General features: G+C 42.7%; 1 long non-coding RNA gene across 1 annotated transcript; it reads left to right on the top strand.

The window, feature by feature from the left end:
* The first annotated feature begins 9,932 nt into the window (after nucleotides 1-9,932).
* LOC124078590 (uncharacterized) lies at nucleotides 9,933-107,077 on the top strand. Its single transcript, XR_006846951.2, has 3 exons — nucleotides 9,933-10,095; nucleotides 99,428-99,567; nucleotides 106,598-107,077. It is a non-coding gene; the product is annotated as an uncharacterized LOC124078590 (long non-coding RNA).
* The last annotated feature ends 37,102 nt before the right edge of the window (nucleotides 107,078-144,179 follow it).

A 144,179-nucleotide genomic window follows, 5' to 3' on the forward strand; every position in this document is an offset into this window, starting at 1 on the left:
GGGTTTATAAATATTCCTATTGGTTTATTTATTTTTTGTTTAATTTCTTGCAAAGAATTTTCCAAAAGGCTGACACCAATTTAAGTTCACCTCTGTGGTCTATGAGGACTTATTTCACGGCCCTTCCACTAATATTAAGTACTGAAAAAATAATCTCTGCTGAAACAAATGAAGAACCTCTCCACAAGTCTTGTCAGTGTAGTTGGCATTTGACAAACTGCTGGTACAGAAAGAAAGGAAGGGAGCAGAGAGAAGTCCAGCAAAAGGCCAGCCTGCAGTCCACCAAGAGGCCCCTGTCCTGCTGTGTGGCCGTCTCAGTTATTCGTGATGCTCCTCAGCGTGGACACTGTCTGGAGTCACGTGAGGAAATGCGCTCTTCCTCTTTTACTTCACTGTGTCCCTAGACGATTTAATCACGGGACTCATTTTCTGCATCAATGTTAGAACAACTGTTTTGAGTGGGTCATTTTCGGGGAAATGGCATCATAATAAAACATAGCTTTTCCTCAAGGTAGGAATTTCAGACTCTCTGGTAAGGCAGGGTGACTCAACAGAGCCGGGACTTCTGATCATTCCTACAATCACACTAAACTTTATGAAAAAGAAATGGAACTTGTCAATGAAAATAGCCAGCTTCTCTTTCCTCCCAGTCCTTCTGTTTGCAGAGATGTGTCCATGAGCTTTTAGGCTTCGAGGGACACATTCTTTGCTGAAAACAGCACTGGGTTTTTTGTGGCTGTTGTTTTGTGTTTCTTTTTTTTGGTTTTGTTTTCCTCCTCCTCAAATCTCCCCAGCAAAACAAATTCTGGCCCCACACCTGGGGGACTGGCCCTCATCGAGACTTCTCTGCTCCAAGTGTGCTCTGCAGAGCAGCGCTGTCCACACCACCTCAGGCCTCCCACGCCAGCAGAACCGAGTCTGCACTTTAACAAGATGTCCTGGTGGCTCCTGTCACATTACGAGTTTGGAAGCCCTGCAGGGGCCACGTGGGCCATCTAAGGGTTGTGTCTCTTTCTCCTGCTACTTGGTCTTTCTGAAGTCTATTTCAGCCTCCACCATACACTAAAAAGAGTTACCTGGGCATTCTGCTTTCAGTCCTTTCAAACTCTCATCCAAGCAAGGTCACAGCCCCATTCTCCTGGTTCCTTTGCACAGGTTAAACTCACTAGAGAAAATAATGTGACCAAATCAAACAGCAACAGCAACAACCCCACCAAATACGGAGGCAGAGCAGCACGGCAAAATAAAGGGAAGGATTGAACCAAGCCTGGGAGGCAGACGCAGACCCTGCTCCTGCAGGAACCCTCGTGCCTGCCTTGGGATCTGAGTCACAAGCCTGGCTCCGTTCCTCTGTCTTGGGACTTGCCCAAAGTGGCCTGCACAGTGGTCCAGGGCTCTGTCTTAGGGTCCTCTCAGCCCTGGCATTGGGGTCCTGGAGTTTCTGGCAGAGAGTTTCTCATAGTTCCCCCGATGGCCCTCGTAGGCACGAGAGAATGCTGATTACCCTGTGGCCAAGAACTGGAGGGATGGATCCTCAAGGCCATGCCTGCTCTGTCCACTTTCCCATGTTATTTTCCCAGATGTGTTTTAACAGGTGTCAATCAAAACCCTGAGCTTTTTTGAAAAAGAGACCCTCCCTCAAGCCAACTTTCAGGGAAGTGGCTTGGTTGTAGCAGGCCTCACAAGGCCCTGGGTTTGACAGGCACATGCATCTGCAACATGGGGTCATTCTTAACAGCTGCTGGTCTCAGGGTCATTAAGCATAAAAACTCCCTGGGAGATAGGAAGTGAGGGTGGTAAGGGATGGAAGCCACTTGGCGTTATAAAGCCCTGATTACGGACTGTTCATTGAGTTCTCTTACTAAGAAAGCATTATCCAGAAATATTTAAAGGTAAGGATCACAAAGAGACATCCTTCTTGTGCCTCTTATTAGCTGTGTGAACTTGGAAAAAGTTACTGAACCTTTCTGTGCCATAATTTTCTCATCTGTAAAAGGAGGATCACGATGACTCCTGCCTGTCAGAGCCAGAATTGGCTGCAAAGTTTGCAGAACCTACTGCTCAGTAACAATTCGGTATCCTTTTCCCAGGTGAAGAATTTCAAGCTGCCGTTTCTGAGCTCAGAGTCCCTCAGACTGGACAGATGGCACCCTATGAAGAGAGTCCTCCTTAAAGTGAAGATTGTTGCTGTGCCCAGGAAATGCATTCTAGTTATAAATAAAGCCTCCACAGCTATGCAGTCTTAGTGGTGTTTAAGCGATGGAAGAACTCAGGCTCTGAACCATGGAAGCACTTACCTGCCAGAGCCAGGCAGCTAAGGGCTGAGCGTGACTAGGCCTCCACTGCCAAGAGGCAGATATTCTATAGAGAAGTGCCAGGGGGTGGGGGGGCAACTGTGTCCCTGCCCCACCTGAGGTGAAGGGGGGGTCAGGGATACATCCGTTCCTGTCTGTCAGAGGTCGGGAAAGAGAGAGTTGCAGGTCCCATTTATGGGACACCTACAGACATTTAATTGGGTCAAAGCAGGGCTGAGAGTTGGTGGCCCAGGATCTGTCTGCAGGGAGACCCCAGGAGAGTTTCCAGCTAATGAAGACCAAGCCCCATTTCTCAGGCCTCTGGTTTCCTAAGTCCTTGAGTGACCCCGTCATTCTGTCGGTCAACTTCTCCTAAGTCTCTCTAGATGGCTTCATATAGGTATGTTCACACAGATACCAGTGGAAAATCACATTGTCTAGTTGTGGGGTGGATTCAAGGAGGAAGGGGCTATCGGGTCAATGTCCTTACCTTCTCCATCAAATCTCTGCCCAGCACTTCTCGGCAAGGGCTTTCCGGATAACTCAACCTGCACCTCCAGGCACCGCTACACCTGGCTCACTATTCCCTTCCACAACTTATTCCCTGTTAACTTTTATCATCCTGTAACTTATCGTTTACTTTTTATTCATTTTGTTTATGTCTGTCTCCTTGACTAGAATGTGAACCTTATGAGAGCAGAGCCTTTGCTCTGTTTTACTGTTTAGCTCATAATTAATTTTCAATAAGGACTTTTTGCATGAATGAAAGACCTCGACTGGCAAATAGTTAGCTCTGAAGCAGCGTTAACACCACCGTGAGCAAGATGAGAAGTAGTAGTGCTTTGTCCTTCTAGAGACACACTGCCACCACAGAACTGAACTCTGCTCTATAGAATAAGACATTAACCAACTTTGAGAGACTTTTCAAGACTGTACAGGCTTTGAGAGGCTCTAAGTAAGAGTCAGGCAGTTTTAGAGGTTTGAGGATCTTTTGGACACCCCTCACCAAACAACAGGCCAGTGAAGTCATCCTTTGAATGTGACTAAGGTGTGATATCCTTAAGTGTGACATGGTCCATTTCTCTTTTAGTTACGAGATAAAAGAATCAGAAACAGAGATGTTATGCTTAGAGTAGGCCCTGAAGACACCTGTGACATGTAACAGGTCCAGGAACCACTTCATGATCAGGTGACAGGTAAAACCCGGAATCCCAGACAAAAATGGCCATAGCTTATTATATGGTACAGATCCACTTAAAAAAGTTCTGATAAGTCATTGGTCTCCAGGATATATAAGGAACTCAAAAAACTTAACACCAAAAAAACCCCAAATAACTCATATCAATAAATGGGCAAAGGAACTGAACAAACACTTCACAGAAGATATATAGTCAGTCAACAAATATATGAAAAATGTTCGGCATCCCTAGCAATTAGAAAAATGCAAATTAAAACTACATGAGAGATTTACATATCAGATTCCATCTCACTCCAGTTAGGATGGCAATTTTCAAGAATACCAGTAACAATAAATGTTGGTGAGGATGTGGGGGAAAATGGTTACTCATACATTTTTTATTTGTTCTTTTTAGATATACATTGCTGGTGGGATTGCAAATTGGTGCAACCATTACAGAAAGTAGCATGGAGATTCCTCAGAACACATGGAATGGAATTAACCATTTAACACAGTCATCCCACTTCTCAGTATATATTCGAAGGACTTAAAAGTAGCATACTATAGTATGTGGCCACATCAGTGTTTATAGCTCAATTTCCAATAGCTAAGCTATGGTACCAATCTAGATGCTCCTCAAAAGATTATTGGATAAAGGAAATACGGTATATATAAATAGTGGAATATTAATCAGCCATAAAAGAAGAATAAAATTATGGCATTTGCTGGTAAATGGATGGAAATGGAGACTATCATGCTAAGTGAAATAAGCCAGTCCCAAAAAACCAAAGGTTGAATGTTCTCTCTGATGTGCAATTGCTATCATCACACAATAAAGTGGGGGTTGGGAGAATAGAGGTTCATTAGGTTAGACAAAGGGGAATGAAGGGAAGGGAAGGGGGATGGAAATAGGAAAGGCAGTAAAGGAATTGGACATAACTCTCCTACGTTCATATATGAATACACAACCAGTGAAACCCCACATCACGTATAACCACAAGAATGGGAAGTTATACTCCATGTATGCATAATACACTTACTGTCATGTATATCTAAAAAGAACAAATAAAAAAATTTTAAATCAAAATAAACAGGTAACCAAGTGGCTGCTTATTGAGGACCCACTTTAATTAATGAAACTTTTTTAAAAATTAACTTAAGGAGGAAAATAGATACCTCTTCACCCTGGGTGGTATCTTCTGTCCATGTGGCCAGCATGGAGGCAGGTGGATACATCTGGACTACACCATCAGGGAAACCTGCCTTGGTGGGAGGGCATTTCAACATCCCTGGTGTCCACCATCCGGGCTGGCGGATTGACAGAGGGTGGGTGGCTTAGTAGATCAGGAACTTGCTCTGGCCTTCCCTTCCTTACCTGCACTTGAAGAATCTGGTAGCTATGAGGTCACTTGCAAGCAGTGAGAGTTCCCCGTAGACTGTGCCTTGGGAGGATGAATGACAGCAGGGAGGATGGCTCCCGCTCACTGGGCGCTCACTGTGTGCCAGGCCCCCTGGGTAGTGGATGATCCCACTAACCCTGAACGATCCGGAGGTGCTGCTGCCGCCCCTGGAGCACAGACTGCAGACTGAGGTGCAGAAGAGCTCAATGGCTTTTCCAAGGCCATGGGTCTCATCAGGGAAGGTAGAAGGTTCATCTGGGGTCTCATCAGGGAAGGTACAGGGTTCACCTGGGGATTCTGACCCTACATTAATTTGCTAGCACTTCCATCAAAGAACACTGCAGACTTGGTGGTTTAAGCAATGGAAATGTGTTTTCTCACCAGTTCTTGGGGCTGGAAGTCCAAGACAAAGGGCCTGGCAGGATGGGTTGTCCATGAAGCCTCTTGCGGAAGGCCACAGTCTTACTGTCTCTTTAGGTGGTTGTACACCCTGGGGAACTCGGTGTGCGCAGACCTCTTGTGAGGAAACCAGTCAGATTAGATTAGCATCCACCGGAAGAGTATCATTTTACTTTAATTACCCCTTAAAGTCTCTGTTTTCAAATAGAGTCTATTTCCTGTTGTGCCTTCAGATGGCAGAAGGAGAGACAGAATCTTTCTCTTCTTATAACCTTTTATAACCCCGCAGGCCTAATGCTCACAATTGGGGCAGGGTTTCAATATATGAATTTTGGGAGAACACAGTTTAACTTGTAATAGACCCTCAAAGCTAAGTCCTAACAAGTTTACAAGCTAGAGGACTGAGAGCCAGGGACTCCACGAGTCTCACTGATGTTCACTCTCCTTTGGTAAAGGGCATTCAGACTTCCTCAGATGCATAGGCAGAAGCAAAAGGGCCTGTTCTTCCTTGGTTCCCTAAGGCCAGTGTGGTGGGGAAGGATAATTAGTGAGCTCTTCCTGGGGAAGCTAACTCTTGGGCAAGTTGCCCAAGCTCTCAGGCACTCTCCTTCCTCACTTGTGAAATAAGGCATAATGATAGTGCCCAGCTAAATGGGGATATTGTGAGAATTAAATGAGATACTGTAATCGAGTGCCTGGAACATGGTAAGACCTTAATAAACTTTAGATGCTATTAAGGAAGTGGTATTTTCTTTTCCATTAGATACCTCTTTTCAAAGAGGCTTTAGAATGTTATTAAACATCTTAGTTTCCTATAAAAGCCTTTTTCAAATCTTTTGGTCTTGTTACTCTAGAGCCTAGAGATCCTCTGCTCGGAATGAGTTCCAGAATCATTTATGATTGGAAATATATTGTTTCTCTCTATTGGTAAATTAAATGTTCAATAAAAATCTTGTTAAACTTGGTCTCACGTTTTAAGTGCTTTGATATAAAGTTTATTTTTCACACAACAATGACTAATATCCTTTGGAATATACTTTGGTAATGGCATCTTATATAAGTTCTCGTTTATACCCTTATATAAAGTTTCTAGATCATACTGCATATGTCTGTTGCTATCCACCATAGCAGTGTACACAGTGTCACCCAATCAGGTCATGAGCTTCTGTATTTTAATTGACCAAGACCCTGATGTGAGATGACCTCACCTTCAGGGAGAAGTGACTGTCATGGAGGGAGCATTGGATCAAAATTTTCTGCACTTCACTGACCTTATTTATAACTTCAGTGTGACAAATTAGGGAGCCCTGAATTATTTCTACTTCTCAGTTCTATGAAATCCTAAAACAGTAGCATTAAGGTGGGTGAAGTGTTGTGATATTAGTAGGCAAAACAGAGGAAGAAGGTGTAACTTATGGAAATCAGTGACCACTAACCAAATAAGAGCAAGGGAAGGCTATTTGTTCTGAGCACGCTCTAACCAGCCGCATCACTCGTGAGACTCAAGGCAAATAGAGGCGTAGGGAAGCTTTCAGAGGGGGAGGAGGGGTGGGCATGGGGCTTCCGCTGTGCCCTAGCTGGAGGTGTTGGCCAGGGGAACCTGAAGGTGGCCTACGTTGAAGCAGGGCACCCTGTGTAATTGGGGTGCCTATTTGGTTTTCTCTAGCTGTTTCTAAGTTGGAAGTAGAAACAAAAATTAGGGAACCTGATAGTTACTAATCAAGTCCTGGCCATTGTGGGCAATTATTTGAATTCCTGGACCAACTGCTAGAGATACCTGAATACTGCTGACCCTGCTTCCTGTTAGGCTGATTATGGACGGCAGGCTGGGTGTCACTCCTGGATGTGTGACTATCCATCATGGGTTCCTGGGCTGCTGCAGCTGGAGGGTCCAGGTGCTGTTTCAGTGTGTGGTTTGGCCCTTGTCTGTTTGCATATCCAGTCTCTTAACTCTCATTAGCTCTTGGGTAAAACTCTCAGTTCAACTCAATTCAAACATCCAAGTTGAAAGGGATGAATCTGGATCACTGTGTGAGTTTCTGGTAAAAACGACAACGCATGAAACTGGATCTTTCCAGAATTTGTTTCCTATAGTTCATCTTGTTACAAAACATTTATTGAATCCAATTGTCAGCCTTTTCCAATAATGGAAAGACATCCTCTTGAACATCAGAAGCACATACAAGGCCGAACTCTGCACTTTCAATGGCTCCTGTGGTGACTAGTGGCAGGGTCACGGTTTAGCTCCATGTGCTGGCTCCCAGGGAGTCACTTAAGACTGGCTTGGGCTTCACATACACTTCTCAGAAGTTTTGGAACTATTCTTAGGATCTCTATTTTATTTCATCTTTTAATAAAAAGAGAAAGAAGTCCCTGTCCAGTGGTCCAGGAGCTCTGGCCTGTTTCCTGCCAGGAACCTCTCTGTGACTAGTGGGGAGAGGCTGGGGGTCCCTGGCATCTCCACACAGTAGCTGTGGAGGAAAAACCAATAGAACATGTCAGGTTGGACAAAGAGGAAGAAGGAGGAGTCTCAGAGCCTGCGTCACTGGTCCCCAGGAGACCCAGACCTGGTGTTTTGCTCTGGCTCTTAAGCCATGGTGCCTCCGAGTGCCCTCTCCCTGGGTGTCCTGCTCTCTTTTCCAGGCCAGCCTGCCACAGGGCCTGGGAGCAGTCAAAGCCTCTCAGCTGACCCCAGAGCTGAGCCCTTGGAAGAAAGTCTATGCCCCATTTTCCTTACTATGTCCATTCCCGTCCAATTCGATTCTCAACCCTTGGTTCAAGATCAGGCTGAACTGCCCCTCGGAGAAAGTGTGGTGCAGTTATCAGACACGTGGGAATGGTGCATAATATTAGCCCTTCAAAATACCAATGGCAAAACATGAAGTGAAGATGATGAATATGAATACAGATAAATAGCAAGTCTTTACTACTTAAAGCAAGTGAATAATAATAATTTTAAAAAACCCAGCAAATTATGCATTGAAACACAGTGTCAGAAAGCAGATGCCCCCAAGTTAACTGGTGACCTCAAGGGACGGGAATTCTGGGTTACGTATTCTTTCTTTATGGCTTACTGCACTTTCCAATTTTCCTGTTACAGAAGCATAAATGGTTGTAAAATCCAATTAAAAATATTTTGTCCCAACACTGCTTTGGTACATTTTGTTCAGAAGAAACATGTATACCTTTGTGTCCCTGTGTCATCTTAGGAATAGATGGAAGGAAAATCACTACAGATGGGATTTTAACTGGACCACCCCAGTCACTGGAAATAGGTAGAAGACTGAGGGCAATTGACATTCGAGGGTCTTGAATTGTTCTGCTAACTGCTTCCCTTCTCTCTTTACTTTGCAGGCCAAGACTTTTTTTCCCTGCTTTAAATGTTTTGGTTTTGAAGCTTTTAAGAATTATAGTTGTTCTAACTTTTAGTATACTTAATTTTCAAAACATGAAATTTGAAGTAGAAATAAAAACCCTGAATGTATTTGAAAACCGCTGATACCTTCTTTTTCACATAGGACAAATCCATTGCATCTCATATTATTTTTATTGTGTCTATAAATCGATTGGAACAATAAAAACCCAGAAGCCTGAACATCAGGAAGAAAAGGAGACTTGGGCACAAGTTGGTGGTGACTCTTTGAAATGCATATTTGGTCCAAGCCACAAAAGTGCAGAATGTGGCATCTTTTCCTGCTTTGTAATGAAGGGGAGCAGTGTCCTCTCTAACGGGCAGTCAGTGACTCGATAATGCTGCTGCCTAGGTCTTCTTGGGGCAGAGATGATTCTTGTTCTGGTTGCTATTTGTTCCTCCTTCCTGCTGGGCCATGCTCAAAAATGGGAGACATCAGGACATACTTTTTTTGCATTTGCCATCTGACTTATTTATTTATTTATTTATTTGCATCTGTATCCAGCTTGTTTTTCCCAGGGGTCTCCCATAGCAACTTTGGCTTCTCTCTAGCAGCCATGAGAACCTGCTCAGGACTCATTCCATCCCTTGCCTGACTTTCTCAGGAATCAGACCTGTCACCATTATGTTCTGAGCATTCAACATGGAGCTTGGGCTTCAAAACACTCCTGAAAAGAATAAGTAAAATCAAGTGAAATAATAACGGAGGGTGCTTGCTATGTTTCAAGTACTGCTTTAAGGACCTTACCTATATGAATTCCTATTATCCTCATAAATCACTTGAGACACTTCTATTATCACTGCTGATGTTCAAATGAGGTAGAGGTGCAGTGGGGCTTGCAGACTTGGCCTTCAGATCAGCAGATGTTCAAGGCTGTGCTTCTCCTAGGGCCTCCCCCTAGGCTCCTCGGAGTAGGATGGTGGGGACCACCCTGACCTCATGGAGGGCAGAAGGGGAATGCTCGGCCAAGGCCATGTGACTACACAGTGACTTTCTCTCTTCAATGCTACCCAGACTACCTCTCAATCCACTGGCCATTGGTGTATCAGGGGGCCTCTTATCCACCCAGACCCTTAGCCACCAAGCCAGGCTGACCCACCTGCACACCTGTCATTGGGCTCAGAGAAGCAGCAGCTGGCCTTCTGGAGCACTGGGGGCATTTGTCTCAAACCCTATTGCTTCTTTTCCCCTCTGGTCTCTTTCCCTATATTTTTCTTGTCCCTTGAGTCTCTGGGCTTTAATTCTAGCTCTAGGTCCTCCCCTTTCTGTTTTTGCAGTGGCCCTTGACTTCCCTGCGTGAGCCTCACTGCGTTCAGCCAGCGCCCAGCCTGGACTCTGCTCCACCAGCAGCTTCTGGAGGATCTCCTGCTTGTCATCCAGCCCCAGTGCCCAGTGCTGGTGTGGCCTCTAAGGTAGGGGCGGGGTTTCCCCTGGGGCCTATCACATGGCTCTGCAGATAAACTGTGTGACAGGCTGTATGTCTCTTGTTCCAGAGGGGCAGTGGGACAGGGTGGCTGTAAAGCCTTCATGATCAGATTTCAGATTTAGGCTTACTGTGGCTTGTCTCCCCAGCCTCGCCTGTCAGCTCTCTCTGTGGTCACCCAGCTCCCACATGCCCTTGTCTCAGGGCCATTGCACCCCCACACCCACTGCCCAGGGAACTTTCTCACCCCCATCCCTGTCACCCTTCCTCTTCTGACTCCTGCTCACTCTTTGGGCCTCAGTGTGGTTGTCACTTCCCTGGGGAAGCTGACATTGCTAACCCCCACCCCCAGCCTGATCACCTAGGCACCTCCGTCGTCATCGTCATGGCCAATGTTCACAGAGTGCTCGGCCTGCATGCGTGCATCTCAGAGCTTTAGGAGAACACGCTCCATTGATCGCGCACAACAGTCCTGGGCACACGCTATTTTTATCTCCGTTTTGCAGAGGAGGACTTCTGGCACAGGAGAGTTGCGTGTCCTGGCTGTGCTGTGCGTTCCTTAGTGGTATAGCCAGGTTCTGAACCCAGGCTGGCTGGCCCCGGAGCCACATGGTCCAGCTGCTCTCGACTGCCTCTGGGTATGGCATTTGTCACACTGCAGTGCAGTCTGGATACTTCTGTTTTATGCATAGCTGGATTCTAGCATTAAGCTCAAATCCTGGCAAGAATTAAGCTCAATTAATGCCTTTGGTGGAATGAATGCCTAAATTCTAGTTATCGAGGTCTTACAGATGTGAATAATACATTCCTGATTCTTGATCTTGTGAGATCAAGTTTGAATAAAAACAAGGATGGCAATCGACTGGTGTCAGGGCTGTGAGCTCGGGTGTGACTTCTGTGTGAATCATGCTGAGCCGATGTGGAGGAGTCATTCCAGCCCCCACACTGAGTACAGCTGGAGATTGAGGCCAGAGCATTTAGGTGACTTGTCCAAGGTCACACATGGAGCATGTGACAAACAGGATGCCAGGTTGGCAGGTTTCCAGGGCTGTGTCCTTTCTCTGCACCTGGTCAAACAGAAACCATGGTCACATGAGGACATGCAGTCAAAACACAAGTTAAGTCTTGAACTGGTTTGATCACAACTCCAAACAGCGTGAGGGGACTCGTGGCCTCAGTGCTCCCTGGGTCTGTGTGACCCACAGAAAGCACAGGGATCTGAGAGGGAGGCCAGAGGCAGCTGAGTGTGGAAAGCCTTGGGGTCTATGCCAACAGAGGGGACTTTCTTGTGGTGTGACTCCCCATAGCACGCCTGTGGCTTGCTTCTCTGGTCCCCAGAACATGCGCCTGATCTGGAGGCGCCTTCCAGCTCTGAAGTTGTAACATTCTTTCTCCGGGAGGCCTGTGCTCTGAGCTGTGTTGGTTCTTGCCACTCTGCCTTCCCCCAAGACACACTCTGCTGTCTCTTCCCACCCCCACCCCACCCCTCACCAGAATCATCTCAGGTGGAGGGGAGCCCGACCCTCAGCTCGTAGGTGCAGAGGAAGGGCAGTATCTTGGGGTCAAATCCAGGGGCTTCTCTTGACTTCTCCGGAGCCTGCAAAGAGTTACTTCACGTCTCTAAGTGTTCAGCTTGAAGAGTAGAGTGACTGATGCCTACAGGATAAAAGTTACTGTGACGATAAAGTAGAATGAGGTGTGTGAGGTCCTTGGCAGGACGTTGAGGTTGATTGGACGTCAGCAACATTTTCTCTGTAAAAGTCCAGACAGTCAATATTTTCTGCTTTCGGGGCTTATGTTCTCTCAGCTTCGCGGCTGCAAGGCAAACTCGATCACAGACAACATGTAAACAAACAGATGTTACTGCGCGCCAATAAAACTTTATTTATAGAAGCGAGCGGCAGATCCCTCGCTGTGCTTCGCAGGTCTCTGTAGCAGATTGATATGCATGTTGCTTTTTCTGTTTCTACTTAGACAGACGTTAGGTTGTCTGTCCTGTGTTTGTCTTTCTGTCCCATCCCTCCCTGTCTCATTCTTCCTTCTGCCAATGGATGTATGTATTGATTTCTCTTCGTCCAGGGGTCTAAGTTCCAGTGAGCTGCCATAGGTGAGGAGCCCTCCCTCCCCATTCCAGGCCCAGGAGCCACATCCGAGGGACCCATGTGCTGTGGCAAGGGGCCTTGCATCAGGGGAGATGACAGCCTTCCTCAGGACCCAGGGAGGCGCAGGCAGGGAGGGGCTTTGTCTTCTGAAGAGACACTGTGTTTTGATGCTAGTGGACATTTGCAGCTGGCACATGGTCGCTGGCCAGCAGCGGGCCTGATGTGTGGCCCCACTGCAGAGGGTTCCTCCTCCTGCCGGCCACGCTGTTGCCTCTGCTGACAGCAGGGCCATTGTTCCTGCCATTGTGTGGCAGCAGGGTGTTGGGGACTGTGGGCAGGGTTGGAAGCAGCCACTTACATCACCAAGCTCAGTTAAAAAACAGAAAGATAAAGGTCCAGGAGAGAGGACCAGGTGCCCGCCACAAGCCAAAGTGACCTGCTGAGCTCAGGCTTTCGGATCAAGGGTGACATTTTCTGTGAGTTGCTCTGGGTTTGGAATGGGACACATTCTTTGAGATGCTGGTAACTGGAACATGTGGAGGTTTAGTAACACCTCTGCTAATCTCAGTGTCCTGGCCAGAGGCCAGGAGGAAAAATACTCTTGATGTCCACTGAGACTCCAACTGGTCTCTGCTGTCCCCAGCCTCCAGAACCATGAGCTAAATAAACCTCTGTTCTATATAAAGTTCCCAGTTTGTACTATTTAGTTATAGCAAAAGAAAATGGATACAGTCTGTGGGTTTACAAATTTTGGTATTATTTTCTCACTTGTGAAATAAGGAAATGACATCCAATTCCTGGGGTGGTTAAGAGGATGAGATGGAATCATGGATGTAAAGCGTCCATTGTCAGGCCTATCACATAGTAGGTCCTCAGTGAGGGCTGGTAACTCTGTAGGTACCTTCACTGGGCAGAGCTAATTGTCAAGAGTCCTGGACTGCAGACCTGGCTCTTCCACCTTTGCTGTGTGACTTGGATTGGTTACTGCCCCTCTCTAGCTATCCTTACTCTTAAGATTCACTCTTTCTGCTCTAGTGTCTCAGGGGAGAGGTCATCACAGAGCCTGTCTTGCAGAGATTTGCCTTTAGCACCAGCACAGCTGTAGATGGTAGAGGTCACAGGTAAGGAGTTCCAGGTGCATATACATGAAGCATGGAAAGCTGGCATCCCCCCACCATACAAGCCACTAAATTTTACTCTGAAAGTAAAAAAAGTATTCTTCCACACTTGACGGCCCCCAGACTCAGCACCATGAGCTTCAGCATCACCACCTCCACAGGAGCAGTAACGCCTATTACACACATTACACACCTGATTCACTGGACCTTCACAAGCACTCACGACACAGGTGCGACATCACCCCTGAATTAAGTATTTGGCAGCAGGGCATGGAGACCTCACCTGGCCAACGACACACAGCTAAGTAGAAACGGGCTTTGATCATGATGGGTGTGGGCACTTGGTGTAAACAGCAAATGGTGTAAACAGATGAAGCTACAGACTGCCGGACACTGGGTGGAGGAGTTGGGTGAGTAGTGGTGGGTACACTGCATTCATTGGGGCCCATCCCAGGCCTGCTGGAGGCCCAAAACACATTGCATAACCTCTCTAGGCCACAGCTGCCCCAGCTGGGTTGGGGCCTGAGAGGGTCCAGAGTGAGAGCGGCCTCCAGGAAGACCTGGAAGAGGGCAGGCCTTCCACTTCCTCCTGAGCCTGCAAAGCCATCAGCAGTGGGGTGGTGCATGATGTTGTGCTCCAGAAGAGCAGACGCAGAGAGCCAGAGGCCCAGGAGAAGCCTCCACAGGGTGTGGCTCTGTGATATAAGAAAAAACTACACTTTTTAAGTGACTTGAACCTTCTTTTTTAAGTGCTTTGTCCACTCAAACCCTTTGGAAAGGTCCTAGGATAACCTCTCCAGGACTCTCTGGGGAAGAAAAACAAGGAGGGATTGCACATGACATCCAGGAAATGCCCCTGCTGTGGCCCTAGGACAGCTCACCAAGCCCTTGACATTGTGCTCAGCCCAGTGCTGCCACCTCACACAGGAGCAGAGCGGGAGCCCGCCTGAGTCCATGTCCCCCAGCAAGCAGGGGCTGTGGCAGGGCTGGCTTTGAACTCGCCTCCTTCTGACTCCAGCCTCATCCTGACCTGCTCTGCTTTCTTCCCTTCGTGTCACAGGGGAGGTGCTGTGTGACTGCCACTGTCACCTCTGCTCCTTCCTGCTCCCTGACGGCACCCATAAGAAGTTCTTGCTGTTCCCAGACTTTCCGAGGTCTTGATCGTCTTTGCCGAGGCTTTGTGTCTGCCAGGATTGCCCTTCGCAGTGTCCCCCATCCATTAGCACTCCGTTCCCGCGTCCCTGTCCTAGGAAAGCTTTTCATGTTTTCTGTGGACAACTCTGTGGCTTCCAGCCTGATCTTCCCGAATTCATCCCCCCTTTTCCTGCTGCGTCCCCTTCATCAGCCTTCAGCAGCTCCCCACTGTCCCTGCAGGTGCCTGGCACACTGGGCCAGCTCTGGCTGGCTCTGGCCCATTGCTCTCCGGGGCCCTGCTCCACTGCCTCCCTCTCACTCTCCAAGCTTCCTCCAGGTTTTGGAGGCTCCTCACTCTGTCTCTGCCTTCCCTTCTCACCTGCCTCTCCCTCTCCCTGAAGCCCTCTGTCCTCAGTGACATCTATTTCCTCACTTGCTATAGTCTCGGTTTAACCACTTCTTCCCCAGGAGACTCTCAGAGGCCAAGTCAGCTGCCCATGTTCTGTGGACACCATCGTCCAACACATCACTCTGTGCTCCTGCTATTTATGAGTTTCCTTCTCCCCTGGTAAGCTCTGCCAGGGCAGATGGCAGGCCTGGGGCAGAGCTCCTGGTGATACCATGTAGATGGATGAATGAGTGAGGACGGTGGATTGCCCACAGTCCTGGAGAGCTACATGTGGAGCCTTGGGACTCCACATTCCCATTCCAACAGTCTCTCTGAGTCACCTTGTCCTTGTCCCTGTTGCCTTGCATGCTTATTTTCTCCCCAAATCATTTTCCTTGATATTCCCACAATAGGCCGTGTCAAAGAACACAGGGAATGAGTCTCGTGCTCTTATTTGCACCTTCCAAATATTTGTGGTCTCTTACGCGCCTTGTATTTTGTCTGTGAGCCAAGTTATACATTTTAGCTCCTTTAGTTTTTCTCGCTTAAACAAATCTCTCCATATTCCCGTTGGACGCCTTCCAGTTTTTATAGTTTTTGTTTTTCCCCCTCCTTAACTATCTTAAGTACTTTTTTTTAAATACTCTTACATTTAAAAGCACTGGTTTAAACATGCAGTTCAGTTTAGGTTCAAAGGCAATTACTGAGCTTGTGCCTGGGAAAGACAGATGAGCTAGGCGGAGCTCCAGTGTTCACGGAGCTGTCAGCCTCTGCCTCTGAATTCTGCATGCACCTGTGCTGGAGGGGAAGGTGTTGGGATAGTTCTTCCTAGTGGATGTTAAGCAGGAGTCAAGCAGCTTGTCCCAGCCCAGGGTACTGGGGGCTCCCTTAGAATCATCCTGTTCTTTTCACAAAGCCTGGCTTCCTGGCCACCTACTTCTCAGAGGGAACAGACATGGACTTGTATATGTGGTCTGGGCTTAGGTTATAAAGTTGTGCACTTTGAGTTAGGAAGTCCTGAGTTTGATGCTGATTATATTTATTGTTAACTTTATATTTGGGAGCAGGATTTGTCAAGCCCTCTGTTTCCATATGCAGTGGAAGCGAACGGTATCTGGGTTGCAGAGCTCTTGCAAGAACGTCATGGTGGGACAAAGCAAATGTTTTTTGTGCAAGGACTCAGCAGCCACATTGCCTCCCAAATCAAGGAGTGGCATCTTAGGCATGATCTACCTCCTGCAGCTGCACTGTGCCCCTGCCAGTGGCCATGCAAGGGAGATGCCATCTCGAGTCTCGGTTTCCCCATGGCTTCACAAAGGCTTAGACGGGGTCAGCCATTGTCTCACACAGCTGTTGTGGGTGTAGCCACAATGAGGAATATTGGAAAGAGTTTTGTATTTGGCCAAATATGAAGGATACAGTTAGATGTGTTGTATCTTCTTTATAAAATATCTTGATTATGTTCGCCAGAGTAACAAGAAGGTGCCACTTCCAGCAGTGTGCCCAGCCTTGCCTCCACCTGTGCATTCAGCCATTGGACTGGGTTTTACTGAGTCCTCTTTGATGACAAACGCTGTAGCAGTGAGTAACTGACGTAGCTCCCACTGGATATGTGTGTGTGAGCAGGTACACTGATCTGTAGGTGACTTTGTGTGTCAAACACTGATAAAAAAAAATCAGAGGAGTTATGGAACAGGGAGCAAAGAGGGGTTGCTGACCTCACGTAGGGGACAAGGGAAGGTGACCTTGGGAAGGAGATCTAGTGAAGAAATTTCTGTTTTCTGTAGTTCAGTTCAAGGGAATCAGCCTGATTCTTAGGTGCATGATGGTACGGCAGGCAGTTAACTTTTGATTGCTGTCTCTCAGCAACCTCAGGGATGAGATAAGGAGGGAGAGAGGCAGCCACTGTCACCTGGGGGAACTCAGTGCAGTGACATGTACCAACCATATAGAAAGCTTTCTGTGCTTTGCCTTCTGAGTTTCCAACTTGCCTTTGCCTCATCTATTTATGAAGTTTGGGATGAGGTCATCAGGTTGACAAAAATCCTGAATCCCTATCAGAGATGCTAAAATAAGTAGGTCCAATTTTACTTCACTTTTATTCTCTTTTTTAAAAAAATTTTGAATTGATTTTTTAAAAAATATATGACAGCAGAATGCATCACAATTTTTATTACACATATATAGCACAATTTTTCATATCTCTGGTTGTATATAAAGTATGTTGACACCAATTCGTGTCTTCATACATGTACTTGTGATGGACATCATTTTTATTCTCTTGCTATTTAAAAATTAGTGCTTCCAGCTCTCCTTTTCCATCAGTTGTACAGGTGTTTCTTTATAGTGTCTTGCTAGACAGAGCTCCCTCAGTGGTTTCCAGCCTCCCAGTCTCTACAGCATCCTGCAGTGATGGGGGGGTATTGTGGCTCATCACCAAATCCTCCCCAGGACACCTATAAGCTTCTTGTCTTTTTACCCTCATTATGCATTAACTCAGAATTCTGAGTACGCTCCTCTATGTCTCTGCATCTTTCAAGAGTAACTCAGGAAGTGCCCCATGCCCTCTTCTCATCTCTGTAAACACTTCCTTTCAACAAGGAAACATGCAGTTCTAGAGGTGAACAAGGGCAGAGAAAGCACATTTTGGTCAAGAGAAACTGAATCCTGATTGGCTCTTTGGCTGTAGGCTACTTAGTTTTCCTGGGATTTATTTAAAAGCTGGAGACTTCAATGAACATACCGGGGCTGATTCAGGTCCACAAGAAGCAGCCACTAAGGCAGAATTTAACATGTGACATTTTATTAGAGGGGATGCCAGTGAGAAAGGAAGTCGGTGGGAATCTGGGAGGGTGGGCAGGGCGTTCCAAGGCAACACAAGTCTGAGCTCAGGGAAGGGAAAAGCGAGAGGAAGTGGGTGGAAGAATTCCAGACTACTGTTTAGTCTATGGAAGGGTGGCAAGGCCTTTGAAAGTCCTCAAGCCTATATTGAGGACTTCACAACAAAGACATCCTGGAGCTCTGGGTTTCCCAGCCCCTGGTGACTCTGGTGTCTCCTTGCTCTTACTCGTTGTGGAGGACTGTGGCTTCTATGTAAATGTGATGGATTCCAGGGGCACAGTGGCATTCCCTGTCTGTACCAGGGGCAGCTGACTCCATTGCTTTGGCCTGAGGTGAGGTAGAACATCATGGCAGCCAGGAAACAGAGAGGAGAAGGGGCCAGGAGTAAGATATAGTCCTCAAGGACTGACTCCCTCCAACTGACTCCCTTTTCCTACAGTTTCTACTACCTCCCAATAGTCCACTCAAATTAGGAATCCATGAATGGATTAATCCATTGATGAGGTCAGAGCGTTCCTGATCCAGTTACTGTCTGAGAGCCACACACTAAAATAGTGCTGCATTGGAGAGGAGCAAACAATGCCTCAACACACAGGCGATAGGAGGACATTCCAGATCTAAACCATAGCAGGGGACCACTGGGGACCACTGGAAACACACTTGTGCAGATTTATCCCACAGAGCCTAAGAGCTGGTGTATTTATCTGTCAAGTTCCTTCTCTCAGGGGCTGGAAGAAGGCTGCTGTGCTCCTCCTGGTTCCCTTGTGACCCCCAAGTCTGTCCAAACTGCCTCAGGAGTGCTGTGCATATTCTGTGGCCAGAGAATACCCTCCCTTAGCGTGTGCTGAACCATCTTCAGGTGACCTTGAGGATAGTGTGGGACTGTGGGAGAGGTTCCAGTGGCACCTATTACATAGAGCTTTCTACCTCACACTTGGATCAAGTCTGAACCTCTAACACATGAAATCACAGTTCATGTAATCCTGAAAGCTCTGGCTAAGTATTACCGAAATGCCACGAGGCACAGAGAACAAACACCTGGCAAAGACTGGTAGTTCTGGGGTCAATAGAGACACAAACACTAGCTAACATTTATTAAACTTTACTATGGGACAAGTGCTGAGCTAAGCACTCTAGATGTTTTAACACAACCGCTCTATAAAACAGGTGCTATTTTCCTCTCATCTCACAGGAAGAGAAACTTCTAGAGAGTTTACACAATTTGCTCAACAAGTTCACACTTATTGCATAGCTAACAAGAAGGGGAGCTGGCTTGTGAACCCTAGTATTCTGTCTGTAGGACTCTCCGTCCAAGATGGAGCTTGGAGTGTTATGGAAACACCGTCGGTTCTTCTTCTCTAGGGCTGCCAGAATGAAGAGTCGCAATCTGGGTGACTTAAGCCAGAAATTTATTGTCTCACAGTCCTGGAGGCTAGGGGTCTGAAATCACGGTGCTTGCAGGACCAAGCTCCCTCTGAAGGCTCTGGGGAAGATTCTTCCCCAGCTTCTTTTTATTTCCTTGTGGTGGCTACCCATCTGTGGACTGCAGATGAGTTACCCCAAAGTCAGCCTCTGCCTTCACAAGGGATTCTCCTTGTGTCTCCTCCTCTCTCCTTAGAGGAGCTCCACTTACACTGGACTAAGGACACACCCCAATGACCTCATGTTAACATGATTACATCTTCAAACCCTATTTCCAAATAAGGTCACATTCACAGGTACCAGCGATTAAAACTTGGAGAAATCATTTTGCAGGAAACAAGCCAACCTACAACGGACCAGAACTGGACCTGCCCTTCACAGGACCAGAAGCGGGGAAGCTGAGATAAGTAGGACGTGGTTGTGCTTTGCAGTCAGTCATCCTCTAAGGGGTCACTGGTGAGATTAAAAAAAAAATGAGCAGATAAAGGGAACATAGTGCAATCTGTCCTAGGCTAGTTTCCTTTACAAAGTGCATCTTTCCCAGTAGTCTGTTTGGCTTTCTTAATTTTCACATTTATCCTTATCTTTGGTATGAGTCCTTGATTCCTGAGGCTGGTTATACATTAGTGAGATGAAGTTTGATTTTCAGTGGTGGCAACTGATACTTTTAGACAAGCAAGGTTTCTTCTTCTGGGCCTTCAGCTTTCTCATCTATGAAAGATTCAGCTGGACACATTGGTGGATCTTAACTCTGACAATCACTGCAATCACCTGGAGAGAATTTAAAGACCACTGAGGCCTGAGCCCACCTCTAGACATCCCAGTGTAGGTCTTGGTTGGGGCCTGGGTGTGTGTGTGTGTGTGTGTGTGTATTTATTTATTTGTACCAGGGGTTGAGCCCAGGGACACTTAAACGATGAGCTAAATCTCAGCCCTTTTTTATTTTTTTATTTTGAGACAGGGTCTCATTCAATTGCTGATGCTACCCTGGAACTTGCAACCCTGCCTCAGCCTCCCAGGTCGCTGGGATTGCAGGGTGCACCACTGCATCCGGATGGGCAGTAATGATTTTAAAGACCGTTGTAGATTGTTCTGTTATGAAGCCAGGCTGAGGACTATGGCCCGTGAAGGTTTGGGAGCTCACCTGCTCTGTTATACTTGGGTTCTAATTGGTCCGACACGTCCATTCTCAGGCTAAAGGTATTATGGACCACATGTTTGTCTCCCCCACAGTCCGCACTAATTCTCCACGTGTTGTCCTGTGGAAACGGAGTCTTTGGGAGGTGATTAGGTCAGGAAGGCAGAGCTCTCATGGCCGGGTTGGTTGTACGAGAAGACACCTGGGAGAGCTTCTTCCCCTCTCTCTGCTCTCAAACCACAGAGGAAGCGACCAGGAAGACAGCCCTCATGAGAACCTGGCCTTGCTGGCACCCGGATATTGGTCTTCCAACTGCAAAACTGTGAGGAGTGAATATGGGTCACTGAAGCCACCTCGTCCATGTAGTTTGTTGACCGGGCATATGGCTTTCATCAGGAGCCCAGTGCTGCTTCTTCCTGTGCTTGAACACCCAGAAGGCAGGCCCCCCAAGGCATCACTAAAGATGGTCACCAAAATGCTGGCTTAGGGGAAACTGCCACCAGTCTAGGGAGCAGATCCAGGGATGCTATGAATTAGGGATTAATTGCTTCCTGGCAGAGCCAGCCCTTTGATGGGTGGCTCAGACACTATAAAGATTACTTGGGTAAACATGCTTCCTGCTTTGCTGGGCTTTGGAATCCAGGGGGTAGGAGCGCTTGGGGAAAGTAACCTGGTTTGTGGCCAGAAATTGGAGCACTTATGGTAGGTGGACGGCCAAAAAAGTCTTGGAAAGCTTTAATGCTTTTAAAAAAATCATCTTGTCTTTGTCATGGCTCTAGGCCAGATTGTTCCTAAGAGCTCAGTTCACCTGGATTTAAATTTCCCCTCTCCTTGTTTCCATTGTGACCTTGGAGACTTTCCTTAACTTCTCTGAGTCTCAGCTTTTGCATCTGGTATATTAGTAGAACAGGAGAACTTACATCACTGGGCCATTGCAATACATGTCAGATGGCATGTGACGATGCTTGGAAAGTGCTTAGGAGGGCACCTGGCAGGTAGACACACCTTGTCAATGTTTGTTGTTATTGAGTTGTTTTTCTAGTTATTATTGCCTCATGAGCTTATAGGTGATTAGGACAGAAACTAAAGGGCATTGACACAAAATATGTGTCAGATGTTGGGCTAAGCAATGACGGATGTAGGCCCTCATCCAATTTTTATAACAGGCACACAGGGTAGGTATCAATCCCTCCACTCGATAGAGAGGAAATTGAGGCCCAGAGAGATTAAATAGTTTACCAAAGTTTGCACAGTGGTGCCTGGGTGGAGACTGACTCCTATCACGCTCCTTCCTTCTGTAGTATATATATTTGGTGAAAATGGGTTAACAGGAACAAAGGAAATGTGAAGCAGGAGAGATTTCATAAAGGAGCAGCCTAGGGTGTTGTGTGTGTGTGCACGCACATGTGTGTCTGCTAACAGCTGTCCCCATCAGAGGGTTTAATTATAAACATCTTAGTGAGATTTCAGAGTCTACACCTTGGGTGTTAGGAGCTGTAAGGAGCAGCACTGCATAATAAGAGGTGGAGATGACACTTGGAAATGTATTTATCACTCCACCATCCTCCTGGGGCATCTCATGGGCTACAAGAGATGCTTTGATTATCCAGCAATCAGTGCACCTCTTTTTTTTTGTTCTGGCTCTAACTCAGGCTGTTCTTAAGTTAAGAACTCTGGCTTGTTCATTCTCTCTACCTGGATTTGAATGCTGCCATCATCTTTTTTTCACAGTGAACTTGGAGTTGTTGCTGAACTTCTCTAAGTCTCAGTTTCTTCATCTGATAAATGGGTAGAACAGGGGAACTTACACTATCGGATTGTTGTAATATGATATGCTTGTAGGGCCCTTCCCAAATTGAATTCAAACACCCAATAGGAATTTCTTGGAAGACAACAAAAATTGGCCTGGCAGGATTGGGGATAGACTCTAAAGCAGCATGTCCATGAATTTATCTATTTCTTATTAATGCTAGTTTACTTTACTCACGTATATGGTCCATTTATAAGCCTTAAGAAGGCCAAAGGCAGCCCCCTTTCCTCTTTTATTTATTTAATTAAAATATTTTTTCTCTAATAAGTTAATCAGAATTATCTCATGGTTTCTATCTGCAAATATGGCCTCTCAGCTTGCTGGGAAAGAGGACCTGGAAATTCTTGGTGTGTTCTGCCCACATTGGAATCCTCAGAGCCTATGAGTGAGTTAGGTTATATGCCAAAGGGGATCGAGGTTGCAAAAGGAACTCAGTGTGCAAGTCAGCTGACGGTGAGAGGGGAAAGAGAGTCCTGGGTTATCCAGATGGGTCCCGTCCAGACAAGAGGATCCTTGGGAGTGGAAGAGGTTGCGGAAATTAGGGAGCCATCAAGAGCCATCAGCAGGAGGAGGACTGGACCGCTAACCTATGGGACAATAAAATAATAAATTGGTGCTGTTTAAAGGTACCAAGTTTAGGATCATTTGTCATAGCAACAATTAGAAACTACCTAACTGGCATTCACAGGGAGGTGGGAGGATAGGAAGATGGCCAGTGAGCTGGAGCTCAGGAGGGGACAGTGTGAAGGTGACATGTGTGGCCTGTTTTAGCACAGGGAAGCCCAGTTTAAACAGGAAACGAGGTAAATAATAGGTTCTTAAATGAAAGGAGAGTAAACACGTACTGGGAATCATTTTGGGAAGCTGGGAGAGCTTGGGTTTTAGAACCAAGTGATCTGGTTTGCAAACCTGACTCCAGCACTTGAGCTCTGTGATCTTGGGCAAGTTACGTAACCGCTCTTGGTGCCCGTTTCCTTATCTAGAAAGTACCACCTTCACACTGTCAGATGAAGATGTCCAGCCTCCCCTTGATTAGCTGTAAATTTAGGTCTTTGCTTACTAAGCAATTTTTCTGAGGATTTACAACAACCAAAAGGGGTACTCAGAACAAGAACAAAAACTGATGACCGACATCTTCTTCAAAGGCTACATGCCACCCAGCCCATCACAGTTGTGTTTCTCTAAACCAAGCCATCTTTTTTTTTTTTAAATATATATTTATTTATTTATGCATCTTTAGTTTTAGGTGGACACATTATTTTGTTTTTATGTGGTGCTGAGGATCTAACCCAGTGCCTCATGCATGCTAGGTGGGTACTCTACCACTGAGCCACAACCCCAGCCCCTCAAGCACTCTTAATAAATGAATGAATCTACATTTACTGTCAATGTGATTCCATTAGCAAAAGCTTCAAATTTAGGGAGTAAAATCTCAACAGGAAGGCAAGATACCGTTGAACCAAGTAGCATCAGGGTTCCGTCTAAGGACTGGGATATTCTTTGCAAGGCTATACATCTAAATAAGCCTCTGTTTCTCCTTTACACATTTCAGGTCTTCTCCTTCATCAACCTATCACCAAAACCCTGAGTATTACATCTCATCTGGGCCCACGCCCAGCAATGATGGTGTCATGCGGGGAGGGATGGTCAACATGGCCAGCATGTCCACACTGCCTCTGCGTAGGCATCCCCAGGTCTGAATTCACTGCCTGTCCACCTCTGCCCACAAATCTGCTCCTCCCATGCTCCTCACCTAGGTGAGTGGCATCTCGCTTTGCCCATCCTGTTGTCTAAGCCTGAGCCCCAAGGTACCCATTCCTGGGGAGGCCACCTCCTCCACCTCTTCCCACCTGTCCTGTCCATTTCCTGCTCAAATACCCATTGCTTTTTAACACTTTTCCTAGAAGAAGAAATGTTGCCATAGTGTCTTTAGTTTCACCCAGCCACAGCGTGGCCTTTCTAAGTTAGTATTGTCACCATGTTAATTTCTTGCTTAAAAATCTTTCACCAGCTTTCTTCTGCTGCTGAGTGCTATGGACTGCATTGTGTCCCCCTAAAATCCATAAATTGAAGTCTTAACCTCCAAAGTGACTGTGTTTGGAGACAAGGTCTTCAGGAGGAAGTGAAGTCATAAGGGTGGGGCCCCATCTGATAGGATTAGCGTCCTATAAGAAGAGATGCCAAAAAGCCCACGCTGCCATGTCAGCACACTGTGAGAAGGTGGCTACCTACAAGCCAGGCAGGCCTCTCTGCCCAGAAACTAAGCTTGTTGGACTTGATCAGGGACTTTTAGACTCCAGGACTATGAGAAAGTGACTTTTTGTTGTTTAAGCAACCCAACCTGTGGCACTTTATTACAGCAGCCAAGGAGACCAATGCATTGAGATAAAGTATAGATAGAAGGCTCCTTTCTTCTATTCCCACCACCTGGAAGGTTCCCCTGTGCTTTTCCCACTCATCACTGTGGTTCTAGAATGCTCTTTGTGGCCATGTCTTTCCCTTTGCAGGGAATAGCCTGGCTGGGGTCCTTATGTCTTTCATGATATCCCTTAGTACACGTTAAAATTCTGTCTTGTGCTCTTGTACTCGGCATGAGCCTGTTTCCCCACAACAGAATACAACCATTTCTTATCCTATGTCCCCCAGTTGACAAACTGAGAAGATTAGAGGGGGATTCAGTCTTACTCATGGCTACAGTGTGGACCTTAAATGTTCCCCAAAGGCTCATGTGTTAGAGGTTTAGATCTTGGTGTTACTGTGGGAGGTGGGGCCCAGTACCAGTTCATAGGTCTTTGGGGGCATAGCCTTCAAGGCGATAGTGGGGCCTCAGCCTCTTCCTTTTCCTCTATTTTGCTTTCCCACCATGAGGTTTTACTCCATCCTTGCTCCGTGCCATGATGTTCTGTCGTCTCACCACAGGCCCAAAGCCACAGAGTCAACTGATCATAGGCTGGAACCTCTGAAACCATAAGCCAAAATAAACCTTTATTCTTCATAAGTTGATTATCTCAGGCATTTGTTACAGCAACAGAAAGCTGAGTAACACAGTCATTTTTGTTACATCCATAGAATTCAATACAAATCCTGGCACCTTCTATGTTTTGCAGAAATGTTGTTGAATGGATGAGTCAGGGAATGAATGGAAAAAGAGGCAAATATTCCTTTTTTTTTGTATAAATCCCAATCCCTCATATGACCTGATACCTCTGAAGTCTTATTTAATACCACTTCCTCTTGGCACCAGTCATAGGAGCTGCCAGTTGATTTCATTCTGCCCGTCTTAAAGACATTGTCCATTCCCTTCCCTCCACCTGGACTGGGCCCACTGCTCTAGCCAATCATAACCCATAATTAGTATCCATCTTTCAACTAGTGGCTAAATGATTGCTCTGGAAGGTTTTCTTGACCCAAGACAAGATCACCTCCCTTATCTTTCATTCACATAACACCTGCTGTTTGCTTCCAAATTCTTACTCCAGAGCACTGTGGTGTAGGCCTGTGATGGTAGAATTAAAGTTGGGCTTTGTGACTAGGCAATGAGGTCCCTGAGAGCAGGGTGGTTTTGTTTGTTTGCTTGTTTGTTTTGTTTTCAGCTCCCTCTCTGCAGGGCTTAGAACAGTGCCTAGCACACAGCAGGAACTCACAACACTGTCAGGTGGCAGGTAATTGATGGCTGCAGATTTGAGCCATTTTTTTCTCTACACCATTGCATTCACTTGAAGTTATCTAATAACACATCAGCACAGATAGGCCCCATCTCCCAGCGGCTTTGCCCTTTCATTGCTTGTTTTTTTGTCCAACTGGAACAAAGGCTGGTATTCAGGCTGTTGTACACCAGGCTTGAAGGTGAGGGTCACTGGTATTGCTCCAGCTCCCTGCAGGTCCCATAGGTGAGGTAGCACTAGGCAGCTCCTTCACCAAGGAGAGTTGGAAAAAGTTGGAGCTTGTGCCTAGGCCTCTCTGTAGGCAGAATTGAGCCACGGAGGGGGAGCATGTGGGAACAGCAATGTTGCATGGGTGGAAAATTTTGAACCCATTGGGTTTGGCAGTAAGAGCCTTGATTCTGAGCTTTGACTTATTTGGTTCAAAACCTGACTCCATCCTGACTGGCATTGTGAGCCCAGGTATACTCATTACTTTCTTGGTGCCTTAGTTTCTCATCTAGCCATGGTTAGCCATGGTACCTACTCAGCAGGTTTTTAGGGGAAGGAATTGAATGGGTTAAAATATGCAAAGGGCTTAACACCCTGGGAGGGAGGATGCATCTGGAAAGGCTGTCCTACCAGTGGTCGACACTCTTGGTGGTTTTGGTCTGTTATGGTGTGGAGGTGAGGTGTCCCCCAAAAGCTCCTGTTAATGCAGGGATATTCAGAAGTGCAATGATTGGATTGTGAGGGCTGTCACCTGGTAACTCCATCCTAGTTTCAAGGACTGCCGGGTGGCAGCTGTAGGCAGATGGGGTGTGGCTGGAGGAGGTGGATCATGGGGATGTGCCCTGGAAGAGTGCATCTGCCCTGTGACGATGACAACTTCAACAACAACTTCTCCTCCTCCTCCTGCTGCTCCTCCTCCTGCTGCTCCTCCTCCTTCTCCTCCTCCTCCTCCTCCTCCTCCTCCTCCTCCTCCTCCTCCTGCTGCTCCTCCTCCTCCTCCTCCTCCTCCTCCTCCTCCTCCTCCTCCTCCTCCTCCTCCTCCTCCTGCTGCTCCTCCTCCTTCTCCTCCTCCTCCTCCTCCTCCTTCTCCTCCTCCTCCTTCTCCTCCTCCTCCTCCTCCTCCTTCTCCTCCTCCTCCTTCTCCTTTTCCTTCTTCCTCCCCTTCTTCTTCCCCTCCTTCTCCTCCTTCCCCTTCCTCCTCCTCTTCCTCCTCCTCCTCCTCCTCCTTCTCCTCCTCCTCCTCCTCCTCCTGCTGCTCCTCCTCCTTCTCCTCCTCCTCCTTCTCCTCCTCCTCCTCCTCCTCCTCCTCCTCCTCCTCCTCCTCCTTCTCCTCCTCCTTCTCCTCCTCCTCCTTCTCCTTTTCCTTCTTCCTCCCCTTCTTCTTCCCCTCCTTCTCCTCCTTCCCCCTCTCCTCCTCCTCCTCCTCCTCCTCCTCCTCCTCCTCCTCTTCCTCTTCCTCCTCCTCCTCTCTGTTTCCGGTTGCCATGCAGGGGAACAGCTTACCTCTGCCATATCCTCTGCCATATGCTCAGCCCATGATGTGCTGCCTCACTTTGGGCCCAGAATGATGGATCAGCTATCTGTGGGCTGAAAACTCTGAACTGTGAGCCCAGAGCCCACATAAACCTTTCCTTCTTTAAGTTGTTCTTAGAGAACAGGACTTTTAGTTACAATGACACAAAGCTGACTAAATCGCGTACATCTAGAGAAGCATGCATTACCAGGCCTCCTGCCTGGAAGACAGAAATAATTAGACCGTTTGGAGAGTTAGAAAGTGAAACAGCCATGCTCAGGAACTTCTCTTCCTCATAGAGACTATTAAGGGGGAAGCTCGTATTCTAGTCAGCCCCTGTGGAATCAGGTTCACCCTGGTTCACAGTTGCTGTGACAGGCGAAATCTTCTGGCCAATTCAGTACCAGAGATGCAAATGCCTCTGGACACAAGGCAGGTCTTCTCATATCAGCTCAGCAGCACACCTTGACACAGCCTGCCTGATTCCCCTCACCACTGGTTTGGAACTTAATCAGGGTGACTATTTATTGGATCCTCTTTTTTTTTTTTGTGGCGGGGGGAGTACAGGGACTAGAGATTTAACCCAAGGGTGTTTAATCACTGAGACACATCCACAGCTCTTTTTATTTTTTATTTTGAGACAGGCTCTTCCTAAGTTGTTTAGGGCCTTGCTAAGTTACTGAGGTTTGCTTTGAACTCTTGATTCTCCTGCCTCAGCCTCCCAAATCACTGGGATTACAGGCATGTGCCACCATACCCAGATTTTGGGTCCTTTTACAGACTTCAACAAGATCACATTTAAGTTGAGTATAGATGCATGAGGACTAATTGCAGGAGTCTTACTCTCCCACGAAGAGAAAATTCATGCTGAGAAATGGAAAGAACTAAACAAGAAGTTAGTGTCCTTTGGGATGGTCAGTATGAACAGCACACCAGTGTCTCCTATAAGATTATGAGTGTGACATTCCTAAATATCAGAATCCCTAAATTCTTGGAGCCACAGGATGCAAATGTTGATACTCAGGAAGTTTTGTGACAGCTGTTTCCATCTATAACGGAGTTATTATTAGCTCAGACCCCCAGCAGTGAGTCTGAAGAACAACATGAAGGAAACGTGCACAGAACCCAAAAGTGGGGCACAAAGCATAAGACACCTCTTGGGGTCCAGAGTACTTAGATTAGAAGACAGACACCAGTGGAGACCACAGGGCCAGGCAAACAGATCAGCCATTCACAGGCAGAGGAGCAAGCAGGGGTGGGATTTGTCTAGCATCACAGGGACCCAGCTAACTAAGCCAATTGTTTAAGTAAACCAAACTAGGAGAACACGCACAGCAAGGACTGGGAGTGTGATCCTGAGACAAGGAAGAGCCGTGCCAGGGCAGGTTTGCATGGTAGTGTGAGGGTACCGAGGGTGACCGGCAGACCTTGGTCAGGGCTAATGGCAGACCAATGCAGTCTGCACCAGAACAGAGACTCCGTTCTGCCACGCCTGGCTGCATATTTCTGGGTGGCAATCAAAAGAAAATGGTAGACTACAATGTAGGTATTTAGTACTGCAGGGGTGAATGTTTTTGCTTCAGTCAGTTGTTCGGTGAAAAAGCTTTTTATATTCCATTCCCGACAATGCAGGTTCCAATGATTCTTAAGTAAAGCCGGGCTGCTCATGTTAAAGGGCCAACCAGGTGTATGGGTCTAGAGCTGGGAAGGCCACACTCAGCTTTAGTCAGGCAGCTGGTAGGCACTATGGGCAGAATCACTAAGCTGATCGTGCTGGTGGATACTTTTTCACAGTGTCTTCTTTTAATCCATGGATAATTGTATTTCTAAGTATATAAGTTAAGGTTCTCGTCACAGAACATGCACTTGACCAAATGTTCAAATTTCACTGGAAAATAATACCACAGCAGGGCTTTTGGTGGTGCTGGAAAAAGAAGAATACAGGGAATAGGACAGATAATCCCTCCTCTCCTCCCTCCTTCCTCTCTTCCCCCTCCCTCCTTTTCTTGCCTCCCTCCTCCCCTCCCCAGTCTTTCCCTCCCTCCTGTTGAGACACATTGTAGGTTGGATATCTGGGAAAGCAACTCAGATAAACAGTTTAATAGGCCAATGTTCATTAAAGAGTTCCTTGGAATAAAAACCTGTGGAAGGTGGAAGAAGGAATAGGACTGGGCAGGTGCAAAGCTGAGCTGTGATACAGGCCTGAAAGCCTTGTCCAACCCCAGAGACCCTGGAGCTAGAGTAAGACACGAGGGTTGTCCTGAGTTAGGCCAAAATGGCTGGGAGTTTTTTATAATCTCATATTTATTCATCACTAGATATGGGCCTGGTGGGGAGGGGCATGACCTTGAACGACCTTGGAGGCATCTCTGTAGCTGAAGGAATTCCTGAAAGGGCTAACAGCTGCAGACTTCTGCCCTTGGCACTCCCAGGCTGGGATAAGGACCCAGGTGGTGAAGGGGCACATCACAGGCCACCAGAGGGCCCCAGTGAAATATCCGCGGGAGACTGATCCAACTTTGTTAAGCAAGACAGATGGGAAGGACAGGAAGGGAAAGTCCTAGGAGTCAAGGAGTGCCACTGCAGGGGTTGCACAAATTTAGGATTCAGGTGTGAAGGTGAGAACAGAAAGGGCCAAAGTTCAGAGACTGATCTGCAGTTGGTGATCAGCAGAACAACCCTGCACAAAGGATCCGGACCACAAGGGCACGGAGACTGGACCCTGAACCTGCATCTCCAGTGCACCTTTCAGTCTAGCTTTGTGGATTCTCCCAGAATTGATATAACCAGCAGCTACAGTATTCCTTTACATATTTCCTTTTTATCTTTTGCTCTTCTCTGTTTGCTCTAGAGGCAGCTGGGTAGGATTAATATTGGTCTAATTAATTCAAATTGGCTTTCACTGGTTTTAATGTTTGATTCTAGTCAAGTCTTTTAACCTTTCTGAGCCCCAGCTTCCTTATCAGTAAAATGGGTACAATGCGACCTGCTCTTCTCTTCTGTTATAATAGTAAGAAGGATGTCATAAAGTTGTAAAATGTTGAATGGATGCAAAAACCACTGAGCACTGTGCCTCATACATATTAGATTTTCAACAAAGTCAGTTTTCTTCTCATGAAAAAATAGACTAGATTAAACATTCCAGACTGTTCCATGGGACCCAATTTGAATAAGAATCAAATTGGGAGAACAGTCTTTGCCAAGCTTTCATGTGCAAAACGCTCATATTAAAAATGCTCCTGGTTTTGAGGTACAGTAAATGCACGCAACATTCATCTTTCTGCTCAGACTTCGCATGTTGAAATTGCCTGGAGCAAAATTTCATGGCTGAGAGCTCCAGAAAATGGCATTCTAAGTTTGAAGTTCTGCATGAACCTTTACATTGCAGCCCTATTTAAAGGAACATCTTAAGTCTACCATGAAGCGGCATTTGGGCTGATGTTCTTTGAAGGAGAAAAGAAAACATGTAGCAGGGTTTATGTGGCTTTGTTTTGGAGCCTTCCACCTGAACACAGCGACTAGAAATGGTCTCTGATAGAGAATGTAATAGGAAGATAAAGTGTCCCAAGGACTCTGTACTGTGCAGGTCCCTGTACACCCAGGTGGTGGGCCCACAGCAGGAAGCTCTTTCTGCAGACAGTCCCAGTCCTCTGGGGACATCTGCATGGACTCACACCTCCCTCCCACACACCAGGTTGAAGGGGCTGTGGTCTGGTCCTAATCCATTAGACAACTGGAGCAGAGGGCCTGGGATCTGTACATTTCTATGGGCCTAAATACAAACGTCTCAGATCTGAAAAAATAGCAGCTTCTAAGAGAAAAAAAAAAAAAGAATATGGCAATTTAGAAAAATAAATGGTAAGTTAAATTTTCATGGAATTTTATATTACATCAACTGGTCGACTGCATCTCAACACACATGCACACACACGTCTCTCATATATAGGAAACAAAGCTTCAACACAAGACGAAAGTCAGTAGTCAATAGCAGAACCAAATTCAGAATTATTTTTACAATTCTAAACACTTTGGTAAATGAAGCAATGATAGTTAACATGGAATGTAGATACTTTCATTTTAACAGAAGGGGCCTCTGAAAACATCAGTGACCAGATCCTCCAAAGGTTTAAGAATGGACCTTGCTATGGCAGCCCGTGAGGACGTTCCTCCTAGGGAAAGACCCCAAGGAAGGTAAAGTAAGGAATGCATGTGGAGTATGAAGGGAGCTTGGTGACAGGTCACATTTCACAAGCAAGGAGGGTTCCGAAACCAGTCCAGTTTGTCCATTTATCTGGCAACAGGGTGGCACTCTGGCCTAATGGAATGCAGCTCCGTGCTCACGCCAGAGGCACTTGTGCCAACTCTCAGATTCATAAGAGACTCAACTGAGCAAGTGCAGAGTGATTTAATCGCCTTCTAACTGTTTTGTGATTCTCTTTTGTAAAGAAACTAATTGTCTCAGACTCAATTGAGGGCAAAAAGAGCAGAGACCGATGGGATAGGTGAGTGGAAAAACAGGTAGCACAAAATCAACATGGAGCACATCCACCGAGCGACCGGCCAGGACCGGCTCCAGCGATGCCGACGGGATTTTACTTAACCTGCTACAGCAGCGTCAGGGCAATGAGTTTTCATTAATCCTCCCTGCCCTTTCCCCTAGCTCAGGCAGGAAATGGAATTCCAATTCCATGGAGCAGGATGTCACAGTCCCAATTTGTTTTTCTTAAGAATCGGAGAAATCTTGACATATTAAGTTTGTCTGGATAGGATTTTGGAAGGGAGATTCACTTTTAATCAAAAGGCTCAGAGGAAGTGTTTACTTCTGGGGATGATTGTTCTCTGCACACAGCAGAAGTCATCTATTCCTCCTGGGAGTTGATTCTGTTCCTCCAAGCGTCAGTTACCCTAGCCAAACTAAAACCAGACCTGTGTGTGGTGGAACCAGGCCCAGAGTTTAATCCCTGCATGGCCCAATTATAAAACTCGTTCCACATAAATTCCAGGATTCTTATTTTTCTACATATGTTCATTTATATATCCTTCCTAGTTCCCATATAATAAAGGATTGAAAATAACATCGAGGGCTTGGCTACGTGGCTACATTTCTATCATTTACTTTCTATCTCATTCTTTGACAAATAAGGTGGTATTGGCCCATTTGGAATTGAGAAAGTGAAGTGCAGGAATGTCAAGAGAACCACGAGAGGTTGCAGAGCTGCCAGGGGCAGAGCTGAGATTCCAAACTTGGATTCCCAGGCACTTACTCTTTCTCATAGCACAGAATATTGCTTTTAACTGTTCTCATTTTCTCTCCTTTCTTCCCTGATGTTGGGTTAAAATGAGGCAGGTCACCCTCTCCTCTGTGATTCCATTAGAACCCATGAATTGGAACAAGGAGCAGATGTCTGGCGGGGCTGAGGCTTCTGAGAGCATCCCACCCTCCTCTCTGCCCCAGCAGAAAGAAGTCCATGGCCCCCTGACCCTGTCCCCAAACCTCTCTGCCTCCTCTCTCCTAGACAGAATGCAGACCCCAGCTCCCCACGTGAACAGCAGCTGCATGCCTCCTGCCTCCTCTCCTCCTGATCCCTTGCCAGAGCTCCTTCCTGGCCTTTCTCTGCTCAGCTGGTTTCACCATATTCCCCAACTCCATAAATATGCAGGTGCATAATCCTTCACTGGAGATCCTAGGTCCCCAAATCCCTGAATACTGAGTTTTGCCCTCTAAATTTTGACACTAAAATCAACTGGCAATAAAGCTATCTGCAACTGATAACTTTTTGTGATATTTTTCCAACTTTTTAATAATATTTAGAAATTATTTTATTAGTGTTTATACAATATACAGTGATACATGATTGCCTATGTCTGGTTTACAAAATCAGTTTATTTCCATACTTTGTTGAATGGTATATATATATATATATATATACAGAAAGATGTCCTATACAGTATATAGATACAAACAGGAAAAAGTGTCACCACTGCTTCTACTAAATCATGATAAATTTTTGTTCATAAGCATGTTTCAGAAAGCAGGAATGTATTTGATTCCTTGGTGCTGTCCGAAGCCTCCGAGGAATGGGACTATCATACATGGGCCATGTTATTTAATTGAAATGAAAGGAAAACCTGCATTATGAAACGAAACCAGCTCCAAGATTCCACATAAGACTGTGGACTTCTATTGTGTCTTATTTAACCTAACCCCAATTGATGGACGTTTTAATGGCTTCCCACCTTTGTTCTTACAAAAAAATGCTAATGAATATCTTGATGCATGTGTGATTCCACACACATGTGGATTACCTGCAGGGTAAATTCTTCACAGAGGAATTCCATGGGCCCAGTGCTTTGAGAGTTAGCACTTTGATCAGTTTTACCACATGGCTCTTCTGTGCTCATCAGCTTTGCTGAAGCGTACCAATTTTCTCTGTCTGCTTTTCATGTATAATCAACCCTCAGGTATTCAATGCTTCATTAGCTGAAAGTCTCCATCAGCCAGGGCCATGTTCTCCTGGCTTGATGACACTTGCTGACTGTAGAAGCTATAAGAGAATAATGGCAGGAAGAGCCGGTGGCACTGAGCCTTCTATGACTGTAAGGAGGATGTGACTGCAGCCTCGTTCTTGGAAAATTGACAGCTCAGGTATTACCAGATGACATTTAATGATGAAATGATGTCACTGGTCTTTTAGTCAATATGCCAGACTCTAGGCAGTGATAATACTGTGGATTATGAGGTTTATCTGAAGCAAAATTATCATACCACTGACTGTTTTAGAAACTACAAGTTTACTCTGGTGAACTGAAATCATTTGATCAGGATACAAGTCCTTGACTGGACCAGAATGCCTTTCCAGCAACTGGAAACGACCTGGGCACACATCCTGGCTTTGCTGTGCAAATCTAAGCAATTCACTTGATTTTCCAGAGATTTGGTTTCCTCGCTGTTTAATTAAAATAAATATTATCCTGCATGTCATCATTGTTAGTAGTCATATTGCTATAAAATCATTTGAATGTATTTAACGTTTCTACTCTGTACATGGTTTCTACTCCACCAGGTGCAGAGAAGTAACTCATCAAAGTATGGGCTTTAATGTTGTGGTCCTGAGCCAAAAAGATTCCAGATGCTTTTTGGTTTTTAAAAATCTTGTAATAAAACAGTCATACTCACTATGCTAGATCTGTTCAGAAGATTTATTTGAGCAAGCTTTGGTATGAATGAGTAAGTTTTGAAGAGGGAAAGTACTAGAAGACCAAAGACACAAACTATGCCAACCAGTTTGTTCTGATCTCCTATAACAGGCATTGTGTGCCCTTGTCTGAGGGGATCAGGCGTGGTTAGATTTATTCTCAGAATGGATGTACCTTCATGTAAGACAGGGTTTGGGTGTGACCCCAGTGTGCAGAATCCCAGAGGAGCAGAACCAAGGATGCCCTTTCAGGCAAGCCATTTCTGGTCATCTCTTTATCCTGATGTGGGGGTAACTGTAAGTGTCCTCTAAACCTCCCACTCCATTATATCTACCTGTAAATTTTAAATACATGAATGTAAAGCAGGGATCACTCTCTCTATCACCATGTTTTTCACAATGCTAGGAATGAAACAAAATTTACATTAAATGACTTGCTTTTCATGATCAATTCCTAAGCCATCCAGTTTGTGATTCGTCAAAGTATAAAGGATTTCTATTCCTTGCACATGCCTACAGGTTCTTTGCACTACCATTAAAGGGAGACAATATTTGTAAGGTCATTGGAATCAGGTGCTTTGGAGAATAGAGGCTAAGGCTGCACTCAGTGGAGCTGCGCTGATGAGGTTTGAGGTCACCTTTGCTAATTCTTCAGGTTGTGGCTTTGGACAAGTTATGGAAACTCTGCACCTCCATCTACTCCTCTGTACCATGAGAATGCAGTGATATTGAAATCAGCCCTAAGGGGCTGTTATGAACAAAATAAAACAAAACAGAAGAAAACACCCAATCACATGAAGTGTTTAGAAGAGTGCCTCCCACGTGAGGGACATTCAGTAAATGTCAGACAGTATGCTCATTCCCCACATGACTGCTTCCTCTGTGTCAGGCCCTGTGCCAGACAGTGGGAGATGAGGGGCGGTGGCAGCATCAGGGTCTGTAATTGGACCCAGAGCGAAAATCCCTCTCCCCTGCCACGGTTTTGAAGCTACGGAGAATAGCCAAGGGAATCAGCAAATGGAGAGCAAAATGCTGGGCTTATTATTGGTAAAGTCTGTGCAGCGGCACATTTCTTAGAGGGAGATTGTAAATGGTCCCCCAACTCCCTGTCTAGGTCTTGGTGTAGCCCACCCTGCCAAAGTCCAAGTGCATAGGCCAGACCCTCTCGAAAGCGGACGTGGTAACCTTTCTTTCCTTTGTACTCCAGCCATGCTGATGTCCTCAGGCATCCCCTTGCTCATCAACCTCAGGACAGTGACACACTCTTCCCTCAGCCAGGATACTCTCCCCATCTGTCCCCTACCAGACAACCTCCTAGACACCTGATTCTGGCCTTCATAGACCTTTCCCTTCACATTGGCCCTTTTATGTTCACCACTTGGCTATTTGTGTCCTCTCCCACATCAGAAGGAAAAGCTCCCTAAGATGATGGAGCCTGCATGATTTGGTGTACCATTACAGCCCCATGCCTAAGCCCTGGGTCCACATGCGGCCGTGTCCAAAAACCACTTAGAAAACTATTAAGTTTCTTTCAAGGGGTCTCCTAAGGACCAAAGGATTCAGTGTATCTAAAAGGCAACAACAATACCCTGTGTTGGTGAGGATGGAAGAAGTTGGAATTCTTGCACACCATTGGTGGAAATGTAAAATGGTGCCACTTCTAGGGAAACAGAATAGAAGTTTCTCAAAAACTACTGTATGATCCAGTGATTGCACTTCTGGGTATTTATTCAGAACAACTGAAATCAGGATCTCTTCAAGAGCTATTAGCCAAGATCAGTTGGCCAAGGTGTGCAAACAACCTAAGAGTCTGTTGCCAGATGAATGGATAAAGCAAACATGGTCTGTACACACAATAGAATATTATTTAACTTAGAAAAATAATTAAATTATGCCACATATGACAACTTGAATGAATCTTGAAGACACGTGAAATATGTTACAGAAATACTGAATGATTCTTCTTTGAGATATCCATGAGGATCTCACTCCTCTTACTGGTGCAGGTGGGGAAGATGAGACCGACCAAGTCCTCAGGGCTTAAGGTCCAGAAAAGGGAGTCTAGTATATGCTTAGAAAGCACCAAGTAGCATCAAAAGATGCCTTAACTTTGTGAAGAATTTTTATGACCATGGTTCAGGTTTTCTTCAGGATGAGTTCATAAATGAATTAGAAGGAAAGGAAGCTATCATTAATTGAGTGCTCACAATTTCTCATGCAATGACCTAGAAACTTTCTGTGTCTCACCTGTTCAGGGTCAGAGAGGCAGTGATTGGGCGTGATCCACATCTGACTACAAGCCCAAGGGGAGAGCATGGGGTGCCCCGGACAAAACAACGCTCCTAGGACTCTGCATTTGTATACAGTCTTTCCTGGTAATTCTTGCAATTCACATTTGTTTGTTGCTTCTACTGTGTTTTACTTTATGGGTCTTATCTTATTGTGGTAAGGATGGAAAAACAACCTGTGGGCAAGATGAGGCTTACTGATGTCACCGCCTCCGAGTGGGGAGCTAGAGCTGGAAGCCTGGACTCCTCTGTGGCTGGACCTGCTCCCTCTGTGCTAAACCTGCACACGGAGGGGGCTGTCTGGGGGACATTGCTCAGCTTGGCGTCTCAGTGGGGAAGGAGCTCCTTGGTGGGTCCATTGTTTCCCAGTATCGAGGAGATATCACAAATGTGTAGCAGGGGTCATACCATGTCCCCCCACACAGAGAAAGTCTAGCAGTACTAGATCATGACACTTAGATTTTTGTTCATAATTTCTTTTTTTTCCCCCTCATATTTTCCATTGTTTTTTGTCAGAAAAGAATGGAAACTTTTTAAGACTTGTGAAGAAAACTGCCTACCAGGAAAAACAGACTGGTGGCTGTGTGTGCTAAAGAGATAAGGACACACTCACACACACACACACACACACCCCTCCTGGAGGGAGTCCCCGATACTGCTCCCTTAATCTCCCTAAACCGGTGGTGCTTAGCAGAGCTTACCAGCTCCCTGGGAGAACCCCATCAAGCTCAGGGACCTTCCTCGCCCTGCAGCTGTGCACAGCACGTCTCGGCTTGCATTTTCGCTGGGCTGTATGTCCTGTCGGCCTGCCTCTGGGTCTCTCCTCTGTCCTCAGTGTTCTTTTGGACTGTCCCCTCCTAGCTCCTGGATTTTTGTTCCCTCCCCTGTGCTCATGAGAACAGGGAACTGAGGGAAGAGCAGAGGTCTGGGGATCAGACATGCTGCCTGCAGAGTTTGCCACTGCCACTTCCTGGCTCTGTGACCTTGACCTTTTGTTTTCTCTTCAAGTTATCACTTACAGCTCTGATTTCCCTAGGGACTAAATGAGCTCTCACATCACAGTGCCTGCCAAGGGGCCGGTGGTAGTCGTGGTGATTAACAGACGACTCAGTCTTGCATCCACTGTCTGTAACTGCAGGTGTGAGATCAACTGATCCCTGGAGCTTTCCAGGTCACAGCTCTGACTCTTACCTGCCAGACCCCCTGAGCTCTCCCGCTACTGCACTGTCTTGCTCTCCCCTTACTGCACCTCTGCCCCTTCCATGTGCCTGAGCCAAGCTCCAGGCATTGAGGACCACCCCAGAGGGTGCAGAAAATGCCTTCTGAGCAGCAAGACTGCAAAGACTCACAGTGAGGAAAGATGGAGGATTCTAAAACAGGAAGTATTCATTTCCTGAGGGAGAAGAAGTCCTTCTGAATCATCATGCTGGGACCTGAGGTGACCTTTCAGGGGTGGGGCTGAGCAGAACAGCCCTCAGGGGCATCTGAGAGAACTGAACACCCTGCCTGCTCTCCAACCCACTCTCAGGTCCGCTGGACTATTTTCAGCTTGGAAGTCAGGTTTCATTAGCATCACCGAGGAGTCCTTTGGGTCTCGCTTATGACTGTGCAAGAAATGAGCATCTCCCAGGAAGGCAGGGCAGTGAGATGAAAAGCAAGTCAGCTTCAGAGCCAGGGGCACCCGGGGCTCCTTCCAGTCCCAGCTCTGCCACTTACCTGCTCTGGGACTCTGCCAGGTGACTGAGCCTTTGTAATCCCTTTTTTTCCTAACTTGCACATTTGAGAATAATTGTAGAATTTTTTAATGGTGGCTTTGAATATTACATGATATACTGACACCAACTCACGTTCGTGATAACCATGCAGAGTAGAAAAATAGGTTTTGCATAACTTGGCATGATTTTGGCTGCATTCAAAATTAAACACTTTGCAAACAAGAGAAAGTGGTATGGTGCGGTGGTTATGTGGAAGTCTACTGACTGCTTTCAAATCCTACTTTTACCATTTACTAACTGTGCCTTGGGTGAGTTTCTTACCCATTCTGTGTCTCATTTTTATCAGAGGGGAAATGAATGGAGTTATGGATGGGTAGAAAAATAGGTCTATTAATCAGTGATGTGTGCTGACGGATATAGTGAGGTGGGAGTGTGTGCATGGGTGGGTACCGCTGTGCAATGGGTAGGAGAGATGATTGACAGGTCAACTGATGGATGTATGGACTGATCAATGGATAAGTAGATGCTAGGCAGCTACTTATCCCGTTTAAGTGGCCTTCCGGGTTGGACAACAATGGAAAGGATAAAATGCCTATACTTATGAAGTGAAAATGAGCAAATTAATGTGGAATGACACCTGACATTCTGTTTTTTATGAGACTTGTATAACAATAATGGTTTCTGAGCTTATCAGCCCCAGCAATGCCGAGTCTGGGTCAGCCTTGGCGAAACCTCATGGCTTTCTCTTCGAGATTAAGAAAGAGCTGACCGTGCAGCTCTAAGCCCCAGGCTTCCCACAGCAAAACCCGGAGCAGAAAGAAATGTCTTTTCTCTTCAATTGGCTGCTGCTTTTCATCCCCAGAAATCCTCAACTTTCTCTTCTTTCTCACGGACCAGAACTGGTCACTGGCCAATGTGATGAGATTCTGCGACACAGGCCCACTGTGACTTGCCCTCTGGGGTTGGGTGAGTTGCTTCTGAAATCAAATCACAATACTGTTGGCAAGGAGGAGGGCGGTGCCTGCTTGAGAGGCACCTGACCATGTTGGATGCATCTTTGAGAAACAATGTCACAGGACTCAGGGGTCTAAGGCGACTAGCTATGGTCACAAGGCCTAGAGGGTCAGATTCTCTGAAGACCCTGTTGCTTTGTTCATTCCACAGGTTGCTTCCTTGTTGACTGGAAAGAACAGAAACATCAGAGAGTATTACTTGGGGATTAAGGGATTATGGGCCCCTCCTCTGAGAGTAAATGTGATTTTTAGGAGGGAAGTTGAAACTTGGGACTAGAATCAAGCTGGAATTTCTAGGTAGTCCCTCTAGTCAGCAGGCCTCTTCTTCATTTATCCATCCATCTATTCACCCTTTCACCCGTCTGTCGCCCATCACCCATCCGTCATCCAGCCAGCCATCTGTCCATCCATCTCTCCCTTCGTTTGTTTTTTTACCTATTTGTTAATCTATTTTGCTGTCCTTTTGTCTATACATCCTTCCATATATGAACCCACTCATCCTAGCCTCCGTCTGCCATTCGCCTTACCCAGCTTACACCTCTACCCATCCACACACTCACTCATCTACTTATGTTTCTACTGTTCATTGCTCTGGGCATTTTCTTTCCCCTCCCCCCTCCCTCCTTCCCTTCCTGTGACTCACCTACTCAGTCCTTTCCCCTGCCTCCTCCTGCTAGGTGTTGGGTAATGCAACACTGGAAAGGCCTATTCTTGACCTTTAAGAAGTTCACATTCTGTTTGAAGAGCAGGCTACTCGGACACAGCGTATGCAGTGCCAACGGGTCTCTTAATCTGAGCATGCAGTGCTCCCGTTTAAGTGGCCTTCATGGTTGGACAACAAGGGAAGTCAGCCTGGCTCTGCCCAGAGACCCGCAGGCTGTGTGGATGGCTCAGTGCCCAGGCTTGGGCCCCACAGAGCTCCTGGTCCCGATGCAGATGCTCAGTCACCCAGCCCAGTGTCTTTGGAATGGGAAAACACTGTTGCAGTTATTCAGATGTCTTAAAACACCAAGTACGTTTGGCAAAGTGTTCTCCTTTGAATATTTAAAATCATGTTTTATTTAAGGGAAATGACTTTCATAAGTTTCTGACCTATTTGAGCTTTATATCATCGTAATATTCTTTAAGAGCCAATTCGTGTCCAATAAGGCTTTTCACCTTGTTTAATGACTACTTAAAATTCTCTTTTCTTGCAATCAAAACTGTATAAGCCAATGTGAATGCCAAGGGGTTCAAGTTCGGTTCAGAGTGCTCAAATCATGAATTCGGAGAGAATTTTAAGTTGCTGAAATGAGTCCTGCTCATCTGTATCCAACTCTGAGTCCCCAGTGGGTAGCCCTCTGTGAACTCAGCATGGACATCATCTGTGGTTGAAGGACTGGACTCTTCACAAAACACTTAAAAACGATTTAGGCCAGTCTTGCCTTATACATATCAGTCTGTCCCATGCAGAGAAACTGGGCTTATGTTTCTAATTCTGAACCCCCAAAAGGAAGACTGGAAGCCCGACTATGCTAGTCTTCATTATGCTGCCTTCAACTTGAAGGACAGGGACTGTTCTCATCCAGTGCTAGCCATGTGTCTGGAGGCATCAGTGAATGTTCATTGAGAATAAATGAATAGCTCATTTCATACCCAAACCTGGTTTCCTTGAGTTCATGTGCCCTGATAACCATTTGTAAGTGAAACCATTTTTGTATGAGAGCAATTTCTAACCTTTTTTTCCCCTAACCTAATCTTTGATAAAACTCCGGCTCAGAGAGGTTAAATAAGTCGAACAAAGTCGCACAGCTAGGAAATGGCAGAGAAGGCTGTAGGGACTTCTGAACTCATTTCTTTCTGTATCCTCCTTGCTCCATAAACTCCTATTAAGGTATGCCCAAGAGTCTCTCTTAGGCAGGCAGAGATTTAACATGAGCATGTCACTTCTTTGAATCCCTTCTTTACAGTGTAGGAATTGAAGCCTCTGAAATGTTTTTTGTTTTTTTTTTCATTGAAACAAAAACCTGTGATAATCAAATGACAAAGTGCAAGGGCTATTTTGACTCCAAGTTTAGAAATTAGTTCATTCCTTTTCCGTCTTTAGTGAGTTTGCCAGAGGGCAGTGAGGAAAGTGCAGGTGGAGCAAGCTGGTCACCTCTTGGTCAGGAAAGGAAAGGAAGAGGAGCCCGACATCCTATGATCCCCTCAAGGGCACCATCTCCCAGTGCCTAGGGGCCTCCCATAAGGCCCCACCATCTCCCAGTAGCACCGCAGGTGGGGGCCAGGCCTTTGATGCATGGACCTTAGGGGGACACTCCCCTCTCTGTTCCCTTCCTTCTTTCTTCCCCTGTTTCCTGTTTTGTTTTATTGAATGTCACTCCAAGTCCCTCGCAGCACTCCATCCGACACCAGGACCTGGATGAGGACCGGGTGCGTGATATTGGCTGGAGAGCCGGCTCACCCTCTGAGCAGAGTGGAGCCCTCGTAGGCCCAGACGGTGGGAGAGGAAAAGAAGAGGTGCCAGGGGAGAGCCAGGCATTGGGGTTCCTCAGTCCCACCCAGGTGAGGCCCAGGTGTGTGACCTGCTCTTCCTGCCACCCCTCCTCACCCCTACACTCTGTCCCCTGCATACTTCTGCACACTCCTGTCCCCGACCTGACCTTTCTGCTGGTTTCTTCAACCAGGGCGAGGATAGCCCAACAGTTTCCCCAGGGGTTTATTGTCCAGACCCTGGGGTCACATTCCTGGATCTGTAGCTTCTCTCTCCTCTCTAGCTCCTTCTTATTCAGAGCATGGCCATTGGACCAATTTTTGTTAGAAATTCAAAATCTCAGTTCTCCCTTGTCCTCATCTACTTTGTGTTGCTGTAACAAAATACCTGACACTGGGTGACATAAAAAGGAAGGAGGTTTACTTGGCTCAGGATTCTGACCCATGGTGCCAGTGTCTGAGACCTGCATCAAGTCATGGTGGAGATGCAAAAAGGAATTAGCTGTGTGAAGAAGGGGAACAAGAGAGCAAAGGAGGGGAGAGCCTCCCTCTTTTAAAACAACCTACTCTTATAGGGACCAACCCAAACCTTTGAGAAAAAGATCAATTCCTCCAAAGGTGGTGCCACCATGATCTAACCACTTCTAAAGGCCCCAGCACCTCAATACCATTACACTGGGGACCAAGGTTCTAGCATATGAGCTAGGGGCTGGGCACTGAAATCATACACAAACAGCGGCAGTAATCCACACTTTCTTTTTTTTTCTTTTTAAGAATTTTTATTTGTTCTACTTAGTCATACATGACAGCAGATTGCATTTTAATTCATTTTACACAAATGGAATGCAACATTTCAATTCTCTGGTTGTACACAGTGTAGAGACGCGAGATTTGTGCAATTGTACATTTACTTAGGGCAATAATGTCCATCTCATTCCACCATCCTTCCTATGCTCATGACCCCTCCCTACCTTCTCCTTTGCCCAATCCAAAGTTCCTCCATTCTCACCATATCCCACCCATCATAGATCAGCATCTCCTAATCAGAAAAAAAGCATTCAGACTTTAGTTTTTTGAGGATTGCCTTACTTCACTTAGCATAATATTCTCTAACTCCATCCATTTACCTGAAAATGCTGAGTAATATTCTCTTTTAATGCTGAGTAATATTCCATTGTGTATATACCATGGTTTCTTTAGCCATTCATCTATTGATGGGCATCTAGGTTGGTTTCACAGTTTAGCTATTGTGAATTGAGCTACTGTGAACATTGGTGTGGCTGTGTCACTATAGTAAGCTGATTTTAAGTCCTTTGGGTATATGCCAAGAAGTGGGATAACTGGGTCAAATGGTGGTTCCAACCCAAGTTTTTTGAGGAATATCCACACTGCTTTCCAAAGTGGTTGCACCAATTTGCAGTCCCACCAACAATGTATGAGTGTGCCTTTTCCCCCACGTCCTCTCCAACAATTATTATCCCTTGTATTCTTGATAGGTGCCATTTTGACTGGAGTGAGATGAAATCTTAGAATAGTTTTGATTTGCATTTCTCTAATTACTAAAGATGTTGTACACTTTTTCATATATTTGTTGATCACTTGTATATCTTCTTCTAGAAGTGTCTATTCTGTTCCTTAGCCCACTTTCTGATTAGGTTTTTTTTTTTTTTTTTTTTGGTATTAAGGTTTTTGAGTTCTTTATATATCCTGGAGAAAATGCTTTATTTGATGTATGTGTGGTAAAAATCTATGATAAAAAAATTTGTTCCCATTCATCTTTCTTTACCTCAATAATCATCTCTTTTGCTGAAAAGAAGCTTTTTTAGTTTGAATCCATCCCATTTATGGATTCTTGATTGTATTTCTTGTACTTTAGGACTCTTGTTATGGAAGATGGGGCCTAATCTGACACGATGAAGATTTGGGCCTATTTTTTCTTCCATTAGGTACAAGGTCTCTGGTCTAATTCCACTTTGAGTTGAGTTTTGTGCATGGTAAGAGAGAGGGGTTTAATTTCATTTTGTTTCCCAACAATTTCCAGTTTTCCCAGCACCATTTGTTGAAGAGGCTCTCCTTTCTCCAAAGTATGTTTTTGGTGCTTTTTGTCTAGTATGAGACAACTGTGTGTATGTGGGTTTGTCTCCGTCCTCTACTCTGTTCCATTGGTCTACATGTCTGTTTTGGTACCCATACCATGCTGTTTTTGTTACTGTAGCTCTGTGGAATAGTTTAAGGTCTGGTATTGTGATGTTTTCTGTTTCACTTTTCTTACTAAGGATTGCTTTGGATATTATGGTTCTCTTATTTTCCCAAAGAAATTTCATGATTGCTTTTTCAAACTCTATGAAAAATGTCATTATGATTTTAATAGGAATTGCATTAAACCTGTATAACAGTTTTGGTAGTATGGCCATTTTGACAATATTAACTTTGTTTATCCAAGAACACAGAAGATATTTCCATCTTCTAAGGTCTTGTTCAATTTCCTTTTTTAGTGTTCTGTAGTTTTTGTTGTAGAGTTCTTCCCAAGTATTTTATATTTTTTGAGGCTATTTTGAATGAGGTAGTTTTCCTAACTTCCCTTTCAGTGGATTCATCACTTATGTATAGAAATGCATTTGATTTATGGGTATTGATTTTATATCCTGCTATTTTGCTGAATTCATTTATTAGCTCTAGAAGTTTTCTGGTGGGATTTTTTGAATCTTGATATAGAATCATGTCATCAGCAAATAGTGTTAACTTGAGTTCTTCTTTTCCTATGCATATTCCTTTAATTTCTTTTGTCAGTCTGATTGCTCTGGCTAGAATTTTAAGGACTATGTTGAATAGAGGTGGAGAAAGAGGGCATCCCTGTCTTGTTCCAGCTTTTAGAGGGAATGCTTCCAATTTTTCTCTGTTTAGTATGATGCTGGCCTTGGGCTTAACATAGAGAGCTTTTACAATGTTGAATTATGGTTCTACTCTTCCTAGTTTTTCTAGAGTTTTGAACATGAAAAGGTGCTGTCTTTTATTGAGTGCCTTTTCAGCATCTATTGAGATGATCATGTGATTCTTGTCTTTAAGTCTATTGATGTGTTATGTATTACATTATTGATTTCTATAGGTTGAACCAACCTTGCATCCCTGGGTTGAACCCCACTGTATCATGATGCACTATCTTTTTAATATGTTTTTGTCTGTGATTTTCCAGGATTTTATTGAGAATTTTTGTCTATGTCCGTCAGGAATATTGGTCTGAAGTTTTCTTTCCTTGATGTGTCTCTGCCTGGTTTTGGTATCAGGATGATGCTAGCCTCGTAGAATAAATTTGGAAGGGTTCCCTCTTTTTCTATTTCTTGAATAAATTTGAGGAGGATTGGTATTAGGTCTCCTTGGAAGGTCTTGTAGCACTTGGCTGAGAATCATCTGGTCCTGGGTTTTTCTTGGTTGGTAGGCTTTTGTTGGCATTTTCTATTTCCTTGCTTGACATTGATATTTTAAAATTGTGTATGTCCTCCTGATTCAGTTTGGGTAGATCATATCTTTCTAGAATTTTTTGTCAATGTCATTGAGATTTTATTTTTTATTGGAGTAAAAGTTTTCAAAATAATTTCTAATTATCTTCTGTATTTCATTAGTGTCCATTGTGATATTTCCTTTTTCATTACAAATTTTAATAATTTGAGTTTTTACTTTTCTGCTCTTTATTAGAGTGTCTAAGAGTTTATCAGTTTCATGTATTTTTTTTCAAAGAACCAACTTTTCCTTTTGTCGATATCTTTGATTTCAGCTCTGATTTTAATTATTTCCTGTCTTCTACTACTTCTGGTGTTGATTTGTTCTTCTTTTTCTAGGGCTTTGAGATGTAATGTTACATCATTTATTTGTTGACTTTTTATTCTTTTGATGAATGAGCTCACTGCAAAGAACTTTCCTCTTAGCACTGCTTCACAGTATCCCAGAGATTTTGATTTGTTGTATCTGTGTTCTTTCTCATTTATCTCTACGAATTTTTTTATCTCCTCCCTGAAGTCTTATGCTATCCATTGCTCATTCAATATATATTATTTCATCTCCAGGTGTTGGATTAGCTTCTATTTTTTTTAAAAAAATTTATCATTGATTTCTAGTTTCATTTCATTATGAACTGATAGAATACAGGGTAGTATTTCTATTTTTTGTATTTGCTGAGAGTTGCTTTGTGGCATAATATATGATCCAGTTTAGAGAAGGATCCATCTGCTGCTGAAAAGAAGGTGTATTCACTTGATGATGGATGAAATACTCTCTATATTAGTCTGTTAAGTTGAAATAATTGATTATATTATTGAGTTCTATAGTTTCTTTGTTTGGTTTTTGTTTGGAAGATCTATCCATTGGTGAGAGAGGTGTGTTAAATTCATCCAGTATTATTGTTGTTGGGATCTATTTGCTTCTTGAAGTTGAGAAGGGTTTGTTTCATATATGTAGATGCTCCATTGCTTGGGGTATAGATATTTGTGATTGTTATGTCTTGTTGGTATATGTTTCCCTTAAGCAGTATAAAATGTCCTTCTTTATCTTTTCTGACTAACTTTGGTTTGAAGTCCACTTTATTTGATATTAGGATGGAAACCACTGCTTGTTTACGTGGCTCATGTGAGTGATATTTTTTCCATCCTTTTACCTTCAGTCTGTGGATGTTTTTCATATGAGATGAGTCTCTTAAAAGAAGTATATTTTTGGATTTTTTTTGTCCAGTCTGACAGTCTATGCTTTTAATTGATGAGTTTAGGCCATTAATATTCAGGGTTATTATTGAGACATAGTTTGTATTCCAGGTCATTTTGGTTTATTTTTGGTATTTAACTTGAGTTGGTTTCTCCTTTGATTGGATTTTCCTTTAGTGTAGTTCCTCCCTTTGCTGATTTTCATTGTTGTTTTTCATTTCCTCCTCATAGAGTATTTTGCCAAGAATATTCTATAGTGCAGGCTTTCTTATTGTAAATTCTTTTAATTTTTGTTTATCCATGGAAGGTTTTCATCAAATCTGAAGCTTAATTTTGCTGCATATAAGATTCTTGGTTAGCATCCATTTTCTTTCAGAGCTTGGTATATGTTGTTCCAGGATTTCCTAGCTTTGAGGGCCTGGGTTGAGAAATCTGCTCAAACTGATTTCCCCCTATATTTAATCTGAAACTTTCCTCTTGCAGCTTTTAAAATCCTATCCTTATTCTGTATGTTAGGCATTTTCATTATAATATGGCTTGGTGTGGATCTCTTGTAACTTTGTACATTTGTTATCCCGTATGCCTCTTGTATTTGATTTTTAAATTTGTTCTAAATTTTGGAAAATTTTCTGATATTATTTCATTGAGGAGATTGTGCATTCCTTTGGTTTGTATCTCTGTGCCTTCCTCTATTCTGATAATTCATAGATTTGGTCTTTTCATGTTGTCCCATAATTCTTGGAGGGTCCTGTTCATGGTTTTTCACCACCTTCACTGTGTGGCCAAATTTATTTTCAAGATTATATATTTTATCTTCATTGCCTTAGGTTCTATCTTCCAAGTGGTCTAGTCTGTTGTTGATGCTTTCTATTACATTTTTTATTTGGTTTATTGTTTCAAGGATTTATTTCAAGGATTTCTGTTTGTTTTTCTTTTTATCAGAGCCTCTATCTCTTTCTTGAAATAATCTTTTGCTATCTGTAGTTCCTCTCTTATCTCTTTGTTAGAGTGGTCAATTGTTGCCTGTATTTGCTCTCTTATTTCATTCTTTGCTTTGCAGAACATTCTAATTATGTACATTCTGAGCTCCTTCTCTGACATTTTACCTACTGTGCTGTCAAAGGAATCTATTATGGTATCAGCTTGGTTTGTTTCAGGCATTTTCTTCCCTGGTTTCTTCATATTGTCTGTATGTCTTCCTTTCTGGCAGTGTGGATTTGAGGTTTGCTCTACTCCTACCACTCACAGTTGTGGTCATCTGCTGCTCCTCTTCCTGTGCAGCAGGTGGTACACTGGGCTTTCTTAAATCAGAGTCTGCACTCACCAGTCGATTCTGACATACACAGGTTGATTAGTGGGTGAATACACATTTGGGAGTACTGGTCTTCCTGTATAATGTTAAGCAAATTATTTGACCCCTGCCCCCACCATCAATCTCAGTTCACTCATATGTAAAATGGGGAACAGAACTTTCCTCTTAGGAACATTTGAAGTTATAAATATTAAAGGTTTAGTTCAGGAGCACAGAGCAAATATGAAAATACCACTTGTGACTCTTGTTATTTAATTTGCACAACAAGTACGAGCTTTTGCATGCTGATGTATGGGTTTCAAGGCATTGTTTTCTTAGTTGGTCCCCACACTACCTTGTGAAGCAGTTGAGGAAACAGAGCTGGTATGTATGTATATATGTATGTATGTATATTTATTCATTCATTCACTTATCTTTTGAGATGGGAGGTTTTGCTATGTTGCTCAGACTGGCCTTAAACTCATGATCCTCCTCCTTCCACCTCCTGGGTAGCCAGAAGTGCATACTTACATAACTGCACTGGCTCAAAGATAGTATTTTAAGTCCAGCACTAATGCTCCAGTTTCAGAGGGAAGCAGGGGACAGATTCATGCACAGTTTCCTTTATTATCCTTAGGCAGAGACATTTTCATGGTGGAGAAGGGACAGGAGGAAATAAGTCTGCCTGACTCAGGTTTTTACCAACAAACTTTGAAAGACCTTCCATACAGAGAGCTCATCAAGATGCCAGATGTGAGGAAATATTTGGGTATGGCTTTTTCAAATATAAGCCCTAGATCTTGACTTTTAGTAGGCATTATTATATCCATTTTATAGATAAGGCAACTCAAAAGCAGAATTTTGGTGATATTTTTTTCAAAGACTGCTTCCTTGTAAATAGTACCACTGAAAGCAGAAAAATAACCTTGAACTCTAAATATTGTTACTGAGCAATGGAAGGAGGTTGGGTAGACTCCAGGATGGGGCATCATTTCTGGAACTGTGCTGCACGACCCCTCCCATTAGTGACAGGTCTGTGGTCTTGGCCACCCTAAAAAATGGGATCATGATAGTATAATCTAGTGGGAAGAACAAGGGAAATTTAACAATCCTGGGCTCAAATCTGGGTTAGCTGGGAATATGAGTTCACATCCCCAAGGCTATTTCCTCCTTTGTGTAATGAGGATCTTCATTCCAGGGGCAGAGACTGTGTTGGTTTTTTTGAACGTACATTCTCTTCTTTCTGCTTAAGAATAGAACCTCACCCCCTAGAATACACACTACATTTTCCACTGACTCTTATAGCCACTGACTAAGTATTAGCCAGTGATATGCATATTAAAGTGTCATATAGGTCCCTGTGTGGGTTTTTTTTTTTTTTTAATATTGGATCATACCCATCATCTCTTTCTGATGGATGAAATGCAGTCATAATGGCTGGAGCAACAACAGTCATTTTGGACCATAAAGAGATCTCAAGAACAAAGATATCCAGAGTGCTATATACTTACAAGAGTAACTGCCCTTCACCAAAGTTTTATGGGGGTTCATTCCAGGGGAGCTCTGGCTCTTTAAAACTTTTTGGATCTAGGTCTACCTATTAGCTTGCTTTTTGTATTGGAATTACAGTGAGAGACGAATAAACTTTTGTCTTAAGTCGCTTACCTTTTGAGTCGGCCTTACTTTCAGCCAAACCTCATCTTGATTAACAGTATATTTCTTTTAGGGTCAAGGGAGTATTAAGCACCTTTTGTCCAATGTTCCTGACACAAGGTAGATACCAAGTACTGTTGGTATTATAATGTCACCTAGCATTGTTCATTTTACATTTTCAGCAAGTTATTGAACATTATGTTAAAATAAATTCATGTCCCAGGAAACACCATGGCTGAAAAAGTACTCTCAGGTTATTCTTCATGGGGAGACTTGAGGATGGTCAGCAGCCTTAGTCAGCACAAGTCCCACCTGGAGCCAAGGCTGGTCCTGCCGTGGATCAGCTTCTAGAACTGCTCTCCATTGGAGATGGCTGCTCTCTTCTCCCTAACCCAGATGGCCAGATGTAGGAGCAGAGGCCAGGGGTGCAGGCCCTATGCACTCCATCATGCTCTGGCTCCATGCTCACACGGGTAACTGACTACCCAGGTCAGCCTGGAAAAGAAAAATTGGGGAATGAGAAATCACGGTGGAGACAAATGAATCAGAAGGTGGAGGTGGCATTCATTTAAGTCAATTTTCTGAACCTTCAGATGGGGCCTGTTTTTCTGCATCATCCCAGGTAGATCACAGATTCTAACACAGGCTGAGCATCCCTGTTATCCAGACCACTTGGCACCAGAGGTGCTTCAGAATGGGAGATTTTTTGGATTTGGAAATATTGCACATACATATGAAATAGGGTCCCAATCTAAACAAGAAATCCATGTATGTTTCATTAGCAACTTACATACGTAGCCTGAAGGGAATTCTATGCAATATTTTTAGTGCCCCTGTGTTTTTTTTTTTACTCTTTTTAAAATTGATTTTTTAAAAATAAATAACAGTGGAATGCATTACAATTCTTGTTGCACCTATATAGCACAATTTTTCATATCTCTGGTTGTATATGAAGTATGTTCACACCAATTTGTGTCTTCATACATGTACTTTGGTGCACCTGTGTTCTCATGAGGTCAGCTGTGAAATTGCTTACTTGTGGTGTCCCGGCAGTACTCAAAAACTTTCAGATCTGGGAGGATCTGGGAACTAGGAGTTTTGGATTAGGGATGTGAGTTGTACCTCAGGATGAAGGTACACAAAATTCATTATTAAGATCCCACTCTAACTTTTCCTACTTATGAAGAAGTTTGGGAGATGGCTAGAATGGTGGTATTTATCGAAGAGCCACCAGTGTCAAGGATTTTACATGCAGTGAATCCATAATCCAGTCCTCCTAGCACCCTGTAAAGCAAATATTGATTGTTCCCAATTGGATTGGAAGAGTGAAAGCCAGGAGTGGAGAGTTTCACCCCAGGGCACAGAGTGGGGAAATATCAGACTTGGGATTCACACCAAGTTCTGACTCCTCGTCTTATGCTGTTTAAAAACAAAGTCTTTTCAACACCTTGGGAAGGAGACCATATTTTAAGAAAACCAACTTCATTCTCCCCTGTGCAAGCCTGACTTTTTGCCTCCCTGTGACTAATATGGAAAAGCATCAGCATTTCGATCCCCTCCCACCCCTGGAGGCACTAGAGCACCAGGACCCTCCACCGTGGGCCCTGCTGCGGGTGGGAAAGCTCAAGCAGGTGGTGGATCACACTAGTGATGTCAGGTGAACAAAGCAGGGCCAGGCCACCACTTCCAAGGACTTTGGAAGCAAATGAGTGGCTTACCAAATTTTTTCCAAAGGACAGCTCATACCTGGTCACTTCTGAAAGACTGTGCCTCAGCCTGTGCCTGAAGACTGAGCATCTGAATTCCAAAGAGGGAGTCATCCTAAAACGTGGGCTACAGTGTCACACCCCTGGGCATAAAACTTGCTTCACCTTCCATCAAGAAGTGCCGGCTCCCTGCCCCATCCGAGCTAACCTGGTGATGTGCTTTGGCCAATGAATGGGCAGAAGTCATGGAATGCCAGTTCCAAACCCTTGCTCACTCTTGGGGCTTTGCCCAGTCCTGATGTAAACACGCCAGGGCTAGCCCATGCGGATGAGGAAACTGTGGGGAGAGACAAACCACTGTAACCCAATGTCATCCCAGACCAGCACTCCCAGCCCACAGCTCCTCTGTAGACTCCAGGGCTCTGTGAAGCTGTTATTGTTTTAAACCTGAGCTTACACATTCATTAAAACATTGCAGGGGTAAAATGTGTAATAATAATAAAGATCATTTAAAATCAGTCAGTGAACTTGGGGGTGAATGATTGTGGATCAGCAGCTGATACAGACATGGCGCTGGGAACGGTTTCACAGTAGGCTAAGTAGGCTAAGCTCTGCTGAGTGGCAGTTCCTTGCACACTGTACCTCATTTCATCTTTACAGCCCGAAACTATCCTTTTATTGAATATTTCTTGGTGTTAGGTACTGAAGTTCATATACACGTTAAAATATAATCCCTGTACTCACCATATGAGATATGTCTTATCATTTCCACCATGTAGGTAAAGAAATTGAGTCTCAGAGTTTAGGTGAATTGACTGAGCTCATAGTTACTAGCTGAAATATAGTTCTCAGATCTGCCCTAATGTCATACCTATGTTTTCTACTCCTGGGCTTCTACTTCCCTGTAGCTTTCTAAAGGGGCACTTTCATATCTTATTTTCAGAGAAGGACTCAAGTTCTAGGGACATTAAATAATTTGCCGAAGAATGATCAATTAATAAGTGAAAGAATTGAGTTTTCAACCTCGGACTCCCTGACTCCAAAACCCAAATTCACTGACATTCTTTATTAAGAGGCATGTCCGAAATGGAGAAGAACGTGTTTGTATCCATGTTATTTCTTTGTTTGAGAAACATGCTCTGTTCTGTTTGAATGTTTTAAAAGCCCATGTTTTGCAAACCCCAAGTTGTAACAGAAAGCAGGTTGTAGAGGAACTGGTGAGAGTTATTGCCCAGAAAAACCAGCTGGGAAGCATTTCAGTGTCAATCTTATTATTGCTTTTAAATTAACAGTGACTTCAAAACCCTTTGAAGTAGCTGGCAGGGAATGCCTAGATCAGGAAAAACAATCACTACGGGGTATTCTCAGCAGGCGTATGCTTTAAAATGTTCCTTCTCTTATGCCTTGGCACCAGGAAAGTTGGAGAAGAGGTGGAAGGATCTTAGCAGGAAGCTCCTAGCTGACGTGGGTTGCCAGGAAGACCCAATTAGCCTGTTCCTCGCAGTAGCAAAAGCCCAGGCAGAAGGAATGAATTATTTGTGTCAGTGGCTGGCGCTGCTGACAACTTCAGAGACCACCCGTGTGGTCTTTCCACGTCAAGCTGACTGGTGGGCCCTGTGAGGCTTTGACGCTAGGGGTTTGATGGATTCCAACTTGAGAGGGGAACTAAGTTAAACTTCATAGTGGTTCATAACACCTGACAAAGAAGTGTCAAGACATTCCTGAGTCCCATCCTGAACTTCTGTCTAAATACCTGCACTGGACAATGTCTAGGACTGTGTTTGGAGAATACTTTTATTTAAAAGTATTGACATATCCTGGAACTTTTTTCTCTTCCAATAGTGCTTACCCATCTGTCTCTCCATCTATCCACTCATATACCCATCCATCCATCCATCCAGCCAGCCAGCCAGCCGGTCAGCCAGCCAGCCTGGGAGTCCGTCCCACTAGGTACTTGATGTTACCAGACACAGGTGCCACTGATCCTCAGGAAGTCACGGTATGCACTTCCGCATGATGTTGAAGTCTTGTGAAGAGTATAGAGGACACCAGTGGGTACACCAAGAATATGCATGGGGTGCCAACCCAGCAGGGATGTCATGATAATGTTGGAAAATAATCTGATATTTTTGCACAAATACACACTGATAATTAATATGAAAAAAATCACCACCTGTTTGAACTTCCTTATATATGATTATGCTTTAGGGGTGTTTTTATATTGAATTACTTCTTAAGAGGAATTGTCAATTTATGGAAGGCTCGGGGCCTCAAAAAGTCACACTTTGTCCTTGTACACAGGAAAAAGAAAATATTTATCTGGGTGCTCTGATAAGGAATGCTTGTGAGTCTTGAAATGAGAAGTATATGCAGGTATATGTATATGTGTGTATTTTGTGCACTAGTGTGTGTGTGTGTGTGTGTGTGTGTGTGGTCAAGGAATCACAGTGGAGAAAAAAATTACTCATTCCTATTGTCTGCTCTCCTAAGACCTAGGCCAAGCTTCATTTCTAGATTCTGCTTTATTTAACCATCTGTATCCACTCAGCTGGTGCTGTAGGTCCTGCCCCTCCCACATCCTGTTGGCAGCCCGACAGGGCGGCCGATGGTGTCCTACTACAAGCAGTTGTCTGCCTGAGAGGATGTTCTGCACCAGAGGCAGAAAAACCAGAAGTGCATGTCCTAGAGGTGCCCAGCTGGGACTGAGCCCTGCAGCGTGAAGACACAGCCTCTTGACCTCCCTCCCTGCCCACACTCAAGTTGCCCTGGATTGCCTCCCTGTAACTCTCTTGAGCAGCTGTTGTAGTCTCAGAGTTTCCTTTTAGAGGGATTACACCCATTCCCCTCAGTGCAGGGCGGGGTCCAGAACAAAGCCTGGCACAGTGTTGGATTTAGTGTTAAGCAAATGAATGAATGAATGAATAAATGGATGACCCGTGATTGATAGTCATCTTCTCTTGAATGTTTTTATTCATCCCAAATGCATCTCCAAACAAATGGCATCCTGAAGAAGAAAAAGAAAACCTGTTTGGAGAGTACCTGCGGCGAATGGGGACACCGAGCGAAAGATGAGGCCAAGCTGTGCTGACAGCCTCTCCTCTTCCCTAACTGGATCGGCCTCCCCACCCTGCCCTCAAAGACACAGATAAAAGCCTGACTGCCTTCATGGCACTTTTGATCAGACTCAAAGGCTTCATGGAGAATGAATTCTGCAGATAAAGACCAAGGTCCTACACAGGCCTTAGCAAAGTATTGACCTCCATTTATCGATTTATCCAATTTAAACGATTAATTCGTTGTAAATGCACATTCACTCAGTAATTTACTTACCCATGAATTTGGCCACTCTTTAATTGGCTTACCCCCTCCCTCTTTGGCTGACTCAAACACTTGTGCAGAGAGACTGGTCCTTAAGTTCATGATCCCTGGAGACAGAATGCCTGGGTTGGTGTCCTGAGCTCATTACTTAACCTCGCTGTGCCTCACTTTCCTCCTACATGAAATGGGGATCAAGTTACCCCCTTGCTGAGAAGGTTATGTGTACTACTGTGCATGCAAGAGCTCAGGACAACACCGGCCCTTATCATTATAACAACAGCAGTGACCTTTATCCTGTGTCTTTGAATCCGTCAGTCTGTGCTGGAGATTGTTCATGCCTTCATTTTCTGTTTCACTTCTTTTCGTATTTCTAGTTTTCCTCTCTACAACAGAAGGCCACATCAACATGGGGGTGCTTGGTGTTCAACTTCCAAATTGATACTGAAATGTTTAATTCTCACACATCTCTATTCTGACTATTCCCCCAAATAGGATGAACTCCTAATTTGGCAGCATGGGTCCTATGTGCCATTTCAACTCCCTTTGTGAGCTGCTCATCTGGGGATTCGGAGCCCTGCTTTAGCTGCGTGGTCTCCCTAATCCAAGTGTGCTTAGACTCCTGACCAGCAGAATCTCTTAGAAAATGAATATTTATTGCAATAAGCTGCTTAGTTTGGGGTGATTTTTTTTATGCAACAACAGGTAACTAATACACCAGTACCCTGAAATTTTGCTTTCTTCTGTCTTAGTGGTATAGCCTCAATAAGTATATAGTCTATGTTTCAACTTCTAGCAGGCAATAGGCTGGCCAATGATATTGCCACTGTATAGCATGGGACACCAGCTTTCTTGCCTACAACATCCTACTGAATATCTGCCTCGAGCACCTTATTTCATAATGGCACAATTTAGATTATGTGTCTTGTAGTATCTCTCCTATAGGAAGTAAATATTAGGTCCAGTTGCATCTAACAGAAACTTTTAGTTGAGTGGGATGGACATGCAAGAAAGAAGCTTGTTTTAGTGTCCTATGAAGAAAGTGTGGCAGGGGATAGCTTGGGACTGCTCCAGGGGCTCTACATTTATCAGTGTCAGGTCTCCTTTCTACTCCTAGAGCATGGAACTCATCCTCAGCACCACTTCATGGCCCAGAATGGTTGCTGTGGGTGCATCTGTCACATGCCCATTCCAAGCCCCAGGATAAAACAGGTAAGAAGGTCCTCTGCACTGAGTTGACACCCTAATGACTCTTGCCCCAGGTGTCTTCCACAGGTAATTGTGTAACAAACAAAGGGTATTTAAAAAACAGGAGGCCGTGTAAGTCACCTCCTCCAATGTTTCCAAAACTTATTTTCATTCTACCTTCATGTTTTTTGCTACATATGATGCCATTTATCCCAGTGATTGCTTTATAATCCTGTAGTGAATCGGGTAGTGAAAAGGCATTTCTTTACATTTTTATACCATCTCTACTAGCTTTATATAATGTGTTCTTAAATGAAGTTACTTTTTAAAACTTAAATAACTATATCTAAAGTTAAGTATTGTTACCTTCAATTAGAAAATAATGCTTTCCATGAAAGGGATGGAAAAATAAATAAAATTAAATAAAAATTATAAAATCCATGTTGTCACAAATGACAGGATTTCATTCCTTCTTATGGATGAATAGCATTCCATCGTACACCACAGTTTCTTCTTGACACTGGTTGTTTCTATGCTTTAGGTTTTATGAACAGTATTGCAAAAACCAAGGAGAGCAGAAGTCTCTTTGACACACTAATTTCACTTCTGTTGGATATACATGGCATCTAAAATTGTTAATCACTCAGGAAGTTGAGAATGGTGGTTACCAAAGCCTGGGGAGACCAGGGGAGAGAGAGAGAGATGGGGAAATGTCCATCAGAGGGAACTGTGTTACAGCTAGAGAGGAGTGAGAAGTTGTGGTGAGCTATTGCACACTAAGGAGATTTTATATAACAGTAACATGATGTACATTTCAAAAGAGTAGAGAAAACGATTTGGAAAATTTTAACATAGAGAAATGATGGTAGTTTGGGGAAGCAGATATGTTTAACTTGGTTTAAACATTACACGATATATGCGTATATAAAAACAACATGTTTTATGCATGTATGCCTACCACTTAAAAATAAACATAATTAGAAGCTGTTTAAAAGACCTGTTTATAATCGGGTACCAAATCTTGATGACCTTTATAGACTGGATGTGTGTAACTTGCTTTTGATCTTTATAGGGGCTCATGCAGAGAGTTTGCCTTGAGTCTCAGAGGAGGCTTTGAACTAGCACTTCAGGGAAATGATGGAATTGTTAAGACTGTGGGTACTCTTGAAAATGTACTAAGTACATTTCGTATTGTGTTTGGGGGCCAGAGGCAAAATGTTATGGTTTAGATATTAGTTGTTCCCCAAAAGCTCATGTGTGAGACAGTACAAGAAAGTTTATAGGTGAAATGATTGGATTGTAAATTTTAACCTAATCAGTGCATGAATCACCTGATAAGCATTAACTGAGTGATAACTACAGGCAGATAGGGTGTGGCTGGGGAAGGTGGGTCATTGGGATGTGCCCTTTGGGTTTATATTTTTTTCCTGGTGAGAAGAGAAGTCTCTCTCTGTTTCCTGGTGCTATGTCCTGAGCCTCTTTCCTACACCACATTCTTTCTCCATGATGTCATGCATCACCTTGGGCCCAGAGCAATGGAGTCAGCTGTCTATGGATTCAGACCTCTGAAATATGGATTCAGACCTCTGAAACTGTAAGCCCTGAATAAACTTTTCCTCCACTTATTAAAAAAAAAAAAAGCTACTTAAAAATCGTACATAGACACTGTATCAGCCAAACCTCAGAGACAGTCGCTGTCCTGCTCTCCTCTCTGTTCAAAATGAAAATGGCATGCTTCACACTGGAGCAATGTCCTGGATGACCCTGAAGGATGTAAAGGAGAAACTTTCCAGGCAGGGTGAGGAGAGAGGATTGCAAGTTTGAGGCCAGCCTCAGCAACTTCTGAGACCTTGTCTCAAAATTAAAAAAAAAAAAAATGAAATAAAATAAAAACGACTGGGGATGTAGTTCACTGGTAAAGCACCCCCTGGGTTCAGTCCCTGGTACAGAAAAAAAAAAAAAGTGTGACTTTCTTGGTACCTATTAAATATAATTTAATGTCTTAAGTTGTCCACCAGCTAAATTTTCTTAATTCATTAGAGATCTGCATTGTACACTTGGGATACTCTGGGGCATTCTTTTGACAGATGAGGTAACCAGTTTTCCGGAGGCCCCATAACATTTTCTGGTTGCCCTTGGTTCTTTGTAATGTTTGCAAAGAATTCATTACCTGACCCTACGGTCAGTTGTTTGGGTTCTATATTCCACCTATTAGAATGCGAGCTCTCAGGCTGAACTTGATTAATCCTTGTTCCTAGGCAAGTTGGTGCCTGCCCAGAACCAATGCATGTAGTGGACTGGGGTAAACGAGAGTTGCAAGGATGCAGAGTTTGGGTGCAGAGACGGAACCAAGGCTGGTATTTTCTGGGTCTTCCTTCATGTTGCTTTCCAAGTCAGGGCTCTAGAGAAAGAGGCCAATTTAGTTCCAAGCGCAGAGAGCAAAGGGATCTAAAATAAAATTCTGCATTTTATTTTTAAAACAAAATTACTTGTGCTCTTTTTTTTCGTAATAAACTACTGTGTCTATAATAATAGGAGAAAAATAAGCAATGATTCAAAATGGAACCTCTGGGAAGTTAATTGGATGATGACGACAGTCCTAATGAGAATAGCTGTCACTGACTGAGCGTTGTCTGTAGAGCAAGCGTGCTCCTAAGTAGCAGGATTTTCTCATGAGCTAGACACCATCACTATTCTCACTTTCTTCACAGGAAACTGAGGTTCCCACAAGAAATGACAGCCAGTGAGTGATGGCCACATCAGACTTGTGTGCCTATCCAGGTCCTCTTGGCCTCCCCTGGCTTTCGTTCCAGGGGCTGCCTTAACAACCAGCTCAGCATGAGTTCCACAAACCTCAGGCAGATGTGATCTGAGAGTACCTCCTCCAGCACCCCTCACAGCCTGACCTGTTGCCTCCCGTCCTGGGCTTCCCTGTGACCTCAGCTCCACAGTGTCTGTTGCCACCTGTGCATGCCCAGGCCATAAGAACTGGAGGATTAATGCTCCACTGTGCAAACTTTCATCAGTGGGAGACAGATCCAGGTGACTGATTCTTTCCCATTTCTTTCCCTGGATGGACTGTTCAGAGATGCATTTTAAATACTTTCTTCAAGGGCAGTTTCAATTAGTTGCACCTTGAGGAAGACAAATTGATAATACATTTTTAAAATTGACACATAATAATTGTGTATATTTATGGGGCAGAGTGTTATTTCAATACACATGTACAATGTGTAATACTCAAAGTAGGGACATTAGCAGATATATGACCTCAAATCTGTAAACCTGTGTATTGGGAACATTCAGGATCATTTCTTCTAGTTATTTTGAAGATACATTTTTTCTTACTATCATTTCTCAACAGTATTGTAGAGCACCAGAACTTTCTTTTATCTAGCTACATTTTTGTACTCATTAACCAACATCTCTCTACCATCATCCTACTCTTATCAAACTTTGATGACTACTACTCTCTCCTTCTATGAGATCAATCATTTTAGTATCCAAATATAAGGAAGAATATGAGGTTTTTGTCTTTCTGCACCTAGGATATTTTGTCTTCCAATTCCATCTTTTATTTATTTTTTTTTGCAAGTGACAAGTTTCTATTCTTTTTGTGGCTAAATAGTATTCATTGCATAGATGTAGCTCATTTTCTTTATCTATTCACACATCAATGAGCACCTCGGTTGGTCCCATGTCTTGGGTATTGTGAACAGTGCCCAATAAGCAAGGCTGATATCATTTCCTTTGGATATGTACCTATAAATGGGATAGCTGCAACATATGGTAGTTTTACTTTTAGTGTTTTGAGGATATGCATGGAAGTCAAGAGTGAAAAACAATGATAATAATAGCCTAGTTAAAAATGAGCTCAGTCACACTGATCATCAGGGAAATGCAAACCAAACCGCAATGAGATGTCATCTCATCCTCATCAGAATGGATATAATCAAAAAAATAAAAATAACACATGTTGGAAAGAATGCAGAGAAAGGGGAACTCATTTACTGTCAGTGGGAATGTAAATTAGTTTAGCTTTTATAGGACACATATAATATACCTTTTATCAGATCCCATTCCTTTACTATTTCTCCCTCTTTTTCCCCCACTCTGGCTCTAAGAGATACTTACTAGAACCTTCATATGGGTCTTTACCTTGGGTCTGCTTCCCAGGCTCTGGCAGCCCAGGCCTATCTGATCACAGCAAGACACACAACACATGTTCTCACTCATATTAAGACACCCAAAATGAATTTTATAAAAGTAGAGGGTAAAATAGTAGTCATTAGAGGCTAGAAAGGATGCAGGGAGCAAGTATAAAGGTAATTTGGATAAAATGGATATCAAAATACAGTTAGATAGGAGGAATTAGTTCTCGTGTTCTATAGTATCACAGGAGAGCAACGATAGTTTATGAACTTATTGTATAAAGGGCTAGAAGAGGTAGTTCTTAGACCCCCCAATACAAAGAGAGGATAAAAATGTTTAAGGAGATGTAATCACTAATTACCCTGATTTGATCATTACACATTATATACATGTATCAAATCATCACAGTCAATAAATATGTAAACATATATAATTATTAATTGCATACATGTGTACACACACACACACACACACACACACACACACTTAGGGTGGTCTTTCCCCCAGGTGCAATACCCACAATACCCACAGCCTTTCGCTGCCTTGGAGGTCTGTCCCTTCCCATTCCCATTCCCTACCTCACATGCTGGTTTTGAGTTCTGTTAATGAGACAGCCATGCTCAGGGCTCTCCTTCAAAGGCACTTGTTCTCTCTCTTCAGGATGCTCTGCTGCTACCTTGTTATGGTTTGGATATGGAAAAGCTCACCTGTGAGACAATGAAAGAAGGTTCAAGAGAAGAAATGATGTGGTTATAAGAACCTTAACCCAATCAGTGAATTAATCCCCTCATGAGATTAACTGAGTGGAAACTGTAGGCGGGTGGGGTGTGGCTGGAGGAGGTGGACATTGAGGGGTGTGCCTTTGGGGTATGTATTTTGTTTCTGGAGGGTGGAGTCTCTCTCTGCTTTCTGATCATCATGTGAGCTGCTTCCCTCCACCACACTCTTCTGCCATGATGTTCACCTTCACCTCAAACCCCAAGGAATGGAGCTGGCTGTTTGTGACATGAAGCCTCTGAAACTGTGAGTTCCCCAATAAATTTCTTCTCAAAAATTATTCTGGTCAGATCTTTCAGTCATAGCAGCAAAAAGTTGACTAAAGCCTGCCTCTTCCTCTCTACCCCTTTCTGCTTCCTTTCATGACTAACTCCTACTCATCTTTCAGAATTCAGTCCCCTTGGCCTTCTCCAAGGTCCCCTCTTCCCATGGTCCCCAGAGGTATTAGGGCTTGATTTCCTGTACTTGACTCTGCTCTGCCTGCTCCACCATCTGCTCCCTGTGACATTGGGGTGGTGCCCCACTGACATTGGTATTGTCTGGGGTACTGGGTTCGTTGTGTCTGTTCAGCAGAGAATTGAAGAAGAGGATAGAGATACCAAGCAAGCAGAGGTTTACTGCAAAAGTGACAGAGATACAAAGACAGACTTCCCCAAAGAGAAGGGGTCCCAGAGCTGGGAATCCAGGGGGGAGTTTTGACCTGTTCTTTTTATGGTCTCTGAAATTTCCTCCTCTTATCTCCTCCTCTATCCACGGGCTCCTAATAATTGATGGGTGTCCCCTTTGTCCATGCATCTGTTTTAGTTTTTTTATTGGATCACCCACTTAGGAGCGTGAGTAGAGAAGTGTCTGTCTGATTGGGTTTCCCCATTTAAGCACTTTCATCAAGCAGCAAGTTGACCAATCAGAAGACCCTCGCCACGCTCTGTTGTTCTGGCGCTGCCCCAGAGCTCCTCGCTTGCCATCTTGCCCTGGTTGCCTAAGCCCTTCTATATCTCCCTCAACATGATGTGAGCTGGGGTCTGGCTGCAGTCCCTGCTAAACCTAGGTGACTCAGGTCCAGTCCTTCTTGATGCCCACTGCCATAGCCTTCTCAACAAGTCACTTACCAGCTCTGACCTTCAGTTCCCTAATCTGTAAAGAGCTTTGATATAGGGTTCTTTTAGGGATCAAATGACATAAAATATATTTTGAATTTAGTAAAAAAAATCAATAAATGTTAGTTATTCTCATCAACAATAGAATGATTTATTATTTTTTAAATGAGTAGATAGAAAAGGAATGAGGCAGAGATGTTAGACTAATCGTCACCTAGACGTAAATATAAGTTGAGTGAATACCTCCAACATTTAGAGACTTCTGGGGCTCTCTGCAGGCCCCACAAACTCCCAGGCTAAGCCAGTATACACCCAATTTTATTGGGCACCCACCATGTGATAGGCAATGCATGCAGGGTGCCTGTCCTCAGTGCGTTGCTGTCCAGCAAAGCTATGATGCAAAGTCTGTGATCTTTTACCATGACCATATTCTCTTCCATCTGGAGGATAAATGCATTTATTTCTTCAACAATATATTTTTTATGAACATAGTATGATCCCAGCCCTGTCCAGGTGATGGAAATATAGGAATAAATTTACACCTGATCCTTTTTTTTTTTTTTTGGTACTGAGGATTGAACTCAGAAGCACTTGACCACTGAGCCACATCCCAGCTCTATTTTGTATTTTATTTAGAGATAAGGTCTCACTGAGTTGCTTAGTGCCTCACTTTTGCTGAGGCTGGCTTTGAAATCACGATCCTCCTGTTTCAGCCTCCCTAGCTGCTGGGATTACAGGCATGCACCATACCCGATCTTTTGAAGTTTACTCACACTGGGAAAGATAGATCAAAATCCACAAAGAAACAAATAGCCAGGAGGGGGGGAAAGTGAATCTTTAACCCATGGACAAAGGAATTTAAGGAAGAGAAGACAAACCATGACAAGGCATGGAAGTGTGAGAGAACAGAGTGCTGTTTTGACCTGGAGTCTACCAGCCAGGTGACACAGCCAGGTGACAGCATAGAGTCCAGAGGAGAGACATGGTCAAAGCTCAAGGAACAGGCTGGGAACAGAATGAATGCCAAGGATTGTCCGAGAGTGAGGATGCTTTTCAATCACAAAATTGAACTGTACAGCACAGGACTGAAGAGGAGATGGCCCTGGAGGAACGGGACCCAAAGTTAGAGAGCTCACTCTTTCTGTCTTATATCTCAGCCTCCCTCAGACTGTTGGCATTTTTCTTTCTTATTGCAAAGATGGAATGAAGAATTCCTAGGCAGTGAGGAACATAGTCATGAATAAGTCTGGTACCATTTCATTCCATCCTGATGAATTGAAATGAAGAGGAACACTTCGGCTAAAATAAATAAATAAACACCGGTAGCTATGTCTGGGATAGTGGTCTTCCTAGATCACCGAACCCGCCACCAGAAAATGGGGAGATCTGACAAGCTCAACCTGGGTTGCAATCTACTTGCATCTGGTGAAGGCAGAGTTTAACGAAGAAAAGGGGATGAAAGAAAACTACCCAGACCTAGACCTAGACCAAATGACATCCCCAGGGCCTGGGAAGCCAAACTAAGGAGTTTGGGTTGTATCTGAGGGAGGCAGAATGTGTGGTTAGAAGGGGTACGCCAGGTGCTGGGTGGAGAGGGGGCTGAGTGGGCGGGTGGGTAGGAAGCGGGAGACCCCCTGCAATTCTAATGGCACAGCCCAGGGAAGGCTTAGAAGGGGAGTGGTGGGAATGTGGATGGATGAAGGGAAGAACAAAGGACTGCTGTTCCCTTCCAGGTCCCAGTGGAAAGCAGACGGAAAGCACTGACCAGGGCCTTGGCCTCTGTTGATGAGGTCTTCAACAAGTCATTCCAGCTCAGCCATGGGCCGCCATGACTTTCTAAGTGCCAGAGTCCGGGCAAGGTGCCATTCAGATGAAAATAGTTCAATGGAACAAATATTTATTGGACTCCTGTGATGTGCCATGTCCTAGGTATTTTGTATTGAACAAGATGAACATAACAAGTCTCTTTCCCTCACCCCAAATCTGAATGATTGTCCTGTTTTTGTAGAGCACATGCTTGACCTCCAGCCCTCCTCTCCTCCAGTCTTTCCCATGGAGCCGTCAGGTAGCGGGGAAAGCATGCTTGCCTCCATTTGCGAATGTCGTGGGAGCAGGGAGAAGAGAATCATATGCTGGATGAATAGGGATAGCCCCCTTCAGGTCTGTCCATTCTAATCTCCTAAACCCACAGGTCTTGGATCTTTTCCCTGCCCCAGGAGCTCAGTGACTCCCCAAGGTCACAGTGGGCATGTGGAACATCAGGCTCTCTGAGCAGTGTGCACTGATTTTTGTGGTGTGAATATTCTCAGCATGGCAGATTTCTAACTGTCAGCATGATGTCACTGAATGCAAGCAGGGAAGAGAGGTGTATGCACATGGGGCTCTCTTGGGCTGAGAGTTCAGTGGCCTCATCAGCCAGGCCACAGCCTGGGCCTGGTGACAGGGTAGAAATCCATCTTCTTGCAGTCTGGTCTGCAGGGTCTGTTTATGGGTTGAATTGTGTCCCCTACAAAAGATATGTTGAAGTCCTAAAATCAAGTCTCTCAGGGGTCGTCCTTAGATGTAGTTACTTAAGATGAAGTCATAGTCTTTATAAGATGTCCTTAAAGATGGAGGACTGATGCATTTACAGCCTGTACAATCCCTACAGCTACCAGAGGCTGCAAGAGGCAAGAATTCAGGAATTCAAGAATTCCTAGAAGCTTTAGAGGGAGCCTGGCCCTTGCTAACAACTTAATTTCAAACTTATAACCTCCAGATGTGTTAGAAAATACATTTGCTAAGTCACTGAGTCTGTGGTACTGTGTTATAACCATCCTAGGAAACTAGTGGTCTCTGTGCTTTCTTACTTCCTCACTGCCTGGCTTGAAATACGACTGCCCTCGGGCAGAAGCCCATTATGCTTGTGTTATGATTCCAGTGCTCTCATTTCATGCTTTCCCCATTTGGATTAGGTTACAAGAATCTAGTGCACTGAGCTAAGCCACGGGAGAGGAGAGCCCACTGCTTTATAGACCTAAGTGTTGTCAGGTTAGTCGAATACATACTAAGTAAAGGTGCTGTACACAATGTTTGTCGTGTGCTGCACATTTACTGTACTCTTCACAACTCCTAATGACTAATCATAATTCCTCTCAGTTTCCAAATGGGGAAACAGAAGCTCAGTGAAACTTGCCCGAGGTCACAGAGTGGTTGAGGACAGCAGGGAGGCCAGCTCAGGTGCTATGAGTCTCAGACTCCACACACAACTCAGCGCTCCACCCTGTGGCCAGCTCTCCAGAGCCCGGATGGGCACATGCACTTCCAGAGTTGCTCCATCTGGGCCAGCACGGACAGTGGGAACTGAGGAAAGGGAGAAAGATGGGGGGAGGTTATGAAAACCACTCAGCTCAGTAAGTAACCCCTGATCCCCTTGGTTAGCTTAGCATGTCCCCATCTGGTGGTTGTCACTTCCATTATGAAGGCATTATAATATTGCAGCACTAATTTCTTATGTGTGTAAAGCCTGAGCAACTGTGGTAGATTTCTCCTCTACTGGTTCTGGTTGCTCCACAGGCTCAGGCCAGGAAGATCTGGGTTTGAATTCCAACCCTGAACTTACCAGCAATGAGATGCTTAGTCATCCACGGTGTTGCTTCACTTACCCATTTATAACCTCCTTGGTGATATGGAGTGGGTCCTACTCATGGTGAGATGACAGGGAGAAATGGTGACTCTCCACAGCTCTGCGTCTCCACGAGGAGTTTCCTTCCATATTCATGACCTGTTCCATGGTTTTCCTCCATATTGCTGTCCTCAGAGTGAAAGCTGGTTGGTGGAGGATTCATGCTAGGAGACATGTGAGGAGCAAATAGACTGAAAGTTCCCAGTATGTGCCTCAGTTTCTCTGTTTGCCTTCCCTGGACCAATGCTATGTCACTGCATTTGTCATCTCTCCCAAGGGTTCACTGTGTTCTCCAAAAGGCACGTTGAATTTCTAACCTCTGCATCTGTGAGTGTGACCTTATTTTGAAGCGTGGTCAAAATAAGATTTAACCATGTTAAGATGAGGCCATTAAGGCAGGTCCTTATATTCAACAAGACTGATACTTTTCTAAGGAGAGGTAAATAGTATGAGAAGATAGAAGCATGTAGGGTAGAAGGTCCTTTGATTATGGAAACAGAGATTAAGGTGCTTCAGCTTCAGGCCAAGGAATGCCTTTGGCTACCAGGAGCTGGAAGACACAAGGAAAATGCCTCCCCTAGAGACTCAGGAAGAGAAAGTGGCCCTGCCAACATCTTGATTTCAGACTTCTAGACTGGAGAACTGTGAGAGAATAAGTATCTTCTGTGTTAAGCCACTAGTATGTAATATTTTGTTATAGCATCCCTAGGAAACTAATACTGCCAAACAAGGTGCATAGAGCATCTTGTGTTTGTGAATGAGTGAGCAAATGAGTAAATGAGGGCCTCTGTGAGAAGTGCTCTGAACCAGAGTAGGGCTCTTGAAGAACAAGGTGGTAGCTCTCTGTGATCATATTTCTTTTTTGAAGTAAATGAGGGTGAATGAGGGACTATGTAAAAGAAAGAGCTGAAACAGGGGAGGGAACCAATATATATTGAGCACTGACTGCATTTTCCCCTGCACAGGGAACATTGCCAGTGTCTCATTTAATCCTCATGTGCTGCAAGAAGGGTTCTCTTATGCTGTTTTTCCAGGTGAGGAAACTTAAGTCAGAGATTGTATAGTCAGCTCAAGGGGTCATGGGGAGCCAGTGGCTGAGCAATTCCAAACAGAGGTACACCTAGTACCCAATGCCTTCCCTTTTCCACTCCCATGACCTTTCTACTACTTACAGAATAGCTGTGCAATGGAAGGGAAATCAGCTGTGCAAAGGGTAAAATTTCAAGTAGAGGTGTCTTGATGGAGGCGTGTATTGCAGAGAGCTAAAGAATGGCTGAGATGGGAACTGAAGTTTCCCCACCTGGGATACAATGCTCCCCATATGCACTGATTAGCTGGGTGCCCTAGCTTTGCTGCTCCCCATCTCTCTGCCTCAGCTTCCCAGGTTGCATGTGTCAATAACAGTAACAGGGATGGGTACAGTAAAGCTGTAGTGAAACTTAAATGAGAATTACATAAAAGCACTGAAAACAGAGCCTTTCATATGGTGAACACAAAATAAGGCTGGTTGCTGTTATTATTCTTTATTACATAAAATGTGACTTGTGCCAGGACTCTCTCCCAGCTCCTGCCAACAGGCACAATGGTACCACAAGCATGCCTGACTCCCATGTGTCTCTCTCAGGATGCTTGACTTGCTCTCTGCCACTGTGACTTCCTAAATTTCGGTCAAGCTGGAGTATTGTGTTTTTAATTAGACAACTGGTTACCGTGTTGGTGAATGGCAGCTTCCATGAAGCTTTTTGGTGTTGTGGAGTGACTTCAGTAATATTTCACAGCCATTAATAACAAGAACATGAACAGGAAGGCAGGCACTATCATGTCATTTGCAGCCATGACTTCTAGCACTAATTCAAAAAATGTCTTGCTGGCCCTAAATGTTTGTATCTCTCATTCTGGGCCTTTAACGGGTGCTGGGATGTTCTTCCCAAAAAGAACTGTTCATCTCCGGGAAACTCCCCAAATTCTGAATATTTACACTGGGGTGTCCCAATGTAACTGATGTAAATGGGGAAATTCACTTAAACCCTGTGGTTGAACTGCCCTTGACATGTTCCTGATGTACTCTGGGGCATCTCAGGGTGCTTCATCTATTCCTAGATTCTAGCAATTACTTCTAGAACCCTCACCTGACCAGCTAACTCTATTCCATTACTCTCCTAGGAAATACTTATCAGAAAGAAAGGTTAAATCTACTAGATGGAACTATTCTAGGTCTGGCTATTTTGCCTCAAACACTGTGTATAGGAACTGTGTGTTATTATAAGGGAACAAGTATTTTTTTTTCTAGAGGAGTAGCTGCCTTTTTGGTTCTGGAAAAGGTCCAAGGACACTTGTCTATGTTTCTTTCTTTTAAGACTGCCAGATCTTGGGGTTACTAAATCCATACACAATGTTCTGTTATTTAAATGGTTAAAAACTGCAGACTATACCAAATTTGCTGGATGTGGAAAGTGGAAAGGAGATTCTCCACTGGACATGCTATGTTTAAAAGCTGGACACATATGTGAGGCTCTGATAAAAAACATAGAAATAAGAATTGTACTGGCATTCTCTAGAGAAGCAGAACCAGTAGGATATGCACATTTATTATGAAGAATTGATTCATGTGGTTATGGAGGCTGAGAAATTCCAAGATCTGCCATCTGCTAATAGACTTTGAAGAAAGTAGGTGATGTAAGTCAGTCTAAGTCTGAGGCCTGAGAGGCAGGGATACTGATGGTATAGATCCTTGTTCAAGGGCAGAAGATGGCCAATGTCTCTGCTGTCAAGCAGGCAGTAAGAGAGACAATGATGAATTCCTTCTCTCTCTCTCTCTCTTTGCTTTTTTTCTCCCCTCTGTAGACCCTCAACATAATGGACAGTTTTACCCACATTGGGGAAGTCAAGCTACTTTGGGGAGCCTTCCTACTCAATGCTAATCATATTCAGAATCACCTATAAATTGTGTTTAATCTGGGCACCCCATAACTCGGTCAAGTTAGCACATGAAAGTTAAATATCTCAAGAATAAAAAAAAGAGAGAGAAGCTTCTCTCCAATGCAAAATATCCATAAAAATGTCATGGTCCCCAAACAAATTCATTTTTAAAAATCTGCAGATTTCAAGATACAAATATCATACAATAGCTAGAAAGTAGATGAATAAAGTGAAATAGATATTATTATACATATAATGAACCTATGCAAATAGATTAGAAGGGAGACACACACACACAACCCATACTCACATCTGACACAAATGAGAACATTCTATAAATACAATAGACACACTATAAATACAAAGACACACTCTGTGTCTTTTGTTCCTTTAAATTTAACATATATTGTGGATATTTTCACATTGAAACATAAGATCCCACTTACATCATACTAGGATATGCTTTCTAATATTTCATAGTATTTCATTATGTAAATGTACGTAATTTACAAACATATTACCTATTAATGAACTTGTAGGTTATTTTCAGCTTGGAGTATTTTAATTTTGTATTTCTTTCCTAAACAATACTGCAGTGAATATTCTTGGCCTTATTTTATTGAGCGTTATCTGTGGGTATTTACAGAAAAAAATTCCTTGGAGTGAAATTTTGGAGTTAAAGGATATTTTAATAGATATTCACCTTTTGCCAAATTGAAAAGAAGTATTAGCAGCCTATGCTTCTTCTATCACTAGTGTCTGAATATACATTTCCCTAAAATCTTGCCAAAAACCATGTTTTATAATCCCCTTTAATCAATGCCAATCTGATAGGTAATAGTAACAAGTTCCTGCTGTTTTAATTTGCATTTATTAAAACAGTGAGGGAGATTTGGCTTCTGATCATGCAATTCTGAGCAATTTGTATTTTTTTTCCGAACCAAACACTTAATAGGTGCCCAATAAATATTTCTTGAACAATTATACATATTGCTCATGCTATGATTCATTCTATGATTAGTCTAAATGAATTCTTTATAGAGAAATAAATTAGCATTTTTGATATATTCGTGGCAAATATCTATTTTCTTGTTTAATTTTTTATTGTTTATTTCTATGCTCATACTTTTGGGCAGAGGCATTCATACATTTGATATTTATTTTTTATTGTAGTCATATTTATTTTTACTTTTAAGACAAATTTTATCATCTAAATCACACTTGAAGTTTCCTTTTTGCCCTCTGGTGACCACAATGCTCTTACTAGGGCACTTTTCTGCCCAAGGACATTCCTCCTGTGACCTTCAAATTGCCCTGTGGCTCCTCCCTCTTCCCCTGGCTGTGGTCCTTTCCCATCTTCCCTGCCCATGTTATTAGCATTTGGAGAAATAGGTGAGTTTCTGCTTGTTCCAGGAAGCTTTGGTGCCCAGTACTCACAGGTACGGTCACCTCCTCTGTAGTGAGGTGAATGTGCAGGAGACTCCGTGCAGGTGTGCGGGGTGCTCGGTGCTGGGAAAGCATCCTGGGAGCAGAAGGCTGACACTAGGGAGGGGCTCTGCCACACTCAAGAAACTGTTCTTTGTCCTGCAGGAGCTGGAGCAGGGCGCACTGTTCTTCCAGAACCATGTTGAGTGTGAACTTTAGATGAGAAGAACAGGGGTATCCGTAGCCTCTGCTCTTGTGCACTCTCTTTTGGAAATTCACATGTAGACATTTTTCTTGTTAGGTAGCTTCTCCAACTGGCTCCCTTAGCCCCTGGTTTGGGGGTACGTAACACAGACCTAGGGACCTGCTGACCTTACGGGGTTTCCGAGGTCTGGAAGGCAGGCAGAGGCAGACCTGCCTTTGGGTGAGTGGGTGAGTCCCGGCAGCATGAGCCTCAGCCCCCCTGCAGGGCTGGCCCTCCAGTCTACTCAGCACATTCCCCACTCTCCCTGCTTCTGAGGACAGCCCTCTTTGTTGGAAAATTGGCCTCCCCTTCTTCATTTGCCTTACCCAAGAGGGAAGATGATCTAGGTGAGACTGGAATTAGAATCCAGACTGAAGACCTGTAGACCCCCAGAGTTCTTGGATCTGTCCTCTGTGAGATTGCAGTGATGACAGCTCCCCCATTTCTGAGTCCCTAGTTATGTCCTTAGTTCCTGCCCCCATGGGCCTTAGATTTTTTGGGGGCTTCCTGTTGCCCCACAGGCAATTCCAGCCAATTCAATGGACACTTTTCTTTTATTATTTGAAGGAGTCAGAGTCAGAACCTGCTGCAAGCTCACAAGGACCTTAGCAGATATAAGAGCTTATTAGAGGCAGTGGATGCATGGAGGGAGGGGACCAAAGTCCTGTCGTGGTTCAGCATATCATTCTATTTGTAACCCAGGGCTAACACAAGTCTTTTGTGTGTTCTAGGTCACAAGGCTGGGAAGATTGGGTCCCTTTACCTTATCAGCAAATTGAGTCTCCTGGAGAGTTGGGGACTTGATAGAACAGGGGGTGTCCTTGACAATTTTTGTGAGATGGTGATTTTGCCAGGCTAATTATGAGCTGGTTGAGGACCCTTGCTGGTTTCTTGGAGTTGGAACTGGGAAGCTCTGTCATCTGTTTGTGATTGCAAGGCTCAGCCTGCTCCACCAAAGGCTCTCTGGCACCTTTCCTGGTTGGAAACACATTCAACACATTCTTAGAAACCACACTGAGAACCCCTCCCTGAGAAAGTGACTAAACATTCTTAATATTCTGAAAACATAAACAGTGCTGAGAAGCCCGTCATAAACTGTTTGGGAAAAACGACTTGGCACCGCGGGAAGAGCCAGAGGCTGCTAGCATTTGATTGGTGGAGATTACAAAATGGACTGTCTTGTCAGTGAGTACACATTAAGCTCACTCCCCGTCTTCCTGCGGGAGCATTCTGGTTGCATTTGTGTCCTCCTGGGCATTTGGGAGAGATGAGGCACTCTGGGGCCCATGTTTCCTTCTCATACCTGTCTCCAGAACTCCATGAGTTGAATTGTCACCCTCCTAGTATATGCTGAAGTCCTAACCTTCAGGACCTCACAGTGTAGCCTTATTTGAAAGTGGTGTCATTGCAAATATAGTCATATACTAGAATATAGCACTTCATCCAAAAGTACCGTTGTGATCAGAAGAGGAAAAGGGGACACCCAGTGAGGTGCTGTCTCGTGACAAATGCAGATATTGTAATGGTCCAGCTGGATCTACCCTGGAATGCCAAGGATTGGTGGCTCTCACCAGATGCTAAGAGGCTAAGATTTTTCCTTAAAGTTTTCAGAGGGAGCATGGCCCTATTGACACCTTGATTTTAAACTTTCAGACTCCAAAATGTAAGACAAGCAAGTTATCTTGTTTTATGTCACATAGGCCTTGGAACTTTGTTATAGCAGCCCTAGGAAATCCATGATGCTTCCAACCATATTCCTATCCTACATCACACTGTCTATACCTCCCATCGTGACCTATCATTCATTTATCCTATTAGCCTCTTTTAAGCACTGACTGTTCCAGACCCAGGGTTGAGTGTGAGGGATAAAAAGATCATGTCTATAACTCCTCTGGAACAGGGATAGACATTAACCTATTAACAGGTGAATCTGTCTCTGCCTTCAGTTCTTGACATTTACTCTCCTTTACTGAACTCACTCTCTCTCTCTCTCCTCTCCCTTCTTCCGTGTGTGTGTGTGTGTGTGTGTGTGTATGATGTTTTCCCCAAATACTGTTTTCTTCTTAACTGCTGTTGGGGTAGCAGAGCATAAACTTATTTTTGTAAGCAAAATTAGTATATGGTAAAATAACAAAAATGTATAGTAAATACATCACCCAGTAACATAGTAATTTGTTATCCTTACCAAGTATTATGTATTGTCCAAAACTATCTGTGCTATATCTCTATATGACTGGCACTATGGGTTTATTTACACCAACATCACCAATGAACACTTGATCAATATCTTTCACTGCAGCATCATGACAGCTACAATGTCACATGGCAAATGCTTTAGCTCTATTATAGTTTTATGGAACAACAGTCATATATGTGGTCTGTTGCTGATGGGACCACCATTATTTGGTGTGTGATTGTTACTTGTGTACAAAGAACATCAAGAACTCCAGAGTGGCTAGAGTGCAGCAATCAAGGAGAAAAAGAGTGGGCGTTAAGGCAGAAAGGGGTGCCTTGGATCGTGTGGGCCATTTCAGTCTGAGAGCTTCAGGAAGCCACTGAAGGAATCAACCCCCTTAATTCCCCTCTAGTAGTGTGGGAGCCTGGGTACCCTGCTGCCTATAAGTACCCAGAAGAATTAATAGGTACAGCTTTTACTGGAATTCTGTAAGTAGAGATTATGAGTGAACATATTTGAGATGTGTTCAAAGTTAGATGAAGATTCAGTGATAGTAAGTGGAAAATCAGACTAATAGGGGTGACATCTAAGGTTTTGGGTTAAGCAACTGTTAAGGACTGAGGTGTGTGCCCTTTCCCCAGATTCACACGTTGAAACTCTAACCCCAGGACCTCAGGATGTAACCATATTTGGAGATAACGTCTTCCAATAGGCATTTAAATAAAATGAAGTAAGATGGATACCCAATATTACTGGCATTCTTACACGAAGAGGAACTTAGTTCTCACACACAGGCATCAGATATACTGCAGCTCTGAGAGGTCTCAGAAGGAAATAAAACTGCCAACACCTTGATCTTGGACAGCTCCTTTAAAATTCACGAGAAAATGAGTCTCTTTTGTTTAAGCAATCCAGTATGTGGTATTCAAACTGATAAAGCAAGTGAGTTACAGTGTTGCCATTCATTACAGGAAAACCGGGGACAAAAGCAGGTTGAGTGTTTGGAGGTGCTTTTAGTAGTGCTTGGAAATCAAGAGTTCTGTTTTGGCTTTGTTCAGACTGAGAGACCTACTGGATGTCCAGCTGTGCAGGCGTTGGGTACAGAGGTGTCATTTACCAGCACGGGACAGGATGAGCTCACCAAGAAGGACAGTGGGGAGAAAAAAGCCCTGAGGATTGTGCTTTGAGGGCCTTCAAGGGAGACCCTGCAAAAGAGACTGAGAACATGTGCAGGAGGCAGGGGGAAAAAGGAGAAGGTGGTGTCCTGGAAACACTGAGAAAGAGTGAGAGAAAGCTCTGTCAAAGACCATAAGAGATACTGAGCAAAGTGAGGAAGAGGATTGGCTGTAAAGTAAACTGTAAAATTGGGGAGATGGAGATGGTTAATGACCTTGGAAGAGTATTTTCAGTGATTTGATGGAGGAATTCCTAACCAAAATGAACTAAAAGGAAATTAAGGAATAAAAATGGGATCATGGCTACAGCTCTTTTGAGGTTATATTTTTAAGGGAAGCAAAGAAATGGGGAAGTAACTCAGTGATGTGGGATGCATGGAAGCATGTTTTTTTATGACGGGTTTTGTTGTAGCACATTTGAATGCTCCTGGGAATAGACTAGAAGGTGGGGAAGATGGTGAGAACCACACAGATGGAGAAGGGAATTCCTCTAATAAGTGAGAGAAGACAGACTCCTATCAAAGAAGTGGCTTCAGGTAGTGCTCTGGTTTGAATGTCCTCTCAGGACCCTCATTGAAATTCAATGTCATTGTGGTGGCATTTAAACTGGGACTTTGAAGAGGTGAATTGGTCAGAGAGCTTTCCTCTTACGAATGGAATGGACTAATGCTATTATCATAGGAGTGAATTAGTTAGCATGAGATTAGGCTCCAGATTACCTAATAAATTCACCCACACCCTTCCTGTCTCTTCTACCACAGATGCCACAGCATGAGCTCTCTTTCCAGATACCAGTGACATGTGCTTAGATTTCTTACCCACCAGAAAAGGGGCCAAACTTCTATTATTTATAAATTATGTCTTCTCAGGTATTCTTCAGCAGAAAACAGACTATGACAGATAGGAACAAGGTTGTTCATCCACTTTGACAAGAAGCAAGCCAAGGTATACCAGTATAGGCATAGTCAGAGTGGTAGAGTTGGTTTAGAGACATAAGGGATACATCTGCATGAAAACACATTTACATATGTTTTCTCAGTTTCATATGAAACAAAATCACCAGCAGAGAACAAGGGGAAGGGAGAATTAAATCTTTGAAAGGATCTGAGAAGATATAAAATGGTCATCCCAAAGAGTATTTAAACAGTATCTTAGTTAAGGATCCATATTTAAACAGACCTTAGTTAAGGATGTAAGTTGGAGTTGTTAAGCAGGGTTGGGTAACCCCTCAGAATTGGTGATTATAAGTCTAAAGTGGGACTAGTGAGGTTTTCAACAGCCAAATTCCCATATTTAAATACAGTAATAGAGTAGCAAAGTGTTGAAATCTACTAGGATCAAAGTGGGTTTGTGGTATGGACTATGGCAGCAGAAGGAGGAGAGAGGGGTACTCTGTAGATGGGGGACACAAACTTGAAGGTAGGTGAGGAGGGGACGGGAGGTGCAAAGAGGAGAAAAGGACAATCTGAGGTCAATGGATTGGATTTCTAAAAGAGGCTGAAGAAGAGGGGAAATCATGCTTTAGGGTAATCCAGAGATATCAGGGTGGTCAGATAGTAGAGTACTTGAAATCAAGCATCAAAGGGAGAACAGTTGGTGATGCCAAGATTCAGGAAATGGCCATGGGGACCATTGGTTTTACATTACCATGAGAAAATACCTGAGAAAGCAAATTGAAGGAGGAAAGCTTTATTTTGACTCATGGTTTTAGAGGTTTCAGTTCTTGGTTAGCTGGCTCCATATGACAGAAGGTGAGGCAGATGATCATGGGAGGGAGGGCATGACAGAGCAAAGGTGTTTGCCTCATAGCAGCCAAAAAGCAGAGAGAGGAAGGAAGGGCTTGCTGGGGACAAGGTGTATCCTTCCAGGGCACAACCCAGTGGCCTGCTTCCTCCAATGAAGCCCCACCTCCTACATTTTCCACCACTTCCCAATAATGCTATCAAATTTTTAATGCATTGATGGCTTACTCCATTGATGAAATCAAAGTCCTCGTGATCCAATCACTTCCCCAAACCCCCACCTCTGACCCTTGCTGCACTGGGGACCAAGTCTTCAACACATGGCTCTTTGGGGGACACTCCGGATCCAAACCATGCAGAGTTCATACCTTAGGGGCAGATGTCTTAGACCGAGTAGAGGACAATGCAGAGCCAGAGAGCAACACTGAGTCTCAGAAGTCACTGAGTCTCTGAAACTGAGCTCGAGATCTTATCCTCTTCCTGTGCCTCTCTTATATCTTCTCTCCACAGTATCTTCATCCATTTACTCACCCATGCCCAAAACTTTGGAGCGGTATCGTTTAACTCACAGTTCATATTTAAATATCCAGAAAACCCTGGTGGCTGTACCTTCATAATATACATCTAATACAACCACTATTACCTTAATTATCTATTTCTCATTTTGTTGCAATAGGCTGTCAGCTGTTCCACTGTCTTCCATTCTATTATTCTGTTCAATTGAGCAGCTGGAATAAACCTTTACAAACATGAGCCTGATCACACTGATCTGCTCAAAACAGTGACTTCACACCCAACCAAAGCAACTTTGAAACCTCAGCATGACCTGCATCTCTGACCTCAGCTTTCTCTTTTAGCTCACTGGATTTCTGACTTTCTCAGGAAGCCTGGGAATATTCTAACCCCAAGGATTTTGCCTGTATCGTGCTTCTGCCTTGATCTTTCTTTCTGTACACAAATGCATGACCTATCTGTCATTGCTCAACTATCTCCATCTTAGTTCAGCTTTCCTTCAATTTACCATTAAAAATGAAAATTATTCCACCTCACAGCTTCTCAAATAAACTGCCAAGCCCTTTATCAGCTTTTCCTTTCTCCATACCTAATATATATGTTTTTATGAGTGTTTGTGTATACGTGTGTGTGTATGTGTGTGTGTGTGTGTTTGTGTGCATACATATGTGTTTGTACGTGTGTTTGTAGAGGTAGATGGAAAACGTATTTGTTAAGTGGAAACAAAGTATGATGTAAAAATAATGGCATAAAAGGAAGTTAGGTATGTAAATACTGATCTCTTCAGTATGGGAAGGGCTGTGGTAATGAGAGCCTTGAATGATAGCAACACAGATGTGTTGTAGAGAGAGGGGTATTCCGTGGATGTACTTTAGGAGGAGCTGGAGTTTTGAGAGAACGTGTAAGGAGAAATGGGAGCAAACAGAATTTCTTTCCTGACCTCTTGGCCCTGCAGTATATGTCAAAGGAAGAAGGGGAGTGGAATAAGAGGGAAGACTTTGAAGATTTGGGCAAGATTTGGTAGACAAGTAGGTCCTAGGGACAGAATGCAGCTGGAAAATCAAAATTGAATAGTCACATTGGGGGAAAAAAAATGGAAGTTTCTTATGCAGCAAACTATACATTTATTATGCAACCCAGCAATCCCACTCTTAGGTATTTACCTAAGAAAAATGAAAGCATGTGTTCATACAAATATTTGTCTATTCATACTAGTTTTGTTCACGATAACTGGAAATTGGACTCAATCCAAATGCCTATCAACTAACAAATGGAGAAACAAATTTGGTGTATTTATTCAATTGGATGATATTCATAAAGAAAGATAGTACTGATTATGCTAAGAAAGAGAAGCTAGTTGCAAAGACTACATGGTGTAAGATTCTGTTTATGTAAAATTGCCAACAAAAAAAGGAGGGGGGGAAGCTATAGTGACAAAAATCCCATCACTGGTTGCCAGGAATTGGGAGTAACAGGAGATGGGGGCAAAGAGACATGAGGCTGCTTTGGGGACATTGGGGGTGTCTGAATCATGAGGATGGCAGTATTTACATGACTACACTCATCTTTCAAAATATCTAATGTTACACTTAATAGTGTATTCTATTGCATTTAAATTATAACTAAAATTGATTGAAATAGTTAACATATTGGTGCTTTATTTCACTGTCTGTGTCTTTTGCTAGAATTGAGATTGTGAGCTTCTTGAAGGCAATGCTGAGACCCAGTATCCTTGGCCCATAATAGACTATGAATATCTTATAAATGAATATGCTTCTGACAATAGCCGTGAAGTAAAATATTTCTGTGATTAAATTTAGTATTCATCATTTAGCATCGGTCCCAACATGAACAATATGCTTCATGTCCCTAAGCTTTTGGATTCTCATTATAAAGTTGATTAAAAATGGAATTTCTTTTATAAAATTATTTTGAAAAGGAAACAATTCAAGAAGCATTATGCTTACAGCACTCTCTGGCATATGGTGAGAAAATAATCAGTCATAAAAAATTGTTATTACTATTTTATACGGCTTGGTTCTATCTCACTTGCTTATGACTGTTAATTATATTTATTATCATTATCATTTCTTAAGATGAGGTACTTTGCATTTATTTTTGCAATCTTATTGCCTGGATGTTCTAGCACACAGTAAGTGTTCATTAAATATTTGCTGAATGGCCCTTGATTCTTTAAGCGTTCAAGAGCAAGCTTTCCTCATACCTTCTGATATTTTTATGTGCAATCACCCTTTCCTGGAAGTGTCACTGACACCATTGTGCTCATGTGCCCAATGACCTTCATCCTTGCTGAAGCTGAAGCATGGTTCTACGGCAAAAAAAATGTCTCTGACTTCCTAGAAGAGATCACTTGGCTTTGCTTTGTGTTTTCTTAGTATCCAACACTTTTTCTTCTAGCACCTCACCAACGTTTGTAGTGATGCACTTGGGTACTTATTTGGGGGATGAAAGCTGTGTCCACACGTGGGTCCATGGTGTTCCTAGCTCCTAAAGATCCAATAACATTTCTTCACAGGAAGAAGAAAGTGGGGAAATCTGAACAGAGGCACTGTTCTCAGGTTGGGGAACGTTTCTTTCTTGGAGGAGGATTGGATGGTTCATTTAATTTTATTTGAGGCTAATTTATTTTGTGTTGAAATTCCAAACATGAATTCCATGTGATTCAGGAGTAACTGTCAGATAGGAAGAGACTATACACAGGTCAGCCAGTCCAAAAAACGTAAGAAAAATTCAAAAGAGACCTTCCCATAGGATCCCTACCCTCTAAGTCATGTGTGCAAGTTGTCTTAAGCACCTGCTGATTGGGGGGTGTGCCTGGCAGGCACTTGTGCAGTGAGCTCTGGAGACCCTGCTGTTGTCTGGCATGCGAATCCTCACTGCTCCTCTCTACCACAGATCGCATCCCAAACTCCTCAGCCTGGTGTCCATGACTTCCTGCTGTAGTCTGAACACACTTCTTGCTTTTAGTTCCTAGTAGTATTCTTTTTCCCTTGGCTCAATGAGCAGTTTGTTTCTTTTTTTTTTTTACTATTTAGGTTCAAGTTTCGATCTCTTTTTAATGTGCCCACTTCCTGAGCATCAGTATTTTATTTTTTAATTTAAACATGTCCTTTTATATGTAATAATCAGGAGATCCCTTCTCATTGCTTATGGAGCTCACTTCAAAAAATGACTTAGAATCTACTGAGATATCTGATGTAGAGTAGGGCTCAAAAATGTTACTTGATTGGGCTGGGGATGTGGCTCAAGCGGTAGGGCGCTTGCCTGGCATGCGTGCGGCCCGGGTTCGATCCTCAGCACCACATGCAAAGATGTTGTGTCTGCCGAAAACTAAAAAATAAATATTAAAAATTCTCTCTTTCTCTCTCTCACTCTCTCTTTAAAAAAAAAAATGTTACTTGAAATGTCCAGCCACAGGTCTGATTATCTCGCATAGTCCACATGGAGTCAGAAGAACTGTATCTCAGCTCTTTTATTTTGTCTGTTGTCAATGATATTTTCTGATCATGTGCTAGAGAAGGGGGATAGCCCTGAAGGGAAAATGGAAAGTCAAACACAATCACTTTCTTTAAACAACATTCAGTTCAGTTGGTGAGATGACCCAGAGAATAGTAGGTCCCAACACAGATGCAGTTCTGTACTTGGGAAGCTCAGCCTGCTAAGACAGTGCTCCAGAGGCAAACGGAGGGTCAGGGAAGGCTTCTCAGAGAGGACAAAGGCGCAGGCCATCTCTCCTGTTCCTGTTGGCCCTTCTTAGAAGTAGTACCTTTGTTCCAGTGAAAATTACCAGCAAGGCCTTTCTAAGGGTGCAGATAGAGAACATTAGAAGAGGCTCAGCACATCTATGCAGGCCCTGTTCTTTAGAGGGAGAGAGGGAGAGTGCCATGGTGATTCTTTACCCACAAGAAAACAGAAGCTAAGGGGGGCTGACTGACTCGACTGGGGAGTGTGGGCCCTGCTCTGCCTGGCTCCCCATTCAATGCTCCTTTCTTCTGCTGTGGTGTGAATGTGTCCCTCGACGTTCATGAATTGGAATCTTAATTCCTGATGCAGCAGTATCGGGAGGTGGGCTTAAAGGAAAGAGTTTGATCACGAGGGCCTGACCTTCACAAATGGACTAAGTCCACCATGCTATGGGCTTACAGGGTGGGTTTACTCTTTGTTTTCTCTTCTGCCATGTGAGAAGCATCATTCCTGTGCTCAAGAGGCGGCATTCCAGGTTCCATCTTAGAAGGGGAGACCAGGCCTTGTCAGATGCCCAAATTGCCAGACCTCCCAGCCTCTAGAGCGAAGAGAAATAAATTTCTGTTCTATAAATTAACCAGTCTTAGACATTCTGTTACAGCAACACAAAACAGACTAAGACACATACTAAAGGGAAAATCAAACAAACCTCAGACTCCTGCTTATGATGCAATGCTATAAAATCAGCATCCAAACAATCACCCTCAGTTTTTTTTAACATAATAGTTTAATGGTGGTGACCGTATGAGTGGCGACACCACCTCCTGGCCAGGTGGCCTGCTTTCAGTCTTGATGGAAAGCTTCACTTTAACCCTATGTTGCAGCCTGTGAAGAGCACAGAGACAGAGACAGAGACAGAAGCTGTTTGTTCAAGGTAACAAAAACACCCAGGACCAGAGTTCAGTACAAATGGAGGCTTCTCATACCTCCCAGGGCTGATTGCTCTGGACATCAGAGCCTCTAAAGTTTAGCAACTGACAGTATATTTTATAAGCACCGTTTTTTCCGCATTGGTACCACAAAGTTGTTCTTTAACTCTGTGTCAAGTTTAGACAGATCAGCACAAATAAATATTGGTCCTCTTCATAGCTGGCCTGCTGAGGAGATCACTGGGGAGGAGGCTGGCTCGCCACAGACATTTTAGAAGCCTTGAAAGGAAGGTGTGATGATATGCAAGGGCTGTTCTTTTAAACAAATGTGGTACACAGCAAATGATTAATAACCTAAAAAATGAAAATGTCATGTTCATCATCTAAATATTGGCCACCAGACTTCAATTTGTTTTGGATCAGGATCAACAGTCATGCAAAAGGCAGAAGAGAGTTACCTCTGACACCATGCATTCCCTCTAAATATCATGATCTATTTAAACAAGACACTTGGAAGCACAGGGAGGCTAATTAATAACCTATTACATAAGTAGCATTTGCTTATTGTCATTACTGGAAACTTCTTTTGGGTATCTTCTACCATTTAAAAAAAGAAAATTAAACAAGAAAGCACAGGCCAGTTTCCCAGGTAATGGTTTGTGGTTTCTGATCTTAGAAATCTTAGTACCTCTGTGATGACTCCATGCTCAGGTCAAGGCCAGGGCCAAAGAGAACAGGGACTGGCCTGACACCCCCACAGGAGAGAGCAGGCATCTTCTAGGCAAGTTCAGGTGTTCAATGAAACCTGTAACTCCAACCTCTATTCTCCTCTGCTTAAAATCTTTGCTTTTGCTTTCAGAGAAGTGTCCAGACTGATCATCACTGTCCACTAGGTCACTCATGGTAGGGCTTTCCTCTCCTCAGGTGCATCTGTGGCTGCTCCTTCACTTCACTGTGGGAAATGCCCTGGGTGCTCAGGATGCCCTGAGTTCCCTTGACTTTAGGCTTTTGCCTATGCAGATTCTGTCTGAAATTCTCTTCTTTTCCGGCTCACCGTGTACGGCTGGCTCCAGTACCACCTGCCTGAGAAACCTCTAATCTCCAGTTCTTCTTTCTGCTACAACAGAAATGGGTTGTCAGCAGCCTCTCTTCCAAGCAGCAAGGCACAAGTATTTTCTTAATCCAATATTGATTCATTTGAGGATTAAGGAGAATGATCAAAATACCTGACAAGAATAACCAAGAGCAGAAAAAGCTTATTGGGGGCTCACAGCTTCCGAGGCCTCAGTACATGGGATGGTCCTCTCCATTGCTCTGGGCTAGAGGTAAGGCAGCATATCATGGAGGAAGGGCCCGTGGAGGAAAGCTGCCCAGCTCATGGCAGGATCAGAAAGCAGGGAGAGAAAGAGAGACAGAGAGAGGGAAAGGGCCACAGAGAAGATGGACCTCCCAGAGCATGCATCCCACCTACCTAGTTTTCACCCCATCAGTCTGTTCAAGCCAGGATGGAATGATTAGATTATAGCTCTCACAGTCCGAGCGTTTCACTTCTGAATATCCCTGCATTAATAGGAGAGTTTGAGGGATGGCTCATATCCATATGATAACAGGACTCTTTTATAAAAGCAGTAATGCCATTCATGAAATGTCATCCCCTTGATCTAATTACTTTCCAAAGGCTATACCTCCTATTGCTACAACAGTGAGAAATAGCACCTCAACACAAATTTAGGGGAAAACATAAATATATAAACTATAGCCAAGAAGATATTTGAAAGGGCTGATTTATTATGATAAATGTTAGAGTAGTGAGAACCCATCTTGGAAAGTCTTGCTGAACTATTGGACTGAGGGACTTAGACTTTGGGAAGTGAACTGCTGCAGCATGCTGTGTGTCTAGAGTGCCTGGGCATAGAGCAAGGGGTCAGTTACTGGCCGGCATGGATTTTAGGACTCAACCAACTTTGCTGAATAAGAATTGGAGGTAGGCACAGAAGATTTGGAGAAGGTGGTATTCTTAGTGGAGGGGAAGGCTGGAGAGAAGATTGAGCAGCATCAATAGTCAACTTTTGTTATACTTTTCCTTTGTATTATTCATATTTGTTTTAGCCACTCTCCTTTGAAAAGCATTTTGCATTTTGCTAGGCCTTGTGATTGAGGGCAGGTAAGATGCTTTTCCTACAGGGTGCAATGATGCATACCTGTAATTCCAGTGACTTCAGAGGCTAAGGCAGGAGGATCACAAGTTCAAGGCCAGTCTCAACAACTTACTAAGGCCCTAAACAACTTAGTGAGATCCTGTCTCAAAATTAAAATAAAAAGGACTGGGGATGTGGCTCAGTGGTTAAGCATCCCTGGGTTTGATCCCCTGTTTCAAAACAAAACAAAACCAACCAACAAACAAAAATAAACCCTTTTCTTACAGAGCATAGAAACTTGGTGGGAGCAGACATACAGTAAATACAAATGCAAAGAAATGTGCACAGTGATTCAGGTCATGATCATAGCTCTTCATGAAATGGAAGTGAATATTAGGTTAGAGGGTACCTCATGGTGGGGGTGTGGAAAATTTGTTTAGTTAGAGAAAATCAAGGATTTGTACTGAAGCATGGTATAGTGGTGCCAGCCAAGAGAAGACCTTGAAGTGATAGATTCCAGACAGAAAAAAAAAGTGCAAATTCATGCACTCAAGAGTGTGAAAACAAGCTGGGCATCCCAAGGACCTCGAAAGAGGATCTTGTGTTTTGGATCAAGAGAGTAAGAAGGAGATAGGTAAAAGAGACGTGCAAAGATGCCTGTAGAAGCTAGATCTTAAAGCCATAGTACATATTCTGAATTTTAAGGGTTAACAGAAGTATTAGAGAGTCTGTGCAATACAGATTATGCTATAGCTTTTTAAAAAACTGTGTAATTGTGGAGAGAGGATAGATTTGGAGGCAGGGAAAGTAGACACTGAGAAATCAGTTAAGAGGCTATTGCATTAATCAAATTGCAAAGCACTGAGAGTTGCTAGGATGAGAGGAATCTCATCGGCAGTGAGAGAGTGGTTAGATTGAATGCCGTGGAGGCGGACAAGATAGGATTTACTATTTTCAGAGCCTGGATTTGTGTTCTTGCTCCCCATGCAGGTCAGCCTTCTGTGGCATCAGATATGTGTGTACAGCTGAGTGCTGGCACTCTAGGGGATGCAGGATGAGGCCACAGGACAAAGTCCCACCTGCTCCTTGTTGGAAAAGGTTCAGCCACTTCATAGTGATAAATAGGCCTCTGCCCAGGCCCATCCAGCAGGGCAGTAATAGGGTCCCACTCACAGCCCTGGAGCTTGAGATGTGATCAGCAGCAGAGTGAGAATTGGTAGGTAGATGCATCGAGCAGTTGCCAATGGTACCCATCCTGACAGGGCATAAGGAAACTCCCTCTTTCTCACATATTGTAGGGAAGGTGACAATGTAGGGATCACATGGACAGAATGAGGTGGCAGGGAATCTGTGTATTGCACACTTATCACTGAGCTGTATTGCTCTTTGGTCTGTCTAGTCATTCATTGAACTAAGGTCACTGCAAAGGCTGGAGCTAAGTCAGGTTCCCTTTTATATCTGAGTACATGCCCCAGCATCTGTCCCCTGTGCCTTGCACAACCTGGTTGGATGAATGAATGGCAGAAATGTTTATGGAAATGGTATGGGATTGACGATTCAAGCTTTTTCTGTTTAAGCAAGTGTGGCCGGGATACAATTGAGAGTGAGGAATCCTGCTTCTCTCCCCTTTCCTGTTTTGGTAATCATGTTGCTGCTCCCTATTTATCACTAGGAAATGGCTGAACCTTCTCCAACAGAGACCTCTTGCGCCCTTGGCCTTGAGTGATACAATTTGCATCAGCCAGAGGGAAGGCAAAATATACATTGGTACAAAATGTGAATATGCCTATTAACATTCTCCCAAAGAATGTGGAGAGCCTTAGGAGCCAGCTTAGAGGTTTAGTTGGGCCCCTGGTCAGCACATTCTTGCAGCTCTAGGAAAAGGGCAAGCACAGAATTATTTACAGCCGTGAAGAAATGGCCTCATAAAAATGCATAAGGGTGTGCGCGCAGAGTGTTGACTTGGATGAAAAAAGCAGTGTTTACATACTGTTACACTAAAAATATTCACACCTCATCAAATTGTCAGTCTTGTTTGCTGGCAACAATGGGAATTTTCCCCCGTAAGGCAGTAATAGCTCTCAGCAGAGCACGGCACATTATGTCTCATTAATCCTTCCCAGATCCCAGCGAGGTGGGTGGTGAGGGGCAGGATTCCTGTTGTTCCAGAAGAGAATAGAATGAGACTCCTGTTTCCCACTTTCTGCTTTCACTGCTTCACAGAATGACAGAAGATCTTTGCTATCGCTGTCGCCTGTTGGAAGCTGGACTCACGGTGGTCCTTGGGGCTGTGTCCTTCCTCATGTCATCTGGTCTATTGCCCCTGTGCAGATGAGGAAATGGAGCCCTAGAGGAGGGGAGCCAATTTGCCAAGACCTCTCAGCTGCTCGGTGGAAAATCCAAGCACAGCTCACCAATCTCCCACCTAGAGAAAGGCACGATGAACAGGAGCAGGTCTTACATATAAATGCCCAGATTCCAAGCATTTTCAGTATTTAGTAGGTTTTGCAGCCACTGTGACAATCTTTTAAGATTGACTTTATTATTATATTAATTGTTACAATTAACCAGGCTCAAATGTGAACTTTCCAGGATTCAAACTCTCATTTATCTTATGTCAACACTAATGGGGGATATCACAGAACCATCTATTCTTTACCTGCTGGGAGGCTGAGACCTGGCAAGGAAGGATAGTGCATCTTTGAGATCTAACAGAGGGAAGATGGCTTTAGACACAGACTGGATTCAAATGCAGGTCTTTTTCTTGCTAGCCAGGTGTCCTTGAGTGAGTCAGAAAGCACATCTAAGCCTCAGTTTTCTTCTCTATAAGAGAAAGAAATAAAATATGCCATGGCAGGTTGGATGTGGAAGTAAAATGAGAGCCTGCAGCTGCCTCAGGGAAGTACTACCCCACACTTGCTGGCTCCTCTGAGCCTTCCCCAGTAGCAGTTTTGTGTTTTGAACAATCCTATCAGAGAACAAGCCCACTCACTTCTGTATTGTTTGGGCTTCCCCACCTGCAATTGACTTATTTATGTTGTCCCAGATAATTGATATCCACTCTGCTGATTTTCACTGATCAGCTTTCACTTGGAGGAGAGGTCACAGTCTCAAACTTCATCTCAGAAGGTCACTGGAAAGATTATACAAGTTTCTCTGTAGTAGAAATCATACAATCAGCCCATTAACCACGACGTACGTATTAAATATGTAGCTATCACATGGGAAACTAGAAGCTAAGGCTTGTTGAGCTCCGCGAAGCCACAGATACCACTTCAGTTCCCATGAAATCTTGGAATATACTTAACCTCTTCGTGGTCAGTCTTCTCCTCTCTAATAAAGATGAAAGCATTTTAGAAGCCTAAAGGAGATGATATGCATAAAGTACCCATTCAATGCCCTGCATAGTTTGGTATGGTATCATTATTATTAATCAAATAGTAAAAGAAAATCCATAAGTTAATGTTTTCCAATGTAAGGTGCTATATAATTAATTCATTCAGAATTCATTGTGTCTTTTACACATTTATATTAAATATTAAAGAATAAATGCATTATAATTTTATACTAAACATATACCAGGTATAATATGAATTATGACATGTGCACACATCATATAAAACAACAGTAAATGAGCACCCCCATACCACCATCCAATATTTCTGAAGCTCCACTTACATCCCAACACATTTCCATCTTTATTTTTTTTCAGGAGCAGCTGCAACCCTGAATTTTATGCTGAGCCTTTCCTTGTTCATGTCTATAGGTATACCACACATGTTTTCATTTTTTCATAATAGATATGTTTAGCTTTGCAGGCTTTCCATATTTATTTCAATAGAATCACATTTCTTTCAACCTTCTATTTGTTTTGTTTGCTTGATATTACATTCTGAGAAGTACCCACATTATGCATGTAGCTACGACTTATTCCTTCAGTGTTTTTCTAATAGTGAATGTATATGGTACAGTTGTTCATTTCATGCTTAACAGGCATGTTAGCTGCTTTCTTTAAAATTATTATCCTTTTACCACTAGTGCTTCTACCAACGTTACTCTATACACTCATGGTGTACTTGGGCAAGATTTATACAGGATAGATACCCAGGATTGAAATCAAGAAGCCCCAAGATTTGAACAATTTCAATCTTATCAGAAAAAAATGACTGCCTTATTGTACGAAGTAGCTCCCCATTGACGATCCTGCCTGTGGTGCACAGGAGCTGTGGTTGCCTGGCAAACTTGTTAACACTCCATCTTTTCCATCGTTAATATTTGTCCACCTGTTGGATGAAAAAGATCCCTCTTTGTGGTTTTAGTGTATATGTCTTTGATGGCTAATGGGATAAAGACTATTTTTCAATATCTATTGCTCAATAGGGTTTCTACTTTTGTGAGTTACTTATTCAAAACTTTACTCATTTACCCCCAGAAAAATCCATTGAATTGTCCTCTTTATTTATTAATATGCTTTATATAGAGTGTGGATACTAATTTCATCAATATGTATTCCCAAACATCTTATCTCGTTTTGTGGCTTGTCATTTGAGTTTCTGGGCTGCATTTTGGATGAACAGATGTTCTTAATATTTTTAAGTGCTTTGTTCATTTTCTCAGGGTACTTTCTATTTCTTGTTTAGAAACTGGTCCCCTTCAGGATAACATAAAGATATCTTGGTGCTCTCCTATGCTACATTCAGGAATCTTTATAGGGTTGCCTTTCACATTTAAATACTGATGGCACTCGGGATTGATTTGGTGTGTGAGGTGAGATGGGCTGAAATTTTATTTTTGTGTACATGAGCAAGCAATGGCTCTCAGACCATTTACTGAATGACTGACCCTTTGCCACTGATCTGCAATGCTGGCAGTCATCAGTAAGTTTCTGCACACGTGTGGTTCTGGTTTTCTGGCCTCCTTTTCCTTCTCGTGTGCCATTGTGTCTGTGTATTCCAACACCAGCCTGCTTTAATTACTATCACCTAATAATAATGCCTGGAATTTTGAAAGACAAATACCAACATTGTTCTTCAGGAAGGTTTGGCTGTCTTTGGAGCTTTGCTATTTGATGTGAAACGTTTGGGTCAGCATGTCAAGTTTCTGAGAAAATAACCTGTTAAAACTTTATTAGAATTACATTGACTTTATACATTTATAGATCAGTTTAAAAAGAAATGACATAAACATCGAGTCTTCTCATCTATAAACATGATATATCACTTCTTGAATTTTGTTCTTCTTTAATGTTTTTCAATAAAGTTTTATATTTTCTAAAAAGCTCCTTCCCATCACTGTTAGATTTATGTCTAGGTACTTGATATTTTATGCCATTGTAAATTGTTCCTCTCTTTAAATCTGCTTTGTCTGTACTTATTTTTTTATATTAATTTGTGTCAAGAATTTCTGATAAGTTATCTATTGAATTTAATGATTAATCTACAGACTTGAGGATTTTTTTTCTGTATAGGTAATCATATCACATGTGAATAATGAGAGTTTTGTTCTTTGGTTTGTAGAAACTTCTCTTTGTTTCACAACTTACTATTCTATTAGGTCCTCCACAGCCCTGAATGGAGCTGAATTATTCTTGATCCCAGAGGCCTGACTTGAAGCAGGATTTCTCCAGACAAGTTCTGTTCTGCCAATCTGTGAATACTTTAATCCAAATTTTCAGTAAGGGGTTCAGGCCACCCAGTTACTGAGCTTTGGAGCCACAAACCTGGTGGGGGGCCAACTCTTGGTTGAGAATGTTCAGAGAAAACCTGCCTCCATGTGGGGTAGAAGTGTGAGGCTGGTTCACACCCTATAATCACTTTAGGGATGGGTTCATTTCATGTTTACCCTTCAGCTGATGTGATAGCTCTTTAAAGTCCCAACTTTACACCTGGGGAATCTTCTATAGATTCCACACTTGGGATGGGCCTTGGGCTTGCTCTCGTTGACAAGGGCTCCGGGATACGGGGTCAGGGAGCATCCCTGGGTGAGAGCTGACTTCAGTACTCTGCTAACCTCTCTGGAGTTTCTCTTTGTACTTAGGTTTTGACATTTCCATATTCTTGTTTCTTTGAAAGACCACTGATGTATTGAAGAAAGCATTTTTCTATATAGTATCCAGAAATTTCAGTGTCTTTCAGCATGAAGGGATCTCATTTATCATATTTCTGAAATCACAAGTCTGCAGAGGGCCTTGTCAAATACCTCCTACAGGTGTCCTGAAGGTATCGGACATGCAATGCTTCATGACGAGACACTAGCCTCGTCCCATGGAGTTCACCATGAAGGTGGGCGATGGGCGTGTGACTAGACCATTATAATAGAGGATCCTATATTTTGTTCTATGGTTAGCCATGTGAAAGGCTCCGAATGGGATATGATATTCTGGAATGAGGGCAAACTGGAGAGGAAGAGTCCTAGGGCAATACTAGAGACACAGTATTGATCGATTCTTTTCATTTCTTGTCTAGGGGTTACAGAAGCAAATCTCACCATAAACAAATAAGGAAGTCATATGTATTGAGCGCAGCTGATTTGTTCATGGTGTCATGAGTAGCAAACTAAACATCTGACATTTAACTCTAACTCCATGGTTCATTTCACACCTAAAACTGTTGGATCTTGAAAGATGGAGTGCTAAGTCCCTTCTGATATGTTCTAAGAGTTCCTAATCTAATGCTCTAGTAACAGTGGATACATGATTGGTGCTCATCTTTAACTCCCAATCTGTTAAATTGTTATATTGGGGAAATAGACTCATAAATTCTCCAAACACTTTTATTTTTTCTCTGTTAGAAATCTGGTCACAGAAAAGGGATGTTCTGGTCAGTGAGAACCCATTATAGCTGACCATGATTCTCAACTAGAGCTGCTGGTAATAAATGAGGAGGACAAAACTGCTGGAATTGCATCTTTGAGCAATTTCAATTTGTTACAGGGGGCCAAAGCTTCCCCTTCACTGGTCTAACAGGGGTTTATCAATTTTTGCTTCTTTTTTCGTATTCTTACCTCCATTCATTTATCATGGAAATTGCCTTGTGTATCCTCAGTGTCTGATATTTAACCAAAGCTTTAAACTTCAGTGTTCACTTCTCTGGATGTGGCCAGTTGCATTCTCTAGTTTATTGAGACCTGGTGTATTGACTTATCCATGAGCAATTTCTGCCCAGAAAAGGCTATTAGTAGATGTAGTTTCTAGAAATTGTATACACAAGGAACCTAGGAAGAGCAATCTGGCAAGAAGGCAAAAGAAAGGGATATTTCTTCAAATGTTTTGCAAAGCCAGCTCATGGTAGAAACTGAGATTACTTGGCCCTTCTTGGAATCACTTTTCTCACATGAAAGCAGCCATGGTCATACTTAATTTGCTGGGTTCTTGTAAGGATGAAACGAATTAAAACACATGAAGAACTTCCAAGAGCATTTGATATGGTTGCTCAACAGAAGCATGTTAGAGTAATATTATCCCTAGTACTGTCAACCGTTAGATTACTTATTTGGGCTTGTGTTGAGCTATCCCAATCACATTATTGGGGAAGAGGCCTAGCCTAGAAGCGTCTGCAGTTTCCCACATACTAGAGTGTTATTTAAGGTTCTAAGAGGATTTACACTTGCCCTAAATCTCTTCTAAGCATTCAAAGTTTCTAATTTTTTGTCAATATTTGCGAATCTTAGATATGTTTACACTTTTCTGTTTAAACACAGATTCACTTTGAGGTGGTTGACAAAGCAACGAAACAGGAAGTTGGGATTGAGAGATTGAGAATGGCATCTTTCTTACCCTGTCTGCTCCCTGTGTGACTTTAGGTAGGTTTTTGTTACAGGTGACTCAGGTCGAGCTCTTCCCTCTGTGTGGGTAACCACAGTGAGGTGGGAGCTTGTTCTGGCCCCTCTACTGTGAGTGGAAGTGAGGCATGCCTATTCTGAGCTGAAGCATTTGCCAGTGTGAAATCTTTCACTTGTCTTCTCCTGCTAAAATATTTATGGGGGAGGTCTCACGTTAAGATGACAGATTCCCAAGGATCAACATGGAGTGCTAACACAATACATTGAAAAAAAATCTTCTGGAGAATCCCCTGAAGTCAGATCAGAAAGGATTTTGTGTATAAAAATAAACCTTTGTTACATTGAGGAAGTGAAATTTGGAGGCTCTTTGTTAATTTGCCAAAAACTCATTTATCTTTGATTAATAAAATCTTTTAGTTTCTGGGCCTCAGTTTCCCCATCCTAAAAGTAGAACTAATAGTACTTACAACACGATGAACAATGAAATTAAAACAGTGTTAAATGTGCCAAGTACCCAAGATAGCATCTGGTCTGAAATAATTGCTCCTAAAGGATAGCAATTATTACTATATTTAAGATCCAATGCATAACCTCAGGGTATTCTAGACAAATATAGCCATGAAAAGGTCCCTGCCTTCAAGAAACATGGGAAGTGTAGAGAAGTTTGATTCTTATTTTAAATTCTGCTCATCTGACTCCTTCCCTGGCATTGCTTAGCAACCAATGGAGGTAAAGCAATATGCTTGCTCCTTTCTTCTGATCCCCAGATGATCCCCAGAAAAGCTGGGTCCCCAGCACAAGACAGGAAATAGCCTTTGCACTTACATGACCTGTCCCTCTTTGCCCTAGAGTGCTCTACCATGCCTACTCTCTCCTCTTGCAAGCAGAATAATCTATCCAGTAAACTTTCCCACATTGTTCCCACTCCACCAAGAATAGGAGACTCTCTTCTCACCAGTGCTGCTTAGTATAGGACTTCATTGGTATTCTCCCAAGCTGGCAAGACTTGTGTTGTTGCTATAAAGGTGGAATGGCCAGGTATTTGCTGAACTTTACTTATCTGTTGAACTTTTTTCTTGGAAAGAACTTTCAAGATGACAATAAGATATTTGGGAAAATTTGGACTTCTATCTCCATTCACATAAGCAATTGCAACAACTTAGACCCTTAATTCTAGGGTTGGAGGTATCTTGCTCTATACTTGGTCAATGAAAGCAGGAGCTAACCCTTGTTGCACACACATTAGGATACTTATGTGTGCTATTTTAGATCCTGTTCATTTCCAAGGAAACTAGATACAGTTTGAGAAAGTTAACTAGTGTGAGAAATGTCACACATGCTTCATCTATGACTTTTTTCTTTCATTGTCTCCCTTGTTTTGCTTCTTCAACAAACTGCTCTTCTGGTGATTTTAATGCCATTGTCATTTTTTTCTAACAAAAGGTAATTAATTCATAAAAACAGTGAAAAGCAGTAGTAAACTGATTTTAAGCATCCTTAAACTTTCTTGTTTAATGAGATAGTAGATGTGTTAGCTGGAGAAACAGTGATGGCTGAGATGTACCATCTCCCTTATGTTTTCAGTAATATTCATATTAGCTCAAGGCTTTTCTAACCCAGTCTCTATGAACTCACAGGGTTCATGGGATCTCAAGAGGCAAAGCACTGATAAGGTCTAGTCAAATCACATAACACATTCAACAGCAACTGCCACAAATATCTATTGAATTCTTATGTATTGAATTGTATGCTGGACCAGGAAGATCCAGCAGCATTTTTATGAGCTTACATTGTACTTAGCAGGACAATTGATAAAGTGTCTAAATAAATTATTTAGCATATCAGAAATGAAAAGTGTGAAGGGGAAAATAAGATGGGGAAGGAAGATAGGGAGTACTGTAGTGTGTGTGCTTGCAATTTTAAACGTGGTGAATAAACCGAGCAGGTAAGGGAGAATGACTTTCTAACAGTCCTATGAGTAATAAGTGGTGGAAAGAAACCTGTCCCCACTGTTCTTTCAACTTGATTATCTTCAGCTCTCTGAATTTTTTTATGGAAGCCAATCCCAGGATAAATCATCAATATGAAATTGTTCATTGCTACATTCTTCAGGAATTTTTTGCTTCCAAAGACAAATAGACACCATCCTTGCATTTGCTGAAGCAAATGTCCTGTGAAAGGACATTGAGGGGCCTTACATAGCCTAGAAGGGCAGGAGGACAGTGGCCCTGGGAATGTGAATGCTGCTGAATGGTCTTTCCAAGGTTTGTTCCTACTTCTCTGGGATCAGCTTCATTTCGTCTCCTGATCAAGATGTGACTGTCAGCATACAGTCCTTAGACCTGGGCAAGAAGGGATCCTGGTCTTCCCTGAGCATCAGGGGCCACTGAAATTTTGAAAACCCTGCTTCTGGGTCTGTTTCTGTTGTCTGATTGGGAAGCCCCTTGGGATACTCTCTGCCTATAGAACCTCATGTGGAGTTGAGCAGATGCTCAGAGGGGGTCCAGGACTTGTGCCCATAGGGCTATCCCAGGACCTGTAGCCAGCCAAGTTTCCAGGAGAGCAGATGGCTTCTGTTGGATAATTCAGTATTTATTTTGTAGGGTTGTGAGGGGAGCTTGAGCAGGTAGGTGGTCCCTGTAACATCTCCCTCTGGGAGATGACACAATGACAAGGGTGTCACATTGAATTTAGAGCATTGGGTGAGTGGGGTTAACAGCAGTGGACAGGAATCCTATTAAATAGCTGGGATCCAGATTTTAATGGAGCACATCTTTTGACCTATTTAAACCTCATTTCCTTTATCTTCAAAACAGAGAGAAGGGACTTTTAAAATTATTAAATGAAATGTGGTTGGAAAAATACTTAGAACAGTGCTTAGTACATAATACATGTTCAATTATTATCATCATAATTGCTATTATTTGGAGAGACAAAGAAAGATTAAAACATCTTCCCCAATGTTTTTAAGAGACCTGGGCTCCATCTCCATTGTTCCCTACACCTCATTTCTTTTAAATATGTCACACTGCCTTCCTAAGTAAATGGGAATAGGTATCCACAAACAAAACCAAAGCCATAATGGATCCCCTTGATAGTTAAGGCTTTCGGTTGAAGAACACCCAGTTTTGTCTGATCCTAATGCACACACACACACACATTTTTAAAATACAACTCAAGCTCCAAGTATCTGTTGAAAGCAAAATGAGAGAGCATTTACAACTTTGTTGAATGTTGTTTTTATTAGGGGAAAAATCACATAAAGTTAATTGGTACTTTGAATTGCAAAATATTGACACTTAAGTAAATTTAACTCACAAAAAGGAAATTATACCAAAGTCCACAATGCTTGGGGGAAAGTAATCATCCCTTATATTGCATACAATAGTAAATTAAATTCAAGTAGTTATTCCTCCAGCCTTCAAGCTGTGATTTTAATTATCCTTAGATCTAAGGATTCTAAGTTAAAGTTTTCACAGTGACTGTAATTTTTGTCCCATTAACCATCTAGCAGGATCATTTTTTTTTTTTTGTTAGAGGCTCTCCGAAGTTAGAAATGATGTGAGCCTATTAACTTGGTGCTAGAGTGGCAACTGGGGCCACAAAACTGCCTTTGGGTGCTTAAATGTTCCATGATGAGCTCTTTAAAGGGAATTTTTTTTAATTATTTCTTATTGGAATTTGTCTAGTATATCAGTCAGCCAAGAAGTGTTTATTGAGTGCTTATTATATGTGAGCCTCAGTGATAAGTATAAGAAGGAAGAAAGGAATGAACAGAGGAAGTGGGGGAGAAGAGGGAAAAACCATTAGAGTCCATTAGTTCATTAGAGCTCATCATGCGTCTGTGCATGTGTCCCTGTGTAGCTCCTCATGTGTGCACTCAAGAGTGGGTGTCCTCTTAGGAAGTGATGTTAATTGAGAATTGCTTTATCACTATTCAAATATGTCAGTTGTGGAAGAGTCTAGAGTTTCTAGTGGCAGATGTCCATAGATGGTCTTTGGTGTTCCAAGCATACAGTAAGTCCTTCCAGGAAGGGGATTCAAACTTCAACTGAGGATCATTTCAACAAGATATAGCTTTATCTGAGAAGAACACAGGACCCCATCAAGTTCAAAGGTTTATGAATTATCTAGAAACTGTATTTTCTTAAGAGTACCTACATGCAGAACAAAATCACAAGGTTATCCTGTAGAAATTGGTGGGCAGATCAATGCGGGACTTTGTGTTGGGTACAGGGCTATGAGACAAACCTTTCTCTAAATTATCTTGTCTATCATGTAGGAGAGTGGGAAAGTTTCAGTTTAAAATCATATGAGTGTTTAGAATAATTGAATTTATAAATTTATGTTCTAAATTAGTATTTTTAGGTCTGTATGTATTTGGTATTTTATGTATGTGTAATGTTTAAGAGAATTTGGATTCACATGCATTTTTATATAAATTTTCACATGTATTATTGAGAAATATTCTGCTTTGGTTTGAATATGAGGTGTCCCCCAAAAAACTTTTGTGAAAATGGAGGAATGTTTGCAATTGAAATAATTAAACAGTTACCTAATCAGTCCATCCTACTTGAACTGATGGACTGTTAACCACAGGCAGATGAGGCATGGATGGAGGAGGTGGATCACTGCGGGCACATTCTGGAAGAGTTCATCTGACCTGAGTTCCTTCCTCTTCCTTTCTCTGCTTCCTGGCCCATAATGTGGACAATGATCCTCTACCAAGTCCTTCCGCCATGATGTTCTGCCTTACCTTGGACCTAGAGCTATGGACTTGACTTATCACAGACTGAACCTTTAAGACCATGATCTGAAGAAAGGTTTTCCTTTTATAAGTTGTTCTTGTTGGGTATTTTGGTCACAGTGATGCAAAATTGACTAGTACATGCTCTTAGTTAAGAAGAAATATTTTGGGAAAAGGGAAATCTTTGAGAAGCTTTAAAGTGTTTGTCTTCTGTCTGCCACCAGTCACCATGAGAGATATTCCCATGGAAAGTGAGATGATGGTTTCCGGAATAGCAAAGGCCAGCATCACTTAGCCACTGAAGCAAGTTGGGTGCAATTAATGAACATATGCATGGCTAAGTGAGAGAAATCAAGAATACCTTGACCCACAGGACAGTGTGGAAGTGGCCCATAGGTTGCCCCATTTCTTCCTTACCTCCCTCCCTTCTCTCTTTCCCTTTTTTCTTCCCTCTCCTTTTTCCATTCCTTCTTTCTCTTTCCTGTTGAACAAAACTATGAAGTTTTTGAGTAAATGAATAGACTAAGAGCCCACTGACTTAACTGAATTTCAGTTTCTCAGGGAAATTTCAATGGGTCATGGATGACTTTCAGTTATTGCCTTGAGATTTTGGCAGTGGAGACTGCAGCATATTTCTTCTAGTACTAAGTTGTTACAGGCTGAGTTGCCAGCCCAACTGGAAGAAACTTTGCAATAGATTGCACTTAATGGAGACGAGCATTTCTGAGTAGTGCAAGTGTTCAAGGTGGGAACATATCTGACACTTTTGTATACCACTTTGTGATCTTTTTGGGTCGATATTTATCTTCAGCCACTGAAAATAGACGCTGCTTTCATGCAGGGGCAATTGAACAGTCTCTCCTCAGCCTTGTTCAAGGTACCTCTCACTTTCTTTTTCTCTCACTTTTTTTTTTTTTTGGTGTGGAAGGCGTATAGCAAACATCTCAGCCTTCATACACTTGCTACTTGGAATTGTATGAAAATGATTGCACATTGGGTGAATCCTTGAACAGTTAAAGACAGTAGCTAAAAGATAAGCATGACTCCCTTTTGTCTCACAAAAGGATTCTGAGACACATGTATAAATTTCCTCAGATGACCTCTGCTGTGAGCTGCAATCGCCCTTAGCCTTGGCCATTTGAATCATGCATCCTGGTATCGACTTCCTCTACTTTTCCCTAACCATCCTGAAATCACATTCCTAAGTAAACTATCTCCAGGCAAGTCTTTATGATAGGCTGTACTTTAGGAAACCCAAAATAAGACAGAAGGGATTCTACTTTCCAATTTGGAAATGAGTAAATTCAGGCTTAAAGAAGTTAAGTAACTTACCAAAATCCTAATGTCTAACTCTAAATCCTGTGTTCTTTCCACGATGTAACCGAATACTTTATTCCCTTCATGTAGCTCTTTCTTGCCTTGTTGGGAGATCCTGTCAGCACTGGGGGTAAAAACTTCATTCCACAGAGAGTGCACCAAGCTAGTACTATTGTGCAGAGAGAAGGTAGCCATCTATGTACAGGGTCCTGAGTGACCCAGTGACCTTGTGACAATTTGAGATAAATTCAACCAACCATAGCAGACACCAGGGCACATAGACAAGGCAGTGGGAGGTATGGTCCAGTACTGAAAGTCCCTCCAAGAGATTCCAAACCAGAGGGAGATGCAGTTAAAAGCAAACACTTTCTGTGGACAATTGCTGGGAGTTTACATGTATTGACATGATGGAAGATCTGGGAATGGAAAGAAAAGGAGACTTTATTGACCTAAAAAAATACTGAAAATAAGACCAGTAAACAGCAAGAGGAACACACAGATCACAACTGACTCATGTTGACTGTAGACTAGGGATAATGTGTTTGAAATAGCATATTGATATATTTTCCCACCCATAAAAATTCTAAATTTGTATTTTTTATGTCTGTATATATTTGTATAGCTACCCAATGAAACAATGGATTTCAATATTTCAAGGGGATTCAAGGTTTGTATATATACATAATTGAATATTATTTTGTGTGTGTGTGTGTGTGTGTATATATATATATATATATATATATATCACATTTTCTTTATCCATTCATCTATCTACGTTGGTTCTACAATTTAGCTATTGTGAATTGAGTTACTATAAACATTGATGTGGCTGCATCACTGTAGTATGCTTCTTTTAAGTCCTTTGGGTATAAACCAAGTAGTGGGATAGAGCTGGGTCAAATGATAGTTCCATTAAGAGTTTTCTGAGGAATCTTCATACTGCTTTCCATATTGGTTGCACCAATTTGCAGTTCCAATAGCAATGTATGAGTGTACCTTTTCCCCTACATCCTCGCCAACACTTATTTTTGCTTGTATTCTTAATAGCTGTCATTCTGACTGGTGTGAGATGAAATCTTAGAGTAGGTTTGATTTGCATTTCTTTACTTACTATAGATATTGAACATTTTTTATATATTTGTTGATCGATTATACTATTGATTGGGTTATTTGTTGTGTGTGTGTGTGTGTGTGTGTGTGTTAAGATTTTTGAGTTCTTTATATATCCTGGAGATTAGTGCTCTATCTGATGTGTGTGTGGTAAAAATTTGCTCCCATTCTGTAATCTCTCTATTTACTTCACTGATTGTTTCTTTTACTGAGAAGAAGCTTTTCAGTTTGAATCCATTCCATTTATTGATTCTCAATTTTATTTGTTGCACTTTAGGAGTGTTGTTAAGGAAGTAGAGGCCTAATCTGACATGATGAAGATTTGGGTCTACTTTTTCTTTTATTAGGTACAGGGTCTCAGGTCTAATTTCTAGGTCCATGATCCACTTTGTGTTGAGTTTTTGCATGGTGAGAGATAGAGGCTTAATTTCATTTTTCTGCATATAGATTCCCAGTTTCCCCAGCACCATTTGTTGAAAAGGCTATCTTTTCTCCAATGCATGTTTTTGGTATTCTTTTCTAGTATGAGATAACTCTTTTTATGTGTGTATCTCTCTGTGTCCTCTATTCTGCACAAAAATAGGTTTGGTCTACAAACCTATTTTTGTGCCAATATCATGTCATTTTTGATACTATAGTTTCATAATATAGTTTAAGTTCTGCTATTATGATGTCTCCTGCCTCACTCTTCTTGCTAAGGATTGATTTGGCTATTCTGGGTCTCTTGTTTTTCCAAATGAATTTCATCATTGCTTTTTTGAGTTATATGAAGAATGTCATTGAGATTTTAATAGGAATTTCATTAAATCTGTATAACAGTTTTGGTAGTATGACAATTTTGACAATATCCAAGAAGCTTGTAAATCTTTCCATTTTCTAAGGTCTTCTTCAATTTCCTTCTTTAGTGTTCTGTAGTTTTCATTGTAGAGGTCTTTCACCTCTTTTGTTCCCAAGTATTTTATATTTTTTGAGGCTGTTTTGAATGGGGAAGTTTTCCTAATTTCTCTTTTAGTGGATTCATCACTTATGTATAGAAATGCATTTGATTTATGAGTATTGGTTTTATATCCTGCTACTTTGCTGAATTAATTTATTAGTTCTAGAAGTTTTCTGGTGGGATTTTTTTTTGGATTTTATTGATATAGAATCATATCACCAGCAAATAGTGATAGTTTGAGTTCTTCTTTTCCTATGCATATCCCTTTATTTTCTTTTGTCTGTCTGATTGCTCTTGCTAGAATTTCAAGGACTATGTTAAATAGAAGTGGTGAAAGAGGGTATCCCTGTCTTGTTCCAGCTTTTAGAGGGAATTATTTCAATTTTTCTCCATTTAAATTGATGTTGGCCTTGGCCTTAGCATAGACAACTTTTACAATGTTGAGATATGCTCCTATTATCCCTACTTTTTCTAGTGTTTTGAACATGAGGGGTGCTATATTTTGCTGAATGCTTTTTCTGCATCTATTGAGATGATCTTATGACTCTTATATTTAAGTCTAATGAATTGTATTACTGATTTCTGTATTTTGAACCAACCTTGCATCCCTGGGATGAACCTCACTTGATTGTGTTGCACTATCTTTTTAATGTGTTTTTGCATTGTCATAATTTTATTGATAATTTTTGCATCTATGTTCATTAGAGATATTGGTCTGAAGTTTTCTTTCCTTGATGTGTCTTTGTCTGGTTTTGGAATCAGGGTGATATTGGCCTCATAGAATGAATTTGGAAGTGGTGTTCTTTTTTTATTTCACGGAATAATTTGAGAATTATTGGTACAGGTTCTTCTTTGAAAGGTCTTGTAGATCTCAGCTGTGAATCTGATCTTGGGCTTTTCTTTGTTGGTAGGCTTTTGATGGTGTCTTCTATTTCATTGCTTGAAATTGATTTGTTTAACTTGTATATATTGTTCTGATTCAGTTTGGGTGAATCATATGACTCTAGAAATTTTTTTGATGTCTTTGATATTTTCTATTTTATCCGAGTACAAATTTTCAATATAGTTTCTAATTGTCTTCTGTACTTATGTAGTGTCCATTTCCTTAGAAATCTCCATTTATTTTAGTGCAGGAAGGGACCAGGAAGGGACAGAAGGAAGAGGAAGCAGTGCAACCTGACCCCTGGCTTCACATCCACCCTGGTGTTGAACACCAGAGGGCCATGGAAGGAGTTGAAAAGTTGGGGTCCATGCCTGACTGAAACAAGGTGAGTCTTTTCACTCTCATGGAGTAACCTCAACCCAACTGTGACTACAAGAGGATAGTCATTGCAATGGTAGGCAGAGATGGGGCCTGGGGCAGAGCTTTCCGGTTTTCTAAAGTTGATCCCTACTTTTCAGAATGGTGGGGACAGCTGAAAGTCAGCCAGCCATCCCAGGGGTGGATGGGGCTTCAGAAGATGGAGTCTCAGATGACACCTAAGGTGGTGGAGGGACCCCAAAGCAAGGCTGGGATGGGATTGTTCCAGAAGTTCTCCTCTTCTGGATTCTCAAAGGCTCCATAGTGGCCAGTGGGAGCTGAGGTGAATCCTAGTGAGCAGGTAGAGAAGGGAAAGCTGCTGCCCATGCCGTCTCTGAGCAGGGCACAGGTAGGAACAGCATGCTGTGGGTTTGACAGCTGCTGTGACCCCAGGAGAGGCTGGGAATGTGCTGCCAAAAGACCTGGCACTATGAGCTGGGCAGCCTTTGGACAAGTTCCCTGAGGGAATGTAACCATACAATCCCACAATAGGACATCCTCTCCTGAAGCAATGAGTTTATCTGAAAGGACTCACGGAACGGACCCAGGAGATTGGTTATAGAAAATAAAAGCAGATGCATGTTAAACACATCTGAGCTATAATAGGAAACTATCCTACAAGTGAGGTAATGCTTCATGAACAAATTAAAGCTGTACAAACATGGAATGGAGGGTGTTGTTCTGCACTATTCAAAAGAAAATCCCACTGCTCATATCCTCGGCTGCTCCATGAGAGGTGAGTGACCCACCAAATCCCAGGTGTTAAAGTGACTAAGGTCTGTTGCTGTAACAAAATACTCGATTCTGGGTAATTTGTAAAGAAGAGAGGCTTATTTAACTTACAGTTTTGGAGGTGCAAGACCTTGGCACTGACATCTGCTGTCTCAGGTCAGTGCCTTTTGACTATATCATGTGGTGGAAGATAGTGCCTGCAAGAGGAGAAATCACATGGTGAGAGAAGCCAGAGAGTGGGGAGGTGCCATTCTCTTCTATAACAACCATCAAATAGGGCAGAACTCCTAATGGCATGATCACCTTCCACTGCTCTCCACCTCTTAAGTTTTACCACTTCATATCACTGCTCTGAGGACCAAGCTTCAAGCACACGAACCTTTGGTGGATACAAACTTAATCTCAACCACCGCAGTGTGTGTGGCCATCTGGTCCCTGTCTGGAATATTCCAGTACCATAGACATTCAAATTTTGAGAATTTTAAATATGTTTAAAATATGATTATAACTTGAGAAATTATATTCATAAGACAATATGAATAGAGGAGTGCAGAATATTAATGTTTTATGTCAGTTTCATTTTGAAATTATAATATTTTAGATATGTTAGATTTAATAAAATATTTTTATTTAACCTGAGTTATCCTGTTTCTTTTTATCATTTTCAATGTGGAAATTAGAAAATGTTGTGTCATATATGCAGCTTGAAGTTGTGGCTTGCTTTATGTTTTAGTCTAAATAACAAAGGAGAAGAAGCAAAAAAGGTGTACATCAGTGCTGTGACCTGTGTGGGGGAGCACATCATTTCCTCTTCAGATTGGCATATTTGGAGAGTGAAAGCAGGCATTGGTAGATACTGAGGCAAGGGTCATGAACTGAAGCCATTCTTGCCAAATGAAGATGAAAGGTCATTTTTCTAGGGAGTTAGGTGCTATTCATGCCACAGAGAAAGGCCAGGTGAGAACCATAAGTTTGTTTTAGGGAGATCATTTTTCCTAGTGTCAAGAAAAAAAAAATGAAGTTTTGTCACACCTGTTTCATGTTCTTTCTACTCTTAGAACAAACTGACGGCTTCCTATTTCTAAGAGGACAATTTAAGACAAAAAGTATCCAGGCTCCAAAGAATTTCTTGAGTGTCAGACATTTTTATGAAGCATGTGGATGTATTAACTTACGTACATTAGAAACACATGATTGCATTTCCTTTTAAAACACGTACACACTTAAAACATAATGGGAAAAGGGCTTGGCAGATGGTTTTCTAAATCCCAGTGTTTTCATGCACATACACCCCCACAGGCACTTAGAGGATGCTCTTCCCACACAAAACCAGCAGCTTTCCTCTGTCAGCAGAGCTGGGCTCTTTATGGATGTTCACCCAGAGTCTAGCACTTTGGGTCAGAGGATCAAGGATCCTGAAAAAATAAACACTTTCCTGAACTCAAAAAACTTAACACCCCCAAACCAATAACCCAATCAATAAATGGGCAAATTAACTATACAGGTCCTTCACAGAAGAAATGCAAAGGGTCAAAAAGTATATGTAAAAAAAGGTTCAACAACTCTAGCAGTCAGAGAAACGTAAATTAAAGCTACATTTTTAATTTTAAAACTCCACTCAGAATATCAGTTATCAAGAATACAAGTAACAATAAATGTTGACGAGAATGTGGGGGGAAAGGTACACTCATACCCTGCTTGTGGAACTGCAAATTTTTGCAACCAATCTGGAAAGCAGTATGGAGATTCCTTGGAAAACTGGGAATGGAATTACCATTTGATCCAGCTACCCTGCTCCTTGGTTTATACCCACAGGACTTAAAAACATACTACAGTAATGTAGCCACATCAATGTTTGTATCAGCTCAATTGACAATAGCTCAGCTGTGGAACCAAACTAGGTGCCTTGCAAAAGACGAATGGATAAAGAAAATATGGTATATACACAATTGAATATTACTCAGCCATAAAGAAGAATGAAATTATAGCATTTGTTGGTAAATGATGGAACTGGAAAACATCATGCTAAGTGAAATAAGCCAGTCCTCAAAAACCGAAGGCCAAATGTTCTTTCTGATATATAGATGCTTACCCACAGCAAAAGAGGATAGGGAGGGGAGGAATAGAGGTTCATTGGATTAGACAAATGGGAATGAAAGGAAGGGAGGTGGGTGGGAATAGGAAAGACAGTAGAATGAGTTGGACATCACTTTCTTTTGTTCATATGTGAATACATGACCAGTGAAATGCCGCATCATGTACAGCTACAAGATTGGAATCCTAATTAGAATAAGTCATACTCTACATGTGTGTAATCTGCCAAAATACACTTTATTGTCATGTATATATAAAAAGAAGAAATAAAAAAAGGTTGTTTTAAAAAACACACCAGGGGCTGGGGATGTGGCTCAAGCGGTAGCGCGCTCACCTGGCATGTGTGCGGCCCGGGTTGGATCCTCAGCACCACATACATACAAAGATGTTGTGTCTGCCGATAACTAAAAAATAAATATTAAAATTCTCTCTCTCTCTCTCTCTCTCTCTCTCTAAAAAAAAAAAAAAAAAAAAAAAAAAAAAAAAAAAAAAAAAAAAAACACCGAACACATTTCAAAGAGAATTAAAACCACTTACCACAGTAGAAAAAAATAAATAAATAAACACTTTGCTTAGTCTGAGTTTTCAAAGGAAGGTAGGAAAATCTGACTGAAGACTCCAGCACAGCCCAGTAAGTCTTTGTACCTCCATCTGCATTCTCCTCCCACTCTTCCTCTTGGATAAATGTGATGATTCCTCTACTGACATATCCCATCCTTCCTATTCCCAGCAGGTTCCTTTGCTGCCCTGGGAGACTCCGTTCAATCTTTCTCCCTTCCCTGACTCTAAGCAGGCCTTTCCTCGTAGTCTCGAGGAGGATTGGCTCCTCCACCCAGACCCTGGAGACTTCGTAAAACCTTTATGGGAGTGTTTCTTCTTAATGGACCATGCTCTTGGTCACCTCGACCACCTCCTCATTCTGCATGAGCTCCTTCAGGGAAGGAAGGACCCGTGTTTCCTCCAGGTGGCATCTCTGGAGAGTGCCATGTCTTACTGACCTTTCCTATATATGGAGTCCTTCCCATCACTGAAAAGTCATTCTGATATACAAGAAATGCAACATGACAAAACCCCAAGGACAATGACAGGTGACTAGGAAGTGCCCCGATTGTCCATGAAGACCTTGACGTTTGCAAGACTGAGCAACTTTCCCAAGCATCACTTGGTTTGGAATTTCAGGCATTTTTTTTTTTTCTTTCTCACTAAACATGCCTGTTTGGCTGAATTGAACACAGATGCTTCAGGTCACAGACACACACATTTTGAATTTTGGATCTGATCTTAGATTTAAAAAAAAAAGGGTTTTACTCCAATGAAGGCTGATGGTAAGAAGCTCATATAAAGTAGTGAGACTTTAGCACAGAATTCTCAAAGGAAGTATTTCATGTTATGAGGGAGGGGCTTAAGGTCTCAATGGGGCTCATGAAGTCCAGGAAGCCCTATATTTGTGGTAACATTTAGTGTCTATGTGAGTCACTTTGTGCCTGGGTGTGACTGTGAAGAGACTACAAAGCATGGCCACCAGGGTGCCTAAGGGCCCTTCTGCCCAGACAGAGGGGATGCCGGGCACCTCCTTGGGGATCAAGCTGCTGCCATTTGGGCCAGTTTCCTCCTGCAGGCCCCCTTCCAGGCCAGGGGCTGGCAAGGCCTGGAGGAGGGGTCCCTGGGGCTCCCTGGCATCCTGTGTATTAGCACTCTTGCCTTGCAGACCCGCTAATCCCTCCCGTAAGCTGCTTGGCTCAGCTCCTTTGCCAGATCTGATAGGAGGATTTAACCTTTCCTTTTTCCCTCTTGGCACACACTCAATGGAATCCAAATAAAGAATTAAAGAGACTTGAAAGGGACTTTCCATTACCAAACAATTCGGTTTAAATTTCCGACCTTTCCTCTACCTTTTTTTTTTTTTTCCCATTCCCTTCTTTCTTCCTCCCCAACATTTGGGAGTCATGGCTGGCACAAATACCCTGGGGACGTGTGGAGAGCCAGAGACCAGGAACGTGAGTGGAATTTTCCAAATTAAGGCGGCTTATTGGCTTTTGTTGCCAAGCGAGCTGGGGAGGCCTGGCTTTGGGGGAACGCCTGGCAACAGGAGTGCTCTGACATCTGGAAGAGGGTTTGGCTTTTATGGCATTAGCCACACAGGCTCTGGCTTCATGGAACACTTAGCATTTTTTCTGCAATTCACCAGACACCCTCCTCATTCTGAGTCCTTCCTGCTGTTGCTCCTGGAACATAAATCCAACAAGTCTTAACTGAACAGCTATGGGATCAGAAGCTGCTCCACCATCTCAGGGTAATAACAGTAGCTAATGTTCATGAGGAGCTGATATGTGCCAAGCATTACGCTGGCCCCACAACACTAAGGGGTGGGTCCACCATCTTTCCCCATTGGGTAGTTGAGGATTCTAGGACCCAGTGAGGAAAGCAGAGCTTCAAGTTCTCCCGGACAGGATGTAGAAGAACTAGAATGCAAACCAGGCAATCTGTCTCAAGAGCCAGAAAAGAATAACCAGAGTGGAACGGAAGCTTCTCACAGGGCCAGGAACATGAAACACAACCAACAAATTTTCCTTATGGCAATGAGGAGAAAGAACTGTCAAAATAAAGCTAATATATGCTTTTGATCTTAGTTTTAAGAATAGCCTTTTGTTTCTTTTTAGCATGATGATAAAGTAATAATCCATGTTTATGGAAACGATTTCAAAATCATTCCCACCAAAGATGCCAGGTATGGATGATTTTATATGATGGTTCTTTCAAATGGACTAGAAATGTTAATTGACATTCTGTACACGCAGATCTGGAGTTTGGATGGAAGTATTTAATAATTCTTTATAATAACAAGAGCTGACATTTATAGAGTGCTTACCAAATGTCAGTTAGTGTTTGAAGCTCTTTGCCTATGTTAGCTCCTTGTCATTTTCCCAATAGTCCTGTGAATTAATTCCAGTTATTATTCTCCTTTTTCATATATATGATTTGAAGTAACTTACCTGGGATCATGAACAGTTAGCTAGTAGCAGAGTGGGATTTCTATTCCATGAAGTATGGTTCCAAAGCCTGACCTCTTAGTAACCCATGCAGCAGGGTTAGGAGTTCCTACTTTTGTGATTATTCTTTTCTATGTTTGTCTATTGGTCAATGTTGCACATGCCAATCACCGTTCAAGATTTGGAAATAGCAGCACGTGTTTTTTTCCCAGGAACTGCAACAGAAGTTAAAGCAATTTACGGCAAAGCCTGAGAACAGACAATGAGAGGTGACTGTAACACTAGGGGGCGTGATTGAGAGTTGGTCTTGCCTAGTAAAAATCCACTCCATCCTGACAGTGTCTCCAGATAGGAAGGTTTCTACCAGCATTCGTTTAAGAAAGGAATGAATGGTCAATATGTACAGAGGATCACTAGTACTGAGAGTAGAATATGGTAAGACTCTTTAAAAACATTTTCTTTGTTCTTTTTAGGTATACATAACAGTAGAGTGTATTTGGATGTATTATACGTATATAGAATATAACTTATCCTAATTCGGATTCCATTCTTGTGGTTGTACATGGAATGGAGTTTCATAATCCCTCGTGTATTCATATAAGAACACAGGAGAGTTATGAAATAAATTGTAGGGTTTGTGTTTTGTTCAATCCCAATAGCTTTCTGGAAAGCAGTGCCATGTCCATCGTAGACAGGTAAAACTACAAACAGTAACAGCAGCAAGAGTGACAGATCAATCTTTCAATTGCTAGGTGGTATCAGGTGCCTTCCTGTTGCTCAGTCAGGGCCATCCGGTGCTGAGTACTGGGGCTTGGAGCACACTTCTGTATTTCCTTGACAATTCCAAACATGGGAAAAAATCCTTTATAGCAACACAATGTCATTTGTCTTTTGGAGCTAATTTGTACTGAACCATGCTCTCCTTGAACTGGTATCTTGTATTATTCTGACAGAAAAAAATAAATAAATGCTGTAGTGGCCCAAGCTCATGTCGGGAACACACTAACTGAGCTTGACTATGGGTTTGAGCCCCAACTCTTTCTAACTGTGTGACATTGGTTAAATCATTCAACTTCTTTAAACTTCTCTATGCTCATTTTCACTGGTATATAGTAAGGACTCAATAACTTATTTACTGAAGCAAATGGGTGGCTTCATTAAAAAGGGGTTTTCTTCTTTCAGGGTTGATCTAACAACAGTGACAACGATAAAAGCAAGACTGGGTATTGAAAGTCAAGACTGGGCAAGTGGAGCCCTCTCTTCATGTTATAGACAAGGAGAACCCTGAGCATGCAAGACAGAAGACTTCCTTTTGGTTTGTCTTCAGCGTTTCTGCCGATGTGTTCGTGGTCCTGTGTCCCATGTCTGCAGTCTGAAGGGAAAACCCCATGCACCATCAGCCTAAGAAAAGGCACAGGCTCAACTCTGAAGGCTCTCTCTTTCCACTCTTGAATAATAGCTAGATAAAGCCAATCTCAAACCTTAGTAGTCCACTAAGAAGGTTACAAAATATATATTTACGAATTCATCTCAGACTGTATTCCAGCCTGCCATTAGGATTTTGAAAGCATGTGCATGTTGTATTGTGGCTGCTAAAGTTCATGTCTGCTACTATTATTCAATCTGCTAAAAATTGTCATTTAATTTAATAATATGATGAAAGCCTAAAAATAAATGACATGAATTATTATATAATGTCTCTTTCCACCCACTCACTCCACAGAGTCCCTCCTTATTTGGAGACCTTTAATATTCTAGGAACATAGTTGAATCTTACACACCCACAGACTCTCCGAAACCTCATTACAATACAGCTATCTGGGTCTCTAATAGAGTTTGGTAATTTTAGACCTCACCAGGGATGCTAACTACTAGCATTCTAAGCAGATCTTCTTAAGCTGATAGAAGACATGCATCCGATAAATGCATTAGTCTTTTACAGAAATACGTTATGTATAAGTAAGATCTCTCTAAGCATTTGTGCACTGATTGCTGTGTGCAGAAGATAGAGTGAGTATTCCTTGAAGGCTAATACATGCAAGGCTCTGTGTCAAATGCTTTCCATGCATGTTTTAGTCATCTATTACCACAACTTAGAAGCTTAAAGCAGAGCATGTTCATTATCTGTCAGTTTCTCTGGGTGAGAGTCTGAGCTGGCCCTCTGGTCAAGGACTCTCAAGATTGCTATCAAGATGTCCACTGGACTGGCAACTCAGGGAAGCATCTGCCTCCAGGCTTTCTCAGGCAGGCTGATTCCTTTGGCTGCATAACTGAAGTCCCTGGCTTACTACTGACTGCCCACTGGGAGCCACCCTCAGCTCCTAGGGCTGCCCGCAGTTCCTGCCACTTGGGGCTTCCATGGACAGTTTCCAATATGGCTGTGTGCTTCTTCAGGCCAGCAGGGGAATCTCTCTCTCTCTCTCTCTCTCTCTCTCTCTCTCTCTCTCTCTCTCTCTCTCTCTCTCTCTCTCCAAAGACTTCTATAATGGAACTTAATCTCTAGAGTGACAGCCCTTGCCTTTCACATACTCTATTGGTTAGAAGCAGGTTCCAGGTCCCTTCCATGCTCAGGAGGAAGAAATTATACAAAGGACACGAGAGGCCAAAGATTCAGAAGGCCATAGTAGAATTTTTTTCTTCCAAAATGTATAACCTCATTTAATCCTCACAGTAGCCCTCAGAGACACATCCTTTTATAATTATTTAGCATTCAGAGGCAAGGAAGCAGGGAAATCTAGGAGAGCAGAGACAACCCATCCAGATGGATGTCACAGCAAAACCCTGGGACTTTACCACCTGCTTGCAAACCACATCTTTGCTTCTGCTTTACATAACAGACTGAGGAGGTTTTGTTTGCTGGATGCTGGATTCTGCCCCCATATTTACCTTTTTTCTTTTTATCCTGAAAATCTGTTGCAGGGAGCTGTCATAATCCCTGTTTTATAGAATATAAAACTGACTCTTTGCAACTTTCAGCAAGTTGTTTAACATTCCTGAGTTTCATCCTACTCATCTATAAGAGGGAGACAATAGCAACTCATTAACTCATTGATTGCATTGTGAAGACTAGATGAAGCACTATGTACACAGGACTTTTTTTTTTTTATACCAGGGATTGAACCCAGGAGTGCTCAACTACTGAGCCACATCGCCAGCCCTATTTATATTTTATTTAGAGACAGGGTCTCACAAAATTGCTGAGGCTGGCTTTGAACTCATGATCCTCCTGCCTCAACCTCCTGAGCCACTGTGCACAGGATTTTGAGAATTGACCATCTCCATTAGTAACTCAATAAATGCTATTAACTATTGATTTGGGTCTCCAAGTGAATTTTGCCTAAATCAGTATGTTTAAGATTAAAAAATTAACAGTTTGAGAGTAGATCAAGTTATTTTTAAGAACCTGTGTTTCTTCTGCTTCTGTCAGGTACTGGAGAAATATTTTGTACCTGCCATTCTGTTCCTGATAGCTTCTTATTTCAGGTACACTCTTTTTCACTTATTCCCATAAGGGTCTTTTGGATGTTAACTAAAACTTGTGTTGTCTTCACAGCCATTGTATGTCACAGGTGTTTTTTCTGAGGACTGTTGGACCTTGCTACCCCATCCATAGCCTTTACTTCTGTTAATGAGCTCTCTTGTCATTGTGACCAAAGTACCAGACAAGAACAACTTAAAGGTAGAAAGGCTTATTTTGACTCGTGGTTTCAAAGGTCTCAGTCCATGGTTGGCAGGCTCCATTGCTCTGAGCCTGAGATGAGGCAGAAGGGCATGGGGAGGAAAGCCGACAAGCTCATTGCAGCCAGGGAACAGAGAGAAGGTGAGGGAGAGGGATAAGGTGAAGTTCCAGAGGTCATGCTCCCCATGGTCTTCTTTCCCTACCATGCACCACCTGCCCACAGTTTCCACCACCCCTCAGTAGTAGTCCATTCAGCTATCAATGGATGAATCTGTTGGTGAGGCCAGAGCCCTCATTATTCCATCATTTCCCTAAGCCCCATATCTGGACATTGTTGCACTGGAGATCAAACCTTCAGATCGTGAGCTTGGGGGAACATTTCATACTCAAACAACAACATTCTCCCATTTTCTTTTCTCCTTTGGCTTTCCCCACTGGGGCCTGGGAAATAGATGTAAGGTTTCATCTCAGTTTTCTTCTTTCCCTTCCAGTACGACTCAGTGAATGCAGGTTAAACAGAGAATTCAGTCCCTCAGTCAAAGTGCTCTCATAGATGATGCTCTCCAGATGCAGAGAATAATCAGTACTAGTCTCTATCCTCCAAGTTTATGGAAGATAAAACTAGAAAATCTCCCCCAAGCATAGAGAATCACCAGGGGAGAATCACCAAGCAGGATGAATTCTCCAGGGGGTTTCCTGAAGTTAAAAAGGATCTAGTAATTAGGGTCTGGTGACAATATGGATTTCTAGAAAAAGCCTTAGTCTTGACATTGAACAAGCCTGGGCTCTAGTACCAGCTCTGCTTCTTGCTAGCTGTGTTTGTTATCTGAATTTCAGTTTCCTTATCAGTAAGAGAATGTCAGTAGTAATCCCCTCCTCAGATACTGCTGTGATGCCAAAATAATGAAACCAAAGTGAGTTTTGAATTGAAAAGGACATTGCAAATGGGAATTATGATACAGAAATGAGATAAATTGCAGAAAAACAAAGACTTGAGAAAATCAAAAACTTGAGAAAAATTAACTGACTTTAAATTTTATCCCAAGGAAATTACCACCTCACCATCTTTTCCTCTCTGATGTAATTTCTTTAAAAATTTGATCCTACTATAGACACGTAAGTTTTTCTTTTTATCAGAGCATCATACTTATACATAGTATTTGGTTTCCTATTGACATTATTATACATACAAGGAATTTGATTTCAATCCCCAATTCCCCTCCCCATTTCTTCTTCATCTCTCCTCCTTTACTCTTTCCTCTGCTCTACTGATCTTCCTTTCACACCTTTATACATTCATTTATTTTTGAAAATATTTTGGTGTGGTTGATTGAACCCAGAGGCATGTTATCTCACTTTTCATTTTGAGATAGGGTCTCACTGTGTTGCTTAGGGCCTTGCTAAGTTGCTGAAGCTGGCGTTGAACTTATGATCCTCTTCCGTTAGCTTCCCAAATTGCTGGGATTACAGATGCGCACCACCACACCTGTATTATTTTTAATTAGTACTTTCTACATATACATAAAGGGGATATTTCCTTTGATCTCTCTCCATATATATGGCTATATATACATTTTTTTTCCTGGATATATATTAACCCCCTGTTAGAGGAGTAACTGACAAAGATTTTCTGTATATATATATATATATATATATATATATATATATATATATATATTTCCTCCCTCCCTGCTTCTCCTTCCCTTACTTCTACTCCACTGATCTTTCCTATGTTTTGTGATGTCTGATCCCCTTCCACACTGCCTTCTTTCCCTTAATTTTGCTTTAGCTCCTAAATATGAGATAAAACATTTGACCCTTGATGTTATGAGCGTGGCTTATTTCATTTAGGATGTTCCCCCCCACAAGTTTTTATCCATGTATTAGCAAATATCACTATTTCATTTTTCTTTATGACTAAGTAAAGCTCCATTGTATACACAGACCACATTTACTTGATACGTTTATCTATTGATGGGCATCTGGATTGATTCCATAATTTGGCTGTTGTGAACTGTGCTGCTACAAACATTGTAGTGGCTTCATCACTTTGGTGTGCTGATTTTAGTTCTTTTGTATAATACCAAGTAGTGGGTCATATGGTGGTTTTATTCTTAACTATTTGAGGAATCTCCACACTGTTTTCCAAAGTGGTTGTACTAATTTGCAGTTCCACCAACAATGTATGGGTGTACCCTTTTCCCTACATCCTCTCCAGCATTTACGTTTACTCATTTTCTTGATAATTTCCATTTTGACTAGAGTGAGAAGAAATCTTTTTGGGGGGGGGTGGGGGATTAAACTCAAGGACACTCAACCACTGAGCCACATCTCCAGCCCTATTTTATATTTTATTTAGAGACAGGGTTTCACTGAGTTGCTTAGCACCTTGCTTTTGCTGAGGCTGGCTTTGAACTCGTGATTCTCCTGCCTCAGCCTCCTGAGCCACTGGGATTACAGGTGTGTACAGGTGCCTGACAAGAGTTAAAACCTCAATGTTGTTTGATTGCATTTCCCTGATTGCTAGAGCTATTGATTATTTTTTCATATATTTGTTGGTCATTTGTGTTTCTTCTTTTGAAGAATTTCTGTTTAGTGCTTTTGTCCATTAATTGATTGTGTTTTTTTGTCATTAAATTTTTGAGTTCTTTATATGTTCTTGATATTAACACCCTGTCAGAGGAGTAACTGGCAGATTGTCTCCCATTGTGTAGGCTCTCTCTTCATTTCCTTTGCTTTGCAGAAGTTTTTTTTAATTTGTTAGCATCCTACTTATTGATTTTTGGCTATATTTCTTGAGCTTTTAGGGTCTTGTTGATGGAGTCAATGCTTGCACCTGTGTGATAGAATATTGACCCTATGTTTTCTTCTAGCAATGGCAAGGTTTCTGGTCTAATTCCTAAATCTTTGATCCATTTTAATTTGATTTTTGTACAGCATAAGAGATAGGCATCTAATTTCATTCTTTTAGCTACAGATATACAGTTTTCCAAGCACCATTTGTTAAAAAAGACCAACTTTTCTCTAACCTATATTTTGGTACCTTTGAACATGTGAGTTTTAAGAAAGGGAAAAAACTTGCTTTGAAACCACAAACCATCTATGATTGTTGTTGTTTTTATTTAGACCAAGAGGTAGGAGAATGATGTTTTGTAATGTGAATCACTTCCTACATCTGGAGACATAATTTTGGTTTTCCATTTAGAGCTTCAGCTGTGGCTGTTGAAATCTGAGTGTGCATTAGTAACATCATTGGGATTCCAAGACAACAGAGAGAATTTTAAGCATCACTCATTTAACCAATTGCAACAAACCATGTTTACCTTCAATAGGAGGATTCTTGTGCCTAATTAGAATAAGAGAAAGTAGTGATGCAATTTGTGAGAAGAACCCAGTGTCACAAACCATTACTTGATTTTGAAAACAAAATTAAATTACTGTAACCTGTCATTTTTGTCAGCAAATGAAATTTGGGTAAACTTTTCCTGTTTTCTATAGATCAGTGACAGATGTGTCAAATGCATGCTCTGTTTTATTCCAGTCTTGCTTAAATATATTTGTTTATACATTTTCAGGTCACATTCTTTAGTTGGTTAAGTTTCACAGAACTTTTTCATATTGTATTTTTACTGTTCATTTTATCCACAGAATGCATAAATTACAAAGAAATTGTTTTACCCAAATTTCTTATTTCCCCAGCTTTCAACCCCTTATAAAGAAGAAAATAATTTAAACTCAGGTGTAGGGTTTACTGAAAATGATCATCTGTGGATAAAACATAAGAATACCGATTCTTACATCATTTCACTGAAGATCAGCTTGGGTTAATGAAGGGGAGATGTCTGTTTTGTTTAGTTCTAATTTCTATTTAACTCATGTGCTGTTTGATGAATTAACATGTTTTAATATGAATTTGACTCAGGTAGGATAGTCTTGAAGTCACTCAGAAAGAGCCAGATAGAAATGAAAATTTTGCACCAACTGGAAACTGGTAAGGGGATTACTGGAGCCTTAGGTACAAAAGACAGTTCAAAGTTAGTGAGAGGAATCTGAACTTCTTAGTCTCTCATGAGAAAGGTTGGGGGAAAGTTGGAATTCTTAAGTGTATAGGCAGAGAACAAAGAATATACTTAACCTCTTTCATTTGAGAAATTTCCCCAATATACTGCCTTTCACGAAAGAGTCCTAAACTGTCAATTTCTTAATTGCTGCAGAAAATATACTGAGTCCCAGCTGAAGGTGAGGTGGAGTGTAGATGTGCTGGTAATGGCTACTGTGTGTGGACACCAACTATGTACCCGATGTGATTAGTAAGCATTTTAGCAGTGTATTTTATTCCCTCCTCAAAATTATGCTATCTGATTGGCACTTGGAGGAAGGTTGTTTTGCATCTCAATTATAATGATAAGGAAATTCAGACCAGGGAATAAAGCCTACTGTGCAGGTAACTGGGTGCATTGACAATAGCATTCAGCACCAGGTCTTCCTAGCTTCAGAGACTTGGCTCTCCATCAATATTCTATGTTCTCCTAATGAGGTAAAATCTGCTGTGTCTCACTATGAAAAGAACAAATGCTGCTCTAGTATTTTTTAATGTAAATTACTTTTTTATGTAGATACTTAGTCTATGTCACAGGGACATTTTAATTTTCTCAAATCTGATGTCTTCCACTTGGATCTCTTTCTCCTGATTCCCCAAACCATTCCAAAGATATAAAATTAAGTCTCCTTTCAGGATCCTATTTGCATTTAACTTATTCCTCTGCTCTTCTGCCAGATCTCAGTGTTATTAAAGAATATTTTGTCACCGTACTACAGGAGTCTAAATGTATAGGAAACAAGATTCCAATATTTGCTTACTAATCTACCATTTCTTAATCTCACCACCAAATTCGTCCTTCTGAATTCTTCCTGTTAATGCTGGATCTGGAAACCAGCAAACTATTTTTTTGCCAGCTATTAGATATACCAATAAAGTGTGCTAGAGCAAGGATTGAAGGCAGAACAGGACAGAGGGGCTGGCTCTTTCTGTTTGCTTGCCATTCCTTTCAGTAACCCCAGCAATGGATGTTCACCCTTGTAGCACCAATGGATGCTGACTCCCTACCCCAAGGACGGTGGCTGCCTCTGCTTCCTACAGTAGCTATCTGGCTTACCTTCACACATTTGGGTCTTCAGTTCTCTAGTACCTATTTCACTAATTTCTAATACTAAATTTTCTCTGTTAAAATACCTAGTGTGGTTTTTTTCTTTCCTGGTTTGATCTTGACTAAAAACTCTCTGAGACTAATTTCTCCCATGGTTCTATGTATAGCTAGCAATAAATTATAGAATATTCAAAAAATAAATTATAGAATATTCAAATTTGAAATGATCTTAGAGATTGCCAAGACCAAATGCTAATGTAGCAGAGAGGTGAACTCTGTTCAGTGGTTAGCCATCCACCTACAGGCAGCTCTTGTTGGAGGAAGCCTCTGAAGCACTGTTTGGAGCTGTGTGAGGTCCTATGGGAGAGAAGGTTGTTTTACTCAATGGTGTCTGATTTTGACATAGGCAGAAGTTCTATGTCAAAGTCAGGAACACAGACTCCTCTGTGGACTCAGTAGGATGAATTTTTTAGCCCATGGTAATTTTTGTTTCTGGATCACCTGTAAGTATAATAACATATTTGAGACTCAGTTTACTGACCGGTTAGATGAGGCCAGGCACTTGTATTTTTATCTCTCTCACAACTCGAAGAGATTACTAAGGAATGGATCCAACCAATTCGCCTATCTATCTGTCCATCCATTCATTATTTAACCCACTCATCCATTCATATCCATTCATTCTTTTATTCATTTTATTTGTTTTTTTCTAAATAAATACTATGCTAAACTATGCTAAACATAAGATGCAGCAATAAAATAATGGACTCCAACTTCAAGGATCTATATAGAGTAGTAAGGGAGTTACTGTAATTGAATTAATTCTGGAAACTCAGAGAAGTAAATCTGATGATTTTTAGCAAAAAGAAGGCTTTCCAGAGAGGGAAAATTCTAATGTAAAGAATGGAGTTGTATATAGATGAAAGATTCTGCAGAGATCAGGAAACTAATTGCTTTAAACTAAGGCATTCTGGGAAATAAAGCTAAAATAGAATAGATACCTTTTGAAGCAAAGGGAAATATATGCATGTATTTATATGTGTGGGTCTCTATTATTTTTCAAGTCTATCGTATACTTCCTGATGAAAATAGAGACTATTGAAATTCAACAATAACTACTATCTAGCATAGATATTAAATGATACAATCCATATTTAATACTAAAATGTAAATTTCTGTAAAATTGTTACTACTCTAGAGTCTTTTATTTACTCCCACCAACATCTAAAAGAGTGGGTAGTGTCATCAATTAATGAATATCCAATCTATCTATTAATTCATTCATTCTACATATATTTTCTATCTAAAATATGTGAGTCTCTCTAACCAATTTCAGACTAAAACAGTAAACAAGACCCTTTTCTCTCTGAGCCTGTAGCCAAACTGTGGAAACAAATGATTAAAGATGGAATTTCAGTGGAGGGAAAAGTGGGGAGGGACAGGATCAAATTTGTAAGTGAGTTGCATTGTGGACCATTAATTATAGACATTATAAACAATATAGCTTTCATGGAGCACCGTGGCAGCAGGTGGACTTGTGTGAGGCCTAATGGTGACCTTGTCTGGGAACACGTCCTTGGAGATAGAAAGAAGTGGAAACAATCCAAGTATGTACTCTTCTGGGGAGCCTCTGAGTCGAAGATATGGAAGTATGTAGATATGACTGCTGAATGGTTGTTGAGGTTTGACTGACGTGTCTATTGATTCCAAAATGCATTCATATGTGGCTGTGTCTGACTCAGCGTCATGAAAAAAAAGAGTAATGAATAGAAGACAATGAAGGTGGACAGTTCTTTTAAGAGTTTGGATTTGAGGAGACAGGGGAGGGTAGTAGCTGGAAGTGGGTGAGAAAGAGAAAAGCCTCTTGTTTTAATTGGGTGAAATTGAGGATCTCTACTTCTTAATATGTAGAAGGAAGTTGAAAGGAGAGTGGAGGATGAGTTAGATGAAGGGAGAGAGAATTGATGAAATAGGTCTCCATATTAGGTCCATAAATAGGTCTCCAAATAGGTCCCAAATAGGGTCAGACTTTAGAAGGGAGAAGGAAAACCAATTCCACTGTTACAGAGAGAAGAATGTGTGGCTGAACAGGGTTTTGGTTGCTGGTTTCTTTTCGTTCCAAGGAATCTGCCTTTAAAAGTGAAGGAGCTGAAGGGCTAATTAGCTGAAAGTGGTGGACTGAAAATAAGTAGGTTGAACTTATAATACGTAGATGTGCATACCTAAGAGAAAATATGAAGGTTTTAAAGTAAACTTCAACAAGTAAGTACTTCTGAATCCAGGAACTGTGCCTTAGAGAGTCCTGAGCCCTAAGAATTAATTTACTAAGCTTTTCTACTTCCTTCCCTCCCTCCTTTCCTTCCTTCCCATTACCCAATTATTAATGTGAAAGCTCTCATCACTTTAATAGGAAAAGAAAAGTTAAGTGCAGTTTAGAGTTTTAAATAGATTCTATTCCCCTCTAGTGAACATAATATAACTTACATACTATGAAAGAGAATTGGGAAACCAACTTTATTTTTTCTTCACTATTTGCAGCTGCTCAGAGGAATTTTAATATGTCTCATTTATAGGAAAGATATTAATATGACTATTTTAACCTAACTCTAAAAATTGTTTTTTTCTTTTACATAAAAATACTCCAAAGTCAGAAAGCATATATGCTCTTGAGTAAGCCTGATCTTTTATATTATTTATTCATGTACCTATTTACTCATCTATCTACCTTTTAATAAGCATGTCTCTGTAAGAGGGACTGTCCCAGGCACTAGGAGGGTAATCTACATAATCCATACTTCCTACCTCAGGAGTTTTCTATAAAGTTGGGGCAATAGGCCAAAAGGGGAAATGCGAATGTGCCAGTTGGCTTTTTGTCTTTGTGACAAATACCTGAGGGAAACAATTTAGTAGAGGAGAGAATTATTTGGCTCATGGTTTCAGGGTCTCAGTCCGTGGTCAGCTTGTCCATTGCTTTGGGCCTGAGATAAGGCAGAACATCATGGTGGAAGGGTGTGGTGTAGGGAACATTCACCTCATGGCAGCCAAGGAGAGAGTGGGGGTGGTGGGTGGACCAGGAACAAAGAAGGGTCCAAGGGCACGCACCTAAATACCCTCTGCCTTCAACTAGGTCCCACTGTACAATTTCCACCACTTTCCAACAGACCATTCAAATGAAGAATCCATCCATGGATTAACAGACGGATGAGGTTATAGCCCTCCCTCCCAATTTAACCATTTCCAAAGAGCTGCACCTCTTAATATTGCTGCATTGCAGACAAATCCTTCAATGCATGAGCTTTGGGGACAACATCGCAGATCCAAACCATAACAGTTAAACAGTTAAAAGACAAAGTGCTATGTGCTAGATATGTAGCAAGCTCATACACAATGCTCTTTAGGCAAAGAGGCTGTATCACCTCCCAGAGGGAATTGAGGAATGCTTCCATGGTCTGGAAAGGTGAAGGAAGAGGCATTTCCAATTCCAACTCTTTCATCATTTAGAATGTGCCAAACACAGGAGGAGCTCTGCCTCTCACAGAGGAAGTCCCACAAGGACACAGGATCTCAGCAGGCAGCTGCAGACACAGAGAATGGAATGAAGGAGATTGACAAGAGGAAATTTCAAGTTGTTTAAGAGAAAAGTGAAGAGATATTAACAATCCCAATTTATTGAGAGCTAACCTTATGACAGACATGGTCATTAGGTGCTTTAGAGTTATTGTTTCTGCATAACAATAATCACATGCAGGAAGAACTTTTGTTATCAGGTTGCTTAATGAAGAAACTGAGACAAGTGTATTTAACCGATGCTTCCTAAGGTCGCTGATCAACTTAGTCCAACACAAACTGAAAATCACTAAAGTTTGGACAAAATGAGAATTCAACTAAAATTAAAACTCAGTCTCCCATTTTCCATGAGGAGTACTGATAATTTTTATGCACTATGAAATGTTAAAAATATTAATGCATTCTTAATGCTTTCCTTTCTTTAGAAATTGTCACATTCTACAACTGTTTCTTGTTCAATTCTAAATGAATTTCAGCCTATGATTGATCCTCTATTCATTTAAAATAATAGCAAAAAAGCATAATGTCCTATAGCAGGAGATTAGTTGGAATGCCCCAAATAATCTACAATAGAATTATTTTAATACTTCTATTATTGCATCTTTTATTACATTTCTTTTATTTTTCTTGTGAAAAAGTAATAGAAACTCATTAAAGAAAAATCAAAAAGTACTTCATAATCTCCCCCACTTCAACAAATGTTGAAACTATTGTGTGCACACAAAATCTTCCAACATATCTTTCTTTATATTCTTATTTTACTATAATAATGAGTTTTAATATGAACACTTGCTATCTTTTGCAAGTTATGTTGACCATCTAAATAATTCTTCGGTCATTTAGGTTATTAAATTCTAAGTTATTTATATCATTCCAACATTTCTCAAATACAGTATGCAAGACAGAAATAATTGGCAAAATCAGATTTATAAATGAACTAGCAAAAAAAATAGAACAAGCATAAGGCTGGAAAACATAAATACTGGAAAAAGGTTGATTTTTAGAGACACGAAACTCTTAAGATGTCCAAAATTCCCATTTCTGTGTCAGAAAAGATAATTACTGAAGATATTTTAGAAATCCCCATAGTCCATATTTATCAAGTGAGCTTCACAGACAAGTGCATGGACTGGCTTTCAGGGAAGATGGCAGCCATGGACATGGTCACTTCAATTTTCCAAACTGAGTCTAAAGGAAGATGCTTTTGTTTGTATTTTGAGGTTATCCTTATCTGTCTACTCTGACATTTTATGAATCAGCAGATTCTTTCTGCTGATTCATTGAATATACCCAGGACCTGCCTGACTCTCAGCACATCTATTATCACCCTTGGTAAAGTAACTTGTCACCATGTTGTCCCTGCCTTTCCACTTGCCCCTTATAGTCTACTCCTTACACATCCACCAAAGGGATCCCATACACTCTGAGTCAGTTACTCCACTCCTCTCCTCAGATGATCTTTCATCTAGTTCAGAACAAGTTCCAAAGCACTCTCAGGCACAGTACCTCACAGTGTCTGCTTTTATGCCCTCCCCTCTGACTTTACCACCTACTTCTGTCCTCCTCACTAGCTCTCCTCTTGCCACATGAGGCCCGTGGTTCTTCCTTACAGGTTGCAGCATTCTCTTGCCTCAGAGCCCTTCCCCTTGCATAAGCATATTCCTGGAAGGCTCTTTCTGGGTTATTCCTGCATGACCTCTAAGTTCTGCTTGGATGTCAAAGCCTCTGCCCGAGGCTTCCTATGATGTCTCTGTCTAGTTGCAGTCTAGCCCATCTCTTTAATACATTGTCTTGCCTCAGTTTTTTTTAGCACTTATCAACCTCTTTTATGCTGTATTCCTGACTGATGAGTGGGTTGAAGGAGCCAGTCTTCCCTAAGCAGAATACAAGCTTTATAAGAAAACCAAAAACTCTTGTTGCCAGGCTCATTATTAGAGCCTGGTCACATACAGGAGGTGTTAAAACATTTTATTTTAGGGTAGCCCCCTTTACTGACCTCCAGCTGTAGAAGACCCTCTGTGCTATTATAGCCCATTTCATTATCTCTGCAGGGACATTGGGAGTGAGGATGGAGAGAACTGGCACAAATTATCAAGGTACAGTGGGGAATAGGATGGCGACATCCTATTCCTTGGGAAAAATTCTGACCGATCTACTTTCACGGGGGTATACACATTTTGCCACCAAGATTCATACCTCGATTTAGCAGATTCATCCATGTCTTGTCATGAAATTTGTGTCTTTCCCCCCAAATAATAAATGATTATTACGTGTTCTCAATGAGATAGTAAGCTGCTGTTAAAAATATGTACAAGAAAGAAATAATCCTTAGAAATACGACTATGAAAAATCAGTATCTAAGAACATTTTTTTTCTGGATCAGAAATTTAAAATTTGAGTCCGTTTTAGCTGTATGAACTTAGTCAACTGTCCTCAGTTCTCTAGGCATTTAAATGTGGATTAGAATACCCGGTACGCAAGAAAGAACTGGTGTGAATGAGGACTCTTATGGGTAACCCAGCATACAACGCTCAGAGTTGAAAGAATATGAACTTTTTATTATTGTTTCTATAATTGGGCTAAAAAATCAGGGAGTAAAATTCTATGTGTAGCCTGAAGTGACTACATAAAGTAGAGCCACATGTGCCCAGGATCTCCCAACTCTGCTGGGGGCTGGGCACAGTGCCCTCTCACTGCTGCCCACCTTGCCTCAGTTGGTTCAGTTTTGTATTTCAGCATCTGCCACTTTCAATACATCAAGTGGACACTGATTCTGTTATCAGTTGATGTTCTTTCAGTTCTGAGTGACAGGGCTCAAACCGACTTAATCAAGAGGCAATTTATTGGCTCATAAAACCTTGGAAACCTATCCACAGAGCTGGCTTTACCTCCATTCTGTCAAGGTGTCCACATGGAACGGTGCTGTCAGGATTCTTTGCTCTCTCTCTTTTATCCACGGCCCCTCCTTCCCCCTCTCCTTCCTCAGGTCCTCATCTAGTCCCTCTTCCTGCCTCCTCATATCCAGTCTCTGCTCCTCTCTGCTCCTCTTGGCTTGGATTTATTTTCAGGCTGAATTTCCTCAACATGAGAACTAGAATCCAGGGCCATCCCACTGCAGGGATGTTATGCTTCAGAGTAAGGGCTTCCTTCTCCATCGCTCTGGAAAAATCCCAGAGAAGCTGTCTATTGGCTGGGCTTCATTCAAGGGGCTGTCCTCAAACAAATCACTGTGGTTCAAGAAGAGAGCAAATCCATTAAGCTCACCCAGAGGCCAGGGGAACAAGGTGAGATTTGTGTGTAGACCACACTGATGTGTTAGTGTTGTTTTATAATGGGGCAGACTATTTTCTTCAGAGAACTGTTGAGAAAACCTAGAGGCAAAAATGTTTTCCCAAAATTCTCTGTATTAATAGTGATTAACAGGCGGAATCGATGTGGATGATTGACTTTTATTTTAGTTTTTAAAAAGTCTCCAGTCTTATTGAAAGCAAAAAGGAAAAGACGTCCTTGAAAGCTGAGTGGGCTCATGAGCCACCAAAAGGTGTGTGGATGGGTGCGTGACCTGAGACTGGCAGCTCAACTCCCAACCAGTCAGACCCATGGGAATAGACTCTGCAATCCTCCGCCACCCTTGCTTGGAACAAAGGCTCTCATGTTTGTCTGTCCATCCTCCCACCCCAATGCTCCAGTTTTAGGGGAAACCAACTCCTCGAGTTCAGACTTTCGGAGGTTGGTGGTTCCGGGGAAAGAATGCTAGCCTAGCAGCTGGTAGAACTGCTGTCTTTCCCGGCTCTGGCAGTGACAGCCATGTCAGCTGGCTCACACACTGCTGGGCTGCAGGTCCCCGGTCTATAATCAGAAAGTTTATTTTCAGCTTTAACAATCTGTGATTATTATTTCCGTTTACTGATGGAGTAACTAATTACTTCATTATAGGATTTTTTTCAAGACCAGTTACCTCCTGTTTGGTTCAATTAGCAAAACTCCAACATGATTGTCATTGATTTTGATGTTGGGCTGCCAGGAGAAGAGCCCACTGGGGAATATTTCAGGATCTTGGGTAGATTTTGTATTTATTATTCAAGGGTGGTATGTGAAAGAGTGGATCTTCTCCTGCCTTTTTCAAAAATTCTCTCTAAATAAATACTCCCATAATTCTATTTCATTAGGCAGATGCTGAGGGACTTCTTTACTGTTATGATTCAGCTTAGTTAGCCAGAGAAAAAGGACCAACCACAGTTAACACTGGCAGAAACTAAGCCTTTATGTCTTTTCCCTTAGCAGAGAATCAGAGAATATCAGACAGATGGTGGATCTCTAAGATCCTTCAACCCAACTCTGGGGTTAGAGACAGTGTTTACTGAGTATCTCAGTACATATTCTGCAGACAGAACATGTGATACAGAGTCAGATAATATTCACCTTACAGCCTGTGTGGATGTGGAAGGCAGAGCAGTGACCTCCCCCAAAAGTCCATGTCCCAATCACCAGATTGGAACACGTTCAAACACCTTTAAAAGAGCCTGTGCATGCTGTTTTCCATGATAAAAAAGAAAAAAAGAAAAAACAGAAAATCTACAGATGTGATTAAAAGAATTTTGAGATGGAGAGATTCTTCTGGATTATCCATTGGATCCAGAGTTTCCACAAGGGCCCTTACAAGTAAGAAGGGGACAGAAGAATGAGAGAACATGTAACAGTGGGAAAAAGCTTAAAGCCCCAAGGGGTGGAGGGATCACAGGTGGAGGAATGAAGTTGCAGAGCGGAGTGAAGCCGGTTGTGCTCAGGACCAGGCTTCCCCACCTCCGTGGCGTCCCACACCACTGAAGATGGACATGGGCTTCCCAGGCCCTTGAACCTCCGTCTGCATCCTGCTAATTTAGTCAGTTTCCTTTGCTCTCTCGTCCCGCCCCATCTCTTCTCTTCTTGGATTCTCACATTGTGCAATAAATTTCACCCAAGCACTGGTGGTGCTGGCCATGGTGCAGAGCACAGTGTCCTTTATGAAATGAGCCACCCACAGAGCCAAGGAGGGAGAACTGAGCAAGCCAGTGCAGAGAGCCAGCTCGGGGACAGGGCAGTCCTCATTTCCACCACAGGTCTATCCTGGAACTGAACTCTGTACTCTACCAGGCTTTTGCTTGGAAACACTGTACAGCACCTGTGGACACTGCTGCTCAGGGAACCCATGATTGTTGGTGGATAGGTGGTGTCATGGAGGGGTGGGAAAAGGGTCCATCTTTGAAACTGGACTGAAAGGGGCCTTCTAGTTGATTCTTCCACTCAGGCACTGTGTGACTTTTGGCAATCTGCCTCACATATCTGAGCTTCCTAGACTTGTGAAGATCCCACAGCCAGAAGAGACTACAGGGTCAGTTTACCCCAGGCAGCGTTTAAACCCCAAAGTACTGAGGCTCAGAACCAGGAGGAAGTGTTTTCAAGCTACTTGACCACTGGAAGTGGGGCTTCCTCTACAGCATGCCCCTCTAACTGGTTCGAAGGTTACCAGGCTTAAAGGAAGACCGTGGCAATGTCTGCATGGGGGTGGATAGAGTTGCCCTAGCTGCACTCAGGGAGGGTTTCTGGTTGTTGTTTCGGCCATGGCACTACCAGCTCTGTCACTCCATCTCTGACCTCACTCCCCCTTTGATTCTCTAGTTACAAGCACATAAAATGGCATAAAGACTTTTAAGATCAAGAGTGAATGACACACACTGGATTAATTGATAAAGTCATAAAACAAGATTAGTAAATGAAACATTAGAGAATGTAAAAGTTCCCCAAGACTGTGTTTAATGAGCTTACCTTGGATTATTGTAGGCAAAATGTTTAAGGCAGCTCCTGTTTCACAGAGACAATGGAGCCTTATGTGATTGGAAATCTCTCACTCCCCTGCCTCCCCACCCCCACCTCCTCATCGGGGCATTGGAGTGAAGGTCTCCCTCCTCCTGGGCTACTCCACCTCTTTCCTGGGCTCTTTGATTTCCTTCTCATCTCCTGCAGGTGGCTGCTCCATAGTGCCTTCCCTCTCTCCAATCCGTCACCAGGGACCTTATAACAAGTCATCAAGCACTATATCAATATGCCTGCACGTGGCAGGCATGTCCTGGACACTGCTGATGCAACTTGCAGTGAATTCTTGCCATCTCACATTGCCCTTGAATCCATTTTGAATATGAATTGTGCTTCCTCTTTCCAGAATCAGGGATCAGTCCCCATTGACCCAGTTTGCAGTTCTGCACCCCCTTCTAGTCCTTCAAAATGGCTTGTCCTGATATTTTTGCCTCACACAACTCCCTCCTAGTGACACCTCCCTAGGGGACAGTTACATGAAACCTACTTGCTGGTCCCCATGGGCCTTCATAGCCCACATGGACTCTGCAGGTATGTCTTAGTGACCACCGCTTACTCACTGTCTGAGCTCCTACAACTCGTGCCTGCTTGCCTCATACCCATAAATCAAAACTTTCTATGGAAAACACACTTGAATAACACCCTGAACCCCCCAAAAGGTCTTGGCCCATGAGTCCCTCTGTCTCTCACCTTGTTCTGTCCTTCCTGACCTCATGTGTGAGCCCCAAGCATGCCCCAGGGCCTGTAAGTCATAAAATCTTTGTTTCTGTCTTGTGTCTTTCCTAATCATTTCCATCTTAAAGATCCTAAGTTAAAACAAACAACAAATGTCTGCTGGTTCTCCAGGAGTCTATATTTCAGAATGGAGAGAGAGCACCAAATCTAAACAAACCCACAGTACGTGAGGTACCATTAAGCAGTGCAAAGTGCCATATAGATCCCTAAAGCAGGGTTGGAGGGCACCAGTGGGGGGCTTCTGCTGGTGGTCATAGTGATCACAGGAGGAGTGGCTCTGGGGCCTGGGAAGGTCAGGTTAGGTTAGGTAGTCCATGAAGGCCTCCACAAGAATGTGATATTTGACGAGTGAACTAAGTCATAGGATCTAGACCTACAAAAATTTGAGAAGAGAGAATTGCAAGCACAGAAGCCACACATACACAGGCCCTGAGGCTTCACTGCCTGCTCTTCCTGTTTTGGACACTGTGAGTTGTGATTTACACCATCTATGTTGCACAGTGAGGGCTTGAACCAAAGTTACCATGTGTGGAAATCCGCCTTAGAAACACTTCTAATAATTCACCTGGAGACAAATCCCCGTCTTGGGTCTTCTGCCAACCCCAACCTCGGACTGAGTATAAATAGCTCTTTCAAGGAGTTTTTATGTAAAGGAAGGAAATTGGGGTCAAGATTATTAAAGTCCCGCATGTAACTCAAATGCAACATTTCCAAAATTGAACCCATTAACATTTTCTGTTCAAATTAGCTTCTCTTCCGACATTGCCCTTCGGAGAGATGCTGCATTATTCATCCTGACAGAGCACAGGGGCCTGCGTCCTCCCCAGGTCTTCTCCGAGCAGCTCCAAACCTCCCTGCTTCTTCTGCCTCTGTATGACATGCATGGAGGTCAGCAAGGGCCCCACCAAGGATCATTTGGGTGGTGCTGGTGACAGTGGAAACTACTGAGGCATGCTCAACCTCATCACTCAAAATAGAACTTTAAACCAGAGCCTCTGGGCTTGTCTTTTCAGTCCTTTGCACCCTGCACATGCACATAATGCCAAATACATGCAGATTGTAAGCAAAAATGGAAAGGGGAGGCTCTCTCCACCAAGTCCTTGATGACTGTTGCAAAGGGTAAGGAATCACACATTACTGCCCTTCCTCCAGGCTCTGAAGAAACAAATATAATCAGTGGGGAAATTCCCTAGAAGCTTAACAAAGAGCCAAGGCAATAGGTGAGATTTTGGAAGGGAAATTAATTAAGCTGAACTGAAATGAATGGTTTGGGTTTGGGATTCTGGGGGAGTTTGGGCTACAGAGAACTGGAACAGAGAAAGGAAGCACACTGGGTAGGGAGCAGACTCAGCGACCGAGATTAATTATCATTCACCACCTAATTATGCAGTTGGAACCACTTCCCTGGCAGTGCCTCTGACACAGGGGACAGAGAAAGACGTGGTTCTGGAAGCTGGGGATATTGCTTCTAATTTTCACTTAGAATAGATAATAAAAAACTCCCCTCTGTCCTTTTCTGGTTATTATTTTTCATTTTTATCTTTCTGAAAGAGCTTTTCTCTTTTAGATTGCTTCCTTCCTCCTTGTCAAATAACCAATTTACTTTCTTGTGATCTGAATGTAAACATGCAGGGTGTATTCCCACCGGGTACATGATTTAGTCCAGGTGGGATTCTGGATACAAACTTGTTCTTCAGTTTATTTATTTAGACTGCCTACTACGTGCAGCACATATCTTAAGAGACTTCAATTTTGCTCACGGGTTCTATCAAGGACAAATATGATCTGTCTTAAAGTAATTTATTTCTCTCACTAGGCCCAGCAACTAATATTAGTTCCATTTCATATATATCTAAACTGGGTCAGAAGGCTTAAAAAAAAAAAAAAAAAACTTCTAGAGTCACATGACTAGTGAGTTAATGGATATTCAGATATTTAAGGCCAGGCTTATGTGGCTTCTCCAATTACCACCTTGTCTTCATGCTGAGGAAGTCTGCCCCTGTTGATCCATCATGTGGAGGAATCCCAACCACATGATCAGGTTGATTTAGGACAAACATTTCAATATCATTTTCATGAAGCATTACAACAAAAAGAACAACGCAAAGTTTATATTCTGGGTTTGCTGGCTTCCATGGCTTATCTCAAAATAATTCCAACTGTGCACTTGAAGTCCTTTATGGTCCCAGGCTCTTTGGCTGTGCTGACTCACCTGGCTTCACTTAGCACCAATCCTGTCTTTCTATTTTATGGTTGCTCCAAACTGGACTCATGTTCCAATGTTGGCTACGATGATTCTGAAGCCCACAGAAATGTTAGCAAGAACAACATGAAAAGACAAGAAGACATGTTGGATCCCAAATAGTAAATCAGTGACTGGATGTGGACTCTCTAGCCCACATTTCTTGGGTTTGAATCCTGGTTTTGTGATATACAAGCTAAGTGAACCTGAGACATTTTCTTAACCTCTGTTTCAGTTTCCTTATTTGAAGATCTGGGGGAAAATTTTAGTACATTTCCTATTTGGTGAAGTTAAAAAAGTGTACAGAGTCTGGAACATAACCATTGTTGCATAAGTATTAGTTGTTGCTGTTGTTGTTGTTGTTGTTATTATTATTATTATTATTAAAACAGATTTGGGTCAGAATCCTCTTTCAAATTTTATGCCTTTTTCATTAAAGTAGAAAGTTGTCATTGCCTCTGTCATCTGATTGATGTGAGAAATTAATATGACAAGACATATAAATATTAAGCATAGGATTTGGCACATAATAATAATGTGTGAGCTATAAATTGCTATTTCTCTGAATAAGATCTTTATTACGTTTTTTTTTCCCCAGATTTTTTCCAGAGGTTTTCCTAGCTCTGATGAGGCTTCAGCTCCTTGGAGGAATTGCTCACGATCTGACCCCAGCTTCTCCCTTCTCACTGATCTGACCCTTTCATTGTGGCTGGATTCTGTTCACTGGCCAGCATCCTGCCGTAGTTGTCACGTGTGCCCTGTGGGTGGACAAAGCTCATGAGCTCCATGATGGTGCTGAATACCCAGAGGTAGAAACATCATCTCTGCCCTCAAAGAGCTTGTGACAAATGAGCACATATTAAGCTCATGGAAAATAGCTGGTGACTTTTGGAGAGTTCCTAAAAATCCCCTGTGACGCAAATTCTAAGGCGCATATCACTCCGGTCAGATTATTTGAGGTACACTCATGTTTCTTTTACTCTGTTGAGCACCCAAGAGGCAGAAATTAATAACAAAGCACTTTACTTTAAAATTACTCTGTCTGTTCTGGCAAAACTATTAAGCTTGCTCAATTCTATTGGTATTAATTGATAGCCCAAGAGTGCTCTAAGTATCATCACCAACAAAAAAGACATGTTAGCTAGCATGATGACATTTTAATGAAGAGTTCCGTGGGTGTAAACACAAAACATAATGAGGAAAGTGAAACACAACGGTGGGTAGGATCCCAGGAGAGGGGGGCGGGGAGCTGCTTTAGACTGAGTGGACAGGGAAGGCCCTCTGAACAGGTGACATAGGGAGGATGTGGGGCTTCAATATTGAGGAGTCACCTGTCAGGAGAGATATAAGAAAACAGTTTAGGTACAAGAAACATCGAAAATAAAGACTCCCAGGTTGAAGTTGGCTTGTACATTTTCTAAAGTAATTCTATACCCAGTAGAACATGGGACAAGTGAACTTAGGGCAGGAAATAATTTCTAGAGGATGAAGCAATCGTCTCCACAGTGGTCAGGTAACTTTCCCTGAAGGATGAGGTAGGAAATAGTTTGGGTTCTGTGTCTGGACAGTGTTTGTTGCAATTACTCCCTTCTGCTGGAATAGCACAAAACAGCCACAAACAAAGATCACTCATGCATACTGGTGGCCCCAAGGCTGGGAAGACTCCAGTAGTGAGGACAGGGACTCAGTATACTTTCTTCATGTGATCCTACAGCATGACAGTGTCAAAGTACCTGAGATTCTTATATATCAGTTCAGAATGTCCAAGGTGCAGGTCCAAAGAAAGACATGTGGAAGCTGCCTCACCGTCGATGATTTAGCCTTGGAAGTCATGCATAATGAATGGGCATGGCTGCATCCCATCAAAAATCCACCCATCACAGCAGAGGACTGCATTTGCTGGCAGCCTGTAGTTTGCCAATTTGTTGGTTTACAATGTTGGATGAAGGACTTACAGGTGCTCTGGTGGACAGTGTCTTCCACGGGACCAGGCTGTATTAGTCAGCTTTCCATAGCTGTGACTGGGATACCTGATAAGAACAACTTAGAGGAGGAAAAGTCTCTTTTGGGCTCATGGTTTCAGAGGTTCAGTCCATGGTCTGCTGATTTCATGGCCATGGGCCTCAGGTGAGGCAGGACATCATGCAGGAAGAGTGTTTTGGAAGACAGCTGCTCAGCTCATGGCAACAGGGAAGCAGGGAGAGCTCTAGCAGCCAGGGACAAAATATATAATCCCAAGCCATGCCCCTCCTGACCCACTTCCTCTAGCCATGCCCATCTGCCCCCATTCACCACCCACTGTAGTAGTCCTTTCAAATTATTCATCCATCAGGTGGATTAATCCACTAAGTCACAGCTCTCGTATCTAGTCATCTCACCTGTGAACATCCCTGCGTTAACACAGGGGCTTTGAAGAGCACCTCATATCCAAACCATAACACAAGACAATGTGTGTTATATCATATGCCCCTATCGCAATGTTGGGTTACTATTGGGAGCTCTCTGTACTTCTTCTTCTTGAATCCAAATGGGTCTGGGAGGCAGCAGAGGCCTTGCTGCATGACTTCCAAGGCTAAATCATCAAAGATGAGGCATCTTCCAAATGTCCTTCTTTGGATCTGCTCCTTGGACATTCTGAATTGATATATAAGAATTTCAGGTACTTTGACACTGTCATGCCATAGGATCACATGAAGAAAGTACACTGAGTCCCCGTCCTCTCTGCTGGGTTCTTCCCAGCCTTGGTGCCACCAGTATGCATGAGTGATCTTTGAGAGATCCTAGCCTTCCATTCACTCCTGCTGAAGGTGATTTGAGCAGAGACAGGCTCAGGCCTGCCATGTTTTCAGACTCATGAGCAAAGTAAGGGGTTATGTTGTTTTAAGTCACTTGTTTTGAAATAGTTTGTTACACAGCAACTGATAACTAATACTCATGATTTTAAATTATTGCTTGATGGCAATTTCCATCAGTATGTTTAAGAGATGTTATATATTATCTCCATTTTAAACAGAAACCCAAGCTGGGGGCGGGGGGTGGGGGCGGGAATGAATGCAGCTAGAATTCTAAGAGGTTAAGAGGTTGTAATTTTTTTTTTTTTAGTTTTTGATACTGGGGATGCTTAACCACTGAGCCACAGCCCCAGTTCACTTCCCCTTTTTCTGAGACAGGGTCTCACTGAATTTCAGAGGGTCTCGCTAAGTTGATGAGGCTGGCTTTGAACAATCCTCCTGTTCAATCCTTCTGCCTCAGCCTTCCAAGTCACTGGAATTAAGGGTGTGCACCACCGTGTCTGAGGTAGTCATCTTCACAGAACAATGGCCACAATGAGTAGGTCCTTTTTACTCTCTTTTATTTTGTTTTTCAGAGTTGAAATTTTGTTTGATTTTTTTTAAGACATATTCTCTATTTCTTTTCTGAGTTTCATTTATTTACTTTGCTATTGCTCAAAAGGTTTATAACTGCTCATGGGAGCATTGTGATCATAACTGCCTTTGGAACACTGGCCAGGAATTTCAATGTCTGTGTCACTGCACTGTAGATGCCTGTTAATTGTATTTTCTCATTCAAGTTGAGAATTTTCCTGTTTCTTAGTATCATGTGTAATACTGAACATTCTAGTCTTCAGCTCTAAGGCTCTTCTGCCTAGCCAAACCTTGTTTTAGCAGGTAGCTGACCTATTTGGGCTCAGAATCCGCGTCCTGGCTCCCTTTTGTGGTTCAAATATGGATTTAATGTTTAAGTCTCTAACGTGCTATTCTGGTCTGCTCATCTTGTGTGTCACCCTGGAGACAGCACTCTACCCTGCAGAATCTGTGTGCCAGGGCAGAGGGACAGGGCACCTTAATTCCTGCAGAGTGGAGTGCAGGTCAGAACATGGCCCAGGGGCTTCACTCAGAAGTGAGTTTTGTTTATTCTTAAGTCCCAAGGTCCCTAGCCCAACACCCTCCTTTTCTTTACCTTTCAGAATCTTCTAGTAGATGACATTCATTTTGTCAATTAAAAGAACAAAACTATGATTAGCAGAAGAAATAACATGGAATATGTTTATCACATGTGCAGAAACAGAAGTCCTTTTTTTTTTTGTATGTGCTAAAGCTTATACTTCCCCCAGGGTTTCGCACTGGCTCTGAGTCTTTGATATTTGAAACAGCATGTGTCCTGCCCAATTTTGAATTGTGTCCTGGACATTCAAACACATTTCGTCTGCTATTCTCATCCTTCAGTTTCCCCATTTTCCTCTAGATAGCACGATGTCACAGTTACAGCCAGAATATTTTCTTGCTCCTCTGGGGTTCTTTCATTCTACGTGACATCCTGTCTCCACCCAGTGGAACATTACTACTAGTTATGTTCAAACCGTGGGCAATTCACTGGAGGGTGGAGTCACAGTGTGTTTAAGTAAGATAAAGGAATGAGGCTTTCTTTTCTTAACTGCCAAGGCATGGAGCACTGCCCAGGGAGCAAAGGTCTCCGCATCTCCCCCGTCTTCCTTCTCCCTCTTCAATGCACTTGGCCTCGTTCCTAACTGATGCAGGGATTAGAGTGGGAGCAGGTCCAGCCATCTCTCAGCATCTCTCTCTGTCTTTATCTCGTTTGTGTGTGTGTTTCTCCCTCTTTTGAATGTTTCTTGCATGTAATTAAAGTGAGAAGGGCTGAATTTGTTCCCTAGTGGAAGAAGGTATTGGCATTGGCCTCTCTGTTCTTCTCATCTAGAATGGTTTAGACATCAGGGAAGCAAAAGAGTTGAAAAACTCATGGAGTGCTACGCTTTGCTTTGGTCCAATCCCAGTGAACTGTACTGAGCCCCAGCCCCAGGACAACCCTGAAACCTATGTGTGTGTGTGTGTGTGTGTGTGTGTGTGTATGAGCATAATGTGTGCAGGTGTGCATGTATGCACATGTGAAGTGCTGCTGTAACAGACTATATGGGTAATTTATAATGGGTGAAAATTCATTGGCTCACAGTTCTGGGCTAGGAAGTCCAAGGTCAAGGGTCAACATCTGTCAAGGGCTTTCTTGCCACATTGTCACATGGCTGGCTGAAGCAGAGGACAAAGAAAGAGAGGAGCAGTGTTGGGGGTGGGGAGAAGAAGAAGAAGAGGAGGAAGAGAGAGAGCTCATGTCCATAACAATTAGTACCTACCTGAGGGTTACTATCTCGGGACCCAAACACTTCTTAAAGGTGCCCCTCACAATGGGGATTGAATTTCCAGATGCATTCTTGAAGGGAGAGGCACTCAAACCAGAACACTGTGTGTGTTCAGTCAGCAGGAAGGAAGCTAAGCTGCTGTAGGAGAACCTTCTGGAGCAATGACATTCCCAAGTCCATGTCCCTGACTGATCAGGGGTCTCCTGTTATTGGCACCAAAGAAAAAAGTCAAATAGCAGTGCAAGGACTTTGTTGTTATTAATTTTACCTGAGGGTAATGTGTATGTCCTTAAACTCACAGGGCAGGACCCTGGGCAGGCTCAGAGGTGACTGGGGAAGCAGAGGAGCCTCTGTCTTCCTGACTGTCACCCTGTCTCTTTGACGTCTCTCTCTTCCTCTTCTCCTCCTTCTTCTCTCCCGCCTGTATGTGGAGGTCCCTGACAACTAACAGATCTTTCCGGAAAGAAAGACTGGGGAACTAGGTTTCTATTTTTTCAATTTTTATTTCTTTTTAATTGATAAATAAAATTGTATGTGTTTATGGCAAACAGCATGCTGCTCTGAGATATGTATACACTGTACAAAGACTAAGCCAAGCCAATTAAAGCATCCCTTACTGCACATACTTACTGTATGTGGCCAGAGCACTTACAATCATCCCCTTTAGCGATTTTCAAGTACATTGTACGTTGCTATTAACTACAGCCACCTTGGTGTATAATAGACATGAACTGTTTCCTATTTTAATTCCTTCTAACTGCTGTTTCCTAGTTTTTGATTGACATCTTCCCAATCTCCCTGCCTGCCAGCCCCTGGTATCTGCCATTCTCTTCTTTTACCAAGGAACTGGGCTCTGCAAACCATTTTTCCATTTGTGTTACATTCCTTTGTTACAAAGGTTCAGGCCCAAAGTCAGCCTAAGGGAGTCAAGGAAGGTAGACTCTAACCCCTGCTACTGCCCACTGCCCACAACCCACTGCCCGCTAGGAAAACCCGGGAGCACTTTTTTCTTTCTCTTTCTTTCTTTTTTTTCTTGGCAGTTTTCCAGAAGTAGCAAGAAGATTGCTACTTCATGAGACTGGGATCCAGGAAGTCGAACTTCTCACCCTTTGCTAACAGAAGATGGATGTTTATGACCCTTTTCCATAAATGAAGTCCAAACTGCTGCAGGGGGTCTGGGTGCTGAGGTAAGTGGCTTAATTTTCCATTTAGGTTCGATCCAGGGCTAGAAAATATGACCTCTCATTCAATAAGCCCTCTCTACCTTTCTCAGTGCGTCTCAGGAAAATACAGTTCATTCACTCAGCCCAGTTAAGCTTAGTTGAAAAATTCAAAAAGAAAAAAAAAAAACCAATCAAAGTTTTGTTTTCCACTTCCCTCAACCCCTCTCCCCACCTCCGTCTTCTGCCAGCTCCTTTCTCTGGCTTCCCTTTAACAGAGCTTGATTTAGCAGGAAAACAGTGGGTTCATTTACGCAGCAAGGGAGCGCTTTTCATGTTTGAGCTTTGAAATGAAAATTGTCTTTGGGCAAGCTTCTCTGCAGCGCCATCTGAGAGCAGCAGGGCTGTCATCGTGACCATGGGCTTGGGGGAGGGAAGGCAGACTTTGGAAGGCAGCAGTGTTTCTCCCTGAATAGGATCTTGGTCTGGCAGAGAGCAGAAACCAAAAGGGGATGGGAATTCTGTGCTCCAATGGGTCTGATGTGGTACGTCTGATTTTACAGCCTATAAACATAAAACAAAGCCCCCACTCCCTTCATCTCCCATCAATAGGCCTTGAATACAAATATGACCACAGATCCTCGCTTCTATGCCAGAGGGGCTTAAATCCGCATTAGGGTGCGATATGTCTATAGACATCCTTAAGGTAGAGTGTGGATGCTTCATTCTGGGGTGGGTTGAGTTACTTCAAAACATTTTATCATCAGCTTTTAAGCTTCTGCTTTTGAGTTGGATGGATTCACAGGTAACAATCCATATTCCCTCTTCTCTTGGAATTTGTAACTTATGAGGGAAGTATCTGCGGAAATGAATAGTCGTCATGAACAAGGCAATGGGTGACAAGTGATCTGCCCCCGATGCCAACAAAGACTGTGCAGGACAAAGGCTGGTGCGCTCCACATCGGGGTTAATGCGGGGCTGAGCCAGGCAGGTTGTTTTCTCACTCAGAGACTCAGTTTCTCCCTCTGTGTAATAAAAACAGCATTTTCTCACTCTGTAAAATAAAACGATGCTATGAAAATCAAGCAGTCAGTAGACATCAGAAATGTGCAATGAATGCTCAAAAGCTGATGATTCTACATCAATAATTTTGGGATCATGGAAGAAAAAGAAGGGGGCTCTGATGAAGAAGATGGGCAAAGGCTTGCAGGCAGGGGCTCTGGAGGAGGGTTATGCTTCCGAGTGGGGATGCAGGAAAAGACATCTCAGAAGTTTGCTGTAGGGCTGGGGTTGTGGCTCAGTGGTAGAGCGCTTGCCTAGCATGCATAAGGCACTAGGTTCTATCCTCAGCACCAGATATAAATGAAAGAATAAAATAAAGGTCCATAAACACCTAAAATTTTTTTTTTAAAAAGTAGTTTGCTGTAGGAAGCAGTCATGAAGAGGAAGCAGACATGATGTTTCCTGTGGACTTATGGTTCCATAGAGACTGTCTTGCAAAAATAGGATGGGGCCCATTGTCAGAGGACTTTGAGTGCCTGCTGAAGAATATGCACTTGATTGAACAGACAATAGGAAGCCACTGCAGGCTTTTGAGTAGGAAAATGACAGACTGAGAGCTTTGCCTTCTGAACAAGCTCCTGCAGGAAGCTGTGGGTAGGGGGTAGAGTGGAGGACAGGCTGGGCAGGTCTCAGTGCCCTGAGGGGGCGTATGGCAGTGGGGAGGTTAGAGATCAGAAACGCAACTGGTTTGGATTTTTGTTAATTCTTGGCAGGAAGGATCGAATGTAAAAGCTAATAATCAAGATGAGGATCCGGGGGAGATGGAATGTTCTTTCTTGTCTGTTTCACACCCGGACACCCGGAGTGTGGCTCCAGTAAATCATTCTGCAGAGGCAATCAGCACACCTGTTAAGTGAGCCTTGGCATTTAATTGGCATTATTGGGCCCCAGGTACAGAGGCAGACAATGGATGACACTGGCTTGTGAGCAGTGCACATTTGCATTTCATAGACAGTCGGGAGGAGGGAGCTAATCAAGTGCCTCTGCAGTCTCCCCAGGGAGGGCACATCTGGATGGAACAATGAGTTCCTGGCTTCCTGCAGTCAGAGGAGTGAGAGTAGTCTAGGGCAACCAGGACCTTCCTGCAACCCCCAAGTGACCCCTGTACACTGCTTGTTTGGCCAATAATAAGGAAGGCTGAGTAAAAGACCCTGCTGAGCCGCTCAGGGGGAAGGCACCAGGTGAGGGGCTGCAGGCTTGATTTTGCTCTGGCAATGACACTCACTGCACAATCAGGTGTGGCCATCTGTCTTTTGTGTGTCTCAGCTTATTTTTCTGGAAAAATGACTAGACCAGTAAAGAATCCAAATGCAATCACTGCGGATAACCTTGTGGGCTCTGGTTTGGTCAAGCTGATTAGCATACATTCATTCATCAGATACTTATTGACCACCTTAATGATCCAGGCCCCTGGGTAAGTTTTAGGCGCCGGAGTACAAAGTTTAGAAACATGCTGTTGCATTTTCAAGAATCTCACAGCATAATGGGACCAACTCTTAAACAACTAGAGTGCATCAATTTAAGAGCAGAAGGTATGATGAGAGAAGTAGTTGCAAAGTGTGAGAGAAGTCTGGCTGGAGAAGGTCCTTTTAAGCTGAGTCTTAGGACCCCATGAGGTTTGCTATCTGAACAGAAGGAGACCAGCATTCTAAGTAGAGATGACACATTCTGAGAAACAGAGATGTCCCAGTGTACGTCCTGTTGAAACAGAGTAAGTTGTCACTATGTTAAAGAATTCGGTGGGAGACGGTTTTGAAAGTTTTCTGGGCTTAGGTGATCAGTGTTGGGAGCCCTCAGATTAACCTCATCAGGAACATCTGAAATCTCTTCATCAGGATGAAATATTGATAGGAATCAATCAATAACACAATATTGGACTCTTGCTCTGGGAAAAGGCCTTTCGAAAGACAGAGAGGAAAGTTTTATATGCAGTCTCCACAGTAGACTGTCTGCGAAGAAACAAAGAGCCGATAAAAATGAGCAAACTCAAAGCCACCCCTGCCTCTGTGCTCTCGTCACATCATTTACAGACCCAGGTGAACCCTGAGGTGTGCCGAGATTCTGGATTCAAAAAGACAACAAAGTGGGCTGGGAAGGTGGCTCAAGTGGTAGCTTGCTCTTCTAGCATGCGTGAGGCACTGGGTTCGATTCTCAGCACCACATAGAAACAAAATATTTTTTAAAAAAGACAACAAAGTAATACTCTTTCCGGCAGAGCTCATGGTCAATTCAATTGTCTGCTGCTGTCTGGTGGGACAGGCTACTCCTTGTGTATGTGCAGGGTCTATTCAAGGGCAGACCTACAGTGGGGTTGGCCAAGGACAGCTTCTAGGAGGAACTGGGAACAGAGTGATCCCCAGAGTAGGACTAAGTCAAGCCGAGGAGGACAGAAGTGTATGTGTGTGTGTGTGTGTGGGGGGGTCCCAGAGAGTGCAGAGAGCCTGGTGTGAAAAGAAGCCATGTGTACAGAGGAGGTGAGGTCCCAGGACTGAAGTGACATGAGTGAAGGACGAGAAGGGGAATGGGGGGGGTGGTACTCAGCCTGGCAGGGCTTCACCTGGTGCTGGGGGTCAGGTGAGGTGCTTCTGAAACACAGAAGGCTCACATTGGGGACATTAGACTCTGGGCAAATCTTCAGAGACAGAAGAGATTTTTCATGGAAAGGTGAAACCTTTAAAAAGGATTTTAATGTTATTCTAAAGTCTGCCTGAAGAGGGTCCCAGTTCAGAAAAGAGGAGGGAAAAGGAGATTTTATCACCAAAAAATTTTCCCTAATAATTCCACGAGTGGATTTTTTGAGACCCTAAGAAATGTTCAGAGACTGGGGCTCACTGGGGGGCTGAAGTCACTGCCCTCTGTGAAGGGAGACTCCATCTTCCTGAAGGTAGAGTGAGACTCCTGGCAGCCATGGGTGGGCTAGCTTCTGCTGGATCTGATTGGAAATCAGAGGCCATCAGAGGCATGATCTGAACTTCTCCGGAGTCATTCACTCGGGTGTGGAGAGATGCTGAGACAGCTGTTTCCCGCCAGTCCTCCAGACCTGACTCAATAATCATCCAAGTTGGTGTGTTTCTACTGCAGTGATTATCAACTCGAGGCCTCTGAGGTTGGTGGTGGAGTGGTATTATTGTTAAAGAATGAAATCTCAGGTCTGGGATCTCAGAGATCTGATCTGGGTGGCTGAGGCAGGAGGACTGTAAGTTCTAGGCTAGCCTTGGCCACATAACATGACCCTGTCTCAAAATTTAAAAAAAGAAAATGACAACAACAACAAAACAGAACACAAAAGGACTAGGGAGGTACTTCAGTGGTAGGGTGCATCTAGGTTCCATCCCCACTATTGGAAAAGGAGGAATGAAGCCCAACAGAGATTCCAATCCTTTTCCTTGTCTCTCAAACATTTTAAGGATCCCAGCAGCAAGAAGGATGACAGCAGATTTGTCCCAGCTGCTCAAGTTGAGTGCCTGGGTTGGGCGGGCCTTTTGTTCTGTAAGTGATGTAAACACTCAGACCTTGGTGTCAATATTTCTTTCTTTTTGATTGTTGTAACACATACTGCAACCTTAATGGTTTAAAACAACTGAAATTTATTCCCTTACAGTTCTGGAAGTCAGAAACCTAATCAATGTCCTTGGCCAAAACTGAGGTTTCTGCAGGACTGTTCCCCTCCAGATGCCTGGGGAGCTTTCCTCACCTGCCTCTTCCAGCCGAGGGTGGCTGTGGGCACTTCTTGCCCTGTGGTCACACCACTGCAGGCTTCCAGACCAGATTTCCAAATTGCTCTCCGCTCCATCTTCATATTTCCCTCTCCTCTGTATGTAGTAGAATCTCCCTACTTTCCCCTCTTGTGAGGACATACGCTGATTGCATTTAACACCCATCTCGATAATCCAGGATGATCCAGTCCCCTCAAGATTCTTCCTATAAGCACATGTGTGCAAACCTGTTTTTGCCATGGAAGGTAATATTCACAGGTTCTAGGGATGAGAATGTAGATGCCTTTTGAGTGACTATTTCTCAGCCTACCACAGTGTCCCTCAAACAGGAAAAGGGCGTTGTCAAAATACTATCACTCTGGGTACTTGTGAGGATTAAATATACTACTTTCCAAAACACAGAGAGGCACATGTGCACACCCGTAGGCACACACCCATGCACATACATGCACACAGAGTAGTAGACATATGGTCAAGGGTCAGTACAATGATATATTAATGATGACTGATGTTTCATAAAACCTTCTCTTTTCCCTGCTCTACCAGGTTCTCAGGGGCCGCTCTCTCTTCTCTCTACCCTGTTCTCAGAATCCCTCCTCTCCTCAGCAACTTAAGCAGTCTTATGATAACATAATTCTGTTACTTCTACTTCTCTTTTCTCAGAAGGGTCTTTCTCCCGGGAATTGACCTTTCCTTTCTCAGGAGTGGGGTGTGAGGGTAGAAGGTAGAAGAGAGGAGTCAGTTATGGAACCCAGAAGGGAGGGAAGAAACCCTGAATGCACACACATGGATGCTTCTTTTCCCCTGAGAGCTCTTCCTTGCCTCCTCCTTCGTAGGACCATAGATTCACCCTGTTCCCAGGTAGGAACCTGAGGCCATCACAGCCTCCTCCCCTCTCCTGTGCCTCTGCTGACGGCAGCTCCACTCTCTCCATCCCTCCAGCCCAGGTGCCGATCGGCCCCGCTCAGGAAGGTCTCTACTGGGCCCCAATCTCCAATTCCACTGCCTTGGTCTTAGTGAGACCCTTGTGGTCACCACTGTTCATGCTGATGACAAAAAGGGCCTGGTAACTGGAGTCCGGCCTCCCGGTCTGCCCAGCTGGCACACCCGCCAGGGCCCAGGGTTGTTAGTTATTTTCTCCTTTACAGCAAGTGGGAGGTGTTGAGACAGGGAACATGCTGTTTGGACTGAGGTAGGGGAAGCTGGGAGCCCTGGCCATGCTGTTTCTAGCTCGAGATCATTGATCTTCCTGCGCCTCTAGGCAGCTTAAAAGAGCGTCCATGGAAAAAACGTACAGGAGAGCAGATACAAAGCACGAGCTTGGTGTCCAGCAAATGGAGATGCAAAATAGACCAGTTCTGCTCCTCAAGGGTCACAAAACCAAACCATCACACCACATCTCTGTATCCAGACCCCGCCCCGGGCATGGCAACACCTGTTCCTTATATCCTTAGAAGCAGTCCTCTCCATGGGGCCATTTCAGCCAGCTCACCGTCACCTGCCTTTTTCTTGTCCCACATAATCCCTTGACACTACTTCTCCTGTGAGTCTCCATCACACTCTAGTCTCCCCATTGGCTTCAAGTCTGGGGAAAGCCATCTATTTTGTTTTCAATTTTTCTCTTCCTCTTCTTCTTTAGCACTAGTCTAACCAGACTTTCTTCCCCACCTTTTTGTGGGACCCTCTCACTCCAGGGCTACCACTGACTTGCAAATTGACAAATCCGGTGGTCAGTTTTCTGAAGCACCATTTTGATCTTCCATCCACATTTGATAGACTTTCTTTAGGATTCCCAGGACATTAAAGCCTCTTGCTACATTCTGCATACTAATTCCTTACCAGACACAAAGTGTACCAACATTTCCTCCCATTCAGGGGGTTGTCTTCTCGCTCTTAACAGTGTCCTATGGGGCACAGCAGTCTTAATGTTGATGAAGTCCATTTTACCCCTTTAGTTTTCTTTTGTTACCTCTGATTTGGTGTCACATCCATGACACTGTTGCCAAATCCAACTCCATTTAGATTTTCTCCAATATTTTCTCAGAGTTTTATAGATTCAGCTCTTAAGTATAGGTATTTGATTGATTTTTGAATTAATTTTTGTATGTATTGTGAGGTACAAGTAAAGTTGGCACCCTTAAGCAACAAACATAAAACAAACCATTTGAAAATTGATAAAATCTGAATAGATATTTCTCCAAAGAAGATGTACAAATGGCCAATACCAATATGAGAAGTTGATCAATAGCATCAATCAGGGAAATGGAGACCAAAACAATTCAATTCCACTTTACTCCTTCTAGGATGGCTATATTTTTTTTTTTAAATAGAGGAAAAATAACAAGTGTTGGTGAGGATGTGGAGAAACTGAAAAACATATGTGGATGGTGGGATATAAAGTGTGCCGCTTCTGTGGAAAACAGCTTTGTAGTCAATGAAAGCACTAAGCATAGAAATACCTTAGGGCCCAGAAATTCCACTTATATATCCAAATTCCCATAAACAAAAGAGTTGGAAACATGGACTCAAACAAATTCTTGTACCTGATGTTCATAGCAGCATTATTCACAACAACCAAAATGTTTTAATTCTAGTGCTTCATATAAGTGGTATCATACAATGTTTGTCCCATTGTGTCCAGTTCTTTAGCTAAGCGTAATTTTTCAAGGTCCAACTTCTTGTGGCACATTCACTATTCCATTCTTTTCTACTAGAGAATAAGAATCCATTGTATGTATGTGTATCTACATACATACAACAGAAAACCTTTTAGTTTTCTGTTGTATGAATGTAGATACACATATATACAATGGATGAATTAAAACAAATTCATAGAGACAAAGGGTAGAATGCAGGTCATCAGGTGGCACAGTGAGGTGGAAAGGGGTAGTTACTTTTCATTTGGTACAGAGGTTTTGTTGAGAATGATTTAAAAAGTTTTGGATACAGATAATGGTGATGGTTATATAATATTGTAAATGGTTAATGCCACTAAATTGTACACTTAAAAATGACTAAAATGATAAATATCATATTATGTATATTTTAGCATAATAATAATAACCACAACAAAGTAAACCATCATGATTTTCTTCCTCCCTGTCGGGTGGTTCTTTCTCAGTTTCATTTATTGATGTCACAATTTCCTGACTTCCTCAGAAGCTACCCTAGGTTCCATGCATGTCTGTCTTTTCGTCCCTTGCCAATACACTTCCTTGATGATCTTGTCCGTAATTAGGCTTTGAGAAGTATCATTTTGCTGAAGGCTCTGGACCTTTCTCCCAGATTCTTTTCATTATTCAAGTGTTTATTTCACATGTTTTGCATGGTTTTATAGTCAACTCGAGACATGCCACTTATCTCCTCATTCCACCCACCATCATGATCTGCTCCGTTCCCTCACCTTTCCATTTCCCATGATGATAATCCTTCCATCCACTTGTTAAATTCAAATTCTTTCCTAACCAACCCACCAGGACATCCTGTTTGGCTTCAGCAAAGATGTCTGTGCTCTCCCAGCACACGGTGTACAATGCCAATGTGATATTTATCACACATTTGCTAGTTTTCATCTTTATCTGTGTCTCCTTTTCTTTCCAGCTTAGTTGCACTATTGACTCCTTGAATTCAGGTACCTACTCATTGTGTGTCCTAAGAATCTGGCCAACATTTGCTCTAATAAACATTTGTAGAATAAGTGAATGGAAAATGTAGGGTAGTAGGACCATGGTCCATCACCTTTCAAAATCAATGTGTGATTCTTTAAAGGTAATCAATATACACATTAAAAACAGAAGAAAATGAAAATTAGGTGAAATGCACATAAAGAGTTGTCACTCTTTAGTTTTGATCCAGAGTTGGAGGTACTGGATTTTACCAGCATTTGATGAAACAGAAAGGAAAGGATGGATATGCCAGTTTTAAACCTCAATAGAAGAACCTTAAGACACAGCCAGAGTGGAGATTGCACTGTGTGTGCACTGGGAAGACCTGAGCTTTCAATCAAATCAAGTCCCTGTCAAGTCAGGGAGACATGGAATTGAATCCTAGCCTCATGATTTACCAGCTCAGGACTTTGCCCAAATTTCTAATCTCCCTGAACTGAAGCTTCTTCATCTGTGAAATGAGCATAATAAATACTCATCTCAAAGAGTTATTCTGAACATTAAGTAGGAGAGAACTGGTTCAACTTCAGCTCCGGAAAACTGGTAGCTATCCTTATTAGTCTCAAGGAATTTTCTTAGGAACAAGGAATGACTACCCACTGAGAACCTGTGTCTCCAAGGTGTTATGATCTTTTATGTTTCTGCCAATTCTTATTAAAATGTGTGCATGAATGCATGCATGTATCATGGGGAGACATGCATATGCATGTTTTTGGTTGTGGGAACTGGAGAGGAAGGAAAGTGCTTGACCGACAGTCTCAGCATATAGTAATGGAACCATGTATGACCATGAAGATTCAGACTGGCTGCCTCCACTCACCTGCGAGACATCTTGCCCAACATCATTCACACCAACTGTACTGGACTCTGTCTTGCTCCTTGCCAGATACTATTGCTAGAGAAATCCACATAAGTGTGACAGTTGGGTTGGTGACAGTCAACATATATATTTTTTTAATCTCAACTTTGAGTTTTGCCCACAGTTTGGCATTTTATGCTTTCTCATGATTTGTGTTGCTTTGGAATGATTCCACCTGGAATACTAGCAAGAATTAGAGTCCTGAGCAGCCCCACTTAGTTCTCATGTGTTTATCCTTTAAAGACAACATGTAGAGAGGTGTATCTGCTATATTCACTGCTCCTAGGGTCCTAGTCCTGATCCTCTACCAAAATCTCCAGCATGCTATCAGCTCAGCTGGACTCACCAGGTAATGTGTGCTCTTCTTCTCATTTCTCCTTCCAAAATCCCAATAGCTGAACCTGTTCAAGAGAGAAATAAGTGTATTTAATGGTAGCAGAAAGAAAAAATAAACATACTTTTCTGAGTGCTTTATACCCTAGATTTCCTAAAGTTATTTAGTGCCAAAATCAACAGTATATTGGAATACATCTACCCAACCTGTGGAATTCTAAGTCCAATTCTTGGCTTTTTCCTCCTGGGTGGCCTGAAAACCCCATATGGTCTAATTTGTTGTGTGTTTTTCCTTCGACAGAATTGCAAGCTTTCAAAGGCAGGGGATGTATCTGATTAACCTTTGAAGAGATATTGTGGATGAGAAGACCTAGATTTTGATTTTGAGCATAACTTTGTTCATCTTTAATTGGAGGCAAACATTTAAACTGCAATGTTATTGGGAAAAATTAATGTGATTTCTTCTCCCTCTTTTTTCTCTCTCTCTCTCTCTCTCTTATTTCTTCTTTCTCTACCATGTTACGTTCTAGCCCTCTTCTTCATGGCTGGCCAGCATCTGGTGAATTCAGGAGAACCATTATGAAGCAGCCAGTGCCCATGAATGGGAGCTCCTGAGCCTGATCTCAAATGCTGTTTATTTTTGATTGTGCTTGTCCAGAAATCCCCATGTGCATGACCTCACACTCTGCTGTCCCCATATCTTATGGAACCACTGCTCAATGTCCAATTTATGGCAGGTTGGACCAGTTCCATCAGGTGTAAGCTGATAGCATCTCATCTGTTCTGCTGTGAATATCTCTCACATCCTGCCCTGCATTTTCTCTGACTCTGGAGTTTGGAATGAATTGTACAGGCATGACCTATAAATGTGGGTCCATCCTTCGACAGCAAGGCCAGGGTGATGGATACGTTTTCTGCCTCCCGAGAAGACAGTTGAGAAATCTTTCAAATGAATCTTTTCAAAAAATTTTCAGAACTGATGACCATGTGGCATTCCCTTGTTTCATGTCCTAGAGTCTTACTCCTCCTGTCTAGGATCTCATCCTAAAAAAAAAAAAACAAAACTGTTTGCATGCAAGCCTTTATTTCAGTCTCTACTTTCAGGGAATTCAGGGTAAGCTCTTACTCCACTAATATGTATTGTAGAGTCTAGAAAATAGTACCCTGATATATGGGGCATGTGATTGTTCCCAAGGCACCTATACTTTGCAGTGAGAGCAATGGAAGATTTATCAAATTCCCTCTGAGACTCTGACCCTCAAACCCTCTTTTCTTTTTCTTTTCTCTCAAGTCTCCACCCTGTTTACATTCTCTCATGCTTTACACAAGTAATCCTGCAAGCCTCCACTATGACTGCTTTACTGAAAGGTGAGCACCTTGTCCACAGGAAGCCAATCCCTTAGCAGGGCTGAACAGGTCATGTGATTCCCTAGAACTTGGAATCCATACACAGTCATCCTAATTTACTTTGCTTGAGTTCTTAATTGAGTAAAATGTTGATTGCTAAAACATCAATAAGAAAACACAAAAGAGAAAGCCAGACTGCCAATAAGGAAGACTTACAGATATGAGAGATGCTAGGACTCTATACACT

This window comes from Marmota monax, unplaced genomic scaffold, assembly GCF_021218885.2.
Source record: "Marmota monax isolate L192 unplaced genomic scaffold, Marmota_monax_Labrador192_F-V1.1 WCK01_AAM20220418_F8-fsc00009, whole genome shotgun sequence".
In the NCBI taxonomy this organism is placed as follows: domain Eukaryota; kingdom Metazoa; phylum Chordata; class Mammalia; order Rodentia; family Sciuridae; genus Marmota; species Marmota monax.